Raw genomic sequence first — 108,114 nt, forward strand, 5'->3', positions numbered from 1 at the left:
ATCAGCTTTCTATGTCAATTCTGGTCTTCTACATTATCAGGATCTTTGTCCATTCCACGATTGATTGATGCCTTGGTCTTCTGGCTTTTTACTTGAGAGCTCAGGATTGTGTCTTTAGTGTCACAAATGTAGAACATAGAATAATTGGGTTGGAAGATACCTTGGAGATCTTCTAGTCCAGTGTCAGCGAACCTACGGCACGTGTGCTGGAAGCAGCACATGAATCCATCCCACGACGAATGTGTGGCCTCGCCGGCTCCTCTTCCATGTTCCTGTGCTCAAATGTGCGCTGGTCAGCTGGCTTTAACACACGTGAGAGCAACAGACCCCAGAAGAGCGGCATTCTGGCATCCATGCGCAGGCTGGCACCCGACCTTCCGAGTTGATGTCGCGCAGATGCGCAATGGCCAGCTGTTCGTCAGGCACGTGCTTCCATGCCGTTATCCGGGTGTTTGGGTGCTGGCTCACGAATGCATGATGGACCGCCGCTCTTCCAGGTATCGCCGCTCCCATGCACGTGAAGGCCAGCGGGGCTGCACATACCTCATGGGATGGTTTCGTGTACCACTTCCAACACACAGGTCGGCATGTGGGAACACCAAAGGTTCACCGACACTGTTCTAGTCTAACCCCCTGTTCAAGATAGGAGACCTTGTAACATTCTGGACAAAAGGTTGTCCAATCTCTTCTTAAAGACCTCCAGTGATGGAGCACAACTTCTGGAGGCAAGGCATCCCACTAAATAGTTGTTCACACTATAAGAACATTTCTCTTTAATTCTAGGTTGGATCTTTCTTTGATAATCTTCCATCTATTAATTTTTGTCCTGCTCTCAGGTGCTTTGGAGAATAGGTGGACCCCATCTTCTTTGTGACAACCCCTCATGCTCTGGAAGACTGTTACCATGTCACCTTATTCCTTCTCTTCATTGCACTAGACATCCCTAATTCTTCGATATCTTTTTTGTATCATAGTAACCAGAACTGGATGTGGTGTCATCATTTTACCCTAATAGCAACAACCTTTTCAGGTTTTTTTTTTAAAAAAAACCTCAGTGAGCTCCATGATCTAATGAGAACTTAACCTGGATTTTCTCCAGGCCTGTCCAATACATCAATTGCTATTTCTGCACGGCTCCCTTCTTGCCTCCCACTGCTAGATAGAAACCACAACACTGCTTATTTGGCCTTGCTTGGAGGAAAGCAGGTCCAAGCAGCTTGTTTTGACGAAAGTGTCTGGATTTTGCAACTTGAACATTGTGGTAAGCACTGTTTATGAAGCAGATTCTTCTAATTCCTGACAGAGAAGGCCAGACCCTTTCAGAGCGGGTCTCAGCCTGCTTTGGAGGGCGGATCCCAACATGGGCTTGGCCTACCAACTTCAACTGGCCAGGCAGAATGGAGTGGGGGGAAATGTTGACTCCGTCTTGCCTGACATGTTGGGTCCATGGGGTCGTGGTTGATCCTATGAACTCATAATAGCTCAGCTATGTAGCCAGGAGTTGCAAGATAAACAGTGGCATGTGCTGAAGATGGAATGTGAATTCTGGTTTGACAAGGGTATTTAGGACTGGGTAACAGCTACTGAGAAGATGACTCAGTCCTGGTGAGAAATATCACTTCAATTGCCAAATTCCAATATATTGCCACATCCACACAAACACACACACACACACAACTTTTCAGGGATCTTCCCCGTGCTATGTATTTCCCAACCAGCAGCAATCTCCATTAGGGAAGCAGCCATAGAAGATGCTGGGAATAGGGAAGGGCTGGAGGGAAATCCAGAATTTTATTATGGATTAGTCAACTGTCTAAGTAGTTATATGGGTCTTGGGCTTTCTTTTCAATGAGTTGGCAAACCAGGATGTAACTTTGTGGGCAGCAGGCAAGTGATCCACAGGAAGACTGTTGAACAGTCACACCCATCAGAAGATCATAAATAATTCTCAATCATCCTGGAGAAAAGTGTCAAATAAGGTGCAGTACAACTCCATCTTTGCTTCTGTGTTATTCAACATTACAATTTCTAGAAAGTAGAATAGATTAAAGTGATGCTGTTCAAGTTTGCAGATAATTGATTAGATTCTAAACAAAAAAAATCATTGAACATTTTTTTGACTTTGAGCAAAAATCCAGCATGATGATGTTCAGTGGTGACCAGTGTGAATCTTCCATCTGAATAGAGGAAAAAAAACAAATCCTGGATTAAGGAGACCTGGTGTCAACTGTCCAATTAGAGAACTCAAAACAAGGAAACTCTCCAGGGAGATTTGAATTCCCAAAAGAAAAACTTTATTGGATATGCCATATTGGTACTGAAGAAACAAAAACAACTCAGGTTTTCCCATGCAAATACTTACCTAGTTTAACAATAGCTTCCCATTTTCCCCACCCCTGGTGATCACACTGTCCAATTATGAGATGTCCTTTCGTTATGGGAGAGTCCATCTCTTTCTCAAGCACCTGCAGTGGTGACCTTGATGGCTTCAAAGCTCTCATGAATTCCCCATACATTCTAGGTATTCCATTTCCCCCTTCCCTCCCTCCCGCCCTCAGTTCATTGGCAAATTGAAAAGCATTAAGACTTGAAAGAAGCAAAGCTGTTCAAAACTTGACGCTTCGATTGGCAGAAGTAAATGTGAGAAGGATCTATCAGTGCTAGTGGATCATCAACTGAATATGAGCAAGCAGTCAGATGCAGCATTAAACAGATCGATACAGGATTTTTGCAATACCAATGTCATGTCCAGATAGCTAGAAGTAATTGTTCCATTGTACTCTTTGCTAGTTGGATTTCTTTTGGAGTTATGGTGGGTTCAGAACACTGCATTTTAAAAGAGACACAGAGAAGATGAAATGGATTCAGAGAAGTACAACCATGATTAAGGGGTCTAGAAACCAAGTCCCATGAGGAACAATTAAAATCCCTGATTATATTTAACTTGAAAACTGATGATTGGTATAATAATGAGCTACATAACTCTTTAAGAGTGTAATATACCTAGAGGGGAACAATCTGTTCTCTGTTGATACCTTAAACTTGATAAGGATGAAGGATTAAAATGAAAAAAGCAAAGATTCAGGCTGAGTATTAAGAGGAATTCAAACATGTTACAATTTCCAGAAATACTTATAGTTTTCCCTTTAGTGGCATTTTGTAAATGGAGTCTTGGGTGACCACCAATCATGGACACTTGAGTGATCCCTGGAAAAGTGAAAGGTTGGATTATACAAAATGTGAGCTATCTGTCAGACAAGCAGCTCATACATTCTGTATCCACGTCTTCCCTACTTCATCTGATTGCAGGAAATTAACTATTAAAGTTAATTATATTGATGTGGTCTTATCTTCAACACATCTGTTTTCTAAGGAGAGGGATTCTTTATTATTTGTAGGAAACAGCTTTCAATCACGTAAATCCCTATCCATACTGCAGAAAGATCCAGTTACAAGTTGATCATCTCAGTGGGGAAGAATTATGGTAGGTAACCAAGATCACAAAAAAGCAGCAGCTGTGAAAAGCTTAGGAGGAAGAATTTTTCTGTCCTGGGCTGCTATCCCTCTAAATTATAGCTTTGGGAAATGAAACTCCCTCTCCATCCATTAAAATTGGAGGACCTCATCCAGTGCAGAATTATGAATTTATTCAATGGTGCCCTGTTACCAAGCTCACATCTGCTACTGAAATAGTTTTGTTAATGACCACTTTAGACAAATCACTAATCAAGCATTGAAGTTTTTCCTGATTCCCAGAGTCAATCAATCAATCAGAATAGAGCTAGAAGGGACCTTGGAGGTCTTCTGGTACAACCCCTGCTCAAGCCGGAGACCCTATACCATTTCAGACATGTGACTATCCAGTCCCTTCTTAAAAACTTCCAGTGATGAAGCATCCGCAACTTCTGATGGCAAGCTGTTCCATTGGTTAATTGTCCTCACTATTAGGAAATTTCTCCTTAATTCCAGGTTGCTTCTCTCCTTGATTAGTTTCCATCCATTGTTTCTTATCCTACCCTCTGGTGCTTTGGAAAATAAATTGACCCCCTCCTCTTTGTGGCAGCCTCTCAAATACTGGAATACTGCTATCATGTCCCCACTAGTCCTTCTCTTCTCTAAATTAGCCAAACCCAAATCCCACAACCATTCTTCATGTTTTAATCTCCAGGCCTTTAATCATCTTAGTTGCTGTTGTTTGCACTTCTTCCAAAGTCTCAACTTCCTTTTTGTAGAGGGGTAACCAAAACTGGATGCAGGTGTGGCCTTACTAAGGCTTCATAAAGCGGTACTAATACTTCACGTGATTTGGATTCTATGCTTCTGTTTATACAACCAAGGATTGTATTAGCTTTTTTGGCTGCTGCCGCCCACTTCTGGCTCAGCGGGATATAGATTTTATTATATATTTGAACATTTATCCATGCACGTATTGTTTTTTGAGTATGAGCCACAGCTCAGTGTTAGGATGAGCTCCTACTATTCCAAGTAGGGCTGAAATTTTAAAAACAAGAATAGTAGATTAGAATTAGACAGAATGATCTGATGTAATAGAAGATTGCTCCTTTTTTCTTTACAGTCTCTGCATTCTATATTAATACTATTCATTCAGGCCTTGTGATTGTTATGATCACTATGTTTCTCTGTGCATCAAATGACTCTGTGTTGCTTCTGTTCATCCTATTCTTCCCCCAGGCCTGAAGTTTTCCTCAGCTGGTCTTTGATGAACAGCTGTTTGGAGAAGTCAACTCCAGTTGTTCTGGCCCAGCCATTGCTCCCCTGAGTTTCCTCTTTTGGCAGTGGCTCACAATAGTCCTAGCAGAGCCTGGCAGAGCAATTAAACCCAGCGCCGGCTGTATCTCTTTGAGGCCTAACGATTGCCCAACTCTTTTCTAGATGTGTGTGCCATGTACAGACATATGTCTTTGGCTGCTTTCGCAACACTCCTGACCCACATATTTGCCCCTCTGCCTTTCCCCCACTTAAAGCCGCAGTGCTCACTGCATTTAGCACAACTCTCCTGAAGAACTACAGCAGAAACAGCTGGTTTTCGGCACTTTTGGCTCCAGTCAAGAAACTTGTGTTTAACCAAAAGCATTTGGAGTGACTCTGTTTTCGTTCTGAAATAGGATCCCGCCAGCTCAGTTCCGACCCCAGCGCGTGGGCTAGAAAAACTGGGGAGGTACAATGTGGGGCCATGTGTTATACTCAGCCAATCTGTGTGCCCATTCATTTTTGGAGCTGCGCTGAATTGTTCCCCATCCACCCAGTCGGCTGTTTCTTCTTCTCTAGTCATTAATCCTGTCAGAAAATCCACTTCCTGCCCTCATAAAATGCACTCCTTTTATGTCTTCCTCATCTCCAGCCTGAGCATTTTTATGCAGAGCATGTTTGGTTTGCAGTGTGCAAGACTCTATTTACTGGCAAAGGCTCCCATTAAGTCTCACAAGGAATGTCATTAGTCAATTTTATAACCAATAAACTGAGGCATTCTTGAAAATAAATGAGGGTACTTTGCTTTGAGAGATCTAAAGGAACGACCTATTTCCCTTTCTTCCTTTACCAAGATTTGACAAAGAGGCCCTATGGGTGACACACTGCAACTCCCATCATCGCTGCTCGGTGTTATTAGCTGAAAATGACTAAAACAGGAATCACAATGTCTGTAGAGTCTATAGTAGATGGTAAAATGGTGAGGTAAGGGGAAAGGTTCCTCAACTGAGCATCTTGAATTCATCTCCTCTTTGATGGTACCATCCAAGGTTCATTCTTTGCTCCCTCTTTCCTAGGTCAATTTATACCCACAGTCCCAATGGCCTTTCTTGGTCTGACCTAGTTTGATGACATATGTACCATCTCCACACCACTGTTGGGAGTAAAATCCTGTCTGTGTCTAACTCCAAACCAGGAGAGAGACGCTGGAAAAATGAATTGGAGGCAGGCTGCAGTTTTAGGTCTCTGTTTATTTGGTAGCCAGAAACATCAGTGACAGCAGCATGTTCCTAGGGGTGACTGACCAAAAAATAACCTGATGAGTACATGGATTTTTATACAGTTCTAGGGCTTAGAAATTGAAATAGTGTAGGTACTTGTGAAATGTTTCTTCAATATGTGTGAGGATCTGTCTTTTAATTCTCAGATATTCTGAGGTGTCATGTCTTGTCCTTCGAATCTGGATAGGGATGTAAATTCTAAGAATCTTTTATATTCCCATAGCCCCACGTATGTGTTTTTTTGCAATTCCAATAATGCAATTGAATTTTCTACCCCAGTTCATCAGGAGTCTTCTCAGCAGCATCAAGTAGTTCAAACCTATTTTTCCCCTCTATTATATACGTGTGTGTGTGTATATATATATATGGAGGTCTTTGGTTATTCGGGTTTTCTCCCGCGTAAAATTGGAAGTGTCTTGGCAACGTTTTGACGAAATCCCATTCGTCATCTTCAGGCTAGGTGTTTACAGCTTCGTGCTTCTAGGAGAAATGTGTGATCGCAGCTGTTTCTTCCTTTTAACTGCTAGTGGGGGCTTGAACTGCATTGGTTGGGAGCTTGGCTGTGTTCTGATTGGGTGGAGGTATGTTCTGATTGGTTGGGGGTTTGGCTGTGCTCTGATTGGATGGTGGGGTTGGCTGTGCTCTGATTGGATGGGGGTGTGTACTGTTTGGGGGGGCTTGGTTGTGCTCAGGTTGGTCTGAGATGCAGGGGGATTTGAGTTGGTGAGCTGCATTGCTGTTGTTTGGCTTCACGTTCGTGGTCGTGCTACATCTTCATGGTGGGTGTCAGTCTGTTGCATGTATGGATTGGAGGGGTTTGAAAAGGCTAATGATGCAGCTGTGGTCTGGCTTCTGGTCTGTGGTCGTGCTTCATCATCGGTGTGGGTTTGAGTTTGCTTTCCGCGTAGATGTGTGGTGGTGACATGCTGTGTGGCACTTGTGAGTGTGGGTCTTGCGTCATTCTTCATGTTAGGGACTCATTTGTCGATAAGGGCAGGTTTCCAATTGGCTGTGGTAGGTCCACACAGGATGTCACCACCACACATCCACCCAGAAAGCAGACCCAAACCCACACTGATCAGGAAACATGACCAAGGACCAGAAGCCAGACCGCTCTGCAACATTAGCCATTTCAAACCCCTCCAATCCATACATGCAGCAGACTGACACCCACTATGAAGATGTAGCACGACCATGAACACGAAGCCAAACAGCAGCAGTGCAGCTCACCAGCTCAAATCCCCCTGCAACTCAGACTAATCTGAGCACAATCAAGCCCCCACTGAAACAGGTCACACCCCAGCCAATCAGAGCACAAAAAAACCTCCATCCAATCAGAGCACAGCCAAGATCCCACCCAATCAGTTCAAACCCCCACTAGGAAGAAACAGGAAGAAACAGCTGCGATCACACATTGCTCCCAGAAGCACGAAGCTGAAGCCTGAAGATGACGAATGAGACTTTGTCGAAACGTCGCCAAGACACTTCCAATTTTACACGGGAGAAAACCCGAACAACCAAAGACCTACATATATATATATATATATGTTTTCTGAGGTTTTCACGGGTGTTTGTATGTAGGTCTTTGGTTGTTCGGGTTTTCTCCGTGTAAGGTGGAAATGTCTTGGCAGCGTTTGACAAAGTCTCATTCGTCATCTTCAGGCTTCAGCTCGTGCTTCTGCCCCAGAAGCACGAAGCTGAAGCCTGAAGATGACGAATGAGACTTCGTCGAAAAGTTGCCAAGACATTTCCAATTTTACACGGAGAAAACCCGAACAACCAAAGACATATATATATATATATATATATATATATATATATATATATATATATATATATATATATATATATATATATATATATATATATCAAGGGACACGGTGGCTCAGGGGCTAGGATGTTGAGCTTGTCGATCGAAAGGTCAGCAGCTCAGCGGTTCAAATCCCTAGTGCTGCCGTGTAACGGGGTGAGCTCCCGTTACTTGTCCCAGCTTCTGCCAACCTAGCAGTTTCGAAAGCATGTAAAAATGCAAGTAGAAAAAAAAGGGACCACCTTTGGTGGGAAGGTAACAGCGTTCCGTGTACCTTTGGCATTGTGTCATGCCGGCCACATACCACGGAGACGTCTTCAGACAGCGCTGGCTTTTCGGCTTTGAAACGGAGATAAGCACTGCCCCCTAGAGTCAGCAACGACTATCACGTATGTGCAAGGGGAACCTTTACCTTTAAAACATATGCACACACACAGACACACACACACACACACACACATTTATAATAGAGATTTTGGTGACATCAAACTTTTGCTGACGTCAGTCCTTAACAGCAAGTACTGATATGGTCCATTCATGTCTGCATGGGTCAGGATATAGTCAATCTGATTATGGTGAAGTCCATTTAGTGAGGTCCATGTGTATAAACGGCCCTTATGCTGTTGGAACTATGTATTCATGATCTTAAATTTTTATTTATTTATTTATTTTTGTCACAACATTATATACATGCACATATAATGAAAGAAAACAATAGGACAGGAACGGTAGACACTTTTGTGCACTTATGCATGCCCCTTAAATCTGTTTTCTTAGCAAAATTGTATCAAATGATCACCTGCATCGTTCCTCTCACCTATTCCAAAACAACCAGTGATACCAAGGGAACTAATAAGCAAGTACTGGAGCACATAACTCTAGACATGTAACTAGTAGACAAAATCATGAAATTGTGTTTCACTTACTTTGGCCATGTCATGCAGAGGAATTCTCTGGAGAGAGCAATTATGTTTGAAAGAGTTTGGAGTAAAAGGAAACCAGGCCATCAATAAACACTGCGGCTGGAGACCATCAAAGCTGACACCAGTCGGAGCATAGAAAACTCAAAGAAATATTGCAAGATTGGAAGAAGTGGGAGACCCAGCCCATAGAATCACCAAAATGCAGACATGACTGAATAATGAACATCACCATCATTAACCCCATGTGTACATTGAATGTTTAGTCAAGTCCAGTGAGGAGAGCAAATAGCTAAGTCAACCCTGCAGGCCATTTTCCTATGCAAGGAATATGCCTTGCTGTTGATCTATAAGTAGTCCTTGATTTACAACCAATCATTTAGTGACTGTTTGAAGTTACAATGCACTGAAAAAAAATTACCCATGGTCAGTCCTCACACTTACAACCACTGCAGCATCCCATCCCTCAGTCACATGATCACAGTTTCGGTGCTCGGCAACCATATGTATTTAGAACATTCCTTCCCAGCCGATTTCCAACAAATATAGTTAATGGGAGAAGCTGGATTTGCTTAACAACTGCAGTGATTTGCTTACCAACAGTGGCAAAATAGTTGTCAAATTGGGTGTTAATAGCTGCCTTGCTTAGCAACACAAATTCTGCTCCCAATTGTGATTGTAAGTTGAGGACTAACTGTGTTTGCTGACACAGAGGGAGCTTAATTATTGTGATAGAACCCCTTTACTTCCTTTGCAACCCAGCGGGTTATGTTTCATCAGATAAATTAATCTAAAGGAAGGAGAGAGAATCTTTGAAAGTCACTAGCAGAATCTTGATTTGATACTAAATGAGTTCTGGCAACTGGGTGAGCAGATCTGAAGCCTTTCAGTCCTCACAATGACAAGGTCTGTCTGGGAATTAATTCATATGATTTGCTGAGGGAAATCTGCCACGGAGATTTCACTATCTAAATGCAGCTAAATGGCTTTTTCTTTAAGGGGTAAGGAAAGTTTCCAAAATTCTTCAAAGTGTGTGGACCTCCCATGGTGAAACAGGCCTCTATAGTTCCTTATTGACTTTCTGCAGGCTGCGGTTACATGGAGGCCCTTTGGAAAATCTCTAGCTCTATTCACAGTGTGTGAAATGAGGCTGCAGGGCTGGGACGTCCCACAGTTGTATAAGACACTCATCTTTTCCTCTCTAGTTACTTGGAGCAATTCTATGTTCTTTGGAATATGCAAATAATACTTTCATGGTTCCAATATTATATGTGGACATGATGGAAACTTGGAGAAGTCCTCGTAAACACCCATTTTAATAACATGGCTGGAGGGAACAAAGGCTATTCCGAGTTGTTCTAGCACAATTTTAGCTGTGCCAGTGAAGATCCTATCTCCATCAGTTCTGTGAAGGAGGCTCGATTCCCACAACTTTGATGGTGTCATAGCATGGCTGTTCTTAGGAACTGCATCCAATTTTTTCCAATCCCACTCTTGGCTGATGATATCTTTAAAGAAAATTACAGAAAATGTGTAAATAATGTTGTTTTGCACATTTGTATCATGGATTCCCTAGAGAGGTTGATAATGCTGTCTGGAAAGCTGTTTGAATCATTTTCCTTTTCTTGTGGTCAAACTTCACGGAGAAAATTGTGCTGAAGGGCCAAAGGTTATCCTATGTAGGAAGAGTGTGAATCAGACCTGGTTATTTTCAAGGTGGCCTCTCCAAAATCCTTGTGGAATTCTCAGGAATTTGAGAAACAAGGAAATAGCAATTATGCTTGCTTGAAAAATAGTGAAAGGGTTGTGCTTTGCTTCCCCCCCCCCCTTCATTTTGGCATTTCCTCTACTTCCATAGAGTTGTAAGGAGCACAAGAGATTGTTAAATTACTATAACAGAACTTTAACAGAATAACAAGAGTTGGAAGGGACCTTGGAGGTCTTGTCCAAGCCCCTGCTCAAGCAGGAGACCCTATACTATTTCAGACAAATGGCTGTCCAGTCTCTTCTTAAAAGGGATGGTGCACCTACAACTTTTGAAGGCAAGCTGGTTAATTGTTAATTAACAATTGGTGAATTGTTCTCACCATTAGGAAATTTCTCCTTAGTTCTAAATTGCTTCTAATGTTTACTAATGTGGCTAGCAAGTACTGATGACTAAAGCTATCATATCTGGGCTACAAAAATTGAGATAACCCTCAGAGGACAGCAAGTAATATAGAAAATTCTCCTCCTTTCCTGCCACCTAGTGGTCATCCAGTTTTTGGCAGCCCAGAAATGGTAGCCCTATTAGTGATCGTTAATCCACTACAACTAGAGTCACCTTCAGTAATATTTAAATTCTTACTACATCAGGAAGAATTGTCTATGTCAGGATGTTTGGGATCTATGCTTGACTGATACTGCAAACAACTGTTTCCCTACTTTCTGGATTGAAAGTTGCCTCTAAGCAACCATAATACATCTTGGTTAAAGGTGTGGCATATAAAGTGGATAGGTTAATACACCAGTCAACTTTAGTTGGCTTTTAATTTCTACATACAGGTAGTCCTCAACTTACGACCAGAATTGCTACCAGAATTGCCATTGTTAAGCAAGGCAGTTGTTAAGTGAATTGCACCAAATTTCTTGACTGTTTTTTACCACGATTGTCAAACAATTGTGCGGTTGTTAGGCAAATCTGGTTTCCCACATTGACTTTGTCAGAAGCCAGCCAAGAAGATCGCAAATGGTGATCAATTGGCCAACATGCGGGTTGCCAAGTGCCCGCATTTTGATCACGTGAGGGTGGTTGCAAGTGTGAAGATCACTTGTAAATAATTTTTCCCCCATTGCCATTGTAACTTTAAATTGTTGCTAAATGAATGGTTGGAAGTTAAGGACTACTTGCAGTTCGTATCTGTATGAGGAATACCTATACAGGGAGATAAACTGGCATTGTAAACAGACTGTACTTGATTCTCCTGTTGTTATTCTCACAGCAACCTTGTGGGATACATTTGATCAAGTTATTGTAAGTCACCCAATGATGCAACCATAGGCCCTTTCACTCTACTTCTATGGTCTAGTAACATCTGTATTGAGAGGTCCTTGCTCTCTGACCAAGGTTGTTTTCTTGCAGACGTTTCATTACCCAAACTAGGTAACATCACCAGTGCATCATGAGCACTGATGATGTTACCTAGTTTGGGTAATGAAACGTCTACAAGAAAACCACCAAGCTCAGAGAACACCAAGGACCCCTTCATTTCAACCCTGAGCTACAAATATTCTCCTTTATTGGTAACGTCTGCAGTCTAAACTTACATTTCAGGTGTAAGATCTATCTCCCTGGGAAATTTGCAAGTACCCTGTAATCAGCAAATAGTTAGTTACTCTGTGGTTCCACCAATCTACCTCATCTGTTCTCTATTTCTTTGAGCAATTAGAAGTTTTAGACTCAGCTTGCAGGTTTTCCCAACTCTCATATACTACAATAACTTTCCAGACTGGCAGGAATTCCTTTCAGTCAATTTTCTCTGCTGTGTATATCTACCTTCAGATTCATGTTTGAGCCTCCCACACAGGCCAGGGCCCAGCACAGGAAATCTGCAGCCTTGGGCCCAGGAGGGGAATTAGCAGTGCCTATAACGCATTTCCTGCCCTCTACTTTGCTTGCAACCAATTGATTTACTGGGGAAATGAAAACCTTATTCCCTCCCCAGCTCAGCTGACAATTTCTCAGCTGAAAATCTACTATTTACCATCACCACTACCCCAAAAAATCCATTAACGGGATGTTGGGTTTTTCTGGGAAAGAAATGCATCTCAGAGAGGTGAGAGATTATTCAAAGCCAGGGGTCTTAAGCAGGGGTGGGCTGATGGGGGTTCGCAGGGGTTCGGGAGAACCTCTAGCTAAGATTCTGTGCAGTTTGGAGAACCCCAGGGATAAAATCCAGCAGGTTCTAACAGGTTCTGGAGAACCGGTAGCGGAAATTTTGAGTAGTTTGGAGAACCAGCAAATACCGCCTCTGGCTGGCCCCAGAGTGGGGTGGGAATGGAGATTTTGCAATAGCCTTCCCTTGCCAAGCCACGCCCACAGAACCGGTAGGGAAAAATTTTGAATTTCACCCCTGGAGAAACCCCCCCCCCCAAATCCCACTCCTGGCTGGCCCCACCTCACCCACCCGTCCCAGGAGTCTCCACCTGGCCCGTTTTGGATGCAGGTAGGTGCAGGGTGCACACAGAGGCTCCGGAAAGGCAAAAAAAAATGGGCCTACCGGAAGTTCGAGAAGGCTGGGAACGGGCCCGTTTCTGGCCTCCAGAGGGCCTCAGGAGCAAGGGTAAAATCTAAAAATTTTCCCTACCAGTTCTATGGGCGTGGCTTGGTGGTCAGGTGACTGAATGGGCACGGCCAATAATAATAAATAATAAAAATAATAAAGTATACAAAACTTGGGAGTGCACCGGTCTACCTTCTTTAAAAATAGAGGCACTGGTCTACTAGCCACCTACAACGCTGATCAGCTGTAGTGCAGCCCTTTGAAGTGCTGCGGCAGTCATTTAAGGCCATTTGCAACTATATCACCACTGAGAGCTTCAGGGACAGAGAAGAGGAACAGCGAGGCGTGGGGGGGGGGCGCAGGAATTTTTGCTACCAGTTCTCCGAACTACCCACCCCCATCGCTACTGGACCGTTCGATCTGGTCCAAACCGGGAGCATTTCAATCCTGCTCTGGAGCCTGGGGAGGCCGTTTTTGCCCTCCTGGAGACTCAAGGAAAGCCTCTGGAGCCCAGGGAGGGCAAACACACACACCCCGCAGTGCAGGAAGCTGACTAGGCTACACCCACCATGGCCACGCCCATCCAGCAACAGGGCAGAGAATCCCTTGCTAAAATTTTTGAAGCCCACCCCTGGTCTTAAGTATCCTGCAGTCTCATATGGTTGCATTAGAAAAAAATATGGCTTGATTCTTCTTTCTCTCAGAGGCAAGCTCAGAAATCAGCAGAACGTGATGTTTGAAGCAAATCTGGCTTCTGATGGATAATCTCTTCCCATATGGCAATTCAGAGATATTTGTGGCAAGAAGATCTGCCTGCCAGGCTGCTTTGGACACTCACAACTTTAATTCACATTAATTCCTGGAGTTTCTCAGCAGATCTGGCAAGGACCAATTTAAAGGAGATGTCAAGGAAAAACCACTACAGCCAACCCTAAAACAACCAGGCAAATATCTATAGAGATTCTCAGTCATCCAGGTCATGGTTGTCCCAAAGGTGTTTTTTCAAGAGGCATTCATTCCTTCCACAATCCTTCTATTCTCCACCATTCATTCAGAACTGAAGAAGCTTCTCGGATGAGAAGTGAAACATCTTCAAGGAAAAACAAAGGAAGTTTAGCTGCCTCTTGAAAAAGCACCTTTGGGACAAACAAACATAGATCTACATTTAATCCATGTAGAACTTGTGTTTACATCCCTCCATTGCAAAAACCGGTGACTTATTCCTACTCTCTGCTTTTTTAAGACATTTTAATTTGCAATTGACTTTCATCCAATTTATAGAAGATCCAAATTATATAGACCATAGTTGATAACCTTCATATGTTTTGATGTCACTACAATTGTTCTCGTTGTGACCAGAATTGAGCCCAAAATTTCTGTTGCTAAATGAAAAAAATTATTAAGTGAGTTTTGTCTATTTTATGACCTTTCTTGCCACCGTTGTTAAGTGAATCACTGCAGTTATTAAATTAATAACGTTGTTAAATGAATCTGATTTCCTCATTGACTTTGCTTGTCAGAACGTTGCAAAAGGAGATCACATGACTCTGGGAAATGCCACCGTCATAAGTATGAGTCAGTTGTCAAGCATCTAAATTTTGATCACATGATTGTGGAAATGATGCAATGGTTGTAAATTTGAAAAACAGTCATAAGTCGCTTTTTTTAGTGCTGTTGTAACTTTGAACTGTCATTAAATGAACTGTTTAAGTCAAGAATTACCTGTCTTTGTTTTTCTTCTAAAGAGGGAAAGTTGCTCTGTTTTTTAACGGATTACTGATTTTTAAGAAGACCTTTTATTACTTTTTATTTCAAGAGCTTTGAAAAGGATTTTGTAAAAAATGTTCTCTAACTTATCTATCTGTTGCTCTTTTTCAACACATTTTAAAAGCCTCAGACAGGAGTTCATTTTGCTTGATCAAGGCTTTTTATCAACTGCTTTAACAATACATTATTAAGTATGTATGAACAATGTTTTTCAATTATAGGAACTTTAATATATGCGGATTTCAACTCCCAGAATTCTTGAAGTTTAAGACACATCTTAAAGTTGTCAAAGTTGGGAAAACATTGTTTTCCATGATGAACATATTGTTGAAGCTTCATCAGAATAAACAGGCTGATTATAATTTCCTGGACCTTTTCTGGAACAGGAAAGAATTGAGGTCAAAATGTAACTTTAAAGTCACTAAAAAAAGCAGAGACCATTGTTTAAGAGAGAAGGGAATTGTCCATAATCTTGAAAGGACAGAACTGTGAAACATTTTAATAATAATTAGCTATAAATTCTGACGTTGGAAAGACTCTCTATTCCCTTTTGCCTCACATGTAATTCTAATTAACCTTATCAGTTGACTCTCTTGGGAAGAAGTAATCATTCATATTATTTGGACATTAAGGCAGCTTTTAATATGTTTGGACCTCTACTTTCTTTTCAACTTTTTATCTGTTACATGGAAACTGAAGGCCCCTCAGTCAAGTTAGATTCTCTATCCTTTTCTTAAGATTGACATCAAGAGAATAGCCCAACAGAGGAAAGATAAATTTATGGCCCCAATTATTCCGTGGATGGAAAAACCTGAGGACCTCTGACATGAACAAGATGTAAATTATGCTTGGTTACAGTGAAATCGGATTTCATTGAAACAGCTGTCTAAAACTGTATTGTAGGTATAATCAAAATAGAACTGGAAGAGATCTTGACAGTCTTCTAGTTCACCCCCCCCCCGCTCAAGCAGGAATCCCTGTACCATTTCAGACAAGAGACTTCCAGTCCCTTCTTAAAAATCTCCAGTGGTGAAGCACCCACAACTTCTGAAGGCAAGCTTTTCCACCAATTGATCGTCCTCGCTGATAGGAAGTTTCTCCTTAATTCCAGGTTGTTTCTCTCCTCGATTAGTTTCCATCCATTGTTTCTTGTCTTGCCTTTTGGTGCTTTGGAAAATAAGTTGACCCCCCCTTCTTTGTGGCAACCCCTCAAATACTAGAATACTGCTATCATGTCACCCCCAGTCCTTTTTTTCTCTAGACTGGCCAAAACCACTTCCCGCAACCATTCTTCAGTCTCCAGGCTTTTATTCATCCTAATTCTCTGGATTTTTTCCAAAATCTCAACCTCTTTTTTGTAATGAGGTGACCAAAACTGGATGCAGCATTCCAGTATAAAACCATAGATAACTAATGTTTTATAAAGCAGTATTAATACTTCACATGATTTTGTTTCTATACCTCTGTTTATACAACCAAAGATTGTATTAGATTTCCTGGCTGTTGCCACATACTGCTAGCTATATCTTTTATCATCTTCGTTATCTATCTATCTATCTATCTATCTATCTATCTATCTATCTATCTACCTATCTACCTACCTACCTACCTACCTACCTACCTACCTACCTACCTGCCTGCCTGCCTATCATCTTCTGTACATGTATGAGAATTCACACACCTATGTGCGTGACGTATAATTTTTCTTTGCTTTTATTTTTTCTTTCTTTTGATTTATTAACTTTAAGAGAAAATAAAAGACAAAATACCTCATAAACTCTCTGGCTTTCACAGATTCTAAGTCTGGCATCTACTTTTGGTGAGAAGCAACAGCCCTCCACAATATGCCCAAAGTGGTAGGACTTAAACATTCCCATTTCACTTTCTGGGATGCCAGCCAATACATTGGCATGGCAGTTGCTTAGCCTTCAGATCCCTGGAACATTAAGCTAGGCAAGCCAATGTATATGAATTGTCTGGTGTGCAGAAACCACAATGACCCAATTCCAATCCCTATAGATTGATCATCTCATCATGCTCTATATAAAGCAGTCTCTTGGTTACCAGAAATCACCATCCAAATCCATTTTCCATTCTTCAGATATTTGCCTTTCCAAGACAGTGGGATTCAACTTTTTCTGATGGTTGAACAAAATGATCACATGCCCTTAGTTTTAATTTAATAGGAGTCTTCTAATATTTGAGGGCCTGTCATAGAGAAGAGAGGATCAACCTATTTTCCAAAACACTTGAGGGCAGGACAAGTAACAGATGGAAACTTACCAAGCAGAGAAGTAATCTAGAACTAGGGATAAATTTTCTGACAATGAGAATAATTAACCAGTGGAACAGCTTGCCTTCTGAAGTGTGAGTGCTCCATCACTGGAGATTTAAAAGAAGAGATTGGACAGCCATTTGTCTGGAATAGTATAGGGCCGTGATGGCGAACCTATTGTATGCGTGCACACAGAGCCATCTCTCTGGGCACGCAAGCTATCGCCCGTTGTTCTTCCAGGTTCTGGCACACTGGCCAGCTGGTCTTCATGTGTGCGGGAATGCCGGAAACTGGAAGAACAACCTCCCAGTGCGCATATGCATGCTGGGAAGATAACTTCCAGTTTCCAGCACGTGCATGAAGACTGGCCAGCTGTTCTTTCCACATGCATGTGTGCCAGAAACCAGAAGACCAGATGCCCGGGCGCATGCGCATGTACATGCTGTAAATCAGAAGATCTTCTTCCTGGCAAGCGCATGCGCATCGGCCAACTGGTCTCCTGGTTTCCAGCGCGCACATGCACACCGGCCAGCTGGTTTTCACTCGGTGCTGAAAAGGTTCACCAGCACTGGTTTAGGGTATCCTGCCCAAGTAGCAAATTGGACCAGAAGACCTCCAGGACCATTCCACCTCTGTTATTCTATAATTATCATATTTGGGGGGGGGAACCCTCTATGATGCCTTGTAAGTCAAGATTAGTGATTTTTCTCTTCTGTAGAAAAATCATTAAATTATTTCTGCATAAACACTGCCTCCCTTTTTAAAGGTTTTTTAAAAACTTTTTCTGAGGTGGTAATTACTGTTAATATCTATAGGAGTTTGGGGAAATCATTTCTTCAGAAAAGGTTAAACTTTCCCTATGCTCTCATCCTGATCTGTAGCAGGCTCCAAACTCAACTGCTATTTTTTTTAAATGGAAAAATTATTGCCAGTATGGCTGTTTTGGGGAAGGTAGGAGGAGAAGGGGAGGAGAAAGAAGGAGAAACAATTCTGAGGAAGAAAGAAGGACGGATACTTAAGCATACATTGTAAAATGCAGATTTCTGAGTTATAAAGAAGCTGTGATTTCTCCTCTAAATTGCTTTGAAAATTGTGGATTGGCCACAGATGGAAAAGGCGGCTGTTTGCATGCTGGCTGAAGGTCTCAGTCCACTTCAAAAGTTCATTTTATCTGCCTCAGGACTCAGAAGGAGTAAGGGGCAAATCTAATCAAGCAGTTCAAAAGGCAAGCCTAAACACTGCTCAGGATTTGTATTGGCTCTGGACATGAGAAAGAATTTACTCGAAGGATGTAATCTAATTGGAAGTTTCTGATCTTAAGGCAACCAATTCCTACAGCAACCTAGGGACAAGGAAAGGGTGGGCCTCTAGATATTACAGATTTGTAAGCATCCCCCCACCATCGACCATGCTGGCAATGGCTGATAGGTCCTGGAATTCCATCATGGGTGTATATTTGACCAGTCTGGTTTTGTGCCATGATGGGAAGTGGGGGAGTTGATCCGGGACTTGTCACAGCTTTAATCTGATTTAGTAGTTCAGGCATTATCCTGTTTATGTACTTTCAGTCAACTTAGCATAATACGCGTTATTTTTTCTTCTTCTCAAATAATACCAGAAAAAATTACTCTGTTCCCATACTGCTTAAGCTTGATTTTTTTTTTCCAGTTGGAAAGCCAGAAACTCAGTTTAGTTAGGAATACAGAGGAATTTTGTCTAACCATTACCATTCTTAATTGATTTTCATTGCTTTAATGTTAGGTTGGTTGGAATTGGAATTTTTCTTGAAAACTGAAATAGAAATCTGAAATGGAATGGAATTTGAAATGGAATCTTGAAATCTGAATTTTTCTTGGAATCTGAAATCTGAAATAGTTAGATAACAACTTTACTGGTATATAGATAGATAGTAGATTAGGTAGATATGTGTAGGGAGGGAGGTAATAGATATGATAGACAACATTAGGGAAGGCAACCGGTAAAAGAACTAAACAGTTAACAATTCTCAGCTACTGGAAGACAATATAACATATAGTACAAGTTCAGAATGCATTTCTTTTTGTTAATATTTTTTTTTACAAAAAACTGGTTTTTAACAGTTGTGTTTGAATTATGTTGATTGTTCAACTTTGTCTTTTAAAGGTGTATCCCATCCAAAGTCATATGCATGAGATGGGCAGCTATATAAAATAAATAAATGAATGAATAAAAGATGACAGGCTATGGCATTCTGATAAATCATTATCACCATTCCCATTCAGATTTGTAAGTTCAAAAATAATGTTGAGTTAGACAGTCAACTAAGAATTTCTAGACTAATAAATTTTTGGCTGAATTTATGGTGTTACAGCACAGGCACAGAGCATCTACTGGCGGCTAAGTGTCTAGCAGGCCCATAAAGATTTAGGGTTTCATCAAATACATACATAAAAGGCTGCATCTCAATTAAACTGTGAGATTGCATTTTTACATCTTGAGTTCTAGGAGTGGGAACCCACTGAATGCAGCAGGATTTGACCATAAGTGAAGAAGCTGCATAGAACTGAATTCAAGCCTTTAGTAAAATAGTCCTTTCACAGAATCTACAAGTTTTGTTTTGATTCAGCAATCAAAATATGATTAATAAATAAATAAATAAATAAATAAAATCTGATACAGAGTTAGAAAGGTTCAAAGATATTTTTTTTAAAAAAAGACAACCTTAATCATGAGATGAGGACAACAGTATTTGATGTCAACAATTAGCAAAGAGTCCATGTCTTAGAGGTCTACAAAATTTTGAATAACATTCTGCAAGGAGACAGGAATTTTCCTATTCTTACTGGCTCCAGGAGGGCTCTTATGGAAATTGATTGGGTAGCGCATACTCAGACAGACAAACAGAAATTAATCTATGGATGTTGTTTCTACAGTATGCAGTGATGACCTCTGATAAGAAGAGAGATGACTTAAATTTCTATTTACCAAAGGAAGGACTCTGATTTGCATTATCTCTGGACAGACAGCAATGTTGGCACAGGAGGAGAATTATTTCCTTGCTTTGTAGCAGTTTGGGTTGCAACAAGAATGCCGCTCATTTCTTGTTATAAAAAGGACTAGACAACCTGAGATAGGTTGGGTCATTGTTTCAAAGTTATTTCCTTACCAAAGAAAGAAAGATATGGCCATGGGACAATGGTAGTGGGAGTGACTTCCGATTTCCTGTCCGCTTTCCCAGCGACTTTCCTGGGAGGAAACTGACAGGACACATTGGAAATGATGATCACATGACTGAAACAACGTAGTAGCTGTACTGAAGCCACCACATTTTTGTCAAATTTTGATCCCACAGAGTCATGAGTTCCAGTCCAGATTTTAGGCGTATTCTATAAATTAGTCCATTTGCAGTATGTTAATTCAAAAACTGTTGCCCTTGGTTGCACTGTTTAACCCAGTTGAAGATTGCAAATAATCAAACTGAGATGAGAGTTTTAATAGAATACAGCGTAGCCAATGAGAGAGAGAGAGAGAGAGAGAGAGAGAGAGAGAGAGAGAGAGAGAGAGAGAGAGAGAGAGAGAGAGATTGTTTCCATGCCCATTAAACATTTCCTAAAAATTTTCCTGACTGGGTTTCTCCCAGATGTCATGAGAGTGAGAAATTCAGAAGACTGAAGTTGCCCTACTGGATATTCTTGGTGGCGTTAATATTACATGGCCTGCCCCAACTCACTACTGTTGTTTTCACTGCTGGGAAAACTCATTCTAATCCATTGGTGTGATCTTCTGAAAGTTCACAATGAAATTCTAGGCAACTTTACTAGAAAGGATACTGCAGCATTAGTACATAACCTCCTGATGATGAAGATGCAGCTCATCAAAACAAGTTTGGCTGATGTCAAAATATATCAGTCTGTTTTACAAATATATTAGTTATTATATACTTTTTATTATTATACAGGTGGTTCTCAACTTTTGATCACAATTGGAACCAGAATTTCTGTTGGTAAGCAAAATGCTCATTGAGTTACACCCAATTTTATGATTTTTGCCATGAATATAAAGTGAATCATGCAGTTGTTAAATTAATCTGACTTCACTTGTCAGAGGCCTGTTGAGAAGGTAGCAAATGGTGAGCACACAATCCCTGGACACCACAAATAGTCATAAGTCAAGGACTATCTGCAATCTTCTTATGTAAGATGTCATATAAGCAATATTGTAAGCAATGAAGGACCTCATACGCCAACCCATTTAGGGTTAATATTGTATTTGTATTTTTTTCCCATTACTTAAGTTATTAGGAGGTACTTTTTTATTTTTCAACTTGTTCTGGATTGTGATTTTTATTTTTCCTTGAAAACAATGGGAGGGAAAAGAAAAGAACCGGGGAGAAAAAGTAAAGAAAAAAATGAGAAAGAGAAAAAATTTAAATTTAAAACAATGGGACAAAAAGAGGGGGATAAAGCATGGGAGCACAGAAAAAAGAATTCGGATTCACCCCACCCAGCCATAGCTCCGCTGTTCCTGGAGAGTTCCCAAGAGATTTTCCCCGGAAAATGCGATCTCCCCAAAAAAGGCTGCATCAGACTGCGGAGGCCCCCAATTGCAAATACCCTATCGCCGTTCCCACCCACTCCCCGGCCACGGAGATCGCCCGTGGGAAGGCAGCAGCAGCAGCAGCAGAATCTGGACGTGCTCGCATTGGAGGGGTCGGAGCAGGAGGCTAGAATAGCAGGCTGTTCCCGAGTCAACCCCTCCCTAAACTCCTAGACCCGGGAAGTGAGCAGTGCGTAAGGCTGTGTTTTGGTTCTTTCTAATTCTTAGACCCAACGGGCGGGGAATGCCCTGAAGCCTCGCGTCACCTGAACGCAGGATCCTTGCCCTCCCGCCTGCCTGCTCTGCATTCACACGCGCTGGAAAGAAGCAGACGTGACCATGCTTTATTGCACGTGCTTAGAACAAGCTTGCACTACTCTGTACGTGCGAAGGTGCCTCCTCCTCCTCCTCCTCCCGCTCAGTCATTCGGTCGCCTGGTGACCTACCCACCCGGCAATAGCCCTGCGCTCCCCTCTGGTTTCCCAAAGCAGAGCGCGTATCCCCGGGGAGGTGATCAGACAAACTGCAACCTTCCCATCTGGAGGGCGCCAGGTTGGGAAAGGCGGACCCTCCATACCTTCCAGCCTCCTTCTCCTCCGCTTTACTATATTCCAACAATCCTCCTGCTTTTCCTCCCCCTTTCTCCCCTTCCATCTGGAACTAATTATTCTCCCTGGGAAAGAAACTTTCAGGAAATTCCATCCTCGGGCTGGGTAAACCTTGGGATGGGTTGGAGTGGGGGGCGGGGATAGAGCGAGAGTCCCTTTCTCAGCAATGCGCTTTCCATTCTTCTGCCTCCTCCTCCTCCCCTTCTTCCTCCTTTCCACGATCTACATTCTTCCTCTAAGTCTCCTGGAAAGCGTTTCTCTACCGGCAGCCCACTTTCCGTTTTCCAACCGTTTGTTTGTTTGTTGATCGCCTCGACCGCTTGCAATTAATCGCCCAAATCTCGGACTGGGGTGGGGTGTGTGTGGGATGGCGGGGGTTGTTCCTTTAAGAAAAAAGACAGCGAGGGCAAAACCCGGGGAAAGTGGGCGTGGCTTGCGAGACACACCCCTCCTTTTTAACTGCTAGCTTGCCGGAGCTGCCTGCTGGAAGGCTGTAAGCCGGATCAGAGGCTGGGAGTGACGCTCCAGGTAAGAGCGTGTCGCCGGTATAAAACTGGGATTATTGCTCCGGTTTGGGGCGGTGTGGAAGAAAAGGGAACAATAAAAAGCAGAGCAAGAGATCAGAAAGTCCTGGGCTCGGCAAGAAAAAAAACCTTCCTGAGATCTCACCAGATTAATGGGATTCTTGGGTTCGCTGGGAGGGACGTGTGGTTTAGTAGATTAGAAACGGAGTGGGATCTCTTCAAGGTGATTGCGGAGAAAGGAGCGGCGCAGCCCGAAGGATCCCTTCGCGTGGGGCAGCGCGGACTAGTGGATCGCAGCCGAACAAAAGGCAGCCCGTGTCTGGGATTCGTGGCAGAAGGGAGTGGAGCTTAACAGAGAGTTCCAGCGGGTAACTGAAATTGTGGGTTTTTCCTGGGAAAGGGGTTGCTCTACAGGAATCCCCGGGTTTTGCCACTTTGGCTGCGTCCACCTTAGAGAGAGGTTAGGTCCAGGTGGGGTGAGGTGGGGTGGGCTAGCGGTGGAGAAATGCGGCATCTCAATACGTGGGGTGATGAACTGTGGGCCACCGGAGTGATCAATGCAAATGCCAGGCGATGAATCGAATCTGCCCAAAAGGAATGACAGAAGGCGTACTACAATGAAGGCGAAACAAAGGGTGGAGGGCGTAAAACTGCAGGGACGCCTGAGCCTTTTTTTAATCTCTCCTGGGCATGTTCCTGACTAGTCCTCCCTCTTTCCTTGAGCCTTCTAAATGTGTGATAGGTCGAATCGCCTTTCTTCTGCATTATCTTGGCCCTGCTGGGTAAGGATGATGGGAGCTGTAGTCCACCCAGGCTCGAGGTTAAGAAACGAGGATGAAGGTGCATCTGGAAAGATCTTGCTCCCTGTGCAATAGCTCTGCCCCCCCCCCCATAACTTGAACATTGTACCATATTATGGCGTTTTTTAAGTGGCAATGGGTTGGGGCAGGACTGGAAGAAAGTGCTGGAAAAATAAGTGGGTGGGGAGGAATTAAGGCTCAGAGTATTTGGGAACCAGTGGTTATTTTAGGTAGAAGGGGTGTGTGTGTGTGTATGTTTCTGCATTTATTTATTTATTTATTTTGATATTTGCAGCTACCCAAGAGACTCAGAAACTCAAGGCAGCTCAGCTGCTGGGTTTACAGAATTATTGGGGTGCAGAATTGTGGATTTTCTAGTGAACTTAAGTAACAACACGGTATCCTTGAGCTGCATGAAGCAAGGTTAGCCTGTGTCCCCAGGCAAAACCTGCCCTATTTGGGCTGAGGTCTATACTACCAGCCACACCTTTGAAGATCACATGAGTAGGAGACATGTTTCAAGCATGTTCCTGATCTCTAGGGCAGTGGGAGGGGGCAGGGCACCATGAATCTCCTGCATGTTATATAAATTGGGTTCTTTTATTGAACGGCACCATGTGATTCATTCTCCCCCTTCTTGCATAAGGCATTGATTTCCCCCCCCCTCTCTGTTTTAATATTGCTGCTGTCTGTTAGGTCACTTTCACATGAAAATTGGACTAGCCATGTTAAGCACGCTAGAGTTGTACTTGGTAAAACTGTCAGTTTTGCTTTGTAGCTTCTATTTTTGCTCTAGCCTGACCTACCTCATAGGGTTGTTGTGGAAAAAAGTGGAAGAAAGCACTAAGTACACTGAGCAACTCACCATGAGCTCCTGAAGGTAAGGTGGAATATAAGTTTGATAAACAAACAAACAAACCCTTGCTGGATTGATATAGTTACGCCAACTACTGCTTTCAGCAGCCAGAATTGTCAGAGGCCCAAGAAAGTCTATAGACAGAGCTGGTTACAGTGGCAATTTCTCAGTAGAATCTGTATTTGAAGAGCCACTTCTCCTATACAGGCAGGTTCTATTTAACTATAGAAAATCCTCGACTTACGACCACAATTGAGCACAAAATTTCTTTTGTTAAATTTTGCCCCATTTTATGACCTTTCTTGCCACAGTTAAGTAAATCACTTCAGTTATGTTAGTAACGTTGTTAAGTGAATCTGGCTTCCCCTTTGACTTTGCTTGTTGCAAAAGGTGAGTTGCAAAAGATGATCACATAACTCCATGACACTGCAACAGTCATACATACATGCCAATTGCCAAGCATCCGAATTTTGATCTTGTTACCATGGAAATGCTGCAATGGTCATAAGTGTGAAAAATGGTCATAAATCACTTTTCAGTCCTGTTGTAACTTTGGTCGGTCACTAAACAAGTGTTGGTAAGTTGAGAGCAACTTGTTCTCTAATAACCGATGGTTTATAGGTGGACCTCAACTTACAACCATTGTTGAACAATCATTTGAAGTTACAACAGCACTGCAAAAGTGATTTGTGACCGGTCCTTGCAGTTATGACCATTGCAGCATCCCAACAGTCACTTGAGCACTTAACAACTGGCATGTATTTATGATAGCTGCAGTGTCCCAAGTCATGTGATTGCCATCCGCAACTTTTTCAGCTGGTTTCGTGACAAGTCATCAGGGCAAGTAGGATTTGCTTAAACGCAGGATTAACAGCTGCAGTGATTCACTTAACAACCATAGCAAAAAGGTCATAAAATTGGGCATGACTCACTTAACAACCACCTGGGTTAGCAATGGACATTCTGGTGCCAAATGTGATTATATTCAAGGGCAACCTGTACATCGAAAGGGAAACCACCTCTTATACGCTCTCATCTTTGCTAACTCTAGCATAGTCTTATGTTTTTGGATAGAGTAATTGGGTCTAAGTGAAATTGAGTTCTCAAGAGTAACATGTTAAACAGGTCATGTTGTTTGCTGCTTATAAAAGGCCATCCCAGGGCATGCTTTGTAAACTGCACAAGTGTGGAGCTGAATTTCAATGTTTTGACTGTTCTACCAGATTCACACCCTGGCTTACAACCAATATCATAGGCACAACAATTTAGGAGAAAATCTTCAGCTCACCCAAATACAGCCTTTTAATTAGAGATGCCAAATCACCTTCAGAAAAGTGTTGCTGTTTAGCACCCCAGCAGGGAAAAAGAAACAAGATATTAAACTTTGGCACAAACCAAGAGCAATAAAATTTGAAAACCTGTTTATCACTTTATTGCCACAGCAAATGGTTTCTCTAGTGTAGGATGGATAACATCTATAGATAACGCTGGCTGGGATATGAGTGTTGCCTGGAGGAAAAAGCTGCTGGATTCTGCATTCTCAGTTCAGTCCAATCCCAGGATCTATTGAATGAAATTCTCCACTTGATCTTATATGGTCATATTGCTGTGTTTTTTTTTAACAATCAGTTTGTTATGTGAACATCCAACATCTCTGTGAATGTAGATGGAAACTAGATGGCCCATTACTTTCCTGTATACCTACAAGGGCGGGTACAGGTAGTCCTCGACTTACAACAGTTCTTTTAGTGACTTTTCAAAGTTACAATGGCACTGGAAAAAGTGACTTAATGACCATTTTTCACACTTTACGACCATTGCAGCATCCCTGTGGTCTGACGACTGACTGATATTTATGGCGGTTGCAGTATCCCAGGGTCATGTGATCTCCTTTTTCGATTTCTGACAAGCAAAATCAATGGAGGAAGCCAGATTCAATTAACAACCATGTTACTAATTTAACAATTGCACTTAACAACTGTGGCAAGAAAGGCTGTAAAATGGGGGCAAAACTTACTTAACGAATGTGTCACTTAGCAACATAAAGTTTGGGCTCTCAGTTATGATCGTAAAGCAAGGACTACCTGTAGAGGTTCTGTAGATTTTGAATTCCTATTATCCCATATTTGCAACTGCAGCTGATAAGCTCATAATGATCATGCTCCCCAAAATGAGATTAGCATGATTCTGTATTAAAGATTTGGTGAATAGGAGATGGCTGTTTTACCTAATAAATCAAAACTACCGCTTGTCCTTGACTTATAACCATTAGTTTAGTGACCATCCGAGGTTACAGTAGGACTGAAAAAAGTGTCTCGCAACTGGTCATTGCACTTACACCCATTACGGCAGCCCCACAGTCACATGATCAAAATTGGGACCCTTGGCAACATGCAAGTATGACATTACAGCATCCTGGGGTCATGTGACCTTCCAAGCAGGCTTCCAACACAAGCAAAGTCAATAAGGAAGCCAGATTTGCGTAATGACCATGCAGTTCACTTAACAACTGCAGTGATTCGCTTGACAACCCAAGGGAAAAAAGGTCGTAAAATGAGGCACAACTTGTTTAATAATCGCTTTGCTTAGCCACAGAAATTCTGGTCCCAACTGTGGTCATAATGGGGACTATTTCAGCTTAGGCATCTTCAAAGACATTATAATCACGGAGTTTGCATGCTTTCTTCTCAAAAGTGACAGATGTCAGTGATGTGGTCCCGTGTTTCCACCGATCAGATTCGGTTCATTTTCCAAAGAAAGCCTTGTCCAACCATCAAGAGACCAAATTTGACACCACTATTTATGGACAAAACCTTAAAACCTTTGTCTTACTGGCTTATGCCTGAGACATCATTATTTCACCCTTGCCCAACCTGGTTCTTTCTAAACCCCCGGTCCATAGACCAGCACTGGGCCACAGCATGCCAGAAACTGGGCCACCCAAACAAGCAAAAAAGATGCAAAACCATTCCCCCTCCGGTCTACGGGAAAAACCTTTCAGCAGGAAACCAGTCTCTGGGGCTGGTTGGGGACCACTGCTCTAAACCACAAAGGAGGCCCTTTGAGAGCTGTATGAAATGAAATTTCATTTTAATGTATGCCGATTACTGTACATTCAAAGTGACAATAAAGTTATTCTAAGTACACTGAGAGCATATGCACCAAGACAAATTCCTTGTGTGTCCAATCACACTTGGCCAATAAAAATTCTATTCTATTCTATTCTATCACCCAGGCTTACTACATGGGATTTGCAGTTCCACAATCTGAGAATGCTCCAGACTGGGGAAGCCTATCCAATTTGACTCTAATTAAAGCAGGGATATCCAGCTTTAGCAACTTTTAAGATCTATGAACTTCAGCTCCCAGAATTTCCCAGCTAGCATGGTTAGCTGGGGAATTCTGGAGTTGAAATCCACAGGTCTTAAAAGTTGCCAAAGTTGGACACCCCTGCATTAAAGTCTGTGGCTGATGCACCTCTGTGTAGGTAAACCTTTCACACAACAGCAAAATCAAAACTCAGATGCTGTTAAGTAGCTGTATGCAGTGGAACAAACCCCGTTGGCTTCATGAAAAAAAAGACCAAAACCATAGAGGATTTTTAACATACCATTGATACGGGATTTCTTTTGGGGCGGATGCATTGGTGAAATGTAAAATTTGTTACTACCAGTTCTATGGGCGTGGCTTGATTGGGGGGGTAATGTGACTGGGTGGGTGTGGCCAACTTTTTTTTTTTTACTTTTAAAAGCATTTTTTCTGCAACCTCTTTGGCCGAAGAAGTTGTAAAAAATGCTTTTAAAAGGCTCTGGTGATCGCAGCTGAATTTTGTTTTCTTTTAAAAGCATTTTTTTTCTGTAAAAGAAAAAAAAGCCTCTGAAGATCAGGCAACTCAGCTGGGATCGTCAGAGCCTTTTAAAAGCATTTTTTTTACAAGCCCTTTGGCCGAAGAGGTTATAGAAAAAAGGCTCTGACGATCCCAGCTGAGCTGCACGATCGTCAGAGGCTTTTTTATTTTACTTTTAAAAGCATTTTTTGGCTGAAGAAAAAATGCTTTTAAAAGTGAAAAAAAAACCTCTGATGATCACGCGGCTCAGCTGGGCATGGGGGGTGGGGACAGGGGTTTTTGCTACTGGTTCTCCAAACCACCCGCCGCCATCGCTACCGGATTGGGCGATTCGGTCCGAACCGGGAGCATTTTACCCCTGGGCGGATGAGCTATTTTTAATTCATGATAGGCAACCTGGAGGTGTGTGGTTGTTTGGGCTTGTACTTTCTCAATATCTGGCTATTGGCTGGATGAGGCTGATACATCTAAAATCCCAGAACATCTCAAGGACACCAATTTGCCAGTGCCTGAAGGCATAAAAAAGTAGAAACAGCTTTCCACCCAATTTAAAAAAAACCCATTAATTATATGGTTGATTTCTCCCTATAGTTGATAAATCAATACTCTACTTTTCTCACCCTCTACCAAAGCTCCCATATTTTGCTCATTTTTAAATATCTTCACATTTATTCCAATGATAGCTGCTTCTGCTCTTCACTTGAGAAGCATTTCACATTTTTAATATGATACGCTGCTACTATCATGCTTGGATGAGACAACTCTCAATTCTTTCTTTAGTCAGATTAGAACAATATAGGCCTCTTAAAAAAATAGCTGATGGATTTAACCTGAATTCGCCATTCTGTTTCTTGAGCCCAAAATTAGTACTTTCAGGAGCTGAGTTAAGGACTGTCACTGTATGGTTGTATGAGCCCACAATTGAGGAGTGCAGGGCAACCTGAAGCATAGTTAGGAGTCTCTGAACCACAGTTCCCAGCATCCCTTGCTGCACAGGTGATCTTCACTGGGATTTGAACTGGTGCTTTGCCAATCTCCGTATGCTTTCTTGATGGCTTTTTAAAAAGTCTGTTGAGATTATGTGACAAGGTGCTCTCACAGAAAGGGGATTTTCTTGCTCATTAAATAGGCATTATTTTAATTGACAGCCAGTTTGGTTTAATGCAGGGTTGAGCAACTATGGCAACTCTAGGACCTGTGGACTTCAACTCCCAGAATTCTATAGTGGCTCAGGAATTCTGGGAGTTGAAATCCACAGGCGATGAGGACACCATAACTGTCCATTTCTGATCTAGTGATTAAGGCACTGGGTTAGAAAGTATGAGACCATGAGTTCAAGTCTCACCTTAGCTTCCTCTCACCTCACAGGGTTGTTGTTGTGGGGAAAATAGGATAAAAGTATACTGGATTTGTTCATTGCCTTGAACTATTTGTAAAACTAATAAAGGTGTGGTATTAATCAAAATCAAATCCTAGACATGGGCAATCCTAACATTTTTCCCCAAAGAGAAATAGTTTTAGTTCATTTTCCTCACTAACCCTTCCAAGATGTTCTATCCTCCTTCAGTGTTTTTCTCTTCTTCTTTGAGCAGGTGGGGCATTTCAATATAACCAACTGGGATTACAACTTTTTATTCTCTGCAGATATATTTGAGGCCCGAGGTCATCTCATTAAGAAATTAAGATATTAAAAACAGGACATTTGTTCTACTGCCGTGCTGTTTCTTTAACACGAAAGGAAATTCAAGTTAAGCAGAGCTCAAAGGTGTCAGAGGAAGTAGCCCACGGTGATATATTCCTACCTCTGCATTAGGCCAACCATAGTTTTTTATCATAGGTTTAACTCTCCCAATTGCATAACAGTATCCATTTTTACAGGGCTAATAAAACAGGAAAAAAGCTACAGTTGAGACATGCAATAAAATAGGAAGGATTGTGATCAAGTATGCCAATTCAGATGACTGGAGGGTTAACATTCCCCCCTCTGCTTGCTAGAACTTCTTAAAAGAAGTCAACCTGAGCATGCAGAAATGAAGATCCCCCTCAACCATCTTCTCTGAAGAAAAAAATGCTATAATTAAATAAAGACCAAGAAAGATGCTGAGATGGGGGAGGAATGTGGTGGAAGGGGGCTACTGGGACCCATAACTGTCGCTTACTCCCCTTTTGATCTTTTTACCCATTTCTTGTTTTGTCTACTTTGAAATATAAGCTTTGAACCTGATGTTCATAAACAGAGATAAAAAAATACTGGACTCTTGAGATTTATGGCTATTTGCACTAACCTCTTTCACCCCTGTGTTCCACACACCAACCCAGATCTGCCTTCCCATTTTTTAAAAAAGAAAAACATAACTAATCTTCAGAGCAATCACTCTTCCCCTCTTGAACCATTCATCTTTTGGTCTTTTCATTTCCTTAATCTCACCCTCTTTCTATCTCCAACACTTCATCAGTCCATTGGAATGCAGGGGCAATAAGGCGTCCATGTTGGTCAATTCTGATTTGAATCAATTGCTCAATTAAAAGAAGAAGAAGAATATTCTGAAGTCTGGGCTGATTCATTTATCTGTGGGTCTCTTCACCCATTCTCCAAAAGGAAAAAAAATGAGCTTCTTGGTCGGAGGCAAAATATCAACAGCAAAAAAATTTGTATTAAGGTTTTATTTCTGTTTTGGTCAATTCAAGAATTACTTCATGTGATGAGGAAAGGTTCTTCAAACATGTGCAGAGTATAGGTAGTCTTCAATTTAGAACAGTTTGTTTAGTGAGCATTCAAAGTTACAAGGGTGCTGAATTTTTTTTTACTTATGACCATTTTTCACATTTATAATCTTTGCCAGCACATCCCCATGATCATATGATTAAAATTCAGATACTTGGCAACTGGTTCCTATTTATGACCGTTGTTGTGGTCTCAAGGTCCTGTGATCTCCTTTTGCGACCTGGCAAGCAAAGTCAATGGGGAAGCCAGATTCACCTAACAACCAGCATACTAACTTATCAACTGCAGTAATTCACTTAACAACTGATGCAAGAAAGATCGTAAAATGGGGCAAAACTCACTTTACAAACATCTCAGCAATAGAAATGTTGGGCTCAGCTGCAGTCATAAGTTGAGGACTACCTGTATGTGATCAAAGCCTGAACCTTTCTATGTGCACCATAATATATATAAAAAGGAGAGGGCTTTGGTCACATGGCTGTGGCCACCATTTTGACTTTTTTGACACACATACCACCCCCAGACACCCCTGGAAACAGCAGTTCTAAAGAAGAAAATGCATGGCTTGTTTTTATACATTGCAACAGCAGCATCTTAAGAATAATTCCCCCATCTCTTTCCTGTGAACATTCGTATTTATATGAATATGGATTATGCCACCTGCAGGTTGAGAGAAAAGATTTGTATGTTTAATAAGAGGCACTTTAAAAAGAAACTAACAAATGTCTCACTTAACAGCATAAATTTTGGCTTCAATTATGGTTCTAAGTCGAGAACTACCTGTACACTGTGTTATATAGTAACTGCACTTGCCATAAACCATGTATATGTTTGTTTAGTTTCTTACTCCATTTTTCTACTAAAGGTAACAATTCAAGCCAGTTATAATAAAAACCTGGATAAAAACAGTCTTTTAAATAACTCTGAAAAAATGGCTGGCATGTTGGAAGGAAATGCTCTGCTTTTCTTGCTGGTGTAGGCTTTTATTTATGAAGAGTTTCACATTGAAAGTTAAAGACTGATTATCATTTCTCTCTTTTTTCCTTCTCTGATTTGCTCACCACTATTGGGTTCCTTAAAATGCATATGAGATGCTTAAAAAAGCATGAATTATATTTCGTGCTGATCAACGGAATGTTTCTCTGCTTGGCAAAACAAGATTTAAACCAGGATATATTTTAAACGCTGATCTAGACAACATGTTATTTATTATTACTATTGTATTTATTGCATTGTATTGGAGTGGTGAGTTAAACGTTATTCTTTGTCTCTGTGATTTATGTACATATATGTATACATGTACATTCATACAGACATTTTTCTTTTTAAAAAACAAACAAACCTGACTTGAAGTTTCTGTTAAATGTTTAAAAGAGGATATTCTTAAATTAAGAAATATTTGAAATATAAAGAAGGGGAGTTGTCAGATTTGCTGCCACTGTCACCATACCAAAGAAGTGAAGTTATCTGGGAAAAATGCAGATGTAGAACGATGCAAATTTTTGTGCTGTCATCTCTTCAGAACCAATGTTAAGGACTAGAAAGTTAAGGAGGGGGACACAAAGTGGAGATGTGTTGTGAGTTTGTAAGTTTCATTTGTAGAAGACTAGGGAACTTGGCTCTGTCTGTAAAGGTATGTCCCCTCAGCCAGCCATTTCTGACATCTGTTAGTGGTTCTATACTATTGATCTCCTTCAAGTATACCTGTACAGATAATCCTTGATATGCAGTCATTTATTTAGCAACCATTCAAAGTTATAACATCATTTAAAAAAAATGACTTAGAACTGGTCCTGCTGCTCAACAACCATCACATGATCGAAATTTGGTTGTTTGACAACCGGCATGTATTTATGATAGTTGCAGCATTCCGGTGTCACATGATCTGCCATTTGCAACTTTACCAGTTGGCTTCCAACAAGTAAAGTCAGTGAGGGAAGCCAGATTCACTTAATGACCATGTGATTCACTTTAACAACTGCAACAATTTGCTTAACAACCGTGGCAAAAAGGTTGGTAAAATTGAGCGTGAATCTCTTAACAACAGCTTTATTTAGAACAGAAATTCTGCTCCCAATTGTGGTCGTAAGTTGAGGACTGCCATTGTTTCCATGTGGCTGAGTTTCTTCTTCCCATACAACTGCCAAGTTTCTTTGGCAAAAGTGAAGGTGAAGGTGAAGGTGAGGCTAACTCAACCATCCTTACCTAACTAGTCAGTGTGTGTATGTGTGCGTGTCACACATGCCAGTACGTGTCACTTCACTTTTCAAAGCCTAACATTTAGAGACGCTCCTTTCACATCCCTGCATTATCTGTCGTTTGGTTCTTAGCCGGGTTTCCGAATATGCCAACCAAACTCCGGAATTCAGGAATGTGCTGAACTTTATACAAAGTTAGAGGTTGTTTATTTTCCCCCTAATGTGTGGGTATGCGTTTAAATTTCCTGCCCGGGGATAATATTTGTTTTGGCTCTTGGTTCCCTCATACAATATCCTCTGTGGCGCAGTTTGGATTTTATTGGTGTTTCTGACATTTGCGATATTTTCTTTTTTGTTCAGGTATAAATAAATATCTTTCTGGGCTGCCTCCCAAGAAGGGGTGGAGTGAAAGCTGGTGAAGAAGGAGGAAAGAAAAGAGAGAGAGCCGGAGAGGTGGACAAATGAAAGGGAAAAAAAAGAAATTTTCCGGGGATTTCTGAGAACTCAAAGCAAACTTCCCGGACGTTGCTGGACAAAACTGGAACAGGATCCAACTCTGAACGCTGAGAGGATATTGAAAGAGTTTCTTTTTTTTTCTTTTCTCTTTTTGTGGGTTGCTTTGGCACTGCCCCTTGGTGGAGGCAGCGGATTGGGGCGACTACAAAAGCAGGAAGAGAGTCGGGACTGTGAGTCACTTGAGGTGTGGGAAAAAGGCAGTTGCCTCGCTCTTTTTAGCAAAGGTGAGTTTGCTAACTTAAAAGATGCTTTTTTTCACCTTATCTTTCGGAGCCTGGGGAATTGTGGCTGGGCAGCTGGAGAAAGACATGTGTTGAACCATCTGACATCTCTCCTGGCTGCAGGGAATTAGGGTTGCAGTGCGGCCAGTATGGTGGGGGGGGGGGAGTGTAACTGGGCTGTAGTAAAATAAGCCAGCCAGGAACTGGGGCTCATTAATCCCCTACTATAGAGTGTGGTTTAATATGGCTAGCTGATGAGCTGGAAACTAAGGTGCCATCTCTGTAGCAGAGGATTTTAGTTTCAAAATGAGATCCGAGAATCCTGAGAGCTGAAAAAGAAATCAATTGTGGTTCTTATTTCACCTGGAGAACCGCTAACCTAACCAGGTGGCCAGCGCAGGCATTGGGAAAGGACGATCTCTTTGGATAGCCCTCTTCTCTAAAGGAGGGGAGTGCAGGGGGCGAGCTGACCTTTAATCTCGCATAAAGATTAAAAGGAAACTTGGGGGTGTGGTAGCACAACGTCTTGTCTGTGTGTGTGTATGTGTGTGTGTCTGGAGGGGAAGGAATAAGTGAGTGATCATAAATCAAACCGCTGCCAGGTTGAAAGCAAGATGGGGGTGAGGAGGGGTGGGGCGGGATTGCGGCTAAGCCACATTAACACACAGTAGCCACAGATCTCTGCCTCTATTTCTTGGGATGTTTTTCCTGGCATCTCAAAATTTCAATGCAACCACCTTCCAGCTCTCTTTCCACCCCCACCCCACCCCGCCCCCACTGTTTTGAGGTTCTCCTCTTGAATAACCTAGTTTTTGGAGGACCCCTGTTATAAAATGCCCTCTTGTTCCTTCTAGATCCTTTCTTCTGTGGTTCCCTAGTTTTTTCTCCTGGGTCCACCAACCCTCCCCTTGAAATCCCAATTCAGGTTTTTTTTAGCCCAATATCCCATTAGATCTCCTTCTTTCTGTAAGGACCCCAACTCATTTTCTGCCTCCTGCTTGCTAGGTGTAGCTCCTTTTCTAGATAAATACAGAGTATGGGCCCCTTCGCCACACAGATGTAATTTCTCTGCTCCATCAGAGTTAGGCAATCCCACCAGATCCCACCCCTGCCCAATGCCCAACTGTTTCCTTAATCCCAGCTGTGCACAAGCATTTCCAAAGGATTTGTGTTAATTTTTTGAAGGAAATTCCGTCATTGTCCTCTGGGGCTAGTAACCATATCTGTCATCCGCAGACAGAGAGGGGAAGGATGGAAGGGAAAGGAATAGATATATTTTCCCAAGAGACTTTTTAGAATAAGCCCGCCTGGGATCATGCCAAGATCATGTCAGATCCAGTGGTTCTGATTCTCGGCTGTTCCCTGCCTCACATTTTTGCATTCCAACATGCCATCCCTGAAGGCTGGGATTCTGCTGAAAAGCATTTTTTTAAAAAATCACACCAAATGGAAGTGTCTCGTTCACAAGCTGTGCAAACCTTTTCTGCAGGCAGCACTCAAGTGGTCATTGGGAGCTTCAAGCAAAAAGGCTTGAAGGAAAAATAGACTTATTTGATAAAAATTTGTTTGATCCAATGATCAACCCTAACCCTAACCCCACCCCAACCCCAACCCTAACCCCAACCCTAACCAAGGCTGGCGTTTCTCAACCTTGACAGCTTTAAAATGTGTGGACTTTCAGCTCTCAGAATTCCCCAGCCAGCTACCCTAATTCCCCAGGCAGATTACCCTAAATTAGAAACACTGATTTAAAGGCAGTTCCTTCTCAAAGGTACTTTGTCTATCCAGTGATATGTGAATGTCATGCTTCCCACAAATACATGCATATGGCTTTATCAAGATAGTTCCTTCACCCCATCCCAACTGCTTTGTCTCAATGCTAGAGAATTTCCCAGAAAAATCATTGTCATTTTTAAAAAGTAAGAAGCCTTCCCTAGCCCTTGGGATAATTTGGTTTAAACTTCATCTGAGAAGAGGAACACATTCCTGGCTCTGGCTCTGGCTCTTTTCTCCTCTTTGCTCCTTCCATTTGTAAGCTGCAGCAGGTTTAAGCTTATCATAAGTGGGCAGTTATGCCACTTTGTGGCCAATTATCTCTTAAACTAAAAATCAAGGACTCTGGGATTAAAAGGATTGCATTTAAGAGCCTACATCCAAATTGGAATCATCATGAAATAAGTTGTCCCTGTAGCATACATTTCAGCAGAAATCAAGCAAGCTCTCTTTTTTGGTTTGCATAGGAAACTATTTGACAGTTCTCTTAGAGTCCTCCACTTATGACCAGAATTGGGACCAGAAATTCCATTGCTAACCAAGGTGTCGTGTCAAGTAAGTTTATTACAGTCAAAGACCAGCACCCGGAACAAATTAGGGACATTCCAGGAATATCCAGTTAAAAATTCTAGATTAAAATAATAAATAACAGATAAAATCTATATTATAATCAGATTTGGCATCCAATCATAGCAAAACACAGCATGGCCTAACTATAGTATAATATCCTTCCTGAAAACTGTGAGGCCCATAATAATTAAATATTAAAATGCAAAAGAGTAGTAATGCAAAAGGGTTTGCTGCATTAATTGTGTAAAATAGGTATGTTTCCGACGAATCCCCACTGCTGCTGCACAGAATCAGGCCCCTTAGGAGCGCTGCAATAACAGTCTGTTCATTCCTTAAGCAGCCACTGAAGGTAAAGTAATACTGAAACGGCCAGGATACCTATCGATTATTTGGAATATCTCTATAAAAAGATCATCGAAGGAGAATGTGTTCAATGGTCTCCACCTCTCCTGAGCCACAGGAAAAGAGACTTTCACTCAATGGTATCTTTTTATACTTGCTGTGTTGGACGGCCGATGGAAGCACATGGCAGGCACCGTGTAAGCAAAAATGCTTTCCGGTGGTTCACCGTCTCCAACTGGTGGTTGTTAAATGAGGCACACTAATTTTATGACGCTTTTTTGCTATGGTTGTTAAATGAATTATTGTAGTTGTTAAGTGAATCTTGTCATTAAGCGAATCCGGCTTCCTCCATTCCCCCCACACCCCCCCCAATTGATTTTGCTCATCGGAAACCAGCTGGGAAGGTTACAAGGGACAATCACATGATCCCAGGATTCTGCCAGTTGACAAGAGCCCAGATTGTGATCACATGACTGTGGGGAACTGCTGCAACAGTCGTAAGTACGAGGACTGATCATCAGTCCCTTTTTCCAGTGCTGTTGAAATTAAAAAACATTTGTTGTAAGTCGAGGACTACATTTGATGGGTCCCAGGCAGCGGGCCTTTTCTATGGAGATGCCCACTTTATGAAATATCCCAAAAGCGAGGCTGGCCTCATTCCTTTTGTCTTTCTAGAAGGCAACAAAACCTGCCATTAGTCCCGGGGACCCCAGGGGACCTGGGAGATGGATACTATCCACAAAACCAGGGTCCTCTTTCAAGGACTTTCAAGGACAGAGATGATGGAGGGCAGAAAGTAGGAGGAGCATGGTATATGAACCAAAGAAGATGGGATGATGGTGCTTCTATGGAAGACTTGATGAGGTCTTTTCATTTAGGTCAGAGGTCCCCAACCCATGAGCCGTGGCCCACTACTGGGCCACAGCCTGTTTGAAACTGGGCCGCGGCAGTGGTGGGTTTCAAATTTTTTTACAGCCGGTTCGGTGGGTGTGGCTTGGTGGGCGTGGCAGGGGAAGGATACTGTAAAATCTCCATTCCCTCCCCACTCCAGGGGAAGGTTACTGCAAAATCCCCATTCCCTCCTGATCAGCTGGGACTTGGGAGGCAGAGAATAGATGGGGGTGGTGCCAGTCAGAATTTTTACTACCGGTTCTCCGAACTACTTAAAATTTCCGCTACTGGTTCTCCGGAACTGGTCAGAACCTGCTGAAACCCACCTCTGGGCCGTGGGGAAAATGAGCAATCATGTGTGCATGAAGCTTCACTTCACTTGCACAAGGAGTGTACAAGCACGAGGGAGAAACTCCACTCGTGGAAGCAGAGAGCACTTGCACTCGTGCATGAAATTCTACTCATGTGAACAGAGGGTGCTCACGGGAGTGGAGCTTTGCGTGTGAGTACAAGCGCCCTCCGCTCACTTGAGTGGAAGTTCTCGCACGAGCATGCACCTGCCCCTCCCCTCTGACACTGTACCTGGCCAGGCCACCAAGCTGGAAAGGTTGGGCATTGTTGATTTAGGCCATGAAATGCTGATTGGGGAATTCTGGGAACTGAAGACCACACATCTTGAAGTTGCCAAGATTGAGAAACATTGATTTGGGCTGTTTTCAGATCCCTGCAGGCTGTGTCAAAGGTCTTCAGCCTGTGCACCATTTGGGTTTAGTTCCAAAAACTTCTTTCAGGCAGTTGCATCTTTTGTGTAACTGCCCTGCATTGCTGCATTGCAATTTTGAGCAAAAATGATAGCGCTTTGGATAGGTAAGATGTTTGTGTCCCTGTCTGATTTAAAATAACTTTATGGAACTGAATCCAGAGAATTGGCTTTATATCTACCAAATAGTTCATAGCACCCACTAACAAGCAGTTCTCTTTGGTAGAATAGCCAGAAGCAATGCTGGGCTGATGCAATGCAAACTACCCCCCCCCCCGATACATGTATCATGGAGTTGCTCATGAGTTTGAAAGGGTAGAAGCTTGGGACATAATGTTGAGTGTTGCTTTGGTTGTTTTGGATCTCATGGACACTTAGAGGACACTCCTAAAGAGAGTCCCTATGAGGAAATGACATACTTGAAGGGGAAGGTCCTGCTCATACCTTTGGACATTTCTGGGCTATTGGCTTTTTTCTTGCGTGCTTCTAATACTTTCCAATGAAAAGGAATAGAGTAAAAAGGAATTACAACCACAATTGAGCCCAAAATTTCTATTGCTAAGTGAGGCATTTGCTAAGTGAGTTTTGACCCATTTTACGTCCTATCTTGCTATTGTTGTTAAGCAAATCACTGCAGTGGTTAAGTTAGTAATATGATTGTTAAGGGAATCTGGCTTTCCTGTTGACTTTGCTTGTCAGAAGGTTGCAAAAGTTGATCACATGACCCCAGGACATCATAAATATGGTTGTTAAGTATCTGAATTTTTGTTCACTGTGACCCACATGGCTGTGGGAATGCTGCAATGGTTGTTAAGTGTGAAAAACAGTCCTTAGTCATTTTTTTTAGTGCCATTGTAACTTTGATCACTAAATGAACTGTGTAAGTTGAGGACTATTTGTAACATCCTTTATTCCTCATCCCTTCTCCCTCACAAAGGAAAAGGGCCCCATCCATCCATCCTCCGCCAACTCCTGAAACTAGCATCGGTATCAAAGGGATTCATAATCAAGTGGGAGATCATCTTCCTGGATTCCAAAGAAAGGGAACAACAAAGCTCAGGAGAGAAGATGAAGGAATCCAGGGCTCCGGAGGGTTTTCCCTCACTGATTCCTGATACCTATGCTGGGTTTATTTACCACCCACAGCTGAGTCAACTCTTAGCCGTTTTCCACTCCTGTCAGCACTTTCTGATCTCTGGAGGGAAGGAGAAGCCTTGCTTGACTCTCCTCTCCATTCCTCTGCCTCCCTCCTCTACACTTGTCCAGACAATGTCTCCCTTCCACCCCCAGTGCAGCTCCATTATTCCCATTCAACATGAATCATCTCTCTTAGATCATCACACATTGCAATGTTGGGCAGGTACGAGGAGAGACAGGAAACTCCAGCGTCAGTAGGCCTGGTCCACCTTGCGTGTAGGGGAGGGCCAACAATGCTATCAGGACAATATTTGGGGGGAAAGCATCCAAAACACGGAAGAAGGGAGATCTTCTTTGCAGTCTGCTTTTCTGTATCTTAGTCAAAACTCTCTCCCGTTTTAACAGCCATTCCCTTCCACACCTCAAATTCCATACCAAAGTATCCAACAATATTTCTCATGTGATTATCACAAGTGTTCACAGCATTGCAATGAAAGAAACTCCCTGTTTCTTAGATAATGCATCCATTCCAGTTACCCATGGATAGACCTAGTTTGGTTTAATAAGACAAGCCACCCCATTGCAGTTTCGTGTGCTGAGCAAACAGAGCTATTTTTGTTTCCAAACTGAGAGCATATGCACCAAGAAAAATTCCTTGTGTGTCCAATCACACTTGGCCAATAAAAAATTCTATTCTATTCTATTCTATTCTATTCTATTCTATTCTATTCTATTCTATTCTATTCCATTCCTAACCATGGGTTGATGTGTTAAAACTGGGCAATTGTGGGTTAATAAACCGCAATTAAGTAAATAATGTCTTAGTGTCGCGTGTAAATTCAAGCATAGATCATATAGAAGATCTGTGACATCTTGAATATGCTATTATATTCTACTATGAATACAGCTAAATTCTGTTTCTGTTGAAGAAATGATACCTAGTTTGGATCTTTTCCTCTTGGGTGTCCTTAAAATCTTCTGTCCTCGAGATCTTGCTCCTCTTCTTCCGGAACTTGAGTCTTCCCAAGCATCCTAAAGGTTCCTCAGTCAAAGAACTGGTTGGGCAAGTTATATGTGGGTGGCCAGTAGGTGAAAAATATCCTAAACTGGGTCAGGAGGGAACAGTATTCCTGCAACTCTTTCATTTATCCCAGGTTCTGCCTGCCACAAAATCTGAAATCTTTGCCCCCTCAGACTGAAAAGGAAAGTAAGGCCAGATCGACTCCTGTAAAAGTCTTGCATCAATCTTGTGAATTTTAGCACATTTTACGTGAATTCGGTAGATCGGACAAAACCAAGAGGATACCTTGGTGTAAGGGATTCTCTCTTTTGTCTATTCTATCTCACAGGAGCTAAAATATGATAGCTCCATGATCACCATAATTAAGCACCTTGGAGGAAAATAAATCCAGATAGGATAACTGTTTCTGAAAACTTGTCTTCTGAGATTATTTTTTTTTTGTATCATTGGTTCCTGTGCTATCTCTCTTAGAAGAAAGCAACAACAGTCTCTTGGCTGCCTTCAAGTTGAACAAATTTATTATGGCAGAAGATTTCACAATGAGTCATGTGCCCAAAGTGTTAGCTAAGTTGCAGATAAACTCAGAGTTGGCTAGAAAGGAGGGGCAGTAGGTGTGAGTCAAGGAAAATGTGAATTATGGGAAGAGAAGACTGCTACGTGGAGGGCTACTGCAAATTAACATTAGCACTAAAGGCAACATCCTGCTATGGGTAAAATAATTAATATATTGTGTGATTAAAAGTGGATTATGTTCATTTAGGGCAAAAATGATAGCCTTAATTCTATAGGAGTTGATTGGAAGCCGCCCAGAATTGGCTTTAAGGTAGGCAGCTATATAAATGTTTTAAACAAATAAACAAACAATTAATGCTTTGGTTTCATGCTTCGGCTATATAAATGTTTTAAATAAATAAACAGCTCATGCTTTGGTTTCGTGTTTCGGGCTCCTGACTTGCAATGGAATATGCAATCTTTTATTTACCCTCACAAAAGGTGGGACCTAGGTTGTACCTGGGTGTCAGTGGGGCATTTTGTGGCAGATTTTGTGATGAGATTCAAATCTGGATCTTTAGGAAAGTAATAAACTCGTGCTGGTTCCAGTGGGAATGCTTTGGACCCTAATCTTATGTCTCTCTTTTCAGATGCCTATCCTCAAGCAGTCTCCAGTTTCTCATTCCAAGAAGAGGCCCCGTCTGGATCGAGCCATGATTAGCGCCCCTTTGGGGGATTTTCGACATACAATGCACATTGGGCGTGGGGGCGATGCTTTTGGAGACACATCATTCCTCAGCAACCATGGGGCTGCCAAGACCAATGGGTTGCCTCATGATATAGCAGTGTCTCCTGGGTCTCTTGGTTCTCCTGGAGATGTTTCTGGTTGCTTTGAACTGCTCTCTCCTCCTGGAAGCGGGAATGGAGTAGTCCAGAGTCCAACCACATCAACCCCTGATGGCAGCTTTGTGGTACTGCAGAGCCCAGAGAAGGCTGACTGGAAGTCCCCCAGTGGAAAAGGTTGGGACCTGCAACAGAAGTTTTCCCTGGAGAGTCCCACACTGGACCACGCTGAATCCCTTCTCTCTTTTCAGCTGGACTTAGGCCCTTCCATCTTGGAGGATGTGCTGGGAGTGATGGATAAAGACTGGGACAATATTCAAGGGCAAGATCAGGAGGTATTGAGGGATGAGAGCTCAAGCCCATTGGGATGCTCCCAGCAGGAAGATGAAAAAGAAGAAGAGGAGGAGGAGGAAGAGGAAGAGGAGGAGGAAGAGGAGGGACAGGGCTACAGTTTCGAAGATGAACAAGATGAAGAGATTGGGTTATAGGAGGAGGAACATCTTGGTTTTGCTCTTTCTTTTCCCCATCCTAAAATTTCTGCCAGCCCACTCTTGCAGAGTCTTTCAGCCTCTACTGCAGTAGTCAGCAACTGGCAGCTTTTTGGCCAAATATGGCCAGCAAATGACTATTAGCTAATCTACCATCTTATCCCTGCTTCTTCCCATAGAGAAGCCTTTTTTACCTTCAGATTTCTTATTGTTGTGTTCAAACAGGAAAACGCCAATCAGAGTCCTATGGCACATTCCATGATGCTACTTCTGAAAAATAAGTTCCGGAAGGTGCTTAATAATCCTTGTTCTTTCCCCATCTTCTTGTATTCCTTCCAAGTCCTGGGACAGTGCAGCTTCTTTGTACTGGAAAAATACGTCTTGGCTTCAGCCCGTCTCTCTATCTGGAATCAAAATGACATACCACTGAGCCTGTTACGAAACATCATCTGCTCTTATGTTTATCATTTTTTACTTAACCGTCTTGAATTCCAGCTCTCTAACCCCCACTGTTGGTTTCCCTCTATGAATTTGGAATATGTTTTGAGGAAAGGTCACCTAAGAGAACAGACTGAGAGAACATGAGGACACAGTCTTAACAGAGGGGCACATGGTTGAAAATACAGACTAAGAGAGAATGATACCATTTTGGAAACTCTGTCTAATGATCTCCAACTATGTGGCCAGTCTCTTGTACCAAGATGTTTGCTGTTGGGACATTCAAAGCTATGAAGTCTTTTTCTGTCCATCAGTCTCTTTTCAATGGATGAACACAACCTAGCTCAATAGCTTCCATTTCAGAATTCATTCAGTTTTTTTTCTCTTAAACCTGTGGATCTGTATATCCAAGCAGTATTGTGTGTATCCAAGCAATTGTGAGATGTCTTCTTAAGAGATGATTTTGTGTTAAGAAAAGAACACGATTAGAGGGAAAACAGAAGAACTTTGACATGTTTTCTTGAAATCAATGAAAAGGATGAAGATCCTTTCATGGCATGAAGAATGAAGAAAAGATATTTGATTCATAACTAGAAGAGATCGTTGAGTGGACTGCAATTAGCCACACACCTAGCTGCCTCTGAGAAGGGACAGAATTTTCTGCCAGTGGCCCACCTCAATGTTTCTTGCACCCTGTATAAAAGGAGCATCTGTTTTTGTCAGTCCAGTCATGTACAAAAAAGGACAAAGTTTTCAACGGATATGGTAGCTGGAACAATTCTGTGTTATTTTTCACTCTCTTTTGGCTAGTTACTTTTTAAACAGATTTATTTATGAAGGACAAAACTTGGAGTGCTCATGTGGAAAAAATATGCATCATTTTTTTTTTCTTTATTAAAGCTGTGATGGGTTTGGGTGGTAAGAAAGGGTTGCATCCATAGATAGCATCTCTATCCAATTTGAACTGGATAACCTTTTAAATCAGGTGCTTTTAAATTAATACGATTCAGTGGGCTGGAAGCGGCAATAACTGGAGAGGGATTTATACTGGCCAATGTATTTTTAAACAACACTTTTATAATCCCAGATCCATGTAATTAATAGCTTCTCTTTTTGCCCATTAGATATTTCTTTTATATTCTTTTAAAAGTGATATTCTGTTACAGCTATCTTGGCTTCCCTAAACTGGCCTGCGGGAACATTGTCAACTCATTTTGGGAAGTTAATGGTAAACAGTTGGGAAACAAATCTGTCTGTTCTCTATACATACGCAGAGATGGTAATACAGCTGTAGATTTATTTGTGCTAAATATAAGAATACTTATATAGAAATAATGCCTTCCCCTTACTGTACCTCTTGGTTCTGCCCCATAAACTTTATTCATCCTCCAGTACCTAGTCTAGATCTAGATCAGCTCCTTAGGGCAGTGCCTCTCAATCTTGGCAGCTTTAAGAGGTATGGACTTCAACCCCTAGAATTCCCCATCCAACTTCTTAAAATAGCCAAGGTTGGGAAATGATGTCTTAGGGATTGCTTGCAGGCGGATCTAGTCTATGTTTTTTATTCCACTGTATTTCTGCTTTTGTGTTCTTCCTCCTGATTCATTTATTGTAATGGAAAAGGTATATAGAACTGTAATGTATATGGTCTTACCTGAAGTATTATCTGCTACAAAAAAAGAAAAGTTATTTTTACTGCCAGAGTGAGTATTACCACCTCCTTCCTTTTTGCCTAAATGGGACAAGATTTAAATATGTCAGAATTAAAGTAGATAAGGGTGCTCAGTACATTATTACAACTGTCATTGCTACAAGATAAGGTAGTGATCTCAACCTTAGCATTTTTAATATGAGTGGACTTCAGCTCTCAGAATTCCGCAGCCAACATGGGAATTGAAATCCACTTCTGGGAGTTGACTTCCACCGATTTCAAAGCTGCCAGGGTTGAGAAACAATAAGATAACCTATGGCTCCCAGAAGCTCTAGATGTAGCCAATGAACTTCTCCAGAAATTGCTACTGAATTGTAGTTTTTAATATGAGGAAGGAGGAAGAAATAATTAATTTCACAGAAAACAATCATGCAGACTCTACTTTGTTTAAAATTCAATGTCTTTGTCTGGCTTTGAGAGCACATGCCAATTAAACAGCCAGATGCATCCTTCTGATCATAAAGAGCTAAATATTTTTGCAGTAGATCTCAGTTACTTATCCTTTAGTAGTTATGGAGAATCTCAGTCATCTAAGTCATTGTTGTCCCAAAGGTGCTATTTCAAGAGGCAACTGAACTTTTTTTGTTCTTCCTTGAAGATGTTTTGCTTCTCATCTTGGATGTCTTCAAGGAAAAACAAAGTCCAGTCGCCTCTTGAAAAAGCACCTTTGGGATTAAACTCTAGTATAGCACCAGACATCTCTGCTTTTTTGCAAACGAGACAGGCGAGTGGGGATGGGGGAGTGGGAAAGGCTATTAAGTTGTGATCATATTTTTGCATCACACATCCTTTCTTAGAAAGCTGTCTTGGCTTTGTGGTGGGAAACATGCTTTCTAGTTTTGTTTTGTGGGCTCCTATGTGCCAGCAAGCAATTTCAAGACTGGAAGTGAATATATTGCCACTTTACCTGTGTTTCTTAGCTGAAGAATGTAGATTTGGGTAGAGAGTGTCAGAGAAGCTCAAGGAAATGGGGGTTCTCCATCATTTGGGGTTCTCCGTGTGAGGTATAAGAAGAGTTTTAATGTATGAGGTTTTCCAGGAAGTTTTCCAGGAAGTAATGTACAGACAGTTTTAACAGAAGCTAGAGTCCCATAAATTAATGTTGGTCAATACTCAGATTTATTATGGGTGGAGATATCTTCCAACTGCAGCCAACTACAAACAGGAGCTTAGCTGAAGAGTATTTCATCAGATAATCACAATATATTACCAGTTATTGTTCCAAATAGTTAGTGCATCAACTCTAATTTATGGCAGCAGACTACTCTGGAATTCTGGTTTTCAACAATGGACTCCCTGAAAGTAACAAAACGATAGAAGTGTGATGCTGTTTGGTGAAGAAGACAAAATAAAAATATTGGGATGACAAAGAGGTGAAAGGATGGGGGGGGGGAGTAAAGATATGGGTGTGTCTATTTCAAAGTTGCAATTCCACTGTTTTATTCTTCTTTATTATGTGGTGACTTTACCCACCTAATATAAGCTACAGATCCTAAAGCAGTATGTCTGCATTGTGAATATAATCCAAAAGAGGAGGGGGTTTCTAATTTACATAAAAAGAAATAAAAATGTGTCTCATGCATCAGGCAGGTTGAGGTTAAAAGTGGGTTCTTGAGCGGTGAAGATTACAGCGTTCAAAACTTTCCAACCTGTGAGCATGGTAGATGTTGTAGTCCAAGCTATATAAAGGGCTCTGCCCCAATGTATATTGTAATCCCAAATTGCCCCTCTTCTTATCTCCATGTTGTGTCCCACTCCTCCGCTGACGGCCGGGTCAGGGAAATCCGAATCAGGCTTGCCTCTGCAGCTCTGCCCAAAGTCCTAGCAAAGTCCTCAGAGCAGGCAGGAGACCAGAAAGTGACTTCAGCAAGATAAGTTCGACTTTGCCTGACTCAGAGAATGCCAGAAAGCAGATCCTTTATATAGGCCATGGGGTGTGGCTCCATGACTCAGCACTCATTAAGGCCTGCCCCTCCCTTCCTTCTGTTGCCTCCGCCTATCCAGTCTTCTGATGCGAGGGTCACTCCAATCAGCAGCTGTTGGAAATAAACTTTCCTCAGGCTCACATGCTGTGGAGGAGGGGGAGGGGTCTAGCTGCTCCGTTTGCCTGGGCATGGAGCCAGGGCTGGGGCCGGGGGATGCTCCCTCCTCTGCAGCCTGCTTGGGCATGGAGCCAGGGCTGGGGCCGGGAGATGCCCCCTCCTCAGCCTGTCTGGGCATGGAGCCAGGGCTGGGGCCGGGAGGACATTCTTCAGCGTTCGGAAGCAGATAAGCAGACCCCGGCTGCGGTGAGAGCGGGCAAGACACAACACTCCATGTTAAAATAGGGGAAACTGGACACTTCCCCCCACCCCCACCCCGTGGTGGTGAGCATGTTTTTTCTCTGTGGTATGATTTTAAAGCTGCTCCATTAAGGAGGTTTGGTTATGGACTGCAAATGAGATTGGGGCTGGTCTCTGATCTCCAGTTTTCCTTTGGGAGAATAAAGCCACCTGTTTGCTATTCTCTATTATTCGTATGCATTTCCAAACCTCTCGTCCTCCTGTCCAAGATTTAATCCTGAAACCTATTTCTTAGATCCCCACAGATTTTTAGATCTTTTAATTTTTAAAAAATTTTTTAAATAACCCTTGCAACTGATGTAGCAAGATGGCTCTGTGTACATTACATTTATTATTTTGTAATAGCTCATTTTATGGGATTGCTATGTAAGAGAATGTCCATACAGCTCCCCCTCTTGATGTGTTTAACTATCAACCTACTATCAGACTATTTGTACAGTGACCAAAAAGTGTTTGATATTTCTTGTAATTAAAAGCAAATTAGTTTCGGATGGTTTTGTGTATGATACCTATTCCCACCAGACTCTTTGCTATCACTGTCTGGTTCATGGAAGGAGTTCTAGATTTGCTCAAGATTTGCACTGAAGAAGAACTACAGATAGGCCTCAGCTTATGACCATAGCAATAGCCCTTAGACGTATATACTGCTCCAGGACCAAACTGCTATCAGTCGGCAGAGTTAGCCTGCAATACTGCATTCTAACCACTGCGCCCCCACAACCATAACTGAACCCCAAATTTCTCTTGCTAAGCAAGACAGTTGTGAAGTCAATTTTGCCCCATTTTATTACGTTTTTTGCCTCAATTGTTAAGTGAATCAACCGTAACTGTTAAGTTAGTCACATGGCTATTAAGTGATTCTGGCTTCCCTATTGACTTTGCTTGTCCAAAGGTCACAAAAGATGTTCACATGACCCTGGGACACTGCAACCATCATAAATATGAGTCAGTTGCCAAGCGGCTGAATTTTGATCACAAGACCATGGGGGTGCTTCAGTGGTCGTATGTGTGAAAAATGGTCACAAATCGCCTTTTTTCCAGTGCCATTGTAACTTCAAACTCTCACTAAACACACAAAATTGTTGTAGGTCAAGGACTATCTGTATAACAGTATTCTGAGTCAAGGTCAGAGGTGGTATTCAGCCACTTCAGACCAGTTTGCCCGAACCGGTAGCGGAAATCGCAGGTGCCCACCCCCCCGCCCTGGCTCTGTGCCATCCTATTTATACACATTTTTGAGGCCGGGCTCATGCACAGAAGGCCAGGCACATGTGTGGAAGGGAGGCGCACACGAACCGGGTGTGCAACCAGTAGTAACGTAATGTGAAACCCACCACTGGTCAAGGTATATTAGGCCAGGATATTTTGGAATCTTGCTCAGCATTCTACAAATCTTCCTGATTTTGGTTTCCTTTCCTTCTTTCTCTTATATGCATACAGTAATCATTATATTCCCCATCCATGTTACCCAAACTAGCCCTCAGAGGTACTGAATGAACTTTTTTTGGAACGGGTTATTTTTATGGAAGTTGCACCAATTGCTCCTCATCCACTGAGATCTTGATCAACTAATGTGATTCCTCCCAGTAGTGGGTTTCAAATCCCGTCGCTACCGGTTCGCTCGTGGGTACGCACACGCTCGTGTGTGCAACGCTTCAGCACATTTGCAGAAGCGTCCGGGCGGGTGGGTGGAGCCTCCCGCTGCTGCTGCTGCTACCGATTTGTCCGATCCGGGGCGAACTGGTAACAACCCGCCACTGATTCCTCCCCATGGATATCTCCTCACAATGGTAGATCTTGTAATCTCCTGTTTCCATTTTAGCTGATCAAAAAAGGAAAACTTGGATTTCTCTGTATGCACTCTTAGCAGTGGGAGTTGCCATTAAAAAAACCACACACTAAATGTGGTAGCTTTTGTTATCTAAAGCTCTGCTCCTTTTCAGTTGCTGAACATAATCTAATGTCCAGTGCTCTACCGCTTCCCCTATTGGCTCTGTAAGTAATTGGATCGATGGGTGGCTTTTTGATCACGAATGTGATCGAAACATCTTCACTGTCACTGACTCATTGTCATTCCTAGTACTATGACTGGATATTTGACAGAAACTCTGTGTAAACATGGCCCAACATTGGTTGTAAAACAGATTTACTTCTAGTCTTGCATAGCCATTAAAACCAGCTGTGTGACTGGGTCAATCAACAGGACAATGTGAGTTCTAGTTCTGTCTAAAGCAGGGGTGTCCAAACTTGGTCCCTTTAAGAAGCTGGCTGAGGGACTCTGGGAGTTGAAGTCCAAAAGTCTTAAAGGGACCAAGTTTGGACACCCCTGGTCTAAAGGTATGAAAGCTAGCTGGGTAACTTTGGGCCGGTCCTCTTTCAGCCCAACCCACCTCATAGGGTTGTTGTTATGCGGAAAATAGTAAGAGGAAGTGATATATATGTTCACTGCCTTGTATTATTTGTTAAAGTAATAAAGATGGGTTAACATTCTAATTAATTAATAATAAAGTGTATGGCAGACTAATTGAAGACATTTCTGGCATTCAGAAGCTGTGGTTCTGAAAAAGCTAGCAGGCCCCAGGGAGGAGTAGGCTAATTTTGGCTAAAGTTGAATCAGCCAGGTCACTATTGTTTGCCCTAAGAGCTGGTAGTTATTCTGGGTATCAGACATGCTCCTTTTATTGCCTGCTGTCTAATCCTATCAAAATGCCAGCTGGGGATACTAGGAATCAGACCTCCAGCCACATCGTAATGCTGTACCTTCTCCTCAGTATGGTTTTGTATTTAACCGGGCACACAAATGAAAGGGCTTTGCAACAGATGGGAAGTTTCTGCCTCGCCCGATTGGCCCTGCACTATGGATTTTCTAGCCATGCCTGGACTAAGGGACAGGCTGGTGTCATGCACCCAATCTTGAGGCCTCATGTTTCCTGTGGCTCGGCCCAACCCTCCCTGCAGCTGCTTGTCATTTGCAAAGCATTTCCTTCGTTTCCGGTGGTCAGACCCGAAATGCCAACATGTGAGTGGTAAGCACGAAGTCAGGCGGAATGCAAGGAGTTGGAAAGCAGACATTTTTGGGGGGGGAGGGGTAGATGAACAGTATTCTTTGGGTCCTGCTGAATTTTGGAGATGAGGGGAGAATACGAGAGGAAAATAGAAGAAAGTGGTTAAAGATTGATCAGAGAATACACTATGCACTATTATCAGTGTTTCTCAGCCTTGGCTGCTTTAAGACATGTGGATTTCAACTCCCAGAATTCCTTAATGAGCATGGCTGGCTGGGGAATTCTGGGAGTTGAAGTCCACATGCTTAAAGTGGCCAAGGTTGAGAAACACCGTTAAATTGTGAAGTTCTTTGTCTCTATCTGTACTGGGATAAGTCTGGGGACACCCTGGTTGAAAAGGACCACTTATGGCTCTTGGGGGGCGGTATTAATATCTGGATTATTTTACTGAGCTTGTATTGGCTGAATCAGGCCATAACTATTAGCCACAATGGCTGTAGATTACTTCCAGGATCAAATATTAGTTTTCAGGGATCACAAGCAGGAAGTAAGATGACCATTCATATCCCAGCTTCTTTTTGTCAGCCACTGTGGGAACCAATTGCTGAACCAAAATGGCTCTGCATTGACCCAACAGGATTTTGCTTGCATTCCTTAACAAAGTTTATCTTCCCAATAAGTAAAGCGAGATGGAAGAATATTCATGGATGTGGTCAAAAAAGTCAAAATGGCAGCCACGGTGGGTTTTTTTCTTATTAAATTCATACGCCGTCCATTTCATTATCAAGCAATTCTGAGCAGCTTAAGTCCTTGGAGAAGGGCGGTATAAAAATATGAAAAATAATAATAAAATAATAATAATAATATCATAAACAATGATACAAAGCAATTAAAGAATTAATAGCAATAGCACTTACATACTGGTTCATGGTGTTTTGCAGCACTTTGCCCCTCCACAATCTGGGTCCTCATTTTGCGAAACTCGGAAGGATGGAAGGCTGAGTCAACCTTGAGTCAGTCAGGATCGAACTCCTGGCAGTAGGCAGAGTTAGCCTGCAATACTTCATTTTAACCACTGTGCCACCATGGTTAAGTTGTGGTTTTAAGAACCTAAAAATATTGAACATTCAAATTAAAACTTTCAAATTAACCACAAAGTGAATAAAAGAACTAATTTGAGCCTGCAAATAAAAGAACCAATTTAATTGGCGTTTGATTGAAACTCTGTTTTTTGTGTGTTGCACCTACAGGGGCTGCTATCTTTTTATTTTTACTTTTGACTACACATTTTTTGGACTCTGATGACTACACTAGGCAGATACCTCGGTGTGAGAACTTTGAGAAGCAGACTGGATGACAGCCATAGGGAAGGGGAACATGAGTTTTTAATCGAGTTTCAGCATTTGCCACCAATTAAGACTGGGATTTCCCCTCTACCCCCATTCCCACAACAACAGGGATCAGATCAGAAGGGGAAAAAACTTGGCCGATTAGGCTGCCTTCCCCATCTCCAGCTGCAACGTGTCTCTGGAGCCTTATCTGGGGTTCTGGTGCCTCTGTTTGCCGGTCAATTCCAGCTGTGAATTTCCTGTTGGAGGATAAACAGGGCAGCTGGAGGGTAGGAGGGAGGGTTTGCTGACACAGGCCAGGCCTGACAGGATGAAGGAAACCATTGCAAAGGCAACCTGTGAAACAAACCATCTGCCGGTTGGCTGACAGGAGACAAATCTTCTTGTATTCTAATAATGAAGAGCCCAAGCTTTGATTCCAAACATTTTAATGAAAAATATGCAACCTCCTCTCCAGAAAAGCAGCCTGTTTAGTTTATGGGGGAACTTCCCCAAAAGTTGGGGTGAAGGAGGCAGACATCTACAGATCACTGTGTGGGGAGGGCTCCTGGCTCAGACAGCCCTGTGAGGACCCCTCCCCTGTCTTCATTCAAAGGTTCAATAACCCAAGATTTAATAATGACAGCTGGAAAAATGTTAGGAAGATTAGTGGTATTTATTTATTATTTATTTATTTATTTAAACTTTTATACCGCCCTTCTCCCGAAGGACTCAGGGCGGTGTACAGCCTACATTAAAACAGTTAAATATACAAACTTAAAATCACAATTAAAAAACTTATTCAATAAAGGCCAAAATTAAACCATCAAATTGACCATATTAAAATACCCAATTTTAATTTAATTTGATTGGCGTAAACCGGGGGGAAGTTCGTTCCAGAGAGTAGGTGCTCCCACAGAGAAGGCACTTCCCCTGGGGGCTGCCAGCCGACATTGCTTGGCGGACGGCACCCTGAGAAGACCCTCTCTGTGAGAGCGCACAGGTCGGTGGGAGGCATGAGGTAACAGCAGGCGGTCCCGTAAGTACCCGGGCCCTAAGCCATGGAGCGCTTTAAAGGTGGTAACCAAAATCTTGAAGCGCACCCGAAAGACCACAGGTAGCCAGTGCAGACTGCGCAGGAGTGGTGTTACCCGGGAGCAATGTGATGCTCCCTCAATCACCCGCGCAGCTGCATTCTGGACTAACTGGAGTCTCCGAGTGCACTTCAGGGGTAGCCCCATGTAGAGAGCATTGCATTAATCCAGACGAGAAGTGACGAGAGCATGAGTGACCGTGCATAAGGCATCCTGGTCAAGAAAGGGGCGCAACTGGCAGACCAGGCGAACTTGGTAAAAAGCTCTCCTGGAGACGGCCGTCAAATGATCTCCATCCAGGAGAACGCCCAAGTTGCGTACCCTTTCTGTTGGGGCCAATGACTCGCCCCCAACAGTCAGCCGCGGTTGCAGCTGACTGTACCGGGGTGCCGGCATCCACAGCCACTCCGTCTTGGATGGATTGAGTCTGAGTCTGTTTCTCCCCATCCAGACCCGTACGGCTTCCAGGCAACGGGACAGCACTTCGACAGCTTCGTTGGGGTGGCCCGGGGTGGAAAAGTACAGCTGAGTATCATCAGCGTACAGTTGGTAACTCACCCCGAAGCCACTGATGACCTCGCACAACGGCTTCATGTAGATGTTGAACAGGAGAGGCGAGAGAATCGACCCCTGAGGCACCCCACAAGTGAGGCGCCTCGCGGTCGATCTCTGCCCCTCTGTCAACACCGTCTGCGACCGGTCGGAGAGGTAGGAGGAGAACCACCGATAGACAGTGCCTCCCACTCCCAACCCCTCCAACCGGTGCAGCAGGATACCATGGTCGATGGTATCAAAAGCCGATGAGAGATCTAACAGGACCAGGGCAGAGGAACAACCCCTATCCCTGGCCCTCCAGAGGTCATCCACCAACGCGACTAAAGTTGTCTCCATGCTATACTCGGACCAGAAGCCGGACTGGAACGGGTCTAGATAGACAGCTTCATCCAGGTACTGGGGGAGCTGCCACGCCACCACACTCTCTACAACCTTCACCACAAAGCGAAGGTTGGAGACTGGTCAGTAATTACCCAAAATAGCAGGGTCCAGGGAAGGCTTCTTGAGGAGGGGTCTCACCACCGCCTCCTTCAAGGCGGCGGGGAAGACCCCCTCCAACAAAGAAGCATTTATAATTCCCCGGAGCCAGCCTCGTGTCACTCCTGGGTGGCCAGCACCAGCCAGGAGGGGCACGGGTCCAGTAAACTTGTAGTGGCATGTAACCTCCCCAGCAACCTGTCCACGTCCTCGGGAGCCACAGAATCAAACCCATCCCAAACAACATCAACAAGACGCGTCTCAGTCATCTCATCCGGATCATCGCAATCTTGGTCCAAACTATCCCGAAGCTGAGCGATTTTATCTTATAGATAACCACTAAACTCCTCGGCACGTCCCTGCAAGGGGTCATCCCGTCCCCCCTGGTGTAGAAGGGAATGGGTCACCCGAAACAGGGCGGCTGGGTGGTTATCTGCCGACGCAATGAGGGAGGAAGCGTAGGAACGCCTCGCCACCCTCAGTGCCACTAGGTAGGTCTTAGTAAAAGACCTAACTAGTGTCCGATCAGCCTCGGAACGGCTGGACCTCCAGGTACTCTCTAGGCGTCTTCTCCGGCGTTTCATCTCTCTGGTAGGATCTTGGGGGGCTGTTCTCTATGATCAAACATAATATTGCTAGCTGTAGCTGTTTCCTGCTTGTACTCATTCTAGGAGAGCCTCAATTTATGATCACAACTGAGTCTAAAATTTATGTTGCTAAGCAAGACTTGTTAAGTGATTTTGCCTCATTTTACAACCTTTCTTGCCAGAATTGCTAAGTAAATCACTTCCGTTGTTAAGTTAGTAACACGGTTGTTAAGTGAATCTGGCTTCCCCATTGATTTTGCTTATCAGTAGGCCACAAAAGGTGATCACATGACCTCAGGACACTGCAACCATCATAAACATGAGTCAATGGCCAAGCTTCTGACCATGGACATGCCTGCAACAGTCATAAGTGTGAAAAATGGAATAAGTGATTTTTCTCAATGCTTTTGTAACTTTGTCGCTAAACAAATGCTAACAGGAAAAATCTAATAACACCGTTTCCAACTAACACATTTTATTAAAAGGCAAAAAATTTTGTGAGCTGCAGCTATGTATGTTGAGGCTAGACTACTGTTTCTCAATCTTGGCAACTTGAAGACCTGTGAAGTTCAACACCCAGAATTCCTCAGCCAGCATATTTATTTATTCATTCTGTTATTCAATTTCTATAGCCGTGCATTTGATGACTCTGGGAAGCTATTCTGGGAAGGGAATTCTGGGAGTTGAACTCCACAGATCTTCATATTGCAAGACTAAGAACACTGAACTAGCCTTATTATGTTGATGGCTGTGGTAGGCAAGAACAGATAGCATAGATAAAAACAGCATTTATTGACTCAACTGGAACTTCTGAACAACAGATAAATTCCTGTAATTTGTACTCTGGGCCCACAGGGCCTCAACTAATCATAATACTTGCAAAAGCCCACCCAAATGTGAATGTTCTAAGTTTCCCTCCAGTTGAAGTTAACAGTTAGGATCATCTAAAGGTTAGTTTCACTTTAGCAGCGCTTAATACAACTATATGTATTAAATACATAACACCCCTCCCCTCTATGATAGTTATTACCCTCAGTCTGTTCAATATTTATAGTCTTTAAGATAGGCCCACGGATCCCGATGACCACCGTAATGTTACTGGCGAGTTCTGTTTAAGTGGAGTATTGTCCATCTCTAATTGGACAGAGTCTTGAAGGCCATTTTGGTTGCCCGTGAGTGTGGCGGCTCTATGGGCCTTCATACCTCAATTTCTCCAGAGGCAGCCATGGGTGGTGTAGGCAAACTTGGAGGAAAACAGTTCTCTAGTGGGTCTGATAAAGCCTTGGAATCCTCAATCAGCACTGGCCAGGCCTGCCACACCATAACTGATCAATGTGGTGGCTGAATGTACGATCATCCCCCAGGGTAACCTCATATGACAATGGGCCAGTGATGAAATCCAATTTTTTTTACTACCAGTTCTGTGGATGTGGCTTGGTGGGTGTGGTGTGGCTTAATGGGCGTGACAGGGGAAGGATACTGCAAAATCTCCATTCCCACTGCACTCCAGGGGAAGGATACTTGTTGTGGCTCCAGCCCCACCCCCGGGCCTGGCCCCCTGCCAGAAAGTGACTCAGAGAGTGAGGGGGAAGGGCCGTCAGGAATCCCCTCTGCAGAGCCGGCCTCTCTGGCTCAGCTCCAGGAGCCAGAGGCAGGCCAGGTGGAGGAGGTGACGAGGCCTCTTTCTCCTGTATCTCCCGCCGCCCCGGCCCAGGCAATGCTTCCAGATCCAGCTGTGGACAATCAGTCCTGGTTAGATCCCCGGTTTCGTAGACAAGAGAGATGGGAACAACAGAAGAAGGGGTGGAGCAGGCCCAGAAAGTGCTGAGTCACGGAGCCACACCCCACAGGGTATAAAAGCAGGAGGGGCTGCTCTACTACTTCATGACAGACAAACCAAACTGACTGGAGAAAACTTGAGCTGAACTATTTGACTGAGCATTTGGCTTGGATTGCTGTTTGTTCCTGACTTCCTGGTTACTCCGATAACGAGCTTCTGACATGCTGGCATCAAGGAAGATAAAGAAAACTTTGGCAGATGATCGCTGTTTTGCTGCCAGAGCTGATAGCTGCCATTTGCCGGCTAATTGAGGCAGTTCACGTGTCTCCTGGACTGAGGTGGGGGGACAGAACAATACTGCAAAATCCCCATTCCCTCCCCACTCCTGGGGGAAGGATATTGACAAAATCTCTATTCCCACCCCACTCTGGGGTCAGCCAAAGCTGGTATTTGCTCGTTCTCTGAACTACTCAAAATTTCCACTACTGGTTCTCCAGAACCTGTTAGGACCTGCTGGATTTCACCCCTGCAATGAGCCCATTACCTTAGTTACCCTGGCTGCCACCCAAGGTGCCCAACTCCCATAGTTCTTGGCTCAGACCATTTCACCTGGCTGTAAGTTCCTAGGAAGGTTTGGTTGAGCCGTCTCCACCGCTATTCTGTCTGGGTGAAGCCGGTCGAGCTTCGTAGTGAGCCCACCTCACTTCTGCTGGGCTGTGACCTGCTGCTGTACTGGGCATTGTGTGTTGACACAGGAAAACGTTCGCCAGGCAGTGATTCTAGTCCCCATTCATCATCCGTTTGAGTGCCTCCTTTGTGTTCCTGACCATTCATTCGACCTGATCATTGGTCGCAGTGTGGAATGCAGCAGATATTACATTGTTGAATCATGTTGGTGTTGAGAAATGACTAAAATTCTGCTGCCATGAATTGTGCCCCATTGTCAGACACAATTACATCTGGCAGACCATGTTTGGCGAACAGGCAGTGCAACTCTCGATGATCCTAGTCATTGTCATTGATGAGACTGGTACCACTTCCAACCACTTGGAATAACTGTCCACTACTATCAGGAACACCTGTCCCTGGAAGGGCCCCGCAAAGTTAATGTGCAAGCGAGACCATGGGGTGTGCATGGTCTTCCAGCAGTGCACTGGTGCTTGTGGCATCTCCAGTTGGGTTTCTTGGCAGACCTGACAACTCCTTACTTGCTTCTCTATGTTTTTGTCCAGGCCTGGCCACTACAAGTAGCTCCTGGCTAAAGCCTTCATCCAAACAATTCCTGGGTGCTCCTCATGTAGGAAATCCAGCAGCTTGGAGTGAAGACTGGGTGGAATAATGACCCTGCTGTCCCACAGCACACATTTCTTATGGGCCAACAGTTCATTTTTTCGAGAAGCTGTTCTGGGTCACAACAGAAATGTACTGTTGGAACTCAGAGTCTGGCCAGGCCTATGGCCATTCCTTAACAGCCAGTTGAGAATGCGGCTAAGTGTTTTGTCCGCAGTGGTTTCAGCTGCAATGTTCCCTGCATGTAGGGGTGTGTCAGGCAGGTCCTGGATCACCAGAATGTGACAAGCTGGGATCGGATCCGGCTCAGTTTGTGGTAGAGGCAATCAGCTGAGAGTGTCAGCATGGGCCATTTCCTTGCCTGACTTGTAGACTAGCCGGTACGAGTATGCGGGCATGAAAATGGACGATTGTAGCATTTGCGGCAACAGGATCTGTGGTGCATGTTTGTCAGCTGTGAAAAGATGAAGCAGAAATTTGTGGTCTGTAAAGATGGTGAAGGTTCATCCACATAAGAAGTTGTGGAACTTCTTAATGCCAGCCATTATGGTGAGAGCTTTCTTGTCTATCTGGGCATAGTTCCTTTCATTCAGTGATAACATTCTAGAATAGTATGCAATGGGGGCCTCTCTACCATCTGGCTTTCTGTGGCTTAATGCCGGATGGTGAAGCGTTACAGGTTAGTGTTACTGGTAGGGTTTCATTGAAATGAGCTAGGATGGAGTCTGAGAATAGCAATGATTTTACCACCTTGAATGCTTTATCTTGAGTGCTCAACCAGACCCAGGGTGTTTGTTTGTCCAGTAGGCAATGTAGTGGTTCTGCCAGGGCAGTTGGTAAGGAGTGGTAAAAATTGAGCAAGCCCAGGAATGCTTGGCACTCCCCCTTGGATTTTGGAATGGGGGCTTGCTGAATTGCCTTTAGCTTTGCTTCAGATGGGTGGATTCTGGCAGCATCAATGCAGAAACCCAGGAATTCTGTGGATTCCACACAGATCTGGCACTTTTCCTTCTTGAGTTTTAGGCCTGCTTCATGGAAACTTTGGAGTACTGAACGGAGACGTTCTGCCAGGGCTGCTGCTGATTTTCCCATGATCAGGACATCATCAAAGTACAAGCAGATGCTGGGAATGTTCTTCAGTGTTCAATTCCATAATACCTTGGAACAATCCTGGTGCTACGCTTACCCCAAGCTGCAATCGGCACACTCAGAATGCACCCCTGTGTGTTACTATTGTTTGTGCTTCTGTGGTAGCATCATCTACTGGTAGCTGCTGGTAGGCCTGGGCGAAGTCTAGCTTAGCAAAGATTTGGTTTCCCTGGAGCGAGGCGAGGATGTGTGTTGTGTCTTGCCCGCTCTCACCGCAGCCGGGGTCCGCTTATCTGCTTCCGAACGCTGAAGAATGTCCTCCCGGCCCCAGCCCTGGCTCCATGCCCAGACAGGCTGAGGAGGGGGCATCTCCCGGCCCCAGCCCTGGCTCCATGCCCAAGCAGGCTGCAGAGGAGGGAGCATCCCCCGGCCCCAGCCCTGGCTCCATGCCCAGGCAAACGGAGCAGCTAGACCTCCCTCCCCCACAGCATGTGAGCCTGAGGAAAGTTTATTTCCAACAGCTGCTGATTGGAGTGACCCTCGCATCAGAAGACTGGATAGGCGGAGGCAACAGAAGGAAGGGAGGGGCAGGCCTTAATGAGTGCTGAGTCATGGAGCCACACCCCATGGCCTATATAAAGGATCTGCTTTCTGGCATTCTCTGAGTCAGGCAAAGTCGAACTTATCTTGCTGAAGTCACTTTCTGGTCTCCTGCCTGCTCTGAGGACTTTGCTAGGACTTTGGGCAGAGCTGCAGAGGCAAGCCTGATTCAGATTTCCCTGACCCGGCCGTCAGCGGAGGAGTGGGACACGACAATGTGCTTATCACTGGTACAGGACAAGCATGCTGCTGTAGTGCCTTATTTATGGTTCACTTGTAGTCTGTGCAAATGCAAATGTCCCTGTTAGGCTTAACTGGGGTCACTATGGGAGTCTCCCAAAGGCTACAGTTCAGGGGTTGGAGCACTCCCTGCTGTACCAGCTTGTCTAGTTCTGCATCAATTTTAGGCTTCAATGCAAAGGGAACCCTGTGTGGTTTTAATCGGAACAAACACAACCGCATCAGAGTTGTGTTTGACCTTGGGGGGCTGGGGTAGGTGTGGCCAGCTTGACATCACTCATGTCGGGAGCACCTACGGTGGCCTGAGCATTCTGCCAGTGAAAATGGGCTCCCAAGGTCCATTTCCAACTGTGACTTCTTCCTGCAACTCTCTGCCAGCGAAAACAGAGGTTGGGCGGGCCGCACATGGCCCTCCCAAGCTCCATTTTCACTGGCAGAGTCACCACAGGCTGGCCCCTTGCTGTTTGCAGGGTGGCCTCTGCGGGCCAGATGCGGCCCACAGGTCTTGAGTTTGACACCCCTGATCTAGCTACTCCATAATCTCCCTAAAGCAAGCTGTATTCTTCAAAACATGTGTCTTTTAATAAACATGTTATTTGGAAAAGATACTAACAGATTCTGACTTTGCTTCTTGCACACCGGTATTTTCTTGTTTTAGCCATTGAATTTCTAGGCTGTAAACCAGGGGTAGTCAACCTTTTTATACCTACCGCCTACTTTTGTATCTCTGTTAGTAGTAAAATTTTCTAACTGCCCACCGGTTCCACAATAATGCGCTGTGTATCGTCATCTGCGCATGCCTCTTGCGCATCGTGCATTGGAGTTGGGGGGGCGCCGGCTACCAGGTCTGCTTGTCTGTTACAGCTGGGTGGAGTGGGGGGAAATGCGCGAGCTATTCTGGGACAAGGCTCTTTTGCTTGCAGTCGCACTATAACGCCATTTAGTTTCACTTACTTAACATGAACTAAACTTATGCGCGGGCCATACAAACAGTATATTTTCAGAAATTTAAATTGTCACGGAGAATTTTATGAAAACCTAATAAAAATGTTTTTAAATAATGCTATACATTTTTTAAAAAAAGTCAATTAAATTAAAAAAAGGAAAATGCTTCAGTATCGGACAAAACCCCTACTGCCCACCATGAAAGCTGGAACGCCCACTAGTGGGCAGTAGGGACCAGGTTGACTACCACTGCTGTAAACAATCCAAGTCAAAAGGATACAATGGCTAACCCAGATCCAAAGGATACAATGGAGGCTAAGGAAGTGGAAAAGGGAGGTTCTAGACTTGTGTACCCCAAACTTTTACCCTCCAATTGTGGCAATTTCACAGCCATGCATGTAGAATAGAATGGGGGCTGCAGTCCAGGCATTGTGGCAGGCACATGGTAGGGAAGTGATCCTGGCTAATCAACAGTAAAGAGGGTGACCACGTTTCTCCTACTGACCTAAGCATAACACTAAGAGCTTCTTGAGTTCTTATTTGCCTCTGAAATCCATATCTGAAATTCCAAGGATGCGGGTCTTAAAGTTGCAAAGTTTGGACAATCCTGTTCTGGATGTTTCATTACAAAAGAAGAAGCCCCATTTTTCAACAGAAATTGAAAGAACTTCTATGCAAGTTTAAGGCCTAAAAAGCAGATGTTTGGAAAAGAGCAAAAGAATGTTGATTTTGGAAAGTTAATGGGGTAGACTGACATGAAAAAAAAAACATTTCCTGGGGGTTGTTTAAAATTTTATAAAAGACTATATGAAGATTTTGAAATTAATTCTAAAATACTCCCCAGGGAAAGTTGTTAATTAGAAAATAAACAGACGGCTTGAAGCAGAGGGAAGCAGAGAGAACTAATAGATATTCTTAAAGGAGACGAGTCCCATTAATATAATGGAACAATACTATTTGACTATAGAAGAAATAAAGGCTATTTGGAAACAATCTACTCAGAAATTCTTACAAGTTTATCTGATACAGGTAGTCCTCAACTTACGAAGATAGCTGAACTCAAAATTTCTATTGCCAAGCAAGAGAGCTGTTAAATGACTTTTGCCCCATTTTACGACCTTTCTTGCCACATTTGTTAAATGAATCACTGCAGTTGTTAAGTTAGCAATACAGTTGTTAAGTGAATTTGGCTTCCCCATTAACTTTGCTTGTCAGAAGGTCACAAAAGATAATCACCTGACCCCGGGAAACTGCAATCATCATAAATATGTACAAGTATCCAAATTTTGATCACGCAGTTGTAAATAACTTTTTTTCAGTAACTAAATGGTCACTAAACGAATGGTTGTAAGCAGTAGTGGGTTGCTACTGGTTCTCCCCAGTTCGCAAGAACCGGTAGTAGACATTTTGAATAGTTCGGAGAACCGGTAGTAAAAGTTCTGCCTGGCCCCGCCCACAATCTCTTGCTGCCTCCCGATTCCCAGCTGATCCGCTAGAAGGAAAAAATCAAGACTCACTTGTCGAAGAAGAGAAAAAAAAAAACAAGACACTGTCCCTTTAAATTGAGAAGCCAAGAAGCCTCCCAATTGATCAGCTCACTTCTCAGCCAGGAGATCGCTTGGCAAAGAAGAAGGAGAGGGGGGAAAACGCTGTCGTTTTAAATTGACAGAGCGGCTAGAAGCTCCTTTCTGGGTCAGCTGAACAACAAATTGGATAAGAGGAGGAATTCTTATATGGTTCAATGTTTTTGAAGTTTTGGGGTTTGTGCAACATGGGCTTTGTTTTTCTAAAAAGGTTTGGGCGATTTCCATTGTGAAGTATCCTGTCTTGAATGAGTTTTCTGCCTGCTTGTAAATGGAGCCGAACTTCTGGCTTCCACTTTATATTATCTGTAAGCATCTGTAGCTGTTTTCTGCTTACAAAGTTTCCTTTATGCAGCTGGCAGGAATGTGGAATTCCAGACAGGTTCCTTGCTAGCAGCTTGATTATTCCTTAATTATCTGGGATATTTTATTTGGGAAATGAAGAGGGGGGAGTTTGATTCCTTCCCAGAACAGATTAGTGGGGTGGGGAGGTGTTAAGTTTGGGTATTGACGAGGCAGGAGACCAGGTTAGTGACAACAGCTCTTTAATATAGTGTGACCCAGCAAAACTCTGGAGAAAAACCTCTCCTTATATACACTTCAGCCTGAGGCTGCATCCAATCAGAAACGAGATATTTCCCGCCTAAAACTCCCGCCAAAACTTACAGTAATACATTACACTCCTTCCCTCCCAGAAGGCACTTTGCCAATATTTGCATATTACTTCTCTACGTAGTCCTGCAGGTACGTGGGGCGTCTCCTGACTCTCCCGGACCTGCGCAGTTCACTTTCTGGAGTTGAGTCGAGCTTGCCGGAGGGACTTTTCGTTCCTCTGAGCTCCTCCTCCCGGCCATCCGGCCCTGGATTATTCGCCGGCTCGGACCTGCTGTCCTCTAGAGGGACCGGAGGGTGTCGCTGGACCTCGCCTGACTCAGATAAGTCTCTGTTTGGTTCTTTGCTTACGCTTTCTGTTTGTTCTTGGCGCCGGTCAGCTGTGGGGTTAATTAAATCATAGTCAGGGCTGTTCTCGCCTAATTCTGCCTTATCGCTCAATCTGTTTCTTAATTGATCTATGTGGCGCCTCCAGATTCTGCCATCGTCTAGTTCCACTAGATAAGATTTGGGGCCCGTTTTGTCTATGACTATCCCCCTCTTCCAGTTAGGGCCGTCGCTGTAATTATGTGCCCACACCGAGTCTCCTATGTTTAACTCTCGGATTCTATCTGGTCTTGTTTTGAACCCGTCCTGTACGTAGTTCGGGTGTAGCCGGTCTAGCGGGCACCGTAGCTTCCGGCCCATTAATAGCTCGGCTGGGCTGCGGCCGGTGGCCACACAGGGGGTCCTGTGTTGGACGGTTAGGAATGCGTCGATTTGTGCCTGCCAATCGCCGGGCCGCTTCGTGATAGCGCTTCTTCGCACTCGGACAAAACGTTCAGCAAGGCCGTTCGACGCAGGGTGGAACGGCGCTGAGAGGCATGTCGGATGCCCTCTTCAGCCAGGTACCCTTCAAATAATGCTGCGGTGAACTGTGGGCCGTTATCGGACACGAGGGTGTCCGGTAGCCCGTGCGTGGCGAAAAGGTGTTTTAGTGCTGAGATGACAGCTCCCGCGGTTGTGGATTTCATTAGGATGATCTCCAGCCATTTGGAGAATGCATCCACCACAATTAGAAATGTTTGGCCGTGGAAGGGGCCGGCAAAATCAATGTGTATGCGGGACCAAGGGCCTTGGGGTTTCTCCCACTCCAAAACTGGGGCCGTGGGTGGTAGTGGTCTGGATTCCTGACATACTTGGCATCGCCAACCCTGTCACTGATTTCCCTGTCCATTAGGGGCCACCAGACATAGCTCCTAGCCAAACCCTTCATCCTCACAATTCCTGGGTGACCCTCATGCAGGAGTTCCAGAACTTTTTTTCTCAGCTTCTCTGGAACTACCACCCTATCCCCCCAGAGCAGGCACCCCCCTTGCACAGACAATTCCCCTTTTTTCTTTACAAATTCCTTGAAACGTTCGCCCGGCGCAGCGGGCCATCCCCTTTGAACCCAACTGATTACAGTCCTTAAAACAACGTCCGGTAGGAGGCCGAGCCACTTCCTGCGATGTGACTGGCCAGAGTCCAAAGAGTCAATTAGTAGAACGGTGTGCCCGGGGTGGGGTCCTCGATTTCCCCTGGCAATGGGCATCTGCTCAATGCGTCCGCATGCCCCAGCTCCTTTCCAGGCCGATGCTGCAGCTTGTAGGAGTATGCGGTCAAAAAAATAGTCCATCTGGTCAGTCTAGGTGAGAGTGCTACTGGCGTTGGGCGGTCGCCAGCCAGTAACCCCAATAGCGGTCTGTGATCAGTAACAATTTCGAAATCTCGCCCAAAACGTATTCGTGAAATTTTTCACCCTGACACTATTGCGAGAGCCTCCTATCTAGCTGGCTGTAATTCCTTTCAGCCGGGACATCGTTCGTGAATAGAACGCTATAGGGGCTTCAGTGCCGTTTGGGAGTCTGTGGCTGGCACCGCTCCTACTCCATAGGGGACGATCACAAACCAATACTAACGGCAGTCTGTTGTTGTATTGTATTAACAGGCTATCGCTTGATAGCAAACTTTTTACTGCCTCAAATGCCCTATTCTCTGACTTCCCCCACGACCAAGCAGTGTTTTTTCCAAGCAATTTATGCAGCGGTTCAGCAACGGTTGCCTTGTCTTTTAAAAACACGGCGTAAAGTTTACCAGACCCAGGAAAGCCTGGAGTTCTGTCTTGTTTTTGGGTGCTGGGGCTCTCTTTATCGCCTTGACTTTGCTCTCGTGGGTGAATCCTTTTTGTCTATTCTATAGCCCAAAATTCAACAGATTCGACCCCTATCTGACACTTGCTTGCTTTGACTTTTAATCCTGCCGACCTAAAATGGCCAAAACTTTCCTTAATCGCTTCCCCAGTTCTCTTAAATCTTCCCTGATACCAACACATCATCGAAATAGTCGACTCCCGGTAACCCTTGTAGGAGCCGCTCCATCAAATTTTGGAATAGCCCCGGGGCCACGCTCACCCCGAACTGTAACCGGGTGCACTTAAAGGCACCCCGGTGCGTTACAATGGTCTGGGCCTCAGCTGTGCTAGCATCTACGGGTAGCTGTTGGTACGCTTGTGCCAAGTCTAATTTGGCGAAAACTTGTCCGTGCCCTAGTGAGTGCAATAAGTGTTGCACTACTGGAACTGGGTAGGCGCTCTTTTGCAATGCTTTGTTCAAGGTAGCCTTGTAATCAGCGCAAATCCTTATGGACCCGTCTGGTTTTATAGGGGTGACGATTGGCGTCTCCCATTTGGCATGGTCAACTGGCACTAGTATCCCCTGGCTGACTAATTTATCTAACTCTTTGTCGATTTTAGGTTTGAGTGCAAAAGGAACCCTCCTTGCCTTTAACCTAATGGGAGCTATTTGGGGGTCTAAATTGAAGGAGATAGGGGTCCCCTTGTACTTGCCTAAACGGTCCTCGAATACGTCTGCGAATTCATCCAGTAGGGCGTTTTGCAGGTTGCATCCGCTCCGGTGGACGCCAGTCACCCCCATTCCCAACGCCCGGAACCAGTCTAGCCCCAGCAAGCTTGGCAAGGTTCCCCCGACTAACGTGATGGGCAGGGTCTTTTCGTATGTCCCGTACTTGACCTCGACGGTCGTTGTCCCTCGAACAGGGATGCGGTTGCCCTGGTAATCCTGCACCCGGAGTCGTTGTTTCTGTAGCTTGCGCTTTGCGATGTGCGGCAAGGCTTTCACAAAAGTGTCCCAGGACATGATTGTGATAGCTGATCCTGTGTCTACTTCCAGTCGGCACGGTACGCCTTCAATTGTCGGGTTTGTGAAGATCTTTTCTTCGATGCGGGTAGCTGCGTGGTCTATGGTAACAGTCATTCGGTTTGACTTCGCTCTTTCTTTCCTGGCCAATCGCTGGTCGCCTCGCCGATCTCGCGCCTGATTGGCTGGTTTGAAATTTCGGCGGAATGTGGGGTTTGCATCTCTGACTCAGAGCCGCTCTGATTGGCCGATTTGAATTTTCGGCGGAAGGTTGGGGTGCTCGGCAGACTTGAGCCAGGTGCCCTTCCTTTCACACCGCCGCAAATGGCGCCCTGAACTTACATCTTTGGCGCTGATGTCGCCCGCAACTTCCGCATTCCTCCGGTCTTCCTTGTCGATTTTCCGTGTAGTGGACTTCTTCCTCCTCTTCGCTGGTTGACTCACGATAGGTTTCTTCGTGGTGGACTGTGCTCGGCTTTGCGCCCGCCATCGGCGTGAGTCGCTTTTGTAAGGTGTCTGCTGCATGGTTGGACATCTCATGGGCTCTGGCTTCGTCCAGAGCGTTTGCCAATGTCAGGTTGCTCTTGGCTAGCAACCGTCTCCTCAAACGGATGTCTCTGACCCCCCGTATAAGTTGTTCCAGCAGCTCTTCGTCCAGATCGCGGTACTCGCAATGCTTGGAGGCTTGTCTCAGGGCTGCCATGTAGTCGCTGATAGACTCGCCTTCTTGTTGCCTGCGCTCCCCAAACTCGTACCGTCGATCGTATTTGGACGGGCTGGTGCGTAGTGATTCTTCAGGAGGGTCTGAAGGGTCTGCCACGACACGGAGTGTAGCGGTGTTGGCTCCGCTAGGGCTTCTGCGACGGCGATGACTGCTGACCCACAGTGGCTTATGAAGTAAGCCCGTTTGCGGTTGTCGGAGACTCCTGTAACTCGCTTGCCTCCAGGAAACTTTCGAAACGGGTCATATATATTCCCCATGTCTCCTGGGCAGGGTCAAACGGAGTGGGTGGCGTGTAGCCGGTCATCGCTGCATTCGCCGTCACCTTGCTGGGTTTGATTCTCGTAGTGAGTTCAGCTCTGTTCTGGTGCTCTGCCTCAATATCCCACCTTCGTCGCCAATGTTAAGTTTGGGTATTGACGAGGCAGGAGACCAGGTTAGTGACAACAGCTCTTTAATATAGTGTGACCCAGCAAAACTCTGGAGAAAAACCTCTCCTTATATACACTTCAGCCTGAGGCTGCATCCAATCAGAAACGAGATATTTCCCGCCTAAAACTCCCGCCAAAACTTACAGTAATACATTACAGGAGGAAATGGGGATTTTGAAGTAACCTTCCCCTGGAGTGGGCAGGGAATGGGGATTTTAGGTTTGCTGTCAAACATCAGCCATAATCCTAATGATTGTTTTGAACAATATGCAGGTTGTATTACATGAATGGCTATTTTATATGTGAAATTATGACTGAAACCTATATAGGTTCACACTGTCAGGAAGTTTGTCCTTAGTTTTAGGTTGCTTCTCTCTTTGTTGAGTTTCCATCCATTGCTTCTTGTTTTGCCTTCTGGTGCTTTGGAAAATACTTTGCCCCCCCCTTCTTTCTAGCAGCCCCTTAAAAGCTTGTTGCCTATCACACTCTTGGGCAAAGCATGTGAGCCATTTCCTCCTTTCAGTGGTCCATGAAAGTGCATCTATAGCAGAGATCTCTAACCTTGGCCACTTTAAGACTTTAAGACAGAAAGCTGGCTGAGGAATTCTGGGAGTTGAAGTCCATAAGTCTTAAAGTTTGGAGACCCCTGATCTATAGTATGTAGATAATAAAGTTGAAAAAAGGTGAACATTTTTGCAAAACTATAGATACGTTGAGGCTGGGTGTGACAAGGAATGGCTGGGAGGGGAGGGGCCAGGCGAGGTACCCCTTGACATGAGAGACATTGAGTTGCCCACGCCTACCCAGTTATATAACCATCAAGCCACACCCACTGTCACATGACCATCAAGCCACGCCCACAAAATAAGCCACGCCCACAGAACCAGTAGTAAAAAAAATTAGAACTGACCCCTGGTTGTAAGTTGAGGACCACCTGAACTATAAAAGAGGATATAGAAGCACAATAGATTTTATTGGCTAAACAGAAAGTGGGGCTGATTCAAGTGGGGTTGGATTTGGATTTTTAAAAACTACCAGATTATAGAAGTGATGAGGAAAAGAACGCTGTGCATCTAAAAATGGATTTAAATATGCTAAAATATGAGTGATGTGGCAAAAAATGCCACAATGGATTTACAAATGAAACCATCTGATGAATATAATTAAATGTAATTTGAAAGTCTTCTTATCATAGATTTACAAAAGGAACATATTAATGAAGCTGTTCCTGAGGAGGCAAAGAGAAAATAGTAAGAAATTAGTTTGTGGGACATTATTTGATAGGGTTTAAGATCAAGAAAAGTAAGCAGGAGGAATTCAAACTGGAATTATTTGATCAGGGTTAATATTTATGTTGTGATTTCTGATAGCTATTAATGGATTTCTTTTTGATTGGAACTGAATAATGAGGCTTTAAAGATCTGTTTATAAACAGGGAAAAATTTCTTGTGCTTCTCAAAGAAAGTGATAAATTGGAATACAAAACTGTTGTTAGACTAAGGTTAACATATAATAAGTTACCATTTCTGATAAGTCTTAATAGACTTCTTTTGATTAGGAATGAATGATGAATTTTTAAAATAAAAGAACTGTGATGGGACAGTGGTTAGAATGCAGTATTGCAGGCTAACTCTGCCCACAGCCAGAAATTTGATCCTAATTGACTCAAGATTGACTCTGCCTTCCATCCTTCCATGGTTGGTAAAATGAGGACCGATTGTTACGGGCAATATGCTGATACTTGTAAATCACTCAGAGAGTGCTGTAAACTACTACGGAGTAGTATATATATGACTATAATGTGATTACTGATAAGGGAGGAGTTATGGAAAGAAAGTATATTTTAAAAATTGAAGTATTAGAGAAAGTGTTAAATTACTGAATTTGTTTATACTTGTCCAGAGGGAATGGGAAATCATCATTTATATATTTTTGTTTCTTACTTTTTATTTTCTTTTGTTCTATCTCTTCACATTTTTCTTTTCCTCTTGTTTATGTTTCATATCTATCTTTGTTTGCATTAGTCTTTTGTTTGTTATCTGTAAACTCTAATCAAAATTGTTATTTTAAAAAGCTGTTCTTATGTTTCCAATTTATTTGGGTTCACCTTATTTCTTTCTGATCATATTTCCTTTCCTGGCCTCAAACCATTATGTGAAAAAAAAATATCCTTTGAATATAGAATATAGAATTCTTTATTGGCCAAGTGTGATTGGACACATAAGGAATTTGTTTTGCTGCATGCGTTCTCAGAGTACATAAAAGAAAAGATACATTCATCAAGAATCATAAGATACAACACTTAATGAAAGCCATAGGGAAACAGTCAACATAAATCTAAAGGATACCAGCAACAAGGTAACAGTCATACAGTAATAAATGGGAGGAGATGGGTGATAGATTAATAGTAATGCAGACTTAGTAACTAGTTTGACAGTTTTGAGGGAATTATTTGTTTAGCAGAGTGATGGTGTTGGGAAAAAACTGTTCTTGTGTCTAGTTGTTCTGGTGTGAAGTCTCCTATAGTGTCGTTTTGAGGGTAGTAGTTGAAACAGTTTATGTCCAGGATGCAATGGGTCTGTAAATATTTTCACAGCCCTCTTTTTGACTAGTGCAGTATACAGGTCCCCAATGGAAGGCAGGTTGGTAGCAATTGTTTTTTCCGCAATTCTAATTATCCTCTAATTATCCTCTGAAGTCTGTGTCTGTTTTGCTGGGTTGCAGAACCAAACCAGACCGTTATAGAGATGAAGATGATACTCAATAATTCTCTGTAGAACTGGATCAGCAGTTTGAGCTTTTAGGCAGTTTGAGCTTTCTGAGTTGGCGCAGAAAGAACATTCTTTGTTGTGCTTTTTTGATGATGTTTTTGATATTGGATGTCCATTTTAGGTCGTGAGATATGGTAGAACTTAGAAATTTGAAGGTTTCTACTGTTGATACTGTGTTGTCTAGTATTGTAAGAGGTGGTAGTATTGGAGGGTTTCTCCTAAAGTCCACCACCATTTCTACGGTTTTGAGTGTGTTCAGTTCCAGATTCTGGAGGCTAGTTGTTCAACCTCCTGTCTGTATGCGGATTCATCATTGTCTCGAATGAGACTGATCACTGTTGTGTCATTTGCAAACCTCAGTAATTTAACAGATGGATCATTTGAGATACAGACATTGGTATATAGAGAGAAGTGGAGAGAGCGCACAGCCGTGCGTCTTAGGAAGCTTATGATCCATTTACAAGTGTGTTCAGGTACCGCTAGCTGGTTTAGCTTAGTTAGAAGAATGTCTGGAACGATGGTATTGAATCAGAGGTGAAATGTAAAAATATTTGCTACCAGTTCTGTGGGTGTGGCTTGATGGGTGTGGCTTGGTGGTCATGTGACTGGGTGGGTGGGGCCAACTTGAAGTCACTCACTGTTAGAGTCAGGAGCTACATATTTTGAAACACATTCTGCCCTTCTGAGCCCCCAATGCTTTGTGTTTCCCTCCGCCACCCAAGCGAACATCAGAACCTTCTCTTGCAGAAGCAGAATCCAGGCACAGAAATGGAAAAACAAGGGATGGGGGATGGGGAGGAGAAGATGTAAAAAGCAGAATCCAGGCACAGAAATGGGAAAATGGGGGGGGGGGGAATGGGGAGAAGAAGGTGTAAGATGTTGCCTTAGATTGCTGACTTTTGGCGATCTAAGGAAACGTCTTCCAGCTCTTCAAGATGCCCACCTGCATGGACATCATGACATCGCCTTTTTGTGACATTTTAAGTCTCTGTGCATTCACAGACAATGGCGCGCATACATTGGCGAACCGGTAGGGAATGTAAGTGAATTTCACCCCTGGCTCAAATTATCCTGTTTTGAATATATTATGCAAAGATTCAGCTCTTTGGAAAAAGCTGAGAAAGGTAGAAGAGAAGAGGAGAAGACGACACCCAGCAACAAAGTGGTTGGAGTTAGTTATGAATGCACCACTGAGAGACTTGAAAGAACAGGTTAGGGATTACATGAAATCCAACCATGTAAGAGTTGACAGTGATTTGATGGCATATACTAGAATGAATGAATGAATGAACGAACAAATGAATGAATGAACAAATGAATGAATCCAACCAATTAATCAACCAATCAAAACAAGTCAATCAATCTCTTTAGAAGAAGACATCAAAGAATTAGCAAGGAAAACCAGTTCGGTCTAAAGTTCTGACCTAGAAGCAGGAGACAGTGAGTTCTAGTCCCACCTTAAACATGAAAATCAGCTAGGTGACTTTGGACCAGTTAGTTAGTTAGTTAGTTAGTTTGTTTATCAACAAGTACAAGGAACCGCGGCTGACTGTTGCGGGCGAGCCATTGGCCCCGATGGAGAGGGTGCGCAACTTAGGTGTTCTCCTGGATGGGCGGTTGTCCTTTGAAGAACATCTGACGACCGTCTCCAGGAGAGCTTTTTATCAGGTGCGCCTGATTCGCCAGTTGTGCCCCTTTCTGGACCAGGATTCCTTACGCACAGTCACGCATGCTCTTTTTACCTCTCGCCTGGACTATTGCAATGCTCTCTACATGGGGCTCCCCTTGAAGAGCACCCGGAGGCTCCAGTTAGTCCAGAATGCAGCTGCGCAGGTAATAGAGGGAGCTGTTCGAAGCTCCCACATAACACCTATCCTGCGCAGGCTGCACTGGCTGCCTGTGGTCTTCCGAGTGCGCTTCAAGGTGTTGGTTACCACCTTTAAAGCGCTCCATGGCTTAGGACCGGGTTACTTACGGGACCGCCTACTGCCGTGTGCCTCCCACCGACCCGTGTGCTCTAACAGAGAGGGACTCCTTGCCAAGCAATGCTGGCTGACGGCCCCCAGGGGAAGGGCCTTCTCTGTGGGTCCTCCCATCCTATGGAACGAACTTCCCCCGGGACTTCGACAACTTCCGGACCTCCGGACCTTTCGCCGCGAACTTAAGACATATTTATTTTCTTGCGCAGGACTGGCCTAAAATTTTAAAATTTTAGCTGATTTTTTGGGCTTTTAATTTTTATTAGTTTTTTAGGGTTTTGAAATGTATTTTAATAGTTGGGCCAAATTTAAATAAGTTTTTTAGCTATTGCTTTTAATTTGTATAGTATGTGTCTTGATTGTTGTTTTATTTGGCTGTTAACCGCCCTGAGTCCTTTGGGAGAAGGGCGGTATACAAATTAAAATATTATTATTATTATTATTATTATTATTATTATTATTATTATTATTATTATTATTATTATTAATAATAATAATAATAAGGAAACAAGTAACTATACAGCTATAGACATGGATACATGAAAAAAATTGGCACAAATAAAAGGATATAAATAGGCAAAACATAGCCATAAACACATAAAATGATTATATATAAATGGGGACAGTAGGACAGGGACCATAGACATGCTGGTGCGCTTATGCATGGCTTCTTAAGGACCTTTTAAGAAACATGAAAGATCCACGATAGATAGTTTAAGAAAAAAGGTATGGGAATTAGCGAGATTAACAATAGGATCAGGTAGAGTGTTCCAGACATTTACTACTCTATTGCAGCAGTCATATTTCCTACAATCAAGATTACAGCAAATTACATTAAGTTTGAATCTATTGGTATCCCTTTTGTTATTACGGTTGAAATTAAAGTACTCATTTACAAGTAGGACGTTTTGGTAAATAATCCTATGAACTAAGCATAGGTCGGAATGTAGACTGTAGACTGTAGGAATTTAGCACCCACCCCCCTCCTAGAAGAATGAAATCCCCCCCCCACCTTTGTCAATGGGCCATTAAAGCCTCAACCAAGCTCACTCAATCCCCCCATCATTTGCAACACAATACAACTGAAACTCACCACATGGCAAGGCTCAGGCAAGCTTGAGGGACAACCTACAATGTTAGCTAAGACCCCCACCCCCTGGGAGTCTGACAGCCAATCAGGGTACTCTTCCTGTGCCCCAGAAAGTTCAAAGCTCAGAAAAAGCATAAAACCAGGGAGCACACAGGATCTCAGCCCTTTTTCTGTTCAGGATCTCAAGCCATGTGATCCTGGTCACCATTAAACCATCTTTCCAAGCAGTCTCCATGTTTCCAGTGTCTTTGTCCCCACTTGGAACTGAACCCAGATGGATATTTCTTCCAACAAGACATTGTAGTTCGAGGCTATCCAGACCAACATTTCAAGCCTGATGGTATACGGAATTTTATTTCGAGCAGAAGATTTGAGTATTCTTCTAGTAAAATATTTCTCTTTCAGAAACAAAAGAGTTGCTCTCTTTCAACCCAATCCACCTAAAAAAGTTGTTTTTTGCTTGCCACCTTGAGTTACTTTTAAAGCAATAAAGGCAAGATAAAAATCAAATAAGTAATAACCAAATCGCTCTCAGGGCAGAAGGCGCGTAAAAGGTTCCTAACCCTTTTCCTCTTTGCTTTGGAAAGCGGGCCAAATGCAGCAATCGATTGCAAATAAGGGCTGCGTTAAGTTGGTGGAGCATTGCCCTCTGCTGGCTTCGGCAGTGCAAACGGGCCCAACCCATGAATATCCCCACAATGCTTTTCAGTTTGTTTGCGAGTTCCTTCCTTGTTTTCTACCTACCCACAAACGGGACAAGGAAATCAGGGGCGGCGGCGGCGGGGAGTGGTCGCTTCGGGCACCAGGACCGGGTTTCGCCGAAACTCAGATCCGGAAGCGGGTGGGAGTAATCGGAGAAAGGTAGATTTCCCCTAATTGGATCCACGTTCCGTTTCCTCCCTCCCCCCTCCCCGCTGCTTTTGATTTTAAAATATGCGAGGAACTAAAATAATCCAGGCATCCCAAATTCAGTAATTTCGTATCGGTATTTACACGTGTATGGGTGGGTGAAGGTGAAGGAGAGAGAGGGAGGAAGAAACGTTAGCTGATAAAAGAGGTGGGGGGGGGAAATAAAAAGGATAAGCCCCAGATCCCGTTATTGAGACTACAGGAGATGTTCAGGGTGTATGATGGACATTATAGGTCAACCTGCAAACAGTAGCAGCAGCAACACTTTGTGACTCGAGAGTACAGCAGGACTGGCAAAAGTGAGTTAAACTCACTTAAAAAGTGAGCTCATGCCTTCATTTCCAATATTAATGTTAATTATATATATTATAATATGCCTATCCCAGGTCCGTGGTATGGATTTTAGATAGACAAAAATGCCTAATCCAGTCTGAACATCTGGCTGACTGCAATGAAATCAGTAGTAGTAGTGGTAGTAGTAGTAGTAGTAGTAGTAGTAGTAGTTATTAGGGCACTTGGTACCATGTCCAAGAATTTTATAAGATACATCAACAAATTGCAGCTTCCTGCAATAACACCAGTGGAACTGCAAAAAACTGCGCTACTTGGAACATCATACATCATACATCTTAAGAAGATACTTGGTTGATACCTAGGAAGCTGGCAGCAACCTGTGTCAACCATTAGCACCAGTCAATTGTATTTGTGATGCATTTTTTAATGTTCAGTTGACTGAGTTTCATGTTTAATGAATAAAGTAAACAGAAAATAATAATAATAATAATAATAATAATAATAATAATAATAATAATAATAATAATAATAATAAGCTGCCTGACCTTGGATGGTTCATAACAATCAAAGAAACTGCAATAAAACAAAAGATAGCAATTGTACTGAAATACAAGAATGGTGGATGGGTTTTTAGTCAAAATTAATTAATTTTGGTTTAGGAAAGTGTTGTGTTACCTCAACTCTGGTATTCCATGTTTTATTTATTACCTCAGGTACTTTAAAATGTACTGATTTCAGTTCTGGGAATTGAAGTCTGCATATCTTACGCTGAGGTTGAAAAAACATTGGGCTAAAGGGAAAACAGTGACTGTTAAACTACTTTGCGGTGTCTTTATGCCCATAATAAAAAAACAACACTTGAATTTCATCAAGGTGGTTGAAAACCTGTGAGGTACGGACATACTGTACAGATTAGAATTAACAATGGAGGTTAATGCCTCGGTTTCTGAATCTCTGAAAACACTGCATTATTGAAAAAGAAGAGTGCCTTGAATTAACGTGCTGGGACGCTTCAACCTGAGATACTAACAGGACAGAATAATTCATTGGTGTCCATAACTGTAGCATATTCTGTTGGTGTCTCCATGGGAAAAGATTGGCACACACCTGAAGCTGGATTTTTTGACAGACTTCCTGGTTCATGATTCATCATTATACTGCCTAGAGCCATTATGTTTGCCCTTAAAGTGAGTTTCTCAGCTCAACAATCCCACTCATCTCATAATTTTTTTTCCTGCTATGAACTGTCTCTGGGACAGCAAGTGAAACTGCATGTGATCAATTTTTGTTCTTCTGATTTTAATTCTTTCTCCCATACAGTGATGGATGAATTGGCTGTCTCCTCTGGAAAGGATTTCACTGACCATTCTTCTGACAGTCTTCTGGAACCATCAGAAGATCTAGACTCATCCTTGACTGAAGAATCATCTTCTAATATCAACCCTCCCTGTCGTTTTTTCTTGGAGGGATGGTGCCATTTTGGTGCCCGCTGCCAAAACTATCATCCTGGTGATGTTGGTGAGGTTCACTATTTAAAAGATGATGGACCTGTCCATGTTCCTTCCTTGAAGCTCACAGAAGGGAAGAAACCTGCCATGAAAACAGCCGAGGATGTCATTTCCCGACTCCTCTGGGATACACAGGTACCTGCTGAACAGTTTTCTATCGGCTACCTTGACCGGTTCTTGGGGATCTTGGAGGAATCTTTTACTTCTTTCTCATGGGAGGATCTAGCTTCAGTTGGTCCTGGTGTACTGGCAATCCCTAAACATAGGATCCAGTATTTTAAATACAGAGACCGTGTGGTTTGGGACAAAGTCAGTCGTACCGATGAAGTTTTTGGGTCTACTGGAAGTGGGAAAACCATCTTGGAAGTGATAAAGGAAGAAGACACCCAAGCTAAGAAGGAACTATCGGGTCTTCCAAATAGCCTCCAAGTTGAAGAGGAGATAGATGGGGATTCAGCCAAAGAGAAAGAGTTGAACCAGACAAGTAGTGGACAGAAGTTAGTGATGGCTTTAGGGGAAGGGGGGGATAATTTGGAGTTGGTTGAAGACATGTCCATCGACCAAGAAGGAAACATAGCCAGCAAAGAGAAGGAAAAAGAGGCAGTCGGCTCAGTTAAGTGTAAAGAATGCAAACATGCTTGTGCTGTCGGAATAGAAAATGAACCTGTGATGCTGAGGAGAGAAAACGTGGATTTGGAAAAGAAGGGTGGGAGGAGCTTCTCCTATCCAAAGAAGCGCCCCACCCATTTCATAGCTATTCCTATCTCCAGCCCAGAAATCCGGGAAGCTGTGAAAAATTTCCAGGAGGCTCTATGTGCTGTCAACTCAGATTACGCTCCGTTCTGTGTGCCCAGACCTACACTGCATATTACGCTTTGCCTCTTGCACTTGGATACCCCTGAAGAAATCCACAAAGCAATGATGGCTCTGGAAGAACTTCAGGCTGGTTTTCAGCGACTGCTGCCCCCAGTCTTGCTTCTCTCCTTCCATAACGTGGAGTCTTTTAATTCACGGGTTTTGTACTTGGCACCAGACCCTGTACCCCAACTAGTAGCTCTGGCTCAAAGTCTGGAAGATGCCTTTACTAAAAAGGGCTTGACTGTGATTTGCTCTCCCTCCAAAGGGAAGTTCCATTTGACCATCGTGAAAGTTCCTCCTAGGAAGGGAATGCCACAGCTCCCATCAGATTTGGCTTGGGCTCCTACGATGGAGGATTTAGGGGTCCAGGCAGTTGAGTCCATAGGTTTGTATGAGGTAGGAAAAGGCAAAAGAACTGATAATGTGTACGTCAGCATACTGAAATTGGATTTATATGGAGGAAGTGGAACTTAGTGGGAGATACTTTCCAAATGAACAATTTGAAACTGTGTGAATTTCAACTCCCAGAATTCCTCAGCAGCATGTCTGGAGCACTTTCGCTAAACACTAAGGGAAAAGTTGATCAAAATGGGGCAGAGAAAACAAGAACAGGAACATTGCGATGTCGTTGTCATCGTTGTTAGTTACAAAGTAGTGTCCGACACAGAGACCCCATGGACAACGTTCCTCCAGGCTTTCCTATCCTCTAGAGTCCATTTAAGCTCATGCCTACTGCTTCAGTGACTCCATCCAGCCACCTCATTCTCTCATTCCCTTCTTCTTTTGCCCTCAATCTTTCAACATTGTGAGAAAGTTATAATTTTTGCCTTGCTTGATTTAAGCAGATTAATAATGCACAATAAAAGCATGTTTTTACAATCCCTTTTCAGATACTTTTAAACGGGGTTTATAGGTATGTTACATTTTTAGAGATTCCTTTGTATTGATCATAGAAATGAAGAAAAAGGGGACATCATCTTTTTCTGAAATTGTGTAATTGCTGTCCATTCTGGCAATAAAGCAGGACATTCTGCTTTAAGATGTTGTGAAGGGTTGACTGAAATACTGGAATTTTATCTGTATTAAACCAAATCCTTTGAGGTTGCAAAGATGGGAGAGAATGTAGAACAATGTAAATTGTCTTCTGCTGTGGTTTAATGTTTCTGATCCACAGTCCCAATAGTCTGTGGTTGAGGGAAAAGGTGCTTTTGCTTTTGTTTAGTATATCCAAATAAATGCAATTTTCAGTTGTTAAAAAAAAATGACCCCAGTCATAATAAAGGCCTTTTCAATCAAGACAACTATCTCGATACATATATTAACATTTGGGTATGCCACATACATCCACCTTTGAATCTGAAATAGTGTTTCCAGGACTTTCACCTCAGACAAAAGGCTTACCCTGTAGATTAAAAAATTAAGACATAATCCTCTTTATTTATAGAAAACTTTCTCTGTCTTTGGCTTCATGCCATGCCTAGAAGCTCCAGTTTGGTGCTGCTATCACCAGAAAAAGAAATGAGGAGCCCTTAATCTCCAGAGTAAAAAAGCAAATTTATATTGATATTTAAGAATGACAACAGAGGCTCTCAAATGTGCCAAGACCCTCAGCTGAGAATTAATATTCTATTATGTTCCAGCCATATTTCTTCTGGGGGACCACAGCTAGGATATTGGGCAGCCACTTTCTACCTATAGATTACCTACCTCTCTTACATACACTTTTACATAGATAACATATCTAATCTATGATATTCTGGAAACCAATCAGTTAACATACCACGTTAGCTCATCAATTTTCTCAAGTATGTCAAGTTATCAAGTATAATAATAAAATTATTTAATACAATACTAAAGGGTTTTAGCAGAAATCAAATTGAACATCTAGCTTCTGTACCTTTACATTTGAAATAACTGCAGAAACACTGCATTAAGATCCTTGAGTTATCGATTCCTGCAGCATAAATCCTAAATTTCCAAACTGTTTTACATGCGATTTGTCTGCTAGAAATAGTAGTCCTGCTGGAACTTGAACATTCCTTTCCCATGACAGCCACAGATGAGACTACAAACCAGCAACACAAATATGTTAACACCTTTACTTCCATTGCCAGCAGCTGAAATGTGCAAAGGTGGGGAAAGACAAAACTTATAATTCAGGTAGTCCTTTATTTATGATGGTAATGGGGTCTGCCCATCATGGTTGGAATTGTGATGATTGTGATATGGGTTGGTCAGAGTCCCCAATCCCTGATCCGTGGTCCAGTACTGCATTTGCCTAAGTGGTGGACTCATGTGTGAAACCATCCCATTCTTGCCCCCCCAGCTGCCAGTCTGTAGAGCTGGAAAGATTGGGGACTGCTGGGTCACATGACCAACCTGATTTTACAATCTTTTTTGGCAGCAGTTGTTAAATGAACCAATGGTTTTGTCGAAAACTGAAAGATGATGTCGTTTTTTGTTAAAGACATAAACTGGAATGCTGCAAACAACTATAAATACGGTCCAGCTTCTGAGCACCCAAAGTTTAGTCATGTGACCTTGAGGGGGCATCATATTCGGTGTCAGATGGGCTTGCTGGTCACGTACCTGGCTCCTTGCTGCGTGACAGCTGCCCTGCCCGAGCTCCTGGAGGTGCTTGCCGGGGTGGCAGTGGAGACCCCCAGACTTTTAGTCATGGGGGACTTTAACTTGCCATCGGCCGGCTCGTCATCAACAGTGGCTCGGGAGTTCATGGCTTCCATGACGGCCTTGGACCTGACTCAAGTAGTGGATGGCCCCACTCACATCGGGGGTGGCACTCTGGATCTTATTTTTATCTCTGGTCAGTGGTTGAAGGATCTGGATTTGAGAGATGTAGTCATAGAACCTTTGTCATGGTCAGATCACTCTCTCCTTCGCCTGGACTTTCTGACCGCCACTCAACACCGCAGGGAGACGGAGCCACAACGTTGGTTCCGTCCCAGGCGCCTGATGGACCCAGAGAGGTTCCGGACGGAGCTTGGGCCACTTCCTGAGGGTCTGGCTCACGGCACGGCAGAGGAACTAGCCGCAGCCTGGCAACGGGCTGCGGCTGGGGCTTTAGACCGTGTCGTGCCTCTGCGGCCTCTGACCCGGCGCAGATCCCAACCGGCTCCTTGGTTCTCCGAGGAGCTGAGAGGGATGAAACGCCGGAGAAGACGCCTAGAGAGCTCCTGGAGGTCTAGCTGTTTAGAGGCTGATCGGACACTAGTTAGGTCCTATACTAGGACCTACCCGGTGGCACTGAGGAAAGCGAGGCGTTGCTACGCCTCCTCCCTCATTGCGTCGGCAGATAACCGCCCAGCCGCCCTGTTTCGGGTGACCCGTTCCCTCCTTCACCAGGGGGAGCGGGATGACCCGTTGCAGGGACGTGCTGAGGAGTTTAACGGTTATCTATACGATAAAATCGTTCAGCTTCGAGACGGTCTAGACCAAAATTGCGACAATTCAGATGAGGCGTCTGAGGGTGGTCTTGGTGACATTTTCTGGGATGAGTTTGACCCTGTGGCTCCCGAGGACATGGACAGGTTGCTGGGTAGGCTGAATGCCACCACGTGTTTACTGGACCCGTGCCCCTCCTGGCTGGTGCTGGCCACTCAGGAGGTGACACGAGGCTGGCTCCAGGCGATTACCAACAAGGTGGTTGGTAATAATTAACAAGGTGCCTCCTTGTTGGAGGGAGTCTTTCCGGCCGCCTTGAAAGAGGCGGTGGTGAGGCCCCTCCTCAAGAAGCCCTCCCTGGACCCGGCTGTCTTAGGTAATTATCGTCCGGTCTCCAACCTTCGCTTCGCAGCGAAGGTTGTTGAGAATATGGTGGCATATCAGTTTCCCCTGCACCTGGATGAAACTGTCTATCTAGACCCGTTCCAGTCCGGTTTCCGGCCCGGCTACAGCACGGAGACGGCTTTGGTCGCGTTGGTGGATGATCTCTGGAGGGCCAGGGATAGGGGTTGTTCCTCTGTCCTGGTCCTATTAGACCTCTCAGCGGCTTTTGATACCATCGACCATGGTATCCTGCTGCGCCGGTTGGAGGATTGGGAGTGGGAGGCACCGTTTATCGGTGGTTCTCCTCCTATCTCTCCGACGGTTGCAGACGGTGTTGACAGGGGCAGAGGTCGGCCCGGGCGCCTCACTTGTGGGGTGCTGCAGGGTCGATTCTCTCGCCCTTCTGTTCAACATCTATATGAAGCCGCTGGGTGAGATCATCAGTGGCTTGATGTGAGGTACCAGCTGTCGCTGATGACACCCAGCTGTACTTCTCACACGGGCCACCCCAATGAAGCTATCGAAGTGCTGTCCCGGTGTTTGGAAGCCGTACGGGTCTGGATGGGGAGAAACAGGCTCAAGCTCAATCCTTCCAAGACAGAGTGGCTGTGGATGCCGGCATCCCGGTACAGTCAGCTGAGTCCTCGGCTGACTGTTGGGGGGGGGTCACTGGCCCCCATGGAGGGGGTGCGCAATCTGGGCGTTCTCCTGGATGAACGGCTGTCTTTTGAAGACCATTTGACGGCCGTCTCCAGGAGAGCTTTCCACCAGGTTCGCCTGGTGCGCCAGTTGCGCCCCTTTCTAGACCGGGATGCCTTATGCACGGTCACTCACGCCCTCGTGACGTCTCGCCTGGATTATTGCAATGCTCTCTACATGGGGCTCCCCTTGAGGGGCATCCGGAGGCTCCAGTTAGTTCAGAATGCAGCTGCGCGGGTGATAGAGGGAGCCCCTCGTGGCTCCCGTGTTACACCTATCCTGCGCAGACTGCACTGGCTACCTGTGGCCTTCCGGGTGCGCTTCAAGGTGCTGGTGACAATCTTTAAAGCGCTCCATGGCATAGGGCCGGGCTATTTACGGGACCGCCTACTGCTACCAAATACCTCTCACCGACCTGTGCGCTCTCACAGAGAGGGACTCCTCAGGGTGCCGTCAGCTAGGTAGTGCCGTCTGGCGACACCCAGGGGAAGGGCCTTCTCTGTGGGGGCTCCCACCGTCTGGAACGAACTCCCTCCAGGACTTCGCCAACTTCCGGACCTCCGAACCTTTCGTCGCGAGCTTAAAACACACTTATTTATCTGCGCGGGACTGGATTAGATTTTAAAGTTATGGGTTTTAAGGGGTTTTTATTATTTATACTATTTTAAATTTCGGGCAATAGAATAAGTTTTTTAATTGTTTTTTAATCTGTATTTATATGTATTTTAACTGCCTGTGAACCGCCCTGAGTCCTTAGGGAGATAGGGCGGTATATAAATTTGAAAAATAATAATAATAATAATAATAATAATTTCTAATTTGGTAGTAAGAAGCTCCCAAGTAGCCTTATCATAACCTTGACTGGTTTATTTTTATAAGCAAAAATAAACAATGGTCACCCTTTGGAATATTGGATTCACTACTGCCTCCGACCTCTGCTAGACTTTGAACACCACCACACTGAAGCAGATGACGCTGTTTTAAAAAACTGACTTTTAATCAAATGGAAGAAATTCAGGTTTCTGAAAAGGAAAAAGGAATCTTTGAAAAATCCAGCCCAAGCCAAAATATCCCAAAATTACACATGTTCAAAAACAAAAAGAAAGTGGTGTTAGAGCAAAGGAGAACAGAGGGGAAGAAGGGATTATGAGAAGCTAAAGAGACTAAGAGTGGGGGAGAGGGTGGGAGAAAGAAAACAGAAAAAATTATTGGACAATCTTTCAAAACTTGAAAAACAAAATTGAAACAATGTGACGAGAGAAAAGTGAAAATGGGTGGTGCATTTTCAAGTTTACCTGTAAAGAACTGAGAACAGAAGGAGAAAAAAATAAATTAAAAAAACAGCATGACAACTCCAGAACACAACAGAAGAGAAGACTGTGAAGATAATCTTGTTTGTTGATCTTATTTCACAGCTGCGCACTGTGCCTTCTCTGGATTTGCTTTGTTTGTCGTGGTCACATCCATGCGGGGTTTTATTAACGAAGTCTCTCACATTCTCCTTTGCGTAGGAAAAAAAGTCTTTGAACTGGTAGGAAATATGTGAAGACTGATTTTGCTTTGCTCTTTCCCCCCTCGGGCTGTTTTTGTGTTCGACCGGAGAGGTGGCATCTCTCAAGCTTTTTCATAGCCAGGCCGTAGCTCGGAAGAGGAAAAAACTGAGACAGTGTTAGTTTTTGAGGAGCATAATAAAGAACACAAAATGTGCACGCAAAACCTGAATTTTTCATCTTCAGAGGAAACTGTTAAAATTCATCATTATAAAAGTAGAAAAACATGGGATTTTTCTCTTAAGAAACAAAGAATTTGCCTAGTATTATTTACAACTTGTAAGCTTCTGTACAAAACCATTTCACATATATTCACATCTAGCCAATGCGCTCATGTACCGGTGCCTTTTTCAGATCTGTCAAGTGGAATAAAACAGCGCCTGGTGAGACTTTTACCAAAAAATAATAATTAAAAATAAGTTAAGAGGGTTTGCTCTGTGGCTTAGGGAGAAGATCTTCTAGCTTCCTGAATCCTTATGACAATGAAGAGATGGTAACACACAAGGCAAAAATTTCCATCATCTCCCATAACTAATCCACAGATTTCCAACTTTTTATCCTGGCAATTTTGGACTACAAGGGAAGAGAGACAGGGGCTCTAGCAATTCATGGATCTTGACATGAGAGGAAGGGGGGGAGGAACAGATGATTGTAAATGGTGCAAAACTATTCTTCCCTGAAATCGCCTTTCCCTGTTGCTGGCAAACCCCCAAGACTCTTTAGACCGAACTCTCTGCTCTTCTGCTTCCGGTGATCTCAGATGCCATCTGATGTCCGTGGATCTTACCCTCTTCTATCCAAGTGCGTTGTGGACAGCGGGCGAAGCGGCAGAGCAAGTCCCAGCTTGCCCACAGCAGCCAACTGTTATCTGGTTTTATATACATATATACACGCACAAACACAGACATATATATCTCTCTATATATGTACATATTAAAACAGGCTAGAACAGGGCAGTGGGGCTTTTTTTTTTTCTGCTTTCAGAAATTGGCCAGGACCGCCAAGCTCTGCTTGCAGTCAATCTTGGTGGCGTCGGGACTAGTGTACACAAGGGACAGAGCTGCAAGGAAAGCTTGGCACTCCTCCTCGCTCTCGAAGGCCAGCTCTGACACAACGTAGGAGACCGGAAGCACTGGGCGGAAACTGAGGGAGATAAAAAAAGACACTGGTGAATGGGAAAGGGCAGCATAGGAGAAACTATGACAAGCAGCACATCCTGCTGGCGTGTGGCTCTTTACCTTTAGTTACCCTGGCAATAGGTCAACCCGTCTTTCAAGTTTTTCATTCCAGTATTTCAACTGACCTCGGAATTTCAGCAAGGAGGACATACTTATTGAAGGATGGACCTGCATATAATATATGCTGCTTGTGGGATTGCTACCGGTATTGGTTGGTCACCAAGGAAAAAGGGCTGGACCAGACAGACTGCTGGTAGAGTTCAGGGGTTTCCTTACGTTGAAAAGGGGAGAAATGGAACTCCTCAAAGAGGCTTTGAGTATCGCTGCCGCCACCACCACCACCACCACAAAAATTAGAGATATTGAGTTTAAACTGCCTTCTACTTTTTAATGTAGTGGTTCTGAAGCATGGATCAAGGGAAAAAAGAAAGAAAAAGTACTCCTTAGAGCAAGTCAAGATGAACAGATTGCGATGCTTGAGGATGGAAGCTGATATCTTTTTCACGCAATCTCTAGCAGAGATCCATCTCAAAAAAAGGTAGTTTGTTTTCTTGGCATGTTTGCTGATCATGTGCCAGCATAATGCATACAGTGTGATGTGCTTTTTAAAAAAAAACTGATTAGCCAAACGAAAAGAAAATGCTGGAAGGTGTCAGTCATGACTCTTGCTCATCACTAGAGAGCAGGAGACTTGGACTCAGAAAAAGGAAATGATGTCTCTTCACAACAATAGGAGCAGCATTATAAAAAATAAATAGAAGTTGTGCCTCCCATTGTACAGAAATAACCCTGCAAAGAATAACTTTTTATGACACTCTTGGTGACCAAGACTAATTTTTTGGAAAGCAGGACAGTGTGTATAGAAGAATACTTTGTGAGCAACTAACGCTTATAATTATTATTTAGAGCAAATTCAATTCTTCTTGCCTCCCTGGTCACTAATTATTTACTACCAGAGACAATCATACAAAATAACAAGATTTTATCTTTTTATCATTCACCATTTTGTTCCTATGTCCTGGCCGCTTCTTGCTCCCATGCTACAGTTCCTTTCTGCACCAAAACTACCTTGATCCAACCACCTGGGGTGGGGAAGGAGGGGCTGGACCATCTCTACAGCAGGGCCAAGCATCAGTACACCACCTCACCTCGCTGTCTCCCTATTTTATCTGCCCAAAATGTGGGTACGGAAAAGGCCAGAAAGGAGAGCTACGAATGAAGAGACTGCATCCTAACGGAAGACTGTGAGAGAACCAGAATGAATATTCAAAGCATAAAGTGAAAGAGCAAAGAATAAATTACGAAGGCAATCTGGGGTCTACTCTAATTCTTCCCACAACCCTCTATTTTCGGTGTGACTTTGCTTTGTCTAACGGCTTATTTTACTATTTGATTTATATCTCACCTTTATTTCTGAAACTCAAGCCAGCGTGTGCAATGCTCTTGCCTTCTATTTTCCCCACAGGCACAAACCTGTGAGGGGACGTGGGCTGAGAGACTTTCCAATCACCTGCCATGCCTAAAGGAGGACTAGAACCCACAACCTCCCAGTTTCTAGCTCAGCCGCTAAACTACTTATCGTCAGGTACCCAAATAAAACTGCAACCATTTCTCAAATGAACATGACTTCTAGATTCACATTTCAGAGTCCAATATTTCTGCAAAATAATTTGTTTTCTATCCAAGCGAATCAACAAAGTTCTAGCGACCTGGTCATGAGGGACAGCCAAGCCAGTTTATAATTAAACATACTAAATGCTTGCCTAACTAGACTGCAGTTACCGTACTTACCTGCCCAGGGTATAGACACCTTCCTTGAAGTTGCTGAAAGAAGTACCCCCCCTGACCCACTTCTTACTACTGGACACTATTCTGCCCCCTTGCCAGAAAGCAGGAAAGAAGTGTGCAGGTGTGAGGCATTCCCCTCCCATTTCTACCCGAGGACTTGTTCAGCTCCACATACGTTTTGATCATGGCTTTGAGGGCCGTTTTCCTCTCTCGTTCAGCAAACTTGTCAATGAGGTAGCCGGACATGCAAGGGGCCTGGCGGTACAGACAGAAGAAACGGTGGTAATTGGAAAGGGCCCAGGCAGCTCGCAAGGCAAGGGCATGTGCCACACAAGGGTCCGTTTTCAACTCCTTTGTCAGGTATGCCAGCTCAGTTGTGATATCTGCAGGAGGGAGAAAGGCAAGTCACCCCAAAAGTCTCACAAAACAACCCATTTCTCACTTACAGGTATTCCCCAACTTATGACCACTCATTTAGCAACTATTCAAAGTTACGATAGTACTGAAAAGCAAAGCAAATTATGACTAGTCTTTGCACTTATGATCGTCGCAGCATCCCTGTGGTTACATGATCACGACCAGGAAGCTTCGCAACTTGCAGTTTGTCATTCCAGGATCACATAATCACCATTTGCGACCTTCCCAAAAAAAGCTTCCAAAAAGAAAAGTCAATGGGGGAAGCCAGCAGGCAAGGTTGAAAATTGAGATCGTTTGATACCTTGCTTAATGACTGCACTGCTTAACAAATAATTTTCCAGTTTCAATTGGGGTTGTTAACTGAAGAATCACCAGTACTTTCACCATGAACTGACTTAGGCTAAAGTATTTATTCTTCTTTGCTTTAAGATGTACACCTGATTGGGTTTGGCCTGCTCTATTACATCCATTTTAGTCTTTACAATTATCTTCCCCAAAAGCTTCTCTAGAATTTTAAGTCTTCTAAAGTGACTGATACCAGTTTTGAGGAAGAGATATGGAGTCTAGGAGCATCTGTAGAACCGCTTGGGATATACAGGCAAAGATCACAACATGGTCAAAAGATTTATTAAGTGTTTGTCAGACATTCTTCACAACAACAGGAGGGATTCTCAGATGTTGAAGTAAATCCAAAGACTAGCCTCAAAAGTCTATCTCTTAACAGCCCCACAACGCACCTCCAGAGTTCTTGGTAAAAATGTAATAGAGAATACGGTAAGCAGTGAATTCTCCAACATTTCCTGGAAGATTCTCTGCATAAAGAGACTTCAACTGTGTCTGGCACTGGTTGAACTCCTCATGATCACCCTGGAAAAGATAAATCATCATTATGGAAAATATTTAAGGTGTCACACGCCAGAACCTTTGCTAGAGTATGATAGCAAATTGAACAAGTCTGAGCTTTCTGAAAAGTCTGTTAAACCAGGAAAGATATAAAGAAAAAGGAGGAGGATCAGCAGCAAGGACTCAATAATAGTGTCCGGTCCCCACTGGGAGGACAGCCGGTGATATTTTATGATCTTTCCTAGTTCTGGTCTTTACTTTGATGTATCTTCCTGGGAATGGGAGTGGGGGGAGGGCAGGGATGAGCCTGAGGCCATCTGTTTTGTCTCTGATCCAGAGAGATGAGTTATGTGCCGCCAAGAACAACTTATCTTATCCCCTGAGAACAACTTATCACCTCCTCAGCTTGCAGTTCTCACAACAACCTCACACTTATGGATTGGCTCGCCTAGACTGGTCAGAGGGGAGGGATTTCTACAACTTTTAACCTAATGTTTTCCAAAAGTGAATTTTAGATCCTGCCTATTCTCCTTGCTATCACTACCTCTCAATAAAAAATCCTTTTGAAATGCTGCTTGTTTCGAGAGTTCTGCTTTCTTGAGGGGATAGGAGAGGCAAGACCTTACAGGTAGCAGTGATAAGATACACCATTGCAGGAACTGAAGGATCAGATTGGGAATGGATCACAAATAGAGAAAATCTATCTCTGTGGTCAACTAAGAGCTGATGGTACAGGTAGTCATACACTTACAACAATTCATTTAGTGACCGTTCAAAATTACAATGGCACTGCAAAAAATGATGACGGTTTTTCAGTTATAACTGTTGTGGCATCCCCATGCTCACATGATAAAAAATTCAGAGGCTTGGTAACTGACTCATATTTATGACAGCTGCAGTGACCTGATCATGTGATCACATTTTGTGACTTTTTGACATAGGGAAGGCAGATTCACTTAATGACTATATCACTAACTTAACAATTGCAATGATTCAGTTAACAACTATGGCAAGAAAGATCATAAAATGGGGCAAAATTCACTTAACGTCTCACCTAAGAGCAATTTGGGAATCAATTGAGGTCTTAGTTGAGGATTACCTGTATATAATCACGATTCAATCAAAATCTAAGATGGACAAATCAGTTCTCTTGTATTGCCATGTAGTTATGAATAAAACATAAAAAGATAAAGGTATACTTTTTATGCTCTACCAAATGTAGAAGGGGCTGTAATCTTTATGTCAAGTTTATCTAATATTACACTATATCTATATCGCCATGATCCAAGAGGAACACATTCATCATAAAGAAAAATCAAATATTTTCTACAATCCTTAAAGAATATAAATTGCCTAAATATTTTGGAGGGGGTAGGAAGGTGTACATGGTTTAAAAAAAAAGGTAGGGAGATAAAGTTGTTGAATATTATTAGTAGATTATACTAGGTCTTACCTTCTCCAGAGCTATCCTGGCATGGGTTTCATATACTTCCACAGTGAATTCTGTACGGATCCCTTGAACCTAAACAGAGCCAAGAGAGACATTGTCAAGAATTACTTTGGGTGACTTGAAATTTCAACATACGGTAGAAGAAAGGGGTTGGAATAGACATTCACTTAATATCTACCACTATCAATTGTAAAATTGAGTCTGTCACATGGGTGGACAACCATCACGACTTAGGACTTTAATGGGCAGGGCTCCATCACAATTGTAAGTGGAGGATTATCTGAAAACCCCTTCGATGATCCCAATTCAGGTGTACATCAAGGGTGGACTGTGAATATCTTTTGCTTCAAGAGGAGATTCTAACTCCTATTTCTAAAATCTACTTGTTTTTAACCCTTTACAACAGAAAGCCAAGTTTTAAGTTACTGCCCCATTTATAATGTCATATAAATGATAATCTAATTTACAATGATAATTGGCTATATTTAACTAAATTACAATTAACTATATTTAACTATATTACAATTGGCTATATTTAACTAAACTAGCTACCAAGCAAAAAACCAGGGACCATTCTAACATTAAAAAAATACAGTGTTTGTAGCTCATTCTCCTTTCATGGCATTAAGAGTTAAACTCACAAATATCATTAAGCATGTACACATCAAAATTTAGAATGCATTCAGCTTCTGAAATCAGCTAATAATTCAGGAATGTTTCAAATCTGGTAAGTTTTTTTCTACAGCATGAAAAAACTTGAAAACCTCCAATTTAGAAAATTACTGTCAAGATATTTTCTGATCTTTTTTTAAAAAAAGAGGGAGGGCAGAGGGATTGTTCCAGGTTATTAAATTTTGCTGCTTCTACCAAAGATTACTCCAATTAGTGTATAAAGTTCTGCTCGAATTTAAAAATCCGATTCTTTTTCTAAAGTAGCTGAAGTTCCTCTAACTTGTCCACCTACAAAATGACAACTAGCAACCAAATATATTAAGATATATTTTAGTCTATCACAATAATGGCCAGCATAAAGTGGCTACATGTAATTTAACATGGTTAAGTATAACCATGGTTAAAATTATAGCTTAGCATGCAAATTGTGAACTGAACCATGACTTTCTGTCCCCACCAAGGCCTGAATTGGCTTACTGTAAGGTCCTGGCGAATTGATTTCATCTGCTCGCAAGCATAGGCATAATCTTGCTTCTCTTTCCAGTGGGATTTTACTGCAGATAAAGATTTTTTAAGTACCTGGGAGAAAAGAAGGAAACGGTTTAAAGATATTTGACAAACATTAAATGACTTCTAAAACAGCTCTGGAATAAAACTAGACATAGCCCAAACAAACAAAATATTTTGTACAAACAGTCATGAACTGCTAATGGAGGAATGATGACCATTGCCAAGACTGCAGGATGGCATAATTGATCTCCTGGATTAGCCTGCACTTTCTGCCCAGAGAATATTCAACATGACTAACAGAATTTATATTTAACAGTTCTCCACCACCACCACCCCGTCATTTCCTTCTTATTAATTAAAAAAAAAACCCAGTCCAAGTTGGGAGAAGACTGCCCATCCACCTAACTTTAAAACATGAATACTGGACAAAGCAATTTTGTAAAAGAGCAGAGTGGATGTTTGTTATTACCATAATAAGAGTAAAGGAGTTGGTACCGCTTCATCCTGTCTTAGTACACTATCTCAATTCTTGTACACCTGGCTGGGCAAATCTGCTTCTTTTTCCTCTTCCTTTCTTAAGACTGTTTCACCTCCTATGAGTGCTTATTGCCTTGAAACCAACCCAGAACTGTATAAAGCAGCGATCCCCCAACTTTCCCAGCTTTCGGGACCAGTAGTAGCAGGGCAAGAGATGGATTGGTTCCACACAAGCAGTGAGTGAATGTGCATAGCTCCATTTAAGCAAGCAGCAGAGGCCTGCGCTCACCACTCCCACAAATGGAGCTTTGTATGCGTGTGCACTCTCCCGCTGATCACACAAGTAGAATTAAGTGCATGTACACTCGCCCACCACTTGTGTGGCCCAGCTCCAAGCAGGCCATAGCCTGGTACTGCACCACAGCCTGGGGATTGGGGACCCCTGGAATAAAGGACAGGTCAAAATAGAAAGCAAAATAGAAGCAAAAACGTAAGAGTGCTCGACTTACAACAGTTGATTCAGTGATGTTCAAAGTTACAACACTGGAAAAAGTGACTTATGATCATTTTTCACACTTATGACCATAGTGGCATTCCCATGGTCATGTGATTTACATTCAGATACTTGGCAACTGGTTCATATTTATGACGGATGCAGGGTCCCGGGGTCATGTGATCCCCTTTTGTGACTTTCTGACAAGCAATGGTGTTGGTAATTTAAAACTGCAGTGATTCACTTAACAAATGTGACAAAAAAAAGGCAAACCCCATTTAGCAACATAAATTTTGGGCTCAATTGTGGAGTAAGTGGAGGACTACATGTACAAGGCAGGCTCTTTTTGCTTTCCCCTTGGTGGTTACTCACAGAGAGAGGCCTGACAGTGGAGGGGTCTGGAGCACAGGTGAGGCGCAAATAATGCTTTGTGATATCTTGACAGGTGCCTACAATCTTCAGCTCATTCCAGTCAAGGCCATCAGAGCCAACAGTGTCCAGAGCATTGATCTGTAAGATAAGAGGTTCCAGACGCAACTTTTTGGGATGAGCTCCGTGCTGGAAGCGTGCTGCCCTCCGTTCCTTCTTGAACTCCTTTTCAGGGTCTTCATAATCCATAGTGTTGCGTTTCCGATTGCGCTTGGGAGGACCTTGATCATGTCTAGATGGATAGAGAGAGATGAACTGGATGAGTTACTAAGACCATGATCTTAGTAATCTTCCATGAAATACTTATGAGTGCTTATGCGAACTTTTTTATATCAATTACTGTAATCATAGATCTGTGCAATTATTACTGCTGTAATATCTCTGTTCACTGACTACAATTTAAACACAACATAAGCACTACAGAGTATGAATGGACGTGGGAAAATGCCACAGGATGTAGAAAAATGAGCAGAAATGGAGTCAAAAAGCTACAAGCAAAGGATCCATCTTGAGAAATGCAATGAGCTGGAAAACTGAAAATTACAACTGATGCCAAGAAGGTAAGAGAAAATGATTTGTTATCTGCAATCTAAAAAAATGAGACCAGAAATGTATAGAGAAGCTGGAGAAATCCCAAGACAGCTAAGCTAATCAAAATCAGAAATGAATTTTTAAGATCACATGTATGTATAGCAATAGACATATACCTCTCCACAGTGCTTTATAGCACTCTCTGAGTGATTTACAGAATCAGCACATTGCCCCCAACAATCTGGGTCCTCATTTTACCGACCTCGGAAGGATGGAAGGCTGAGTCAACCTTGAGCTGGTCAGGATCGAACTCCTGGCTGTGGGCAGAGTCAGCCTCCAATCCTGCATTCTGACCACTGAGCCATCACAGCTGCTCAGTATATGTGAATGTAGAGCTTCTGAAGAAATCTATGATACCTCAAGGAAAAGACACATCTGCTATACAGTAGGAAACAGTAATAAAAGTGGATTAACACTGGACTAGGCTTCACAATTGAACTGTCCAAAATCCCTAATGATCTTGCAGAGTAGGATTGGCATGTGCTGAGGACTTGCTGCATAACAGTCATGGATACAGCACTGCTGCTTGCTGCTTCCTCTGAAACCCAGACAAAGGCTAAAAATTTCTTACAATCACTTTTACAAGTTCTATTTCCAAATCCCCTATAAGCAATCAGCGATCACACCGAAGGCCCTCTCCCCATTCAACTTGCCTTTTTCCTCGCTGTGTTCTCATCCGCCCTCTATCCATATGGCCTCCACGCCCTCGGTTTTTCTGAGCATTCCGGCGGCCACCCAGGCGACACTCATTTCCAGAATAGGAGCTGTCAGAATCTGAATCGCTATATAAAGATGAAGAAAATATTTATCTTTGGCTGTTATGTTAAACTCAAGGCCTGGTGGTGTTGTAATCAGCTCCCCACCCAAAAAAACTCAATAAAATGAACAGTATTATTGGTGCCATAAAGGAACAAGTTTCCACTACAGATAGTCCTCAACAACAATTTGTTTAGTGATCATTTGAAGTTACAATGGCACTGCAAAGAGTGAGTTATGACCTTTTCCCACTTATGACCATTGCAACATCCCCAAAATTTAGATCTCCCTTTGCAACTTTCTGACAAGGAAAGTCAATGGGGAAACCAGATTCTCTTAATAACTGTTACTAATTTAATAACTGCAACAATTTACTTAACAAACATGGCAAGAAGTTGTAAAATGGCACAACTCGCTTAAGAAATTTCTCACTTAGCAATAAATTTTGGCCTCAATTGTGGTTGTAAGTCGAGGACTACTTGTAGTCTAAGTTTTAACCTTTTTAAAAAAAACAAAACCTGAAGATTCTACTCTAGTTTAATAGACATGTCCATATCAAGCAGGTGAAGTTGATCATTGGAACCAGAGGTTTACTAAGTTCCCTAAGGATGAGCTCCAGCACGAATCTGAAAGCTTGGAAGACTTACTGTATTTTTTGGACTATAAGACACATTCCCTCCCCCAAAAGTGGGTGGAAATGTCTGTGCATCTTATAGAGTGAATATTGTGTGTGGGGGGGTGGGGTGTCGGTGCAGCACCGATCAGCTGTTCTAGGCAGCCGGAATCACCACCACCCATTTGGCAGATTTTTTTTCTTGTTTTTCTCCTCTAAAGCTAATGTGTGTCTTATAGTTGGAAAAATATGGTAAATCTCTGGTCCTGGTGACCAACTCTGATTGGATCCTGCAAAAATTATTCTGGGACACATATATTTGCCTTCATTCATCCAGTGGAGTTATAACCACCATAGCTGTGCACACATGTGCAGGGAGTGAAGTGATAGCTCCAACATAGAACCAATGGAACTGCAAGATCCAAGATAACTGTTACAAATATATTCTATTCTTTTGGCCTCCATTGTTTACCTCCTTCGGAAGTGGCGACTGGGAGATCGGGATGATGACCTTGACCTAGAACGTGAATCAACACTTGAGGATGAGCTATTTTCCTTCATGAAAACATTGCGGTTTCCAAATTTGGTGGGAAAGGCATTCCCACGAATCCGGCCAGTCCCAGTTCCTCCGCTACCTCCCCCTCGCTGGGGCTGAGAATTGCCCCCACCACTCCTCTGCTGCTGCTGAGCAAGACTTGACTGCATAGAGGCACGTGGCGGGTGCAGAGAAGACATTTCCCAGCGCTGCTGTTTTTTCTTGGGGCTTTCAGCCAAGTTGTCCCGGCCCAAGCTGTAGAAGGAATAACAGATCTGCTGAATCTTAGGAAAAGGTTTTGTGAATGAGCAAGCTACTCACCATGGCAATTAGATCACCCATTATATGCACTCTAAACTCTAAAACAGGGGTCACCAACCTTTCAGACATCAGGGACCACTAAATTCATAATTTTAAATCCCACGGACCACTAATACGAATTTTTTAAAAAGATAAATAGTATTTAGTGCCATATAAGAAATGCAAATAATTTTTCTATGGACCACCAACATTTTCTCGCAGTGATCCAGTGATCCATGGACAACCAGTTGGTGACCACAGCTGTAAAACACACACCAGCTAAAAAAGGTGAACATACTGTGTGCTAACTCCACTAGATGCAATCAAATTTACTAGCCTTATTTGCCTCTTAAGGAAAATACATCCTGAAAAAGAAAGAATAGAAATCTTGGTCTTCCAAGCATTTGCCCCTTCTTAGTCATTGATTTATAACTGGTCACTTAGTGAATGTTTGAAATTATGACAGACCTCCTCAGAGCTACTTATGACCCAGATTCGAAGTTCTGACAATCGAGGCACTTCTTGCGGTCACATGAGCACATTTTGAGCATCCAGCAATCAGTCCATTTATAGCCATCTCCAATGTCCCACAGTCATGTGAATACATTTTGTTATGTTTTTTGCTGAAAACCGATGTTCGTTTCTAACAAAAATGCCCATTTTGGACAATGGATTTGTTGAAATAAAACAGACACGATCACATCTTGACCCACTTAATGACTGGCACAACTTCAGAGTTCAATTATGGTCATAAGTTGTGGACTACCTTTATTAAAATCTCCAGTCAGCGACCATGTTTATCGCTCTCTTGCTGATCTCTATCTTTTTTGCCTCTTGTCTTAAAATAATACTATCAGGAGGGACATACAGACAAAGCACTGAGCTAATTTGACTTAATTTATGCACTAATAAAAAGACTTAATGCTCTCCAGATCCCGCCTCAGGCTCTGCCTGCGAAGCTACGCACCCAGGCAATGGTTCCCTGCTCCAGTCAATGGTATAGGCAGTGCCATCCTGCAGCCTGGCCTGTAGGACCTCTTTAAGCAGCTTCTCTGTGCGGTCTTTGTCCTCCTCTGACTCACAAGCTGTGAAGCAGCGCTGGACATATTCTTTCATGTCCTGTGGCCAATCTTCAGGCTTACCTGTTGAAGAACTATACGGAAAAAGAAAACATTAAAATAGCAAGATTCCACTAATACGTTTACTGTCACATGGCAAGTCATAAGCAGATTGGCTGAGATTCAACCACCAATCTGAATAGCCCTCCTAGGGCCTTATAAGATGTTACAGTTAGTCCCTGACCTAGGACAATTGAGCTCAAAATTTCTGTTGCTAATTAAGACAGTTGTTAAGGGAGTTTTCCCTCAATTTTACTACCTTTCTTGCCACAGTTATTAAGCAAATCACTGCAGTTGTTAAGTTAGAAACATGGTTGTTAAACGAATTTGGCTTCCCCATTGACTTTGCTTGTCTGAAGGTCAGAAAAGGTAATCACATGACCCCAGGACCCTGCAACTCTTATAAATATGACCCAGTTGCCAAGTGGCTGAGTTTTGATCACATGACTGTGGGGGATGCTGAAAGGATCGGAAGTGTGAAAACTGGTCATGGGTCACCTTTTTCAGTACTGCTGTAATTCTGAATGGTCACTACACGAATGGTTGTAAGTTGAGGACTCCCTGTATTCCTTAACCAACAAACACAACTACCATGAACCCTGGTCTTAGCGTCCAAACCTGTGGGCATAAAAGACCTCGCAGCACTGATATACCTGTTTCTGTCCTCTTGACATTACTCTTTTCCTCCCAGTGCATCAGAACCTATCTAATGAGAAAAAGACGTTCTTCAAAAGGCTACTGCCACATTATCACAATCATTCCCCTGGATGTCAGGGATGCTATTAAACAATTTTCAAACATCCTCACAGAAACGTTATTCCATTCCTTTATATGGCTTTATTCCATACTTGTACTTTTCACTTAAATAGTTGCTTAGCGACCGTTCAAAATTACAACAGATGCCCAAAAGGAGCAACCCCAGTATGGAATTCTGACAGCAGCACCCCACTGTGGTGGCCACATCACCGTATTCTGAGTGTTTGGTAACCGGCTCACTCTTATGGCCAGTTGCAGGGTTCAAAGTGACCAGGGTTTACAATGTCACTTGCTGGTTTTCCAGCAAAAACCATTCACAGGGAATGCATTGAGTAGCTTTTTGAGCACTACGTTCACTTTACAACCACTGCATAAAAGGTAGTAAAATTGTGTCAGTCATGTGGATGCCTCCAACTTACAACCATCATGACTTATGAGGAAAATTCTGGGCTTCACTATGGTCGTATGTTGAGAATTATTCGATGGATCACTTGATGATATCAATTATGACCCTTACACTCCGTAAAACACTGGAAAAGGCGCTACTTCCTAAGATCCCTCAACAAGAAACCGAAATTTCCATAGCATTTTCACCATATCTGAAGCACCACCACTTAATGTAAAATAAATTTCTGCTCCTCACCCAAAATATGCCACCAAATCAGCCAGCTAAGATGACTCAAGGATGGGTTATAAGCCAACATACTATGATAACAAAAAAAAAAAAAAGTACCAGTATTTTGAGGCTTACCCGCACCACTTGGCTGGCACAAATTCTGACTGTGATGTAGCAGGAGGCCAAGGATGGTTCTTAGATTGGCAATGCCTTGCATAATTTAATAAATTTCAAATGAACGGAATCCAATTTATTTTATTTACATGATATTTATATTATTCAGACTCTAAAAGCTCTAAGAATGAGAAGCAGCAAGAGATTGCTTCTTATTATTGCAAAGTCCCCCCCTCCCCACCGCAGCCTGGGATTTGCCCAGTGCTTCATCTGAATTCTTTCACTTTACTAAGCATGATAAACTCTCTATTCAAAGACAAAGAGACAAAAACAGAGGAAAGTTTTTAGGACATTCCCACGTTTTGTTCACACACCAAATTATTATGTTTTGGTTCTCTATCCTGATTTTTATCATTGCTCATGATGTAAACTGCCTAGAGCAGTGATGGCTAATCTTTTTACCGTCATGTGCCCAAAGTGTGGAGTGTGGGGTGGGTGGGTGCACACGCGTGTACCCCCACCCATAATTCAATGTGCCGCATCCCCCATGCGCGACCCACCACATGCTCCCCTCCGCTTTTGGCACATGATGGCACGGTAGACCAGTTTTTCACCCTCCACAGGCTCCAGAGGCTTTCTTGGAGTCTGGGGAAGGCGAACACAGCCTCCCTCCCGGAGGCTGGAAACGGCCCATTTCCCGAATTCTGGTGGGCCCAGAAGGCCCGAAAATCAGCTGGCCAGAGTGCGCATGTGCGCTGAAGCTGAGCTAGGGCAACAGTTCGTGTGCCCACAGATATATCTCCACGTGCCACCCATCATGGGTCTAGAGTTACCTGTGTCATTTGGGCTGCATATAAATAAACAAATAAGAAGAGAGGAAAGTTGCAAACCTGTGATTGTGACGTTTCTCTGAATTCTGCTGGGAGGTAAAGTTTGAATGCTGCTGCTGTTGCTGTTGCTGTTGCTGCTGCTGTTGCTGCTGCTGCTCCAAAGAGCTGAAGTTCTGATTTGTTACTACAAAGGGACGCTTTGGAAGGTTGAATTTTAGACCACCAGACCCAGGCGCTTCTGTTTATAAAAATAAAGAGGATTCATAGGTCTGCATGTGCATTCATATTTTTTTTTTAAAAATTCTTTCCAAATTTAATAGCCTATCTCTTTCTCTAAATCTACACATAATCTTCCCCTCAAGAGAAGCAGAGGCACCACAGATTATTTTAATGGATTTTGATACTCCCAAAATTTGAGGCAGTGTATGTGAGGAAGCAGCTATTTATGCTGCTGTACTGAACTGTAAAATGCCCTTATTACAGTACCAAGAGCAGTATGTGCATTTTCATATACATTATAGGATAATATAAGTTACCATTTCCATTTTAAGTCATACATAACTCTTGCAACAAAGGCAAGAACTTAGTTTTACACCAACATAATGGACTGAATCCAGAGAGCTTCTAACGTGAATGAAAGGTTTTCCACTTGCCCAGCGGAATGCATAAATTCATACCAAACTCCTATTCCATTATATCCTCCTTTATCAATTTATTCATCAGCTTTTGTCCATTCCCATTCTTAATGCTGAATATTAGTAAGATGTTAATTAATAAGTTATTAACTTAATAACTTAACTTAATGATTAATAATAACTTAATAATAATTAACTTAAAATTAATAAGAATAACAAAAAAATCATGATTCTAGAATCTGGTCATTTTGCTGCTTGAATTTGACAACATATTCTGGAGAAACACTAAGATGCTCAAGGCTACCTATGTCTCGCAGGATATCCACTGTATCCTCGGGGGACTAAAATATCAGCAGCAGGGAAGCCCAATCATGATGCTGTTTCCAAGCCCAAATAAGATTTCCAAGTTCAGTAAACTAGAAGCTTTTGAACCACTGTCCAACAGAAATAAGGGGGGACCTGTGTTTACACAGTGCCAACAATTATTCTTTTAATTCATAACAGAAACATGATGTGAATCAAAGGTGGTTTAATATCCCTTCTTGTAGAGTCAGTAACTCTTTAAAAGTTGGATATTATTTATTATGCATTAGAGAACATTCTCAATTTGCCAGCTGAGCTAAATTTGTTACAAATGGCTTGGCAACTTTCTATAGGCTCAGTCCAACAAATGAATGAAAACTCCTTTTTGAGTATGACACAGGAAGTTAAGCATTTCAGAGGCATTTTCTTTTCTCTTTCCATCTCCCTATAAGCTAATAAACCTCAAAGCAGAAATCATTTCAGCAAAAGCTTTCAATTATGCCAACGAGAATGGCATACACCAGAAGCCAGAAATAATGCTTCCTCCAGCTTTGTCCCTTCCCAGTAACAAAGTCCCTGAAAATGCTTTGCCTTCTTTTCCTGAAGGCCTATTCAAGCCCCTCTACTCTCAGAAGCTCACGTTTCATGCGATTCCACAGCTGCTGTCCTTTCTTGGGCTTGGCTGCTTCCTGGTAAGAGTGCTGCTGCTGGTTATAGGAGGCACTTGACTGGTTTGACTGAGAGTGCAACCCTCCAGTAGAACCACCCTGCTGCTGCTGCTGCTGCTGTTGCTGCTGCTGTTGTTGCTGCTGCTGCTGTTGTTGCTGCTGTCCCCCAGAGCCCATGCTATGCTGTGAAGAGTGGTTGGAATGCTGCATAGGGGACTGTGGCGGGTTAGAAATTTGCATTTGCTGAGGCTGGCTTGAATACGACATCCCTCCGTCTTCCATGCCTGGGACTGGAGGCTAAAGAAAGGAGATTTGTGCCATCATTACCTCTGCCAGTCCCATTTTTAAAAACAGTTAAAAGCAGAGAGCTTACGATGGAGTTGGAGATAAGTTCAACCCCTCTCTTTTTCTCGTGTAAGCTGATATAAAGATGGACAACTTCCATTTTTTCTGTACTGTTACACTAAAGCCCCCATTTTCTGTGACTATTAAATACAATGGATAGAGCCAAGAGAAATACAGTATAATGCCCTGAGGACCACAAACTCTTCCACTTGTTTACTCACAGAATTTACTTCTTTCTCCAAAGCCCAAGATTTTTTTTAAAGTCCTGCTTTTATCAGTTTTATAAACAACTCAAGGTAGCAAACCATCTATTTTATTCACAACTCTGTGAGGTAGATTGTACTGAGAAAAAGAGAGGCCCAAGGTCACTTAATCAGCTTTCGTGCCTGAGGTTGTACTAGAACTCAATCTCCTGGTTTCCAAGCCAGCACCTTAACTTCTACCAAACTAGTTCTCATTTTTCATTTTCTAAAGTGCTGCTCTCTACCATCAGTGCAAGAAACAATTAGAAACCTCACTGACGACACAGGATTAGAATGCAGTATTGCAGGCTAATTCTGCTCACAGCCTGGAGTTTGATCCTAATGGGCTCAAGGTTGACTCAGCTTTCCATCCTTCTGAGGTTAGTAAATGATTGTTGGGGGCAACATACTAACATTTTAAATTGCCCAGTGTGCTATAAAGCACTATTGGGGTGATATATAAGATATATAAGTGCTTTGTTTAGCTTCTGGATTCACAAGCTTGTTTTTATATGTCATTGTTATCTTTCATTAGACTTCATTAACTACTGCATCATCATCAGATGCCGCTGAAGCAACAGATTTGAGAATTTCTGAGATGAATTTTGAACCTTTTGTGATTGGATTTATATATTACAGCATATTCCCCCCCCTGGTAAATAGGGGATTTCTTCTATTTCTTAAAATAGAAGAAAAGCAGTATTTAAATAAAGTGAAATATATTACCTGGCTCATACTCCCTTGATGCTGTCCAGGAACTGGTGGCTGTTGGGGTGTTGGGGAATAAGAGCCTGAGACACCATATTGCCCAGAAGAACCATATCCAGAGTAGACATTTTGCTGGGAAGGCAAATCATGGATTCAGATCAGTGAAGAGATACTTTACACAATAGGCACTATATAACTTTTGTATAAAAGCAGAAGCTAATTGGGTTTCCACTCAAGGTCTTCTCTTGCCTGGATTCCATTTAGTGAAATTTCTGAAATCCCAGTCTCTCTTTGTACAACCTTTATGAAACTTCTGCATTTATCTCAATTGAGTGTGTCCAGAAATATTTTACAAGAAGAGTTCTCCACTCCTCTGATCACAACAAAATACTTTATGCCACCAGACTTGAAATCCTGGGTTTAGAAAATTTAGAACTCCGCCGCCTTCTGCATGACCTGAGTATAACTCATAAAATCATCTGCTACAATGTCCTTCCTGTTGAAGACTACTTCAGCTTCAACCGCAACAATACATGAGCACACAATAAATGTAAAGTTAAAGTGAACCGCTCCAATCTTGATTGTAGAAAATGTGACTTCAGTAACAGAGTTATTAATGCCTGGAATGCACTACCTGACTCTGTGGTCTCTTCCAAAAATCCCCAAAGCTTTAACCAAAGACTATCTACTGTTGACCTCACCCCATTCCTAAGAGGTCTGTAAGGGGCATGCATAACAGCACCAGCGTGCCTACCGTTCCTGTCCTAATGTTCCCTTTGGTTGTATCCAATTCGTATGGTTATTTCATGCTTATGCTTATATATATTATTGTGTTTGACAAATAAATAAATAAATAAATATGTACAGTACAGTCCTGTGGTTAAGCCATTTCCCCACCGTCTTGTGAGCAGCTTTTTTCACAAGTTAATAAGTTCTGTTCTGTGACTTAATTAATTCTCAGAACCCTCTGCCCCCATCTCCGCAAGGCTGCCTTAAACTGGCAAGACCCGAATCAGTTACACATCCAAAAATTTTGCTCCCTAAGTGTCTCTCTAGGAAACAGCAGGAACTGGCACATTCCTCTCAATGTGTATTCCCCATTGTGTGCCTGCATTCCAAAGGGTGGGGAGGAAGGAAAAGGTTCATTCCATGAACTGATGTCCTTGCCATCCAGGAGGACCACCCCCCTGGCACTGTGAATATACTCAAGGTCAATTTCTGAATAAACATTTGCTAACAGGTTTGTTGACATTCTGTTTCTTCCTTGGTGTTCCCATTCTTTGGTATCCATCCTGCAAATCCTAAACTAAGTTTTGGCACACAGATTAGTGCCAACGAGGATCTATTTGCTTTCATCACATGAGGTGACCATTTTGGGATTGTTCTATTAAAAACGTATAGGGTTGGAGGGCATAGCCGAATTTTCTCTGGAAACTTCTGCCTTGCCTCATTTATTCTACAGTACACAGTTAGTCCTCAACATAGTAGTACACAGTTAGTCTTCAACTTCTGACAACTGAGCCCGAAATTTATGTTGCTAAGTGAGAAATTGGCTAAGTGAGTTTTGCCCCATTTTAGGACTTTTTCTTGCCACATTAGTTAAGTGAATTGCTGCAGGTATTAAATTAGTAACGTCATTGTAAAGTGAACGGGAATCTGGCTTTCCCATTGACTTTGCTTTGTCAGAAGGTTGCAAAAGGGGATCACATGTCCCCGGAAAACTGCAATGGTAGAAAATATGAACCACTTTTCAAGCATCTGAATGTAAATCACATGACCTTGGGGATGTTGCAATGGTCATTAGTGTGAAAAATTGTCACTTTTTTCAATGCCATTTTAACTTCAAACGGTCATTAAATGAACTGTTGTAAATTGTTGTAAATTAACCTGTATTCTGCTTTTACAAGACTTGAGTCTTTCTCCAACATCCTAGTTTAAGACATTCTAAAGGGACATTATGAGGTTAGCCAAAGCCAAATTCTATTACTTACCATAGGATAATAGTAATTATAAGGGTAGAGATAGCTGTATTGTTGATACCACTGGTAGTATTGCTGTTGCTGCTGCAGGGATTCTCCTTGCTGTGCCGAGTACTGTGAAAAGTAGCAGAAGTGTGTCATGAACTGATCAGAAAATGCTTCCATCCACTACTACTAAGTGAAAGTAAGAGTACTTGTCTAACAAGTTCAACTCTTTCCCTCTGATTGATTTCAGGATGGCAGATCCTGTGGCAGTCCGGTGCTTAGGAATCCCCAAAATGCAGACTCTAAAGCTATTTCAGAAGTTCTCCTCTTTTTACATTTAAAAATTAAATGTCCCCAATTAAAAAGACAATGTCTTCCATTGTCTCCAAGAGAATACTGGCATTCACTTTGTTCATTTCCAGCTCCCCCACTTAAGATTCTCTTCAGAATACAGGTTTTGAACAGTCTGATTTCTTATTGATTCTGAAATCCCAAATTAGTAATAAACAAAATGAAGTAAATTTTAGATTTAGTCTTAAATGACCAAGGCTGATTCAAACAATTGTATGTTTTCAAATTATAAATTTAAAACGCGAATAGTAATGCAAAGGTATCTAAAGAATCATTGGCTCCTTCTTACCTGTGTGTTAGCTTGACCGTTTGTAGCCCCTTTATTATTGCCAGTAGCAGCTGCAGCATTGGCCTTGCTAATATTAGCCAGTGCTTGCCGAGCCTTCTCCCATTCAGGGTTCTCATGCATTGGGCCTTCCATCCCGTTTTCTCTGGTGCTTGCAGTACCCAAGTTATACTGTGAAACCCTATAAAATAGAAGAGAAAATAGATGAAAAAAAGAAATTTGGCAGGACTTTTATTCCCATTTACATTGAAATCACACAGCATCTTCAACTTTCAGATGTGTTTGTCTTCAATTTTTCAGAACTCACCTAGCCCAAGAGTTTCAACAAGAACACCTAATAAGTTTAATCTGAATTCAGGGCTAGTCTAATTCAGCATTGTTTTTCAGCTCCTGAGTCATAACATAAAATCTATTTACATAAACATCAGCTATTATGACTTTAGAGCTTGCTAAATAATAGTTTCAAACCAGGTCGAGAAAAGACAGTGATGCAGGAAGAGGTTCTTGTAATCATGTAACATGATTACAAGAGTAAAAATTACCAGAGATGTTATGCTTCTCTGCTCATGGACCTTAGCCAATATATAATGCCAATTTCAATTTTACATGTCAATCCAGAATCTATGTTTTACTTCATTTTTTATGTCAGTTCCTAATTCTGCCTTGAAATAAGGTTAACAAGCTCATACATCTATGTAGGCTGTTATCTGCCCGTCTATTTGCATCCAAAATATTTAACATTTATAACCTCTTTACTTTATTCTTCATATAATATATTTCAAATTAATTAATTCTGAAACCAGCTTTCAGAAAGTTTCTCAGTTCAAGAGACAGAATAACCTAACCAATTATATGAAAGAATATTACAAAATACTTGTTTCGTAGAAATTGAAATATCTGGTAACCCCAAGATAGGCAATACTTCACTCACTGTAAGCCTATACATTACAGGTACTCCTCGACTTACAACCATTTATTTAGTGACTGTTCAGTTACAACGGCACTGAAAAAAAGTGATTTATGACTGTTTTTCTACACTTATGACCATTTCAGTATCCCTGTGGTCACATGATCAAAATTCGAACCCTTAGCAACCAGCATGTATTTATTATGGCTGCAGTGTCCTGGGGTCATGTGATCAGCTTTTGTGATCTTCTGACAAGCAAAATCCATGGGGAAGCCAGATTCACTTAACATCCATATTACTAATTCAACAACTGCAGTGACTCATTTAACAACTGTGACAAGAAAAGTTGTAAAATGGGGCAATGGTCACTTAACAACTGTCTTGCTTAGCGATAGAAATTTTGGACTCAATTGTACCGTTTCCCTGAAAATAAGACATCCCCTGATAATAAGCCCAATTGGGCTTTTGCGTGCATGCGTTAAAATAAGCCTCCCCCTGAAAATAAGGCCTCCCCGGAAATATTTCAGCCATCCTCGAAAATATTCCCCGTCTTTCGGGGATGTAAGACGACAAGCGGAACACCAGCTTGCTCCATGTGCCCAAAATAATAAGACCTCCCCAAAAATATGGCCAAGTACTTATTTCAGGGTTCAAAAAAATATAAGACAGGGTCTTATTTTCGGGGAAAACATGTTAGTTGTAAGTTGAGGACTACCTATATAAACTTTTTTTGCCTAAGCTGTCATCACTCTTTTCCTACATTTGGTCTTAGGATGTTAGATTGAAACTCCCATGCTGACCGCCCACATGTGATTCAAAAACTTTGTGAAAAATGACATTACAGTATATTCCATTTTACTTGATTTTTATGATATATGTCAATTAAATTTTTTTATGAGACAGTAATTTTAGTTTATTGCTAGAACACAACCATTTGCATATTCCACCGATCCAGAATTCTGGGATTTTTTACCTCATCTTAACTGAGCAACATGCTTTTCCTGCCAGCAAGAATGAAGTGCCTTCTGTGCTGTTTAGTATTATGCACTGGGAAATTTGGCTTCTCTCATTAGAAAAATGTGTTTAGTCACTCCGACTGGCAAGCATAAGCAGTTTTGCTCAACTAATACCTAGGAATACTTTTTTCTTAGTTTCACAATTCTCCCACTTTACAACATATGTAAGTCTGTAAGGTGCCACAGGATACTGGAATTTGTTTTTCAAGAATTAGGATTTTTATTCATGTATGTGAGCAATGCCACAAAAAATAGTTTCACATTTAATATTAAGAATCTGAAAAGGGTTTTCCAATTTTTTCCTTCCTTTTTTTTAATAAGTTTGAGAGTATGCTCTCTTATTATGTTCTGGTGACAGGAGTAACTTTAAGAGAGCATTTATGCCTAGCTGCCTTACAATCAAATTCTCAGGACAGCTTACAATAAAAATAAGAACAAATTAAAGCTGCCTATATATCACAAAATAGTAAAAAAATAAAATTATCAATATTCAAAATAACAACAAAATTCAACATTATTTGCCCAGGAATTTTCAACTAATGAATCAGCCAAAACCAATACTCACCCACATCTAATGGCTAAAATAGTTATATTTAATTGGAAAGTGTTACTTAACCTATCCTTCTATCATGATATCTTGATGGTCAACTATGCAAGACCTATAAGCTTGTGATATCATCAGCATTATGATGTCATAAGCAGAATGTCAATTTCAACTTGAATCAAGTCGAAGAAAGTGGTTTTGCTTTGAATTTTGTTTCAAAATACTGCTTTTTAAATTAATACAAATACATTGTTTCAATTACCCTACTTGTCAAAAAAACCTCAGAATCAGACAATATTTCTCATGAAATTGCATTCTTTGAAGATATGAACATCTTTAGCTAAGATTACATTAACTCAGAAAACTACTGTAATTACAAATTACAAATCTTTACTGATGAGATTTTTTTTACTCTATATGAAGATCTGTTATTTCCAATATCTAATTTATAAAGTCCTAAAATATTTTATCTAACTTTAATTACTTATTTAAAAATCCACATTGACTAACCCAAGTCCAAGGAAGTGTATTAGTTTTAAAGCAGGGGTGTCAAACTCCTGGTCTGGATGCATCACATGCTGGTCATGCGTCCACCCGATTTAGCAAAGGGAAAACAGTTGTGATACGTCATGTACCAAGGTGTCATTGTGAGTTTGACATCTCTGTTTTAAAGTCTTTTGCAAGAGAAACCAAAGCATTTATCTTCAGGGAATGTGTTTATATTCATCTTTTAACATTCAAAAGGCAGTTAACTCCTAGAAAAGTTTGATCAGCCGTACAGGTTAGCAGTAATTAAAATCTAAGGTTAGATAAGAATAAAAAAACCAAATCCAAATTGATTACAAAAATGAGTAGATCTGAAAAATTTGAAAGAAATTACACTTTTCTCCCAAAAAAACCTTATAAACAAGTCTGAAAGCGAAAGTTTTTAAAAAAAGAACTAAATTGAAACCCAAATACTAATCAATCCTGATTAGTGGAACAAAATTTGCATTTGAGGCAACCTAGAGGAGATTCCTTTTACCTCAAATCTCCCGCCCTTGGGAATTTCTTAGGAGTTCCTATCAAAAAAGTCAACATGTCACAATTCAGTAGCAATTCCCATTAAGTACAAAACGGATGCAGTTCTTTTCTTCCCTGTTCCTCAGTTTTAAGTTTGACTATGATATTATCAGTTGTAGGTTAGAATCCTCACTTTAGAGATACAGAAGAAAAATCCAATACTTAGTATCTTTCAATTCAGAAGTGAATAATTTGTATTTCAAAAGATGTTACTGTACCAGCAGCCATTACAGTAATTGGGAGTTGGTCCATCAACATCTAGAATGTTGCATGTTACCTATCTTTAATTACAACATGGAAAGATTAATGTGCTTTTAAAAACAAACACCCACTTAAAAATATTTAATACATCACTTCACATAAAGAATGCCAAGTAATAAGGCTTTGCTAGTAGACACATATTTCAAATCAACTCAACCCTGCCCAAATCTTAATTCTCCCCTTCACCACAAGCTGAAATTAAAATTTGCAATCACCATTCTGAAGAATGCTGGTCTCCTATATTGGCAGCCATAATCTAATTCGTGGAAGAGGCAGCTGTAAGTATCGAATGGTTGCAAATCCACAGCCTGGCAAGGTGTTTTTTCTTCGCTTTTCTTCCACAAGTAGAGGCCAAACAAAGGAAATTAACCAGGGAACAGGAACATCTCAAGATCGTGGATACACCTCTATAGCACACCTCCTGATGCCCCTTTTCATCATAGGGCAAGCCAAGCGCTCAGAGCATTGGGAACTTCAGATTTCACAACTAGTAGCCAAAGGACCCCTCTTCAAGCTGCTTCCAACAAAGCGAGGTACTATGTAGTCCTACCACCCCGTGTTTTTTTCTGAGGTTTTTTATATTCTTTGCGCCCCCGTTTGTAATTACATCACACCTGAGGCCCTTCTGTAGTGTAACATACGCCCCCCTTTCTGAAGCATTAAAGGCTAAGATTCCCCCCACCCTCGGGGCCCAAAGGCTTCACCCACAACTCTATTCCTTGGCAGCGGACCCCGCCGCCCACCCTTCCCTGCTATCCCCTCTCAGCGCCCCGAAACAGACTCCCACCAAAAATTACTCAGTCGCTGCCTGCCTGCCTGCCTACCACAGGCACCCCTGCACGAGCTGCCCTCGGCTTTCCCCCGCGCGGCACTTACTCCGGGCAGTCTCGCTGCCCTCGCCCACCCACTCTTCCTCCTCCGACCCTCAGCCTAACGGAAGGATCGGCGAGCCACCCGCTCAAGCCCCGGATCGCCTCGTCCCCCGTGGCAAAAGAATGCCAATTCCTGGCGCCACAGTCCGAAGCAGCCCGAAGGTTTCGTCGCCTCGAGTACGGAGCAGAGGAGTCCGAGCGATTCCCAAAATGGCGCCCGCTGACTCTTCTCTTCCTTTCCCAGTTTCGGCTGCCAGACTCCTTCCTTCCGGTTGCCCCCAGGAAGCGGTGAGCGCGAGGGCGGGCGAAAAAGAGGACGTCGACGTGCGTAGTGACGTCACGCCCCGCAGGCGGCGTTCCGCGGAGCTTCCTCACGTGGTTTGTTCCGACGGGTGGTGGTGGTAGGATATTAGCTTTCCGCATCAGAAGCGTAGAACTACAACTCCCATGACCCTGCAGGTTTCATTTTAACTTCAACCTGAGGGCCTGCAGAGATTCTCAGTCATCCAGGTCATGGTTGTCCCAAAGGTGCTTATTCAGGAGGCAACTGGACTTTCTGGTTTTTTCTTTTGAAGACGTAAACGAGAAAGTCCAGTTGCCTCCTGGATAAGCATCTTTGGGTCAATCTGAGGGGATCCATACAGGATGTTATCTCAGGACATGCAGGTTTTAACCTCCATCCATCTCAGTGTCTTTGAACAGTTCGTTTTCTTGTACCCTAACTTACCTTACAGAGTTGTCGAGGTCCTCTGCTTTGAAGACCCAGAAGAAAGAGGACACTTTCTCTCCCGCATCCGTTCTCTTTTACTAGCTAAATAACTTTAATAGCTGGACAAAAGAAAATTTGGATAGTTGGGCTTGTTTTTCCATTGCTATGATGATAATTTTTTAGTTTCTGCAGTCGTCAGGCAAGGATGAAAGGTTGCACTGTTGCAGATTCCATTTCCTAGAGGTAAAGAGTACTATGCACTTTCAGAAAACAATTATCCCTTCCCTTCCCTTTTTTTCCTTTTTACAATTTTCCCACCCAAAAAAGAATAATTGCTTTGTAGCATGACCAACTTTTCCTAGCTCTTGGTCAAAACAATTGACTTCTGTTTGCACTGGCTTTTGTACATCTAATTGGCCCTGGATCCATGCTCCATATCTAGGGTGACATGATAGCAGTATTCCAGTATTTCAGGGACTGCCACAAATAAGAGCGAATCAACTTATCTTCCAACGCACCGAAGGCAGGACAAGAAGCAATGGATGGAAACTAATCAAGGAGAAGGAGTGAGAACAATTAACCAATGGAACCGTTTGCCTTCAGAAGTTGTGGGTACTTAATAACTGGAGGTTTTTAAGAAGAGACTGGATAGCCACTTCTCTGAAATGGTATAGGGTTAACTGCCAGAGCTGGGAGTTGGACTAGAAGATCTCCAAGCTCCCTTTCAATTCTGTTATTCTTTTAAGTTATTATTCTATATAGGAAAAAGTCTGAAACCTCAACTCATTAGCTGCAGGAATGGAGAAACATATGTTGCTCAAATGGACCTTTTATAACTATACTTTTGCGAGTGTTTTAATTGAAAACCATTCTTGGAGCAAAAATTGGCTGAATTGTGAGATTTAAATGTAATGCTAGAAGTGCTTCAATATGGCTGCCCAGTGCTGCTCACTTGTGTCTTCTGCTCCTCCTTGCAATGGTCACCTACGCATCATCTTGAGTATTTATCTTTTTCTTCCCTTACCAAGTTATTTAAATCAAGTTCAGAGAAAGACAGTGATGAAGTGGCTTCCCAAGGAAGTGTCTGTGGAGATTC

General features: G+C 42.8%; 3 protein-coding genes across 9 annotated transcripts; 2 read left to right on the forward strand and 1 right to left on the reverse strand.

Moving 5' to 3' along the window:
- Positions 1–21,847: 21,847 nt before the first annotated feature.
- On the forward strand, positions 21,848–47,193 carry CDC42EP5 (CDC42 effector protein 5). 5 transcript variants are annotated; one of them, XM_058181445.1, is made up of 3 exons: positions 21,848–21,979; positions 33,518–33,897; positions 41,531–47,193. In XM_058181445.1, the coding sequence occupies exon 3, from the start codon at positions 41,531–41,533 to the stop codon at positions 42,209–42,211; it is 681 nt and encodes a 226-aa protein (XP_058037428.1). In that variant the 5' UTR covers positions 21,848–21,979; positions 33,518–33,897; the 3' UTR covers positions 42,212–47,193. The 5 variants fall into 5 exon arrangements, with proteins under 5 accessions (XP_058037428.1, XP_058037425.1, XP_058037427.1 ...); XM_058181442.1 differs by lacking the exon at positions 21,848–21,979 and adding an exon at positions 22,655–22,735; XM_058181444.1 differs by lacking the exon at positions 21,848–21,979 and adding an exon at positions 22,956–23,099.
- A 25,590-nt stretch (positions 47,194–72,783) lies between these two features.
- Positions 72,784–76,929, forward strand: LENG9 (leukocyte receptor cluster member 9). 3 transcript variants are annotated; one of them, XM_058183542.1, is made up of 2 exons: positions 72,784–72,916; positions 74,579–76,929. In XM_058183542.1, exon 2 carries the CDS (start codon positions 74,581–74,583, stop codon positions 76,096–76,098), a length of 1,518 nt encoding a protein of 505 aa, XP_058039525.1. In that variant the 5' UTR covers positions 72,784–72,916; positions 74,579–74,580; the 3' UTR covers positions 76,099–76,929. The 3 variants fall into 3 exon arrangements, with proteins under 3 accessions (XP_058039525.1, XP_058039523.1, XP_058039524.1); XM_058183540.1 differs by lacking the exon at positions 72,784–72,916 and adding an exon at positions 72,968–73,263; XM_058183541.1 differs by lacking the exon at positions 72,784–72,916 and adding an exon at positions 74,425–74,445.
- Positions 76,930–81,083: 4,154 nt separating this feature from the next.
- Positions 81,084–106,567, reverse strand: LENG8 (leukocyte receptor cluster member 8). The gene is made up of 15 exons (XM_058181726.1): positions 105,653–106,567; positions 101,651–101,828; positions 101,038–101,139; positions 99,065–99,178; positions 97,724–98,048; positions 96,206–96,383; positions 93,679–93,864; positions 92,349–92,666; positions 91,161–91,289; positions 89,860–90,148; positions 88,485–88,586; positions 87,339–87,407; positions 85,780–85,909; positions 84,801–85,008; positions 81,084–82,802 (listed from the first exon to the last, which is right to left on the reverse strand). The coding sequence occupies exons 1-15, from the start codon at positions 105,688–105,690 to the stop codon at positions 82,640–82,642; spliced, it is 2,529 nt and encodes an 842-aa protein (XP_058037709.1). The 5' UTR covers positions 105,691–106,567; the 3' UTR covers positions 81,084–82,639.
- Positions 106,568–108,114: the final 1,547 nt, after the last annotated feature.

The sequence above is a fragment of the Ahaetulla prasina genome, chromosome 4 (assembly GCF_028640845.1).
Source record: "Ahaetulla prasina isolate Xishuangbanna chromosome 4, ASM2864084v1, whole genome shotgun sequence".
Taxonomy (NCBI): Eukaryota; Metazoa; Chordata; class Lepidosauria; order Squamata; family Colubridae; genus Ahaetulla; species Ahaetulla prasina.

Bases quoted from the DNA above. Each gene is read 5' to 3' on its own strand.
- CDC42EP5 (XM_058181445.1), top strand. From the start codon at position 41,531: ATGCCTATCCTCAAGCAGTCTCCAGTTTCTCATTCCAAGAAGAGGCCC.
- LENG8 (XM_058181726.1), bottom strand. From the start codon at position 105,690: ATGGCTGCCAATATAGGAGACCAGCATTCTTCAGAATG. The intron at 92,667-93,678 runs GTGCGTAGCTTC...TTCCTTCTACAG, and splicing joins AGCAGGGAACCATTGCCTGG to CTTGGGCCGGGACAACTTGG. The intron at 88,587-89,859 runs GTGAGTAACCAC...CTTTTCTCCCAG, and splicing joins CCACTGTCAGGCCTCTCTCT to GTACTTAAAAAATCTTTATC.